At 39.3% G+C, this 121896-nt stretch overlaps 2 protein-coding genes across 3 annotated transcripts; one reads left to right on the top strand and one right to left on the bottom strand.

The window, feature by feature from the left end:
- Window positions 1–20085: 20085 nt before the first annotated feature.
- On the bottom strand, window positions 20086–78718 carry LOC120802599 (gamma-aminobutyric acid receptor subunit beta-2). Of its 2 annotated transcripts, XM_040150577.1 has the most exons (10): window positions 78636–78718; window positions 78384–78481; window positions 77605–77672; window positions 49897–50117; window positions 38090–38172; window positions 26935–27072; window positions 24185–24337; window positions 21845–22089; window positions 20844–20984; window positions 20086–20433 (listed from the first exon to the last, which is right to left on the bottom strand). In XM_040150577.1, exons 1-10 carry the CDS (start codon window positions 78716–78718, stop codon window positions 20086–20088), a joined length of 1578 nt encoding a protein of 525 aa, XP_040006511.1. The 2 variants fall into 2 exon arrangements, with proteins under 2 accessions (XP_040006511.1, XP_040006512.1); XM_040150578.1 differs by lacking the exon at window positions 20844–20984 and having other exon boundaries at window positions 78636–78706.
- A 13329-nt stretch (window positions 78719–92047) lies between these two features.
- gabra6b (gamma-aminobutyric acid type A receptor subunit alpha6b) lies at window positions 92048–111029 on the top strand. The gene is made up of 9 exons (XM_040150558.1): window positions 92048–92136; window positions 92292–92416; window positions 92850–92917; window positions 94061–94281; window positions 94848–94930; window positions 96268–96411; window positions 98167–98319; window positions 102288–102565; window positions 110769–111029. The coding sequence occupies exons 1-9, from the start codon at window positions 92048–92050 to the stop codon at window positions 111027–111029; spliced, it is 1422 nt and encodes a 473-aa protein (XP_040006492.1).
- Window positions 111030–121896: the final 10867 nt, after the last annotated feature.

The raw sequence follows: 121896 nt of genomic DNA, 5'->3' as shown, positions 1-121896 counted from the left end.
AAAGCTCAGTAAAGCCCATGAATGGATGCTCCAGTATAGCTGGAATATCTGGAAGTGGAAGGTTTGAGCACTACACTACTTATTTGCTTATGTAGCCTGCCCCATAAATGACAATTAGTTGTGTGGTATTGGAGTCCTGAGGGGGTCATGATGACATTGTGCTGGGATATTGATTATTTATCGCAGCCATAAACCTTTACAGTTTTTTAAGGGTTGTTTCATTCTAATGACATTGCATTTTAAGTTATCTGTGCACAAGGAAATGATCAGATTCATAGAAAAACTAGTTTGATCCTTAGACTTCAGTTTGGGTTTCATACAGTAAATAGCTCTTCCAAAATAATACCAATAATTTCAAAAGAGTTGAGTAAAATGCGACAAAGCAACTTTAAGTCTATGCACATAAACAAAAACTGAAATAAGGATGATTTTGGTTTTCTTGCCAGATGATCATTACTCCGTTCTCCAAACTGACTCATATACTGCACCATGCACCCCGTCTTGCTGTGTCCCATATCTTCATATAAATAGGCAATAACCAGTAATCGAAGCCGAACATAATGCAGTCACTGCCTGCTGGAGGCAGGCATGCTGAGATTGAGCACAGAACCGATAGGTTATGTGAGCCTGCTGCCACTGATGAGCTAAGAGGAGGCACTCAGCAGGAACCGTCTGTGCTGTGGCGCCATTGCAACATTGGCCAGTTAAATGGCCAGGCATCCAGTAATCAAATGGCCTTTAGGAAGAGCCAAAAGGGGCTGGCTAACTGACTGAGTGAATGACTCATCCTGCACAGCCACATGGTTTAATCAGAGCACACAAACACAAAGGCTAGATGCCGTGGGGGGGATGTGAAGCGCATTAACATTCACATCATTTGCCACATAGCCATGCCTGCAGACTCACCTCCAATCAGCGAGACAATCAGCATGCACTGGGTGGCAGTGGACAATTACTGAAATTTCATAGTGTAGTGTAAATGTGCAGATTGTAGACAGTGTGAAGTAAAAACAATGTGGCAACTATATCAAGACTCTAGAGTGCCAAGATAGCTTTAAAAATTATTTGGGCAACCCTGCAAGTGAAACCAAGTTCTGTCATCAGGGTTGTCAAAATACTCAGATTCGCTAAGCACCACAAACAAGCGTGTTATTGAATCTTATATCTCTCCTCGCTCAGCTCATTCTTATTAGCAAAGATCAATGTATTTTGAAAAAAATAAAAATAAAATCACATTTGCAAGCTTCATGTTTTTTAGTTGATTAATCATCACTTTTGCCACCTAAAATGACAAAAGTCGCCACTGGTAGCTCAATTAACAACAGGCCAAAATGAAACTTTCTACTAATCTCTATACACACCTGTGTTGCAGAAAGCACATTAATTCCTGATGATGAATTAATTTATTTCCTTTAAATAAAAATTAAATGTTCCCTTAAATTTTTCTTGCAACTGAGGGACACAAGTGCCGCTAAAAACATGTAACTGCAGAGCCCTATGAATGTCAACAAAACGATCTGGCAACAAACAGTTGTAACTGGCTGTTTTAAGTACTGGCTGGGATAATGAGAAAACTGGGAGCAGGTGTGTGAGTGGGCGGGGGAGATCAAGTGATTGGAACTAGTGGGGAAGTCTGAGGGCATCTGGCGGTTTGATAGAGAGTGTAAGGAGACAGAGGCAGAATGGCCAAAATAAACAGGGCTGAGCTACGGTAGCTACCCTACAATAACATATTTATTTGGGTAGAAATACTTTTCTTTTCCTTTCGGAAATATGCACACCTGCTGTGCTGGGCAGAGTGTCACATTTTGCACTGACCTTAAATCAAAATGGGCAAAAATGATCATCTTGACTGAACTGGGCAGGGTTGTGACACTAAAAGCAGGCTAAAAAAAGAACAAAATTGATATGTACAGTAACATCTGGGGATCCCTTCAATAAATGGAGTTGATGGAGGCTAGGGATGAGGCTGAGGAAATTTTTTTCAATCCCTGGTGTCAGGTGTTATATGTTTGAGCCTATGGTTGTAGAACAGTTGTGTTGTTAATGATTTTGCAAGCTAAAACTTACATAATACCTCAGACTCCTAATGCTAATTGTGCAAGTTTGCATGGTGAGCCGTGAGTCATGGCTCTGGGGATGGAAATATCAATCTGTGAGCCACCACTTTGGTCAAAACTGAATTATCTTAACCATTAGGTGGATGGCATTATGATTTTTTTTTTTTTTTTTTACACACATTCATTCTGAATTGTTTTGACAACTGTTACAAGGATTGCCACGACATTTAGTACACATAGTGAAGGTGTCTAGAGCATGAATCACATGACTGGTGATCCCTCGTCCTATCCTGTAGCACCACCAAAGTTTTCACTTTTCCAGTGAAATGTCTCAACATCTACAGGATGGAGTGGTGATCCCATGGATTTTCCGCTGGCACAACCATTAGGTTCACATTTGTGGTTTTAAGTGAAGTGTCTACCCATAAAGTTTCGTAAACACATTAATACTATCCTTAGGATGCATACTTAAGACTTAAGTCATCCTTTAACTTTTCGTCTAGTGCCATCATCTGGTCTAATTTTCAGTTTGCCCAATACCTGCAAAACTAATTATGTTCCCATCAGCCTCAGCTGTACTTTTTGTTTAATGCTAATGTGAAAATGTTAATATGCTACCATGCTAAACTAAGATGGTAATCATGGTAAACATTTACCTACTTAGCATCAGGATTGATGGATTATAGGATTTTCACTTTGAGCATGTTGGCATACTGATGTTGCATTTATCTCACAGGACTGCTACGTCTAAATCTCCCTTCTGCTGCTTGACTGGCTGTAGCCAGTGTACTTAGTCTTGTTGTATGATATGATTTCTATAACCCCAGAGACTATGATCATATTGCATGGGACAAATTTGTACATGGGCATGCTTTACAGTATAAGGTCATCAAACATATTTTTACAGTTTTGATGTCATTACATATATGCTTATTTCGAGATATTTTACACTCTAATTGGAAGGCAGAACAATACTCCCTGGTACATAAGAGAAAAGCGAAGATATTGGTTTTATATATTACAGTAAAGAAAAAAAATAAGAAATACACCTTTTCCCTGTACCTGGTATGTTCCACTGCCATATGCTCCTCCATATGAATGGTTATTTAGAAATACAAACTCCTTTGGCTCCTAAAAATAACTGAAAATGCAGTCTCTTGTGCTGAAATGATTCAATCTTGTTTTTTGTTTTTTTTGCTGTTTTTTGTTTTTTTTAAATCTCTGGCATTATAATTGCCATAGCTAAGATAGTCCCATAAATATCTTATTGATGTCCTCTGTGACTGCCTATAGAATACTGGCAACCTCCAGATAATACTTTTTTTTAAAAGCAGCAGAATGAATATTATTAGAATTATTTATGACACATGGTGCAGGAAAGGTCACTGACTCTTAATCATCCAAACAAAAATAAGGAAACGTATTTTTGATAATATATGTCTCCAGGCACTAGGGCACTGTGCTCAAAAAGAAAAGAAAGAGGAAGAAGAAGAAAACCAAGATAAATTGTTAATCGTTTTTTATTTAGCACTCCTTTTCTCTGCGATTGGTATTCTTCCAAACTGTGCAATAGACACAGTGATTGGTGTTTCCGTTCTTTTTTCAATTCAGAGGTGCTTAGAAACTGCATTCATATCTACATGTGGTGAGGTGTCAGCATTTCAATACATTTCAATACGTTATTTGTTACCCTACTGCATTGCTTTTTCTCTTGGAGATAGAGGTGCTCGAGAGTGTGGCAATGTCCATTTGATGAAATGCTGGCATGTTACATCTCTTATCTGTCATGTTTGTTGGAATAATCAGAACCTCAGTGTTGGAGAAGGAAAACACAACCCCTCCAATATCATCATGGACGTCAAAATACAGCCAGAAAGAAAAAAAACAAAAAACAAAATAATGAAATTGGTCTCAACGGAGAAACAAAATCAATTTCTCTGTGCTGGTTCTTACCGTTAATATCATCTCAATTTTTTCCTCAGAAAATTCCCCTACTGTCAGAACCAAAAAAATATTGTCAAAGTGTTACAACCTGATTTCAGAAAATCACTCCAGTACGTGAATGTGCCGGGAAAGTAATGATTAAATTCATCATTACATAAGGCGAGAAGTAAAATATTCATAACACGCATGATGGCAGATTGACATTAACTGCCAAACTGCTGCCACATCAACTGTTCTCATGCGCATGATGAATGTCAAAATCAACTGTATAGTCTCAGATCAAATGCTTTAATTTGTATTGTATTTTAATCAAGTTCTGATAAGCTGCCATGCATTATGCAAAAACTCCCCACGATAAGGTAAATGCAATGAAAACAATATACTGTTACAAGTTCACATCAGTACATTTATGAATGCTTTTTAATAACGTAGTGACAATGCCACAGTTTTAAAGGAGCATACCATTGTCACTAGCACTTTTTCAAGCACTGAATCGTTCCATTTTATGCATAATTAATGTTATCAAAGTATCTAAAATATCTCACTAAGCTACAAAAGAATTTAATTCTATTTTAATCGAATGTTTGTTTACTATAAGGTATGCAGTCAACAATTTTTAAACATGGACAAGCGTTGTTAAAAAAAATACGCCACATGCAATACAACATACCAAACTGTTACATCGAGGATTTTTGATTCAAGGCAACATTTTTACATTATTATATTATATATGTATATGTATATCTATATATATATATATATATATATATATAGATAGATACCACAATATGTCAAACTGAAAATAATCTTATTTGTTCATGTGTGCACTGTGCTTTTTGCTTTTTGTTGCCTTTATTCTAAAATCATTTCTAATGCAGAGATTGGGAATCTGTTCTCCCACACAACCATCCCTGTTTTGTACATTTTTTTTTGTTCTCCTGGAATCCTCCAAAATGAAATCAATCAGAGGAACAGAATGCCTCTCTTATTGAAATATATTTCTGGCAGAGTAAAAGGATTTTTTAATTATAGAATCGCTAGTGTGTTCAATACCTTGCATCAAAGGCTTCGCAAGATTAGGGACAAACAAGAATGCATGCATTTGTGATGTCTATATTTGTCGATGATCCTATTCAAACCAATTTGTTCACTAAACTTGAACTCAACAATAGAGATGAAAATATTTTTATTCTGATGAGGCATAGAATGACATGTACTCACACTCTATTCTAACTGCAGCTTAACAGAGAAACGCCTTCGTTAAGATATTCATCAGCCGTCATTAAACAGTTGCAAAAGCAACTAAATGAGCGTGCGCTTCTGTCTTTTCAGTAACTAATGTATCTTTCTATGCACGCTCTGCTGAGTGGAAGTGGAGCTACTTTGAATGTCTTGAGCCATATAATTTAGCGCTAATGTGGCTAATGTGCCGTTTTCTTGGCTTTGACAGACAGCCCAATCTGTTACAATCAGCTTCCTCCACCGCTTGTCTTCCCTATCCACACAGGTAGATTAACATGTAATTATACAACATTTGTGCACAGCCAGGGCACCCTGTGGGATCCACCTGGCCTACACAGCCCCACGGTGTTGGTTTCACAGCACCTCTCTTCCTCTACACATGCTACTCACAGGAAGGGGAGTTCATATTAGATGATGACCTAATCCTCCCAGTACTCCATGGGCTTTTATACTGTATACTGTACACAAGTGATGATAACATCAGTGATGTCTTTTTTGAAAAGCAGGGCCAGAGGGGTTTGGAAGATTATATGCAATTTTCCGTCTGTGCTATTTTTTGGTCACTTTTTAATATTTGGCCACTAGTATTTACTGAATGCCATTAGTGTCTGTGATAAAATGTGTTTTATGAGTGGATATTACTGGGGTACACCCTCATGTGGACCTGTGTGTGCAGCAGATTACTGTCTGTCCTAAACTGCCCTGTAAACATCTTATCATCATCGATGACAATCATCAAAGACCCCACTATGATTTGCATCTGTGTTGTAGTAATATTAACTCATTATTTGTCCACAGCCGAGCTGAATATATACACTGCATGTGCAGCGAAAGCCAATTTGATGCCAACTTATTTCTGAATACATTACGCAACCTCCCCATCATTTCTATCGACAAGCTTGGCATTCCATTATAACCACTGTCAGCCTATCAAAATCTCATTCCTTCGTATCTGTACTGGAGATATACAGGTTACCCTCTGTTGTTGTGATTCCACTGCAGAGCAATCCAAACACATTATTTTCCAACAAGTGAGAGAGTTGTGAAGTGTCTTGTATACTGCATTTTGTGACATTACTTATTCTGCATATTCTTGAAACAAACTAGGTGTTGCTAGAGGAGTCCTTGGAGAATGTAGCAGCCTGAATGCGGACAGATGATAAATTTCAGTTCCTTTTTCCTTTCCAGTAATGAAGCTACAATGGAGCCGGCATTAAGAGAACTAAATGCATGTTTCACAGAAAATACAGAATATCTTTGGTTCTTAACCAGCTCTTTTTTTTCTCTAAAGAGCATCTGCTTAAACACCTGTAAAACACTGTAGCACTTTAATATCTATACAATTCATGTATAAAGATTTCAGAGCAACAACAGAAAAAAAAATGTCTGTGTCCTGAACTTATACTAAAATGAACGAATAACAGAAAAAAAAATAACAGCAGTCCAGACTTCAGATGAAAGCCTGTTTCAGTTATGATCTGAAATTACTCTGATGAGCTGAAAAAAGATATGCATGCACAGACAGAAGCAAATAGCTTTCCTGCATACATAAATATCTGAAAACTGTTGCGGCATTACATTTTTTAAGAGCCTTTGATGTACATTGATGGTTGACCAAAGTGAAAGTTAACATTTGACTAAATGAAATATTCCACATTTTAAAAAAATGCAAAACAATATATATATGTGTGTTCAGAGAGAGAGACACAGTATCTCTTAATTGTGTGATTAAAAATATTATTAATATTATTATTTTTAAATTGAAATGTACCAAGCAGTCACAACATTTTAGCAACACAATCAAATCCTGTTTTTTAAGACTCAAAACTACTTGCTAATATGGACTTTATTGTACCACAAACCCTGTATTGTAAACATAATATTTCTATAAAGTAAAGAAATGTCAAAATTTTATTTCAAGGAATGAGGGGCCTTACAGAAACATCACCTTCAGTTTCTGCACACACACAAACATGCCTTACTCATGGCTCACAGACCTTCAACTTGTCGACGGTTTCTGCTGGCAAATGCCAGAGAAAATGTGGGCGCACTGATCCTGAAGGTGTATGTTTGTGTGGGTGAATTCAGCAGATGGTGAGGTGATGTGAGAAACAATCTGGAAAAACCTTTTCTACTCTGTGTGTCTGTGCCTTTTGTGTTATTGAATGTTGCCTAATGAGCCTTTGTATTTTGTGCATGTGTTAATGTAATGTTGTTCAGTTTTGTTTTTTTTAATTTTCACTCAAACTTTCGATTTTTGGTGTAATTATAGACCATAAGCTTTCGTGGAAATCTCACATAACTCAAGTGTGAAGTGTCACAGTATCACAGTTCTGAGCAAAGCAAAGCACATTGTGCTATTATTATTACTTTACATGTACAATATATTATTTTGTGACAGATTGCAGTCTACATTTTGAGTTCAACAGGAATGACGTATTTACATAAACTCTAAGCAACAGTCTTCCATGGATGGCAGCAAATATACTTAGCAAGCTGTTACATTTATGCTTGTACTATAATTGTTTAACATCAAAGGGCGTGTGAATAATATGGATGACCAAGTCAGGAAAAGGGGGTCCAGCGTTTCATGGAAACAACAGAAAAAGTGAACTGGAAAGACCATCATGTGCATTTGTATGCGTCTGTGTCTGTCCATGCGTGTCTGTGTGTGTGTCTGTGTGTGTGTGTGTGTGTGTATGTTGTATATGTTCTTTGCTCTCTAGTCCCTCTGGCTCTTGGTGGATAAATAGACATTTGACTTTGGTAACTGGTATCCATTCATAATAGGATGTACCAAATAGGTACATCTATCATGTAGGAAATTGCCTGTTGCTTGGCTTTGCTGAAGTCTGAATCATTAGAACAGGCCAGATTACCCTTACTGAAATTCAGATTGGTATTAAGGTCCATAAGAAGCAATTTTTTCATCATCTGTTGAGGATTCCTTTGCCAGTCTGAAGCCATAAGCAGCTATTTTCAACGAGCAAGAGGAGGAGAGGAGTGGCATGACTATGAGCAGAAGATTTCAATTAGCTGCGATGGCCACCTGGTGACAGACAGCATGACTTCAAACCTGCTTCCTGAGTAGAATTAAACAGACAGAACCCATTATTTGATAGAGAAGATGTGTCTGTGCCTTTGTGATTTGAACACGTGATGTTGGAAGAGGGTGTATAATGATAAGAGAATAGGTAGTGGGAGGTTTCTAGGTTCCTGATGGAAAATGTTTCCCGGAAGGCTCGGCTCAGTGTGTGAGAGGGTTCTGTTTGTGTGCAGGCCAGGCTTTGTGCTAGCAAAGTGACATTTTTTCTGGGCGTATTTTTTTCTCACCCATACCCCTTTTGTAGTTTGGTCAATTGCTGTGAGGCACAATGGGGATTGTGTCATTAACTATGAAGCAGCGCAATGCAATTTTGGTGAGATTTGCTCTTGATCTGCCTGTGTACTCAGGTCAAGTTCACAGGTCAGCTCTGTGAACACATCACATTCCCGCTCAACTATAAAATTTTAACCATAAGAAATACAGATAAGATTAAAAATTTCTACAGGACCAGTACACACACACACGTGCGCACACACACACACACACACACACACACTCACACACACACACACACACACACACACACACACACACACACACACACAGATAAAAAAATATAAAAACATTAACAGTTCATGGGTGTATGAAAATGTCTGATTCTGTTGAACAGACACTTGACACAAAATTGGGAACAACTCATAAAAAAGATACATATCTATTCATCCATATATTCTAACTAACATGAAAAAATTAAGAGAAAATTTTAATAAACATCACTTTATCATCAATAATGCACAGCTCTGCTTTTTTTTAATTTCAGATTTTAATTATGGCAAGACAGGGAGTGATATATCCCCTGGAAGTAGTCATTTTAAATGCATGGGAAAACCTTCTACGCTACTAACAATGTTTGTTTGGCCTTTTGGCCTGGAATTACTGAACATTTTTTACAATGGGCTGTACTCAGTCTAGGACCAGAGTAATACATTAAGCAAATGTGTTTTCTCCTTCCATGCTAAACAAATTTAAAGCGTTTTATCTTCACTCATTGTAATTCTGCACCTTCCGCACAAGGACATCAGCAGTTATGGCAGATCTGCACTCAACTGTCACCCAAACTGTCAGAGCTCTATAATGCCCTTTTTTAAAAGGGTAGGAAAAAGATTTGCTCTGATGGCCCGTGACTAATGGCATCCCCCACCGCAGTCTCTAATAATGTATACCTTTCAATCAGCCCGTTTTTCAAACGATGTTGCATGCCTATGTATGTGCATGTGTACATGCATATATCGTATTAATGTAAGGCAGAGATCAGTCACTTTAGTGTCACTGCAGCCACCCAAGGTTTTTTTTTGATACTGTCTGAAGTAAAAGTAATACAATTAAAAGACCACTTCTGCATGAAGTTGGAAATGAATATACACTCAAATAAGAAACTTTGCGGATGTGAAATACTAAGAATTTAGAAAGAAAAACAGGATTTCATTATTTTACAGAGGAGTGCAATCATTTCCCTTTAATCCAGTCACTATAGAGGCCCAGGTATGCCTGCCTATTACAATTTCAGCACACTGGTGATAGTATACAATAGCCACAAGTGTTTTACTTTGAGTCACACTTGCTAGTGTTTAGATTGTAAGGACCCTGGTGGGTATCAGGCATAAGGTGTTTGATAATTTGTGCAGGTTTATCAGCAATTTACACCCTCAAATTTGTGTGTATTTTCACAAAATAACATGTTATCCACCGACATAAAATTAAGGGATGAAGATGACACAATCGTGTTTAAAAAACAAAAAAAAACTAATTTCAGTGGCCTCAGAAAGTATTCATACCCCTGCAGTATTCATCCCTTCCTCAATTCTCTCCAGTCTCTCTTATTCTGTTGCTAAGAAGCACCCCGACATCATGATGCTGCGACCACCATGCTTCAGTGCAGGGATGGTATTAGCCAGGTGATGAGCAGAGCCTGACGTTGCCAGACATAGTGTTTGGTGTCCTGCCCATAGTGTTTTATTTTTGTCTCATCAGACCAGAAAATTGTTTTTCTCATGCTCTGAGCCCTATACCGTTTGGCAAACTCCAAGCAGGCTGTCATATGCCTTTTACTCCAAATGGATTCCGTCCACCCACTCTACCATAAAGGCCTGGTAGATGGAGTGTGGCTGAGATGCTCATTCTTTCAGCAGGTCCTGCCATCTCTGCAGAAGACTTCTGAAGCTTTGTTAGAGTGACCATTGGGTTCTTGGTCAACTCCCTGAATAAGGCCCTTCTTGTCAGGATACTAAGTTTGGCCAGACAACTAAGCCAAGGAAGAGTCCTGGTGGTTCCAGTCTTCTTCCATTTCACAATTATTGAGGCCAGTGTGCTCTTAGAAACACTCAAAGGTTTAAAAACGATTTTACACCCTAGCCGCAGTTTTATTTACAGAGAGTTCCTTGGACTTCATTATTTGTTTTTTTGTTCTGAGGTGTGAATTGCCAAATCCTGTTCAAATTCAGGGGTTAAAACCACAATAACCGCTTGTCACGACACTATTCCATGCTAAATGTTTCATCGCCCTGGTGCCTACTACAATTTGCCCCGAACTGTTTCAGACAACCTTAAAACACGGCAACACAAACGCCATACCTATTCAAAATGTCAGAGCAAACATAAAGAAGGGCTCAACCATCTGATCAGTTTGGACCATTCCATTCTTGGATGAACATACATCTCACCTCAAACAATGAATTCTGTCCACACAACAAATCATAATTTCACCCTGCTACATCCTACATGTCAGTCTCCTTTTCTTTCTTCAGTGGTTAGTGAAGCTCAATACAAAGTGACTTCAAGGAAAGTATATCTCCCTGTCATAAATTAATCTCATATTTGCATCATTCTTCAATGCACACATCAATGTTCATATCAATCATAATGTGCATACTGTATGAGTAAGTCATCTCTGAATGCGCATACTGACTCCTTTGCACCAGAGGAATGTCACTCTTTCTTACAACCTACAGATGCTTGATTCTCGTTTCATCTTAGCTATGCACATGGCACAGGATGTGGGCAATGCTGGAGATAAAACACTGGGGAAAATCCATTACAAAATACAAAAATGTGATGAAACAAGGAGGCTGGAAGAGAACGATGAAAAGAGAATGCTATGCAGAAATAAACAGAGGGGAAGAAATGGAGACAGAAAGAGAGTATGGCTCCCATGGAAATAAACTGAGAAGAAGAAGGCAAGACAGAGACATACAGAAGGAATTGTTAATATGTATTTTTTAGGCTCTTGTCAATACACTGTTGCTATTGTGGATGTACAACATGAGGGAAAAATCTTTGAATTTCTATCACGATGAAGAAACATAGCCTGCCTGCACACTGTAGCATCCAAGGTTCAAAGTGACACCCTGCAACACAGCAAAGTGGCAAAAACACATAGATATAAGCAGTCACAGACAATAAGGAGAGACAGAACCACAGACAGAGAGAAAGCAATATCTGCACAACCAGACACACAAACAGCCCCTTGACTAGAAAGATCACTGTGTCCCTGACTTAAATTCAGCCTGTGGTCTTCTGCAAGCCCAAATCAGGAGTTTTCACACTGGTTACGACTAGCTCCTCCTCAACAAATGGTAATTCACCATTGTAGCGAAGAATCAGTTTCATTTTCTAACCAGAGAACAAACAGATACAGCACATTGTGTAATCTGTTCAGCCAGTGCATGTTAAAGCTTGGGTGATTTCCTCGACAAGGGAGCCAGCAGCGAGACACACACATACGCATACACAATCACACAGGCACACACACTTTGGGACTGGCTGACAGTATCTTCGCTCTAATCAGAATCTTAATTAGTCTGCTAGCAGCGTCCTATTAACATATATTCCTCCTAATTAGCTAGGGACACACACTTACAGAGGGTGAGAGGCAGAGCCAGAGAAATTAAAGATGTTTCTTGAAGTTTCGTAAGATGAGATAATAAATTAACAAAGCAGAATAACAAAAGTAAAGCTTTAATCTGTCAACCTTGTTCTGCCTTGACAGAAAAAACAACTCAGCTCTGCTCAATAGCTTTGGTGGGCAAAGAGATTGCCAACCAAAATCAACAGCAATGAATTTTTATCATTCTAGTGCTCTCTGTTCAGACTAAGCTCTCTCGCTTTGTCAAGCCAGCCATGTCACCATCCGTGTCTGAGAGAGTGAGAATACAACTATCCTTCATAGATGACTCACCCTTTGGAATAATGCTTGTATAATAATATTCTTGGCTGAATTAACACTGCTTCCCTTCGTCAGTTTAATCTGAAAACACTGGATTATTTAGAAAAAAGATGACGTGGGTTATGCGAAGACACACACACAGGCTGTGGGTGATGACCAAAAAAAGTGTGTGGGTGAATGATGAAAGAGAGCATTTTGCATTAGACTCTAATGTCTTTGTTGTAATGCCAGGCCTGCCTACAGTTCTGTGTCATGACTCATGTCCTCCTATCCGGAGCCGCCAGAGCTCTGTTTCTACACCACCGTGGCTTGGTTTCAAATCTCAGCAACACATTGCACTTGTATGAAAAAGGCGATACAGTTTTTGAAAAGATCCTTGTTGCCATGGGATGCAAATTCTTTTGATTAAGCTGGTTTACACAGTGCTACGTATGCATTTTGAACACACACACACACACACTCTAAGCTGGAGATGGCACAATATCTGCTAACAAATAGCTCCCACCGGAACTTACGACTGTTTCAGTGCCTTCCTCAAGGAACTGAAGTTTTTGACTTGTGGCATCTCATTCATCCTTACATTTTTCCCTCGGAAGTGGCATTCTGTCAGATGTTTTGAAAGGCACAATTATGTGGTGCTGCTTCATATCAGCAGTCCGTAGTGACAGCTGTCTTCCAGAAAACCCCATTCTCTCATTAACAGCTTCCTCTGTTCTCAGGAATGTCAGTAGCAGGATTTCAACCAGGGACGTTCTGGCTCTGTCTCCCTCTCCCACCACAAGACCACCAGGGTACTGATTACAAATGGCAAATTCTGGGGCCAAAACAGTCACAGTTTATGGTGATGCAGCATTCCCGTTATTCATACGGGGAATGTCTGATCATTTCCACATAACATGGAAGGGGATGCCTTGGCCAGCTATAGTTTTGGTATGAGTAACACGACGGGAAACTTTTTATCTCTGAAGTCTGTATGGTCAACCTGTTTTTCTGTGGTCTATTTGTGCAAAGCTCTGTGGTTTCTTGGCAAAGTTACTTCTGACTTCAAATGTCACTTTTAATAATACGACAGCCATAGAACTATTGACTACTACTAATGTAGAACTAAATTAATACCTCACAGATGACCAAGGATACACTGTGCAAATTGTTTGAATTAATCCACATGCTCGTGTATGGTGGCTTAATTAAACAACATTTTGTTCTGAAAATTTGATTGAATGAGCCTACACTTGTGCTTGGGCCAGTTTCATACTTGGCCACGATATTCCTTAGATCATCCAAGTGTTAAAAGTGAAACTCCTGAAGTTTTGGTATGTAGTTGTACTACTACTTTTACTACTATTATGGCAAGAGCATTAAATCAAGGTGCAAGCTGCTAACAGCTAAAAACACCTAAATCAAATGATTGGAATATACAACTCAAGTGTGACTTATATTACCAACTCAATAGCCCCCCTTTGGATGACAGTGAAGGATTTTGGACTTACTGTAAGTCGAAGTGGTCAAGAATAGAAACAAGGCTATTTTGAATGGAAAAATTGTAAATTACTTCTATTCCGTCCTGAGATCTTGACAAGATTCCTGTTTCTCAGCTGAAATCACACTTTGTTCAAAGCTCACGGCTCCTTTGACCTTTGACAGCACATCTCTGCAAAAGTACACTCATTATTTAGCTTTTAATATCAATCATCTTTGCTGTATTATACAGAAAGCAAAAAATGCTGTCGATGATAATCTACAGTTGATGTGAGCTTAGTACTTGCCGTACAGTCATTTTAACCAATAACCAAACCAGCTAAAAATTGATCAGCAGCCCTGATGCATTAAATACGTGAACTCTAATGCCCTGAAATATACAGTCATAAATGTACCTATTTAAGTAAATGCTTTTGAATTGATTCCTCGCAGAGCACATATTTTATGATGTCTTAGCAATAAAATAATAAAATAATATAATATTGGTTAAGGACAGGGAAAGATCGTGGTTATGGTCATAAAAAAGGTGATTTAAGTCTGCATTAAAGTCAGATGAGGTACATGCCTATCCACCACCCCAGCTTCCACACCCTTATATAAAGGGTACATTCGTCCTTCACTGGCACTGAGCATTGGCACTGAATGTCGGCATAATTGGGCATAAATTGTGAGGTGTGGAATCATCCAGTGTTGACATACTGTAACCCCTAGGGATATTGGATTCTGCATCTTTAAATGTGCCTTTGAAAATACTTACTTATCCAACTCCAGCCAGATTCAATTTGGACTGACACTTTGGTTTCTTAAATTATTAAGGACAGAACTAGTTTTTGTTTGAACTGTTCTCATGCAGTGTTAATGGTCCCATGAATTAATTTCTCCACAAATAAAACAGACAGCTTTTCTGTTTGTTGGTGGGTTTATTTATTTATTTATTATTTTTTTTAACATTTACTTATTTACTTTGTAAGAAGGAATGTGTTGAAATCACAATACTTAGACAGTAGCAGCATTTTTCAGCTCCAGATAAGCATTATTTGCCTCAACATTGCAATGTATTAAACTTATTTCTGTGATGTGAAGTCTTGGACCTGAATTGCAAATGCATGAGCAGTGGTTTGAGAAAATTTAGCCGCTCACTGCCAGCAAGTGTGAAAGTGACCTTGGTGCTTCTGAGCTTTGGAAAAAAAGTTGTTGGAAAACCTAACAAGCTTGACCACGTCAGTATTTACTGGATAGAATTTTGGGAACCCTTCCTGCCAAGATAGTGGAGATTTCAGTAAAAAAGGAGGGAATGGATTGAGTTCTCAAACACTTTAGCTGTGTTTACTCTTACGATGTTTCCACCAGTTGTTCAAATGAATAACCAGTAAGTGTCAGCTAACACTTTGAAATCAGACCACGTAATTGCGTTATGCAAAGTTTTTCAAGCACAGTGAAATATTAGTAGTTAACATGGGTCCCATCACAGCATTTTTGAGTCAGTTTTCTCTTTCTTCAAATTAAGACCAAATAAACACTCAATTTAGAACTGTATACAATATTTATTGACAATGTATTCATTTTCATAGGTTTTCATAGTAAAGATGGACACTGACGTTCACAGGGCTTATCTTTAAGAAGGGTGCAGCTCAGGGTTTCAGGGAACGTTCTTGTGAGTGGCACATACAAGGATTTTTGAAGGTGGAGGGTGTTGAGAGGGCAAGAAGGATTGGTGCCGCTTGGAGTGAGGTCCAGGGCAGCAGGAGGCTAAGGCTTCTTCTGTGAGTGTGTGCAAACATACACTGTCACCAACATGTGTCATTTAGGCTTTTAGGATGTCAGTCCGTCCATGCTCTCCAGAGAAGACTCAGCTGTCTGATGAAAACCTTGCATTTCCAGATACCTTAACTTTCCAGGAATTTAGAAAAAAGCCATTTTCAAAACATTTACATCCGTGTATTTTTTAAACTTTATACAAGGGATTATGAAAGGATTTCATAAGCATAAATGGCATTAAGTTTTCAGAATCCCTAGTGGACAATGTAATCATTCTGTATAGTATAAATGTGAAAATTGCCAAAATTGGATTTACAATGTTTCGCCAAACAACAGTGTTCGCAGTTTTTTTTTTTTTTTTTCACAGGAGTATAGAAGTATAAAAATATATGAAACAAAAAAGCGCTGTGAAGTACAAACACATATTCAAAGTGTAGAACTTATGAAGCAGACCTTTCTTGCCAGTTGCCGGTGTGCTTTGGAAAACATTACTGTCTGGCCAACATACACCCGCTACACACTCTCACAATCAAACACACCATGTCATACCATATACATATATTATTCTGATGATTTAGAAATATATTTATATTGGGTGGTTTGAGACTTTTCTATGGCTGAGGTGGATTTAGTACCTTAATGACTTGTAAAGTATTTTTAGTTTTTAGATTCTGCCTATGTTGAAAACGTGTGCTATCCTGTTAGTACTGTATGAGTACTGTATATGGTTTTATGGGGCTTGTATTAAACAGAAAAAGCAAACAAATTACAGAGAAAACATCTGAAACAAGCTCACTAAGGTACTTTTCCTTAAGTACAATTCTTGGGCTTAAAGTTGTAGTTGTGGTTGTAGTGTTATTAGTAGCGTGATTTGTGCTGACCTGAGATGATTGAATTTTGGGCTGATACAAAGGCATCACTAGCCTCTTTATCACTTGACCCTTTGTGTGTGTGCGTGTGTGTGTGTGTGCGTGTGTGTGTGTGTGTGTGTGTGTGTGTGTGTGTGTGTGTGTGTGTGTGTGTGTGTGTACGAGTGTGCGTGTGTGCGTGCATGTGTGTGTGTGTGTGTGCGTGTGTGTTTGTTTGAAAAGGTGGTGTACGTTGAGCTGTATTTAGCTGATCATTGGTGCAAGAAAATTGTTATACTTTTGCTGACACATTACAGCAAATACATGCTGCAAAAGAATATCAACTACATTCATGAATACATGTTTACATTTTGGCAAAACCAAAGAAATGTGCTTTGACAAACAGAGCAAAAAGAAAAGTGATCAAGTGACACTGTAAAATAGACTATTTACATTGTTTCACATCAGCCTTTGCATTCTTTTGACGTTACAGTATTAATGATATTGAAAATGTCCTTTTGTCTTTTTTGTAGAAAGGTCATAGGTTAATATTTACAAGAATAATATGCTCCAATTGATGATTAATAATATACTATCTGATATATACATACGTATTTGAATATGTTTTTTGGGACATGATCCCAAATTTGAGTTCAACTCATCCTCATCTATAGAAAAATTTACAATGCCGATTATCAGTTTTCTAAAAGAACTCAGAATCTATCTGGATCCCTTTGCACATGTTTTTTTTTTAGTTTCTTACAAAATCAACAAATTTCTTTACGAGAAAAATATATCAAAAACAAGAAAAATGGGAAGAATATTGTTGACATAATCACCATAACTATCAAAAACCCCAAAATAAAACAGAACAATTTACTGACTATGTGCATTTTTCAACACCTAGCTCAACACAGTGTGAAAATGATTATTTTTGAGGAGTAACATGTAAACACCAGTGAGGTGAATGCCCAAGGTTCAAACTGAACTGGACTGTATTGTAAGTTAGAACTGTGCACATGGTTCAAGTTCACATGTCAGTTATTAGATAGTGCTTGTGAAAATGAATCAGTGTGTCAATTTTAAAAATAGTTGTAACTGTTACATAAATGTTGTTTTTTTTTTAAACGGAAATATATTTAATATCATCAATATTTGCAATACGAGTCAACCATATTACTGTTATTACATACGTATTTATGCTTCGTTGAGGTAAAGGAAACACAAAAGCACAAATGAAATGAAACAATTCAGCGAGAAAGGAGAAAGTGATCTAAAACAGAATATCAAGGTGTTACTACTGTACAGGGCATGCAGGGAGACATAACGGTAGGTGGCTACATTTTAAGTGAACATTTAGAATGTTAATGTTGAAGTGTTTACTCACACCTCCACAATCAAAATGAGTGGCATACCAGGAGAAATGATCGCTCTGTTCGAAAGGAGACAAAGGCGCCAGTAACTAGTTCTCATTTCTGTGTGATTTCCGAAAGATATTTGAAGTTACCCTCTCTCCTTTTCTATGTCTCTGACAACGTTCACGTTGGCACATTCCTATATAGGAACCTTTGTCACTCACTCTTTTTTTTTGTCGGCTCTTCCAACTTGAATTTCAAGTGATACTTTACATTTAACTCTTTGATGAATGATTTAGGACTTACACAGAGAAGAAGCTTTAACACTACAGTTCATTCATACAGACAGTGTGGCGAATCTGTGGGGAGAAGGATATGACACCCTTGTGTATTTTTACATTTTAACCTTGTTCTAACTGAAACATAAACTGTAATCATTATCATATCATTGAAGTTCCTCTTAAGACAGCCCCCGTAAGCACCAGGTATTAGAAGAACTACGGTATAGCCTCTATGGCTTTAAGAACTTGTGTGCAAAATCTTTTATAAAATCTACCCTGTGTACATACAGTCAAAAGCACAGCGTCATTAGTAAATAATCTGCAATTATAATCTTTAAATTTGTTTTGGATTTACGGCTATGTCCTTTATCATTATCAACCCATTTTTTAATCTGGAAACAAAACATGACTAAGTGGTTTTAAACCAATAATAACAATAGCAATAATCTGGCTTGGGAGTCAGATACAGTATATGAACATTAGTAACAAAAAGAAAAGTTATCTTCATAAAAGAAATTCTCTTAAAATTATGGTGTCAACACCTGACATTTGATGATTTTTGTGCTTTTTAAGCATTCTGGCCTTTCTGTCGACCAATAGAGTCGTTTTAGTTTTACCATCAGAGTTCCTCTTGAGCCATGAAAGAACTATCCTAGCAGATAAACTGCCTTTTCAGCAGTTGTGAACAACTCGTATCATTGTTGTAAATATGTATCCAAAAAAAATGAGAAAAGAGTGCCGAAAAAGGAATATTTTTAAAAGGTCATATTTTCCCTAGAATAGATGCTATACGGGTGATATTTACATTTACAGTTTCTTAAAGACTAAACTACTTTCTTCAGATACAGTCCTTCCCAAAGAAAATATATTCCATGTAAATGTGCTTTGGGATAAAATCCAATATTAATAATTATAACTATATATATGTAAAGTAAATTTGGCTAAAGACAAATATTTGTTATTCTTTCTTACATAATTTTCTTGCTCTTTTTTTGTCTCGATTTTCTTTCAACAGTTTGACACAGTGGACAGAACACAATAATGACAATCCAGATTGGCTGTATTAGTTTCATGCATTTTTACATTATTACATTTTTTGACCTTCAACAGGCTTCTTGTCTGCAATCTGAATTAAAACCTGGAAGTTTTGGAATGATCATAGTTGATAGTACTTAATGCCGCCTTATTTAGATTGTTTATGAACTGAAAAAATGCTAAGGAGTAAATTATAGAGTGCTTCAAATATATTAAAGTACAAAAAGGTTGATCTGAAATTTCTCTCACATTACATGATATTGTAAATTGTGAACTGCAGGCCCTTATAGTATTGGTATGAAATTCCTTCTAATAACAATAGATTTTGCTTCTTTGACATAATTAATCTTAGAAAACCATGTTGACTTGAAACTTACATCAACACTTTTAAGTAGTGTCAGTGAAAGTAAATGGTCATTTAAAACTAATATGTCAACTTATTCATTTGCATCTAACTGATACGAAATTTTGGCAATGAATTATGTATATTATAAATCTAAAATAATAAAAACATAAAAAATATGCAAACAAACATTTTAAAAAATGGCAAGATACACAATTCACAAAATATGTAAAATTTTAAACAATTACTCAGGAACAGGCACCTTATATTTTTGTAATCTCTCTTTTATAAGGTTTTCACGTGTTAGCCAGCAAATGTGGTATTCCAAGATATGATGGATCCAGTCCTGAATATAGTATTTCAGTCCAGTGTTACAAGATCACATAAAAATGAAACAAACTAGTTATAAACAAGAAATGAGCAACATATTTTGCTGTTTGTTTTTGCCCTCATTGATGTTCTTTTTTTGTTTTTAATTGACATAGTAAAGCCAGTAAACGATGTTGAAGAAGGAAAAGACAGTTGGGAAGATCATCCTCGACCATTTGTCAATAGAGTTTACATCAGTCAAGTCGGGGATGGTGATCTTTAGCTGTGAAGCGCGCCTTCGTAGTCGGCTCTTCTTTTGAGTCATGTGGCGCTCCAGCGCATTTCGGCCAAAGTTGTGCCTGGCCATCCCTGCTTTGCGGTACTGTAAAGTTGAGCTGTCGTATGTCAGCATGGTATTCCGTGGGTCATTGAGACCCAAAGCCAGCTCTGAAACGCCCATGTCATTCTTGATGTCCAGGGTGCCCAAAAGGATGTTTTCATGTGGGTCCATCTGTTCAAGGAAAGAGTCAAGTTTGTCTAATTTATTAATATCATGTAACATTATATCTGTAATTAACATTTTTACAGTTAGCGAGTAGCCGGTGAACATAGTTGTGCATTTAGAAAAAGAGCCGAAAGTATTCCTCATGAGTTATTGGAGACCAAAACAGAGCTAAAAGGAGACTGAATATTGGTCTTATAATATCCATGAAGGCAAAATCACAACTCAGAATAAATGCTATTGCTATAACCTGGGCCTGTGTCTGAAGGATGTTAAAATAGGCAAGTGTTTGCTAACACGTCAGCTCTGTTTGTATCTTATTCTGAAGGTCCCAAGTGGCCAGTGTAGTAGTTTATGCTGTAAATGTATAGTAGCAGTTTAACCCAGTTGGATATTTTTGAAATAGGCTTTTGCAATACCTTATTCTTTTGATCGCCCAGTCCAATTGCTGCATCATCCACAAAGATTGGTTCCCACATTGATTCATGACCATCAAGATCCCTTTGTTTCATTCTTGCATACAGAGTGTCATCTCTGCCAACCACATTCCCCACCAGCCACTGCAAGCAAACAGAATTGCCATAGTTACTTGAGCACCTGAAAAGTTGCTGAAGGAAGCTACATTTGTGTAGGTGGCCATAAGTTGGAAATAATGTACATTTTATGAACTACACAGTATTTAGTACTGCACTTGAATAAAGCATCCTCCTATCAGTGGATTCAAATGTCTAGTTTTACTTTCCTGGAAGCCACTGGCTACTAATGCAACCATTTTTCTATTTTCATTTTTTCATCAGTTCAGTCAGTGTTTTGTATTCAACTGATATCAGCATGTCCATGTGCAGCAATGTTATGGTGGCTATTTTGCATCTCTTCTAGTAAGCAACTGGTTAATTTTTGGTAGAACAAAAGGAGAAAGTTAACCCAACTCTTTCTACAAAGACAAAGAGCCAAGTGGCTTTAGTGACCTTGTTTCCCTCTGTTTCAGCTTGCAACATGTAACGTTTGGATTTGAAACAGGGATAAAACTTATTAGGCTGGCTTTACTTGGCACAGTGAAGGCAGGAAACATTAGATCCACCCTCCATTTGAAGTGGTGACATTTTTTTTTTTGCTAGTAATTATTCTGAGCTCCTTTAGACAGCTTTATGAATAATTAATTGAATTTTCACTGCAAAAACTAAAGAAAATATGTGATTCTGTGAATCTAGAATGAAAAAAAAAACTGCCTTCACTTGAAAACGTGAGCATCTGGCAGCTCATCTACAGTATGTGCTTGTCTCCTCGCATGCGGAAAAATCTGCTTAGGATGAGACATTTTTCTGAAAAATATTCAGAATTTGGGGAAAATCAGTCCTTTTTAAAAGTGAAAATAAAATGCAGGTCTACAAACTACCAAGACAAGCTAAGCTATTCTTACCTTGTTTGGATCCATCCTCATCTTTTCATTGTTGGCTGTAGCTGACTTCTCAGCTGCCTTTTTCTGACGCTGGGGGCCCCGTCCAAAGAAGATGTAGTTTACCAGCGCGTACTCCAGCAGAGCCAGGAAGACAAAGACGAAGCAGCCCATGAGATACATGTCTATGGCCTTGACATAGGGGATTTTGGGGAGGGTTTCTCTCAGATGGGTGTTAATGGTAGTCATGGTGAGCACCGTGGTAATACCTGATAGAGAGAGACCATATTCTTCAAAACAAATCAAAAATGTTAAGAAAAAAAAAAAAAGTTTGTGCTGATAAACTACATCAGCATTTAAAATTATGCCATTTTTATCCAATAACCACAAATAAGTGGGGGGAGCACACACACATTTTTACTTAATTAAATAAGTATAACAAAGCACATGAAGTCCTTACTTACTGTACTATTCTGACTGAATGCATGACAGTTTTAATCCTCCGGACTGTGAGACATCTTCGTGATCACCTTGATACCATGTCTGTGCTTGATTAAGCCTGTCAGGATCAATGAAACCGAGGGGCTTACCCCCATGGCGCCAAACCATGCACTGGTAGAAAAGCTAAAAGACGTGCACCTGAGGTGGTGCAGCAATTTGAAATTCAAATGTCAACCTTGGTCTTGTTCATTAGTGGAGAACTCCTACTGAGAAAAAGTTGTAGACACTTTTCAAAAGTCTCCCCCATCAAGCTGTGGGTAAGTTACTGTCAGATTGACTTTGCATATCAATGTGTTGAGTTTGTGCTCATTATGAGTGACACGCTAACTCTTATTAGTAGTCATATCATTTTATATTTTTGCTGTTTTTTGCAAAGCACTTGCTCTTGGATATAGTGTGTTTACGGTATTATAATATTATATGGTGCATCTATATGCAGGAATTATAAATGGCATGAGAAGCCTGATTCTAAAGCTTAATGGGCATTTTCCATAGATGATTAAATCACTGTTTTCTCAGCTCCTATAGTGGCCACAAATCCTCCCACACACACCTTTACGTTCCACTTTGAAAGCACATCCAGCGAGATTATTTAAGGCAATTTCTACTGAAAGTCTCAGTAAACAATTACTAAATTATTATATAGCTGTCAAATGACCACCGCTCAAAATAGGATTCAGGGAATTCTCCCGAGCTGTTGCTGCAAGAACTTAACAATAACAACAAAGGATTTCTGCAGAACAGTGGCCATGTGATGCAGCCATTACAGGTCCACTTTAATGCCTGTAACCAGGTCAGAGTAAAGTGGTTCCTGAATCTAGTGTAGATTGGGGAGGGTGACCGAATACTTCCCAACTCAGCTGACCTGCCTCCATTATGGAGCATTACCTTTTTTTTCATTAAATCCCATGCATGCCTTCCCAATGGATCACTAAATGCAGCTCAGTCAATCAGTGAAATTGCCTTGTCGACTAAATGGATAGAAGCATGGATGAAGCTGGGTGGATGGAATTGGGTGAAAAGAAGACAGGGAGCTTCACATAAACACGGAGTAAGTTAGAAGCTCAGCAAAAAACCTCACAGGCTACAGAGGGTTTACATAATTGAGGATGACGGGGGGAATTGTGACTTCCAGAAATGCACAGGCTCACAATTCCGAGTGGAAACAAATCAACCTGGTCATCCATCATAATAGGTCTGTGGGCTAAAGCAAGACTTCTTGTGCTGGGATGGATATTTTACCCTGTCAACACCCACAGTGATTATAAAAAGAATTAAAGAATGGTGTAGATGTGGATCAGCGCTGTATCATTCTGCTTTCTTTAAGGGCTGAATAAGACTTATATCTGGAATTAATAAAGACACAAAGCACAGTAATTAATGAATGAAATCATGAATGACCGAAATTTGAAGAACTGCATAAAATTCAGTCATGGGATTCACAGCACTGACAAGTGCATCTGTGGCGATGAGTACTGTAGAAGAAGTTTTACCTATTTACCAGAAATTATTGCAGCAAAGACATTATTTGATATGGGACACAGACCTACTACAAACTAGCACTTTTTTCTCCCTTGTCAGTATATTCAGTTTTTAGATGTGGGACAGATTTTCCTGTCTGACTTAACGTGACACACGTCGTAATTTTGTTCCTCCAATGTTTCTTCAGTGTGTCTCTGTTTACCCTTGAAGTGAATGATGTGAAGGTAATGAGGAGAAATTGGGGGGGGTGGGTCTACATATAGCTTTCTCTTGGATTTCCCTGGTCAGTGTATTTCAGTGTAAGTGCAATCTTCTTTTAAGTGTCCACCCCTGTTTCAATGTGTCCTGCCTATCTATCTATATTTGTATTGCAGGCCTCACCTAGAGCCACCCTGGCAGCAGAGGCGTCATAGTTGATCCAGAAGGACACCCAAGAGAGAATGGTGATAAGGATAGAAGGCATGTATGTCTGCAGGATGAAGTACCCAATGTTTCTCTTCAGCTTAAAACTCAGGGACAGACGAGGGTAAGCACCTGCAGAGAAGGGACGGGGAAAGAAAATAGAAAGCAGTGCTGGATGATGTATCTCCACAGTATTTGCCACAGATGCCAGGTCTCCAGGACTGTATGTGTTCTGATTATGCTATTTTAGAGATATTTTGGAATGTCCTCAGACCTCATCATATGTTAAGACAAGAAATCCTCCTTGCAAAACAACAAAACAGGTAACAAATCGGAAAACAGTGGTTTCTGACCTCTATGGGTAAAAGTATGGTTAAATTTAGATGTTAAATTAACTTACTTGATTAAGATTGCATTTTGATGATTAAAAGCACCCAAAGTGGGTTGTTTTCCTCTGTTGAAGTCGTTTTGTCCACCTAGTCATTAATCCTAGGTTTACAAATCATGTATAAAAAAGAATAACAATGTTGAAATCTCCATTGTTGGACAATATTATCCTTTTTTTATGGCAGGATAACAACACCATGCTGTATGTAACCATTTGTTGTTTTGAGAGGGCGAAAAAAAATCATAGAAGTTAACAAATACTTTAATCATAGATTAATTTATCAATTATTTTGAGGGGTTAGTATATTGGTCCTTTAGTCAGATAGAAAGGAAAATAGTGAAAAATCCCCATTACAGTTCTCCCAGCCTAAGGTAACATTTTTAAATTACTTGCATGTTATCCAAACAACCAAATATAAAGATATTTAATGAAGAGCAGCGAGAGGCTGGAACCAGGGAACGTTTGGCACTTTAGCTTGGCAAGTGAACAAAACAAATGACTGATTATTAACATTGTACTTGTTAATTTTCTGTGGATTGACCAATCTGCCCATCTATAAGCTGCTTGTGTCAGCACTATAGTCTTGTATGAAGTCTGAAATGTATATTTCCATACTGTAAATGATTATAACATACAATAAGAATCTGGGCCACTCAGGCCCATCCTGAGTGTAGTCCTTCATCCCCGGGTTTTTTATTGCAGAAGCACTCAGTAAAAAGCCTTATTTGTTGTCTCCACTGAACTGAAGTTTCGGCGCTCCCCATAATTACCTGTTCTCCACTGCCTGTGTTCATGCACAATTCTGGAAGAGGTTTGATGGTTTGAGGGGCCCCTTTTTTGCTTATCTCTGCTCTATTTGACATAAGCCCACAGCAAGGTTTTGGTAAAGCCAACTTTATCAGCGCACACATTTTTCTCCTCAGGGAATTTGCTGTAATTTGGTTTGAGTTGCATAGCTAAATAACAACTGGATGGGGGAATGCACTACAAGAAGAGCTAGAATACAGTACAATATAGTGTTTATTTGAAAGTCACAGAAGAAGGACGATGAAGGAGGATTACGTTTTTTGAATGAGAGCACCAACAATCCACTAGGCTCAGCTCCTCTTGAACTGCCTCCGCTTAGATCTGCTATTTCTGTTAGCTCATTTTAGCATGAACCACCGAGAGAATCACTGAGTTATTTCTTAATGAAGTGAGGAAACAGCTTGGGTAGAAAATGACAGGACAGAAGGGCAACGGAGAGAATTTATTATTCATAAGGGCAACAGTGACATTGCCTATCCTTGGAGTGGAACATGACACTTATATTGGATAAATGCCCGGGAACTTGTGCTGATGTTAGTATTTCTGATGACCCCCACAGGTTGTTCTCTCCATATCTCAATAGACAGCACTTTAAAAGGGAATCCCCCTTCCACCATATCTCTGCATTTGGTAATAGAATCAGGAACACTGCAGGGACACACTTGGGTTTACTTACTTGCATGCATGTCAATGGTATACAAACACACGTACACATGCATACAAACATTGTGCATTCATCCGTAAGCATCATGTTTTTAATAGGGTTGTGTGGGATGTGTGACCGCTGCAGACAAAACAAGCTTTTACTGGTGGAATCTCTACGCTCTTATTGTATTAATCTTTGTCTCTTACTCAATACAGCAGCAAGCCCAGAAACTGTATTCATCAGAACCACTGTCCCGCTTACAATTGCTTGCTTGCATGACGAATTCATGAATATGAAAATGCTGAAGAAATGAATATTTCACTGCATCAGACAGCATTCTTTTTGTTTATTGCTGTTAAATAAGTCATGGTGTCTTCTCTCTCCCAGGACAGTGCTTCATTCCAAGGTTTGTATGTGTGTTCGTACATTTACATGACATTTTGCATTTCTGGAAATTAGTGGATACTGTTTTTCATATCAATAAGTGCAAATAGTGAAATGAGTCAATATGTATGAATTGCCATATCGTCTTCCTTGCAGCAACATAATGATAATAAAATGCAATATCCGTAAGTGCCAGAAAATAATTGAGGGCTTTATAATGGAATTAAAGGCAAAGTAATAACAGTTAAGTGTGTGTGTGTGTGTGTGTGTGTGTGTGTGTGTGTGTGTGTGTGTGTGTGTGTGTGTGTGTGTGTGTGTGTGTGTGTGTGTGTGTGCAAAAATTGAACACGCATGCTTCAAGATAATATTTATTTTAGCAATAATAATGTTAGACTGCATTATATTGTACTGGTGTTGCTGTTTACTGCCATTTAATGAACAAAAGCCACTTGTCTCTTTTTTGACTTGAGTGATTCATGCTTTTCAACCTGTTCAGGACATTACCTGTGGAGAAGACGACATTCTTGGAGATGAGCTTGTGATCCACAATGGAGAACTGGGGAAGTTCTATCTTGTCCACCCCCGTCACAGCGTTGTCTCCTCCTCGCCAGTAGAACTCTATGTCATCTGTAGTGTAACCATCTGAGATAGAGCACAGGAATTACTGAGGATTGTTAATGGTCTGTACTGTATATAATCATGTCCCATATGGAACTCGTACAATACAGTTAATTAATCACTTAGCATGATTAGGCTTGCGGTAGTCACATTTTACATTTTGCAGTCAGCAGACACAGTAATTGGTCTTTGGTTCAATGTTGAAAAATGTGTGGTTATCCACAAGGAAAGGATGACTCCTACATATTGTACATACACTAAATTTCTGTGTGTATGCATTTACAGTATGAATACATACTTGCAGTATGTTTGTTTACTATTTCTGACTTGGGTAGTGTCAGATCCATTTATTCCACAATAACTTGCATACTGTCATAGTAACTATGTCATGATTATTCAGTGAATGTGGCTGGTTCAAAAAGCTGTATTTTTTTTTTTGTTCCTTGAAACTTTTTCAAGTACCAGCATAAATTTTGTCATTATTGTTATATATTTAAAATTATCCAGTTTTCCATTTTTTCTTGACCGCTCACTTAAATAGTGCAGCATGGAATAACCTTGGAAACACTCAGGACAAATAGTTAATAGGGAATTTTTTTTTTACAGATTTTTGTTTAACCATGATTCATGAGCACTCACACAGCTACACATAGTCAGCTGGCCGGTGCATCCACAGTGGGTGACCAAGCAGCTCCGCAAGAGTTCCATGCTTTGTTCAACGGCATCTCCGCATTCACTTTTGGGGGACCCTTGAGCAAGGCACGTGCTGATGACTTGGTACTGTATTCTTGAATAACTGAATTATGAAAAAGCCTGTTAAAACTATGAATAATGAAACTGAGTTGAACATACAACGTTCCATATAGTAACTTTTTAAACTCCTTATATATGTGACTAAATATATATGAGTCAACTTTATTATGTTTTGTCCCTTGAGTGACTAAATTATTAACACCAAGAACAGGAATGATTAAATAACCAGGATTGCCCTCCATTTTCACCACGGAAACCCAATAAAACCCTGCAAAGGGACAAGAAGCAAGTCCATTAATATTAATCTCAACCAGAGACCATGAAACTTGGCTCTTGCATAATCCACTGCCTACTGTCTGCTCTGGTGCAGTTGTCATGTCTGCTGACTTCAGGGCATAAGAGCATTGGTCTCAGAGAGAGGAGAGAGAGAGGAAATGAAGAGACGGGGAAAGGCTGGAGACAGCTGGGGTTGGTGCACTTTTTTAGAAGGGTGGCTTGCCATTAAAACCCTGCTACAACTCAATTAAAACAGCAGTTTTTGCAAAATAATATATAAAAAAGATATATTCAGAATTAACACCATGTGAACCTGTGTGCATGGGTGTAAATGGCCCTTCGAATTATATTCAAGTAGTCTTTAAGCCTCCCTGCACCACACCAAAAGTCATCATGATAAAACATCATGGTAGAAAGCAGAAATAAAGCCCCAAAAAGCAACATGTACAGCAGACGGGCTTGTTTTAAAGCATGGATGGTATTATTACTTTTCTATATATGCATTCTTTCGGGCTAAAAATGGTTACCAAGTGACTGAAAAGCTTTTATACTGTGGTGCAACAGAGTTAGGATGCTGTATTTTCTACATAGCAAGCTACTAGTGCTGGATTATCTCAGAGTTCTGACAGCTCATCACAATGGGTGAACTGAAGTGTGAACTTGCTCTTCTGTGAAGGAGGAGGCCGAGACTTGCAACACACTTTCCTGCCTCAAGAAAAACAACAGAATATTTCATCATAAAACTGATAAAAACGTTCAGTCCCTCAACGTGCATGTGTAGTATTCCATTTTAGGCAACAGCAGGAGATGGATTAAACAACAATCGTGAATCTTTTTCAGTATCTCAACATGCAACTTAATAAACATCTGGGATGCAATACTTGTTACAACTGCATGTTCGCTTCAGTGGGGATTTGCATGCATGTTTTTTGAGTTTGCCTGAGCGATTAATGTTATATTATTTGATTGCATGCATGGAGGTTGACTTCTTTTTTGCATTAGTCTGCATAACCATTACTTTGTCGAATGTTGCTGATGGGGGGGGGTTGGTCAGCAGCTAGAAAGTGAATACATGTTTGAATACATGATGTACAGTGTGTGAGTGTGTGTGTGCGTGCGTGGGATGGTGGGGATGACGGGGCCGGGCGGGATGATGAATAAAAGCATGTTTGACAGAACAATTTAGAGGGAACTCCCACGCTGTTTCATTGATTTGTGCATAAAATATAGATCTTTATATCACCCCTCCTTTCTCCTCTCCTCTTCCTCCTCTGGTCGTGTCTCCTTTTATTCCCCTCGCTTCTTCTCTAACTTGTTCTGTTTTTCATCTCCCTTTCTCACACCACTCCATTTGATTACACTCCTCTCCTGCTCTCCTCTTGGTTATTTCTCTGTCATAACTATTATTATGTGTCCATGTGCCTATCTTTCAATCTACCTTTCCTCTTCTTCTCCCTCCCTCACACCCTGCTCTCCTTAATTAATACTTGTGTGACCTATTTAGTCGCTCTGAATTATTAAAGCAGACTCTTCAGTGGCTGCTTTCAACACCCTCACACGCTGATATCTCTTGTTCCTCTCGGCGAAAGTGGAGTTGGGTGCTCACTGTGTTCAAATATGCTCCATTTTTTTCTCTCAAAACTAATGTATTTCCAAAACATTCTTGTAGGCGGGGTAGTCTAACCACATCCTCATCATCATCACCTCATATAAGAGGTAATCAATAAAATCTCAAAATGTATTATGAAGCCAGTAAGTAGCCAAAGGAGGAATGGCACAGTGAAATAAATGGGTTCTCTCATTTCCAGTAAAAAGGCTGGCAGCTGCATTTTGAACAAACTGCAGACGTTTAAGTGCTTCTCTACCAAGTGTCAGAGTATAAGGAAATTGTATTAGTCGAAATAGGATGAAATAAAGGCAGGCCAGGTCAGGGGTAGACAGAAATAACTTAATTTTAGATACATTTCCTAAGTGATAAAACCACAATTGAATGTCCTCCTCTACCTGAGCTTCAAAATTTAAATTTGAGTCAATGTGTTCAGCCATATAGGATCCTGCCCAGAGGATGAAAGTTCATTTTATTGGTGACCCCCTGATCTTTCCTCTTGTGCCACCAACAGAGTAACATTTCCACTGGTACAGAGGAAATATCAAAATGTAATGGAGACTGCAATTAAATTTCTAACAATCAGTCTCCTTACATGATGAATCCTTTGCATTTTTTCCTTTGGTACCACCGCTCACCAAAATGTCAACATTTCACAAAACATATCTCAGGATCTACAGTGCAAATTCATGAACCCATGAAACCATTTGATTTTAAAGACCCCGTGGCCTTTCCTCTAAAACCAGGACAAGCTTTGCATTTTAAGCATAGCACAGAAGAGCTACATCGTCGGTATAACACTTTTGTATTGTGGGGTGTAATGCACATTGCAGCCTCTCCAGGGACAGCTACCATGAGTTGACAGAAAGGGCTTACTTCTGTTATAAGCAACTACTAACACACAACGACAATGCTCAGAATGCAGTTGTGCAAACCTTACACAATTCAGAGTCAGTTATTTGATCCAGTCCTCATATTTTTGATTGTCCAGCTACCCAATCCACTTAACTCCATTGTTTCTGTGTTACTGAGACTGACTTTGCAATTTTGCCTCACTTTGCTTTCATACTGAAGTTATTACGTCACAGTGTTTGGCACGGATAGATGGTCCTGATACCTGCATGAAATTAAGTGAAACAAGTGAAGACAGTGAGAATGACCAGAAAATAGAAGAAAAAGACACAATCTGCAAGACATCACAGACACAAGAGTTACTCTAGAGTATTTATATCAACTATGAAATGATGGAACGAGAAGATGGGAGTTAGCTCTTTGATTCCTCAGTGGCATTAGATGCAAACTCAAGCATTCATTAAAAAAATGAAAAAGAAAGAAAATGACGGATGTGACGATATGTATTTTATGCTAGCAGGAAGGCTTCTCTCATGGATCCCAAAGTCTGGGAGCTTTGGCAGGCCAGAAATAAATGAAATTGTTCATGATAGCATCAGAGGAGATAGCAATACAATACTAAAGCTATTTAACTGGGACTGTGGCTCTGGCATATCTCCCTGACCAAATCTGACTCCAGGCCTTTTTATCAAGCTTATGAAATAGTGTCTCAGTTGATTTGTTTTAATGGGTAAAGAAGGATTTTGGAGGGAGATAAAACACTGGCTTTAATATTGCTCTGGGCGAAAAATAATCAGGGATAACAAAGTTTTGTTGTTTATTTTTAACTCTTAAATGGTGCTCTGAAACATCATATACCTGTAACAAAACTTTGATAATAACACAGAGTCCCTAATATGTAATACACAGCTTTGTCATTTTGGCATACATTTTAAGGCCCACACAGAAGCATTAAAAACAATGACAGAAATCCTTTTATCCAAATTTCTTCACATCTATAATGAGAACAGATGGCTTTTTATGCATGCAGTGTTCACAAAACTCGTAAGAGAACAGCACCTTAAAATCAAGCGATGCCACAACTCCCTAATTCATTCACAATGAATAGTAATATTGAGAATTCTTAATGCTGCAGCGCCAAACCAGCCTTAAAATTAGTCCAGGAAACACACAAGGAGTCTAGGGGAAAGTGTATAAATAATGAAACGTATGATACAGTATCTTTTGAAAACCTAACTATACAGTTAAAAAAAAAAAAAAAATCCTCACACACACAAACAAACATAGATGGGGACATCAAATCAACCCCCCTAAACAACTGCCTGTCTCTAACTCTCCCCTGCGAGCTGAGAAGGCTCCTCCACTCTTAAATATGTCTCAGATGAATTTTTGATTCCATGCATTTCAAAGCAACTTTAATGTTATTCCTGGTGTCCAATTAAAGTGTCGTCAGACTTTTGCAGTACACAGCAAGCTGCAGCTGACTGCATTCCTGGACAGGGACAGAACATCTAAAGATAAGATAAATAAATAAGCCATGCATGCTGAAGTGTAGAAGCCATTCACACCCCAGAGGATGTAAGCAGTTTCTAAAACTGGGCTCTGATGGGAAGAGATAGCAAGGAAGAGATAAAGAGGAAGTGGCTCTGTCCATATGATTGCTGGGGCAGAAAATATAATTATTAGCTGGTAAAGATGCTTTGATAAAAATGATAGTTTCACTGTGAGTGCACAGCAACTGTGTGAAATAACAATTACAATGTGCATTTCTCTCCTCCGTCAGTGTATACAGTACTAAACAGTCTGTTTTAACATGCATGTTTGAGGATGTGAATGTATTGTTGACTGCAAGTTTGTCTTAATTTGTGCTTGAGTTGCCATTTTCTCTCAGTGTTTTTTTCAAAGCAGCCTCACTTAAATTCCCAATTTTGCTTTCTCCTAAAGAGCCATTTAAGGTCACACACATATGCTAAAGCTAAAGCAGCTAATCGGGGCAAAAATGCCTCTGTGTAGTATTCACCGTTTAACGGCTCAGTGACCCCACTCTTGTCATGATTTATTGAAAAGGTGCACAGCTGCTCTACTTGTGAAGTCAACGTTACGTCTTTTACTAGAGTCAGCTCCCTGTGAATGTAGGGCTCCTGTAGAGCAATGTATATACTGTACCTTCTAAACGGCATTGCTGTAATAGTGACCCAGAAGATCAGGGGTTTAACACTTTAAATAATGCATGAAATGATTTTTCCTTGCACTGAGGTAAAATCTTGTGTGGCCTACTATGCAAGTTGAAGTGCCGAATTACACATCCATAATAGAGATGCTGTAACAATAAAACAAATGTAGGGTGACAGGGCTTTGCTTGCAAGGTTATAAACCCAGCCCTTATCCACCACTACTGAATATGAGATTGAGGTAGTGTGGCATTAAAGCCAAGTTTAACCTTGCCTCATAATAGAAATAAGCCAGCAACTATAGTGTTTTTTGTTATGAAGTCCTGGGAGTAGTAACAGCAGGACAGATAATCATATAGTCTGATGAACAAGGAACTTTTTTTTTTTTTGTCTTCTTTCATATAATGTATTCATATCCAGAGAGTAGTAATTCTTATGACTTGTATGTATCTAACATAAGTTATGTTTATAGATAAAGCAACAAAGAGCTCTGAGTTGTGAGGAAATAGTCATACTATCTCAAAACGCTCCCTGGACAATAAACTTGGAACGAGAGTAGATGAGAGCCCGGTGAAATTTTTTGACCTAGAGGTGGAAACTCTTTCTCAGAATTGACCACACCTTGTGTTTTACAACTTTACCTTTGCTTTGTTAAACTTCAGGCCGTGTCTTGAAACATTCCTTGTTTCCTGAGATGAACACTTTCATTTTCTTTTCATCAGTGATTTCAGTCCAGTGTTCAACTTGATTTGTTCAATTATGAGTCTGGTTATACAAATAACAGAACACCAACTTGTTAACCATTAAACACATACCTCAGGCCTTTAGAGACCCCGGATAGTATTACAAACTTCATTCGTTAATTCATTCATTTTCATCAAGTGAGCCCTCAAGTCCATTCTTTTCCTCAGGCTATCAATTTTTAATAATTAATATCTGGTGTCAATAAATTGTTTAAGATTATTGTTTCCCTGATGTTTCTCTCTAAAAACTGATTTGCGTGGTTTTATTTGTGTTCCTTCTGTTGAAGGAGCTACCTCCACTGTGGCGTTGTATAGTGTCTTTTTTTTTCTGCTGCTGTTCTGTTATGACATAGGTCACCTGCTGGAACAGGGTTAGTGAAAGCATGTTTGTATAATTAGATCTTCTTAGCTGTAAGTGACAGGGCACAGTGTGGGAGGAGATGTAAAATTGTCCTGTAACAATGTACCAATGGGTAAATTGAGATGCCAGCAGTGACTGAATTATGTTAAATTAATGCTTTTTTGTTGTTGTTCTGCATTAATTGAATGCTTTGAATCAATTCTGTCACGACACGTTGATTGTCATTACCCTCTAAAATGATCCCTATGACCCGCGTGATTGATATTGGATTTTTGGGACTTATGCCGATATGGATTTTAGGGAGTAAAAAAATTCCAATATTGATATATTTTGGTATATAGGTTTTGGTATATAGGCTTTAGTATATAGGTTATATATGTTGTTGGTCCATTTGTTGTGAAGATGATAGATTTTGCTAGGTTTTACTGTTTCTCTTCACCTGCCCAGGGACTATTAATGGAAAGTAGCTAGTAGCTAAATTTGGTACAAAGCACTTTTTCTCTTCGTTTGAGATTAATCCATTTATGTTTTTTTACCATTTCTAAATCACCCCAAGCATCTTTTTCTGAATTATGCTCTGTAAAAAAAAAAAAGACAACATATATACCAATACCGATATATCTGTGGTAGGCCAATATTACATATATCAATATATCAGTCGGGCTCTAAAATGAACCTTCAGAAAACAATAGCATATTATGATCTGTTGCTTCTGTAGTAAAGGTTTGGTTAACTTTCAGTAACTAAAATTACTTGGTGAAGGCTAGACATGATTAAAATAAACCAAAATTCCCAGTTGTTGGGACACAGAACACAAACCACAGTGTCCTTATACTCACAAAACTCACAATCCAAAATATGGATTGTCGGTGGTAACCTGATACTTACAAATTTCTTGTAAAAAATTAAAACAAAATGATGGCTCCATCCCTCTTTGCATAGAGTAACCATGCTGATATGGCAACCACTGTACTGAAACAGCTTGTTATTGCGTGATTAAAAGTTGGTAATTAAACCAGGGTCAGTAATCTAAGTTTTGACTAAAATAATTGGAAAAGGTCAGCATAAAGGGGTAAAAGCCTGATTCATAAATGGAAGTTCTTGGACGTTATATTCAACCTGTCAAAGTTTATTAAATCAAAGGCATCAGTCCGTAGCTTAATACTGCAGATATTAGGAGACATTAGAGCAATCAAACTAATTGGAAAAAAGGCAAAAGATGGACAAAGAGCTGAGTATGAAATTATGAGATTGGCAAATGTGTGAGAGAAGAGAGAGGAGGGACAGACAAAGAGAGACAGAGTAAAGAGGGACAGAAGTCCTGGTGGAGAGCAGGATTCAGAGAAGAGAAAGAACACAGCTGAATGAAAATCAACTATGTAACTAAATGATGGGAGTCATCAAAGGCAACACTAGATCTACAATAGTTCAAACCAGCAGAGATCCTACTCACACTGCTGCTCCATGTGCCCTTCAACTCTCAGGGCTCAGATGAAATGAAAGAGGTAAAGTGTGTGTATTCTGCCGGTCACATCACACAGCACATCAAGTGCCTGTGATGTCCAAACCTGTATTCACTCGAACACGCACATATATGCATGCATTCACGCACACGGCCAAAGCTGCTACTCCCCTGCCAGTGTCTTTTAAACTTGGTGGGAAACAGCCTGTCACCAAATTAAAAGAGAGGGATGTGTGCTTGGGGTTCTGATGACTAGCTGTGTTGTGAGGCAAACTCATTTGTAAACAGCCAGTGTCCCTCTCTGTCTCCCCCTCACTTGCCCACCATCATTCGCTCAACTATGTTCAAACAAGTAGTTGAAATGGACACTGCACACCAGATTCCCGATCAGGTTTGATTTTGGCATTTTTCTTGCCAAAATCTGTCCATTTTTTTTCCCCTTGGTAAGAGACACTATAGATGACAAGCGAGCAGTCTTGTGTAGTGTCAGCATGAAGGTCACCCTCTCAACAATAGCATGAGCACGATGCTGCTACAGTACTTTCCTGTTTTCTCCCTGGTCTGTCACCTTACCCTGGGTGCAGCATTGGTGTTTCTAAATGTGAGAAGAGGAAAATGAGGCACAAGGGTTTATTTGCTTTGCCTTGTTCTTATAGATGAGAAGGATGAAAAGGCCAGTATGTTGTTTTTCCACACATAGAAAATGTCTGGGTTTTTTTTTTTGTTTGTTTGTCTTTTGCTTTTTTTTATCTGCAGAGTAGTTCTTTGCTCTGATGAGTAAACTGAAAAAAAATCTATGAGGAGACACACTTTTAACATAAAATGAAAAAAAAAAAGATGGGTTTAAGGGAGAAATCTAAGATATATTATTCAACATTTTTGCAAGGTGATCAAAATAACAATGGTCATGGTCACTGGACTCCCTTTGTCCTTTCTGGAGGTGACGTGACTGTGACAAGGTTTGTTTTTTTTTAGATTCCTGAAACTGTCCACCATGCCTGCATCCCTCCTCCTCCTCTGGCCTATAATTGGTTTAATTGGTTTGCCCCTCCGGGTTCACTTCAACCATTTGGTCGAAAAGATTATACACAAAAATGTTTCTCATCCCATTCCACATCTCTTTCACTCTAATCTGCCACACCTTGATTTCAGTTCCCTTCCTGCTGGTGTTCTCTCCTCCCTGATTTTTTGCCTTTTCAGCTTCTTGAAGCATTTCTACTGCCAGCCTAACTGTACCTATCTCAAGCGCAGATGGCCCCAATTTTTTCCCACTGAGGATGGATATAATGTGTGTTTTGCATTTTGCAATGTGCACGAAATCCTGTAATTCCCATGAAATCTGCAGTGCAGTTGAGTGTTATGTGTGCATCATGCACCACACAAAACACATTCTGGTCCATTAGCTGACTACCTTACAGTGGAGCCTTCATGCATTATTGTAACCACACTCTCACAGGCTGCTGTTGGACAAATGGCCTGTGTCTGGGCACAGAACATTTTGTAAAGTGGCTCTGGAACTGTGTTATCCCCTTAGCCTTGTGTACAGAACATTCCAGGTCTTATTCTCACATTTAGAGGAGAGAGAAACTCGCTAGGAGAAGGTATCCCAGTAACAATGGCATATAGAAATGCCCATACTATTACTACAAACACACTGATCAGACTATCAAGCCTTTGCTAAACTTCCCTGTTTAACTTCCTGTATTGTACGATCTCAAAAACTCTTTAAACGCTTCCTTTGTTCCTTACGCTCTAGTTCCCTTTTTACAACAGCACCAGCTGTAGACCTTCCAGCTCAGTTGCACAATTTTATGAAACACCCTTTAGCCATCTCTATATGTAACACACATCTGGATGCATTTGCACTTATCCAGTTGAGTTCTGACTCTAGTGTGCTAGCAACTGGCAGTAGGTTTTTTTGGCATTAAAGCAGCACTTTGCATCGGTGCTGTCAGCTGTTTTGGGCAACATGCCTTACAGACTTCTCAAACATTTATTTGAGAAATCGGAACCTACGATTTTACGTTTTACTATTAATACCATTGGACCATCTGAGATGAAATTACATTAAGTTTGTTGTCTTATTCCCATTTATTGATGATGAAAATGTGGCTTGGAAAAACTGTAGACTGATGGAGATACAACATCAAAGGGTCCTGGGATGCATTCGAACCTTAAATCCCAGTACATTGTGGTTAAATGTTAGTTGCCTTAGAGGCACCAAGCCACCCCTAGGATAACCCTAATGCTGTGCTGGTTGTAAATAGTTGCCATTTGAGCTAACTACGAACTCTGGACAGTATTAGCTCTGCCTTATAACTTCAGCACCGCAGGCAGTGCACATCACAAAAAATAGTTCACAGCACCAGCGAAGGCAAGGGCAGACACTAGGCTGTGGGAGGTAGTTAATTTGATCAGGCCTATCTGGTGTTAATCATGGATCATCACCACAAAACTGTGATGAAATTACAACCACTTTACTTTAACTCCAATTTCTAAAACATTCCATAACATTTTTGTAGCATTTATCTGAATTGACACAGTACATTCTCTCTAGAAGAGCAAAATCCTCTGAGTGTATATTTAGAAAGGAAAGAAGGTTTTTACTTCTACCGAAGGAAATACTCGGGCCCAGAGACACATAGTTCCTGACAGCTGACTGAACAAAGCTGAGGCTATGCAAGTGTGCGTGGGTACAGACTGAAAGGGATACAGTTAAGAGATGGACTGTATATAATTCAGCACTGGCAAGAAACTAAATATCAATAAATGAAGGGAAGACAATAATCGATAAAAAAAAAGGACAGAATTACTCACAACTCTCTATCTCGAGTGTGCAGTTTTGCTCATCCAGTGGATATCTTCTTAGGTCCATCATACAAGCAGCTGTGGTAGTGATCCTGAAAAGATATGACACAATGATTGTCGTAATATCTGACAGGAAACTGGATGGTCATTATTTTCAGTAGAGGAATGGCAGTAACCTCCAGCATCTTTTCTTGGCTGTGTATGCAGACAAAGGTAATACATAACTGGCTGACAATGCAGAGGCTGTTAGTAGTCTGAATGTAAATCATCACTGGATAGCAGTTATATCCAAACTGTTCTCTGGGGTATTTGGGACAAAACCTTAAGGTCCCCCTGCGTCGAACTTGAAGTTTGGCAAACTTTGGCGATCGCTCGAGCTCTGACAGCTGGTCAGCTACCTGTTCTCTGTTTACCATTTAGGGTTAAAATCACAGTTTTTATCTTTCTCTCCTGTCCCTGTATGTGTCCCTTCATGCCACTACAGCGTGCACTGAGGGCCACTAGAGAAACTAATTTGAGAATGATATACTTTCTGTGTTGTGACAAAAAGTTTATAAACGTTTATGGGAAAATGGGAGCACAATTTACCCTCATTCAACCAAGCACAAAAGTTCTGATGAACACATTATATGATGAACTGTCCAAATAATCATAAGTAACTAAACAAGACTTTAAATCTCAAACTTCAAACTCTACATAAACATGCATTTGAAGGTTTGGCGTGGTGGAGGCATTGGGAATTCCAGTGGGGATTACAGGGCAAAAGATAATCCTTATGTCCCAGTTTTAGCATTGTTTGGATAATCCTGTGGGTCCTCTATTAGGCCTCAACTGAGATGTGAGTCACTGCAAGGATCAAACTCTGTGGGACAGCGGTGAGAGCCATAGGCCGATAACGGTGGTAGTGGTTGTACTCTTACAACTGTGTGCCCTAACCTCAGGAAATACATGGGATGAAAGGGAGTGTATTACAACCTGACGTCATCTTGACCTCTCAAGTCAAGATTATTGCGCGTATTAAATGATGCCACTACTACTAATAGAAGGTGGAAGGAGCAGCAGAAGAAGAAATGACGTATTTCACACTGCAGAATTAAGTTTTTATAGAACAGATTTTTTCCTAACAGCATGTGGTCACTTCCCAATCTTATGTTACCTCACTTACGTTTCATCTCTTCAGGATCACGAAGCTTCATTTAAGTGTGTAATTTCCTAGGCTTTTTGTGAGTGTAAAGTTTTGACAAAGTTGTCCACCCCTCCCTCTGTTGATTTGACTGACATTGTTTTGTTCTGTGAACACTGCTGTTGAGTGCGAAAAGTTGTATGAATAAACAGGAATAAAAGCGATCGTGGGAGGTTCTTTTATGTTTGTCTCCACTTCACGTATCAAAGCGCTGTTGATGTTTTAGGTTCGTAACCCCACAGGTTTCACTTGAGAGGGAAATGTATATGAGGTGCTGGCACGACTCTGCAAGAACACAGAAAATATAACATGTGATTTATCAGGAGGCCTTGATCTTTAAGCTAATGAAATTATCTCCCTTCTGCATCGCAAAACACCAATGAATTTTAACGACTGTAGCATTCAGAGAATATGTTATGTACCATACACATAAATAAGCCAGTGACTGTTCTTTTCTGAATGTCTTGTAAATCAGGAGAGTTGTTTTTAATGTGTATAGCATGGGACCGATGGAATAGGTCTCTAGCACTTCAGTATCTATCTCATCCCGACAGTGTTCATTAACAAAAGGTCTCAGAGTTATCATTCAGCTAACAAGTTTCATCTAAGGAAGCAATTTAAATGATAAATGTGAATCATATTATCCTGTAGCAGACTGAAACGGGATCTAGCTATCATCTCCCGCACCTGAGGTGCCACAAATCAACACTACCTGACTCAATGGAGCATGTTGAGAAAAAAAAGATCAATAAGGCTGTAGATTATTATCTTCATTTCAACTGGGATGGCTTCAAGGGTGATTGTATAGACAGATACAAGAGCTTTGAGGCAAACGGGACATTGGAGCATAAAGCTCACCTGAGTCTTAACTATTTTTACTTTCTCTCTGGCAGAATCCAATTTTGACATAAAAACATACCATCAACTGGGCTATGGTAAACTCAAGTTCAATGCAGGCAGTCATGAGAGGCACCAAGAAACTAAAAATATTTATTTCCATTTATATTTTTTTCAATTTTAGTAAGAAAAACACTACATGATTTGAACTTTGACTTTAGTCTAAATGAGATGTAGTAGCTAAATGAGCCAAAATCTATTACAAATTAATTCAGCACAATGTGAAATATTTGACACTTAGTCTTTCTTTTTTAATCAAGAGCTGCGTCAAACACATAACTGTGAATTTTTTGACAAATAGAACCAAAGTCAATACCAGGTTCTTCATAATTCTACTAGAAATCCTATTCTCACTTATGATGCGTTCTTAAACCAGGTACATGGATTGTAAGAAATGAACTGCAAACAAAACAAATCTGGATTAGTTATGGTATGATTGCTCGTAAAACCTAATCTAATATTCTAAAAGAAAAGTTCTAGTATGACAAGTACTTCTATAATAGCTGCAAACAACAGTGGCCAAAGAGATAAAACCTTCTACTTTTTTGCCCCTGTCATATTCTCTGTGTGTGTGTGTATACAGGTATACATCAGCATAATAGCATTTAGCCTTCCAATTGTTATTAAAACAAATAGACAGGGGTGGATCATAAAGGACAATAACAGGAGCCAGCCATGAGTCAGAAGATAAGGTTATGTTGTCCATCAGACTTTGTGAAGGGAACATAAGGACGAGGCTGTGAGTAATAGGCTGCCATTCTTTCCTTGGCTCTGGTCTTGTGTGAGAACTTGACTCCTACTGAGGGAGTTGCCACAGAGCAGCACAGCATGGTGGGTAATCGCCTAGGCACACCTGACAACACAGATAAATTTGTGCCAGAGGAGAGGCTCATCTTGAGTCCAATCCTCTGTGTTACACAGCAGAGATAATCACCCTTGTGTGTCCCTGTGCCTCTCTCTCTATCTTTTGCTCTCTACTCTCTTTCTTTCTCTCTCACTATTCCATTATTCGGACCAACAGCCCCTGCGATGCCAGTCTTTTTTTTGCATCTCTTAATCTATGCGTTTCTAAACCCCAAGCAATCCACGATCCATGCACTTGCATATTGGACAACAACTCAAAATACTGTACATGGTATAATTGGCAGCAAGCTTTTGAAATGATGGTGCGGCAATATAATATTACTTTCACAAAGCTCTTGTATTCATTTTTTTAAATGCATTTTCATATGCTTTTGGAAATGCATGCTATTCTGTCCGTAAATCGTCTGTGTCCACGTCCAAGCTCACCACAGGCACCATATAGTGAACAGGTGGGACCACACCTACCCAAATCAAAACAGTCCTTGGGGTATACTCAGTTATTCTGAGTTCAAATCCAAATCAACAAGACTTCACAGTGCTTGAATGTTTGTTTGAATGAGTACTGTAGTTCACCAAAATCATTTCATATTACTTTCTCACAGTTGCGTCTAGAAACGTGGCCGGAGTTCAGTGTTCCAAAAAGACCAAACCATGTCCAAAAATCATGTCATGTCCTTGACATACAATAGAATGAGTACGGTAAAACTATGAATGTAAAACACTGAAAACTACTGACTGTGTTTGCATCGTGATAAATGAAAGGACAGATAATTCAGAAGTTACTGTATATATACATGTAGGTAATTGATTAATCCATTTTTGATGGAGATTGTAAGTTGAAGAATATGGTCTAAGATGGCAAGAAAAACACTTCCACACTTCCCCTACACAGTATCTAAATGTTAGTGAAACCTTGGGATCATGCTTTTGAGTGTTCAAATAATTCTCTGTATAGTTTCTTCCTAATGTAGTCTTTTACCAGTAATCTATGCCTTTCAATATACCAGCTTTTTCATTGATCTTGACTTATGTGATTATATTGTGCTGCAAGGTGGTTGGCTTTAGCTGTTTCACACTGATATGGCTGGTGTTACTCCTATTAAAGAGAGTAAAATATATAGTATATACCTAACGAAATATTGGGAACACACAGTTTACAGTATGTGGCCATTAAGGTTCCTAAAGAGGAAAAAATAAATAAATAAATAAATATATATATATATATATATATATATATATATAGTTCACTAAATGGCTTTGAAATCATGTGTCCTGGCAAGCAACTTCTTGCAGTAAATAATGATTTTCGCCTCCAGAAAATCAGCAGCATAAATTAAATAATGAAAAGAAAGATGAGACAAAATTTTAGGACATAGGTTATGCGAGACAGAAAGGGGACTATCATAGTAGCATCTTTTAATGGCAATAAAGGAGTTCAAATGGAAGAGTTCTAATATTAATATTCGGTTTCATATTACACACCTCAGGGGGTTCCACCCCCCAGAGTGAGACGGGAAGGTTGTTTGAGCCTAAGAGGTTTAGATGGATTCTCCTTTTCTTTCTCTGTCTTTGTCAGCGTTTATTTCTCTCTGATGGATTTACTGCTGGTGATGGGGCTCTGTGGCTTCCAAGTGTTTAACCAAGGAGTAAATTGCCGGTTACTTTCTGGCAACTTTCTGATCTCTGTGTAAAGATGGAGTCAGTGGTGTTGTACTGAGAGCAAAAGCCTCTGGCAGAGTCTTTGAAAAGATTGCGTGGGAAAGGTTATGCATGTTTGTGTGGGGTTACGTGTGTGCATTTGTGTTTGTTATGTTGCTGTAACTCTGTGGATGTGCGAGTGCCTGATTGTGTCTGCAGGTGTCTGGCTCTCCATTTACCCTCACGTACTTTCCCGCTTGTCCCATCCATTAAATGATGCACAGCCGCATTTCTTGCTCAGTCTTATTATAGTGCCTGGTTCCTGCCCGAGGACACTGCCAGCCGCACCAACTGAGCCCCATATGTTGCGTCACCTACAGTGACGCTCCATTTTTACCAGACGGCGCCTGAAGACTCTCATTCTGGATGGATCAAACTTGTGAGGTCAAATCGGGGCCAAGTAGCCTTAAGGGTTTCCAGTCATTTGGATTCAGGCCCAAGTAAATGTGTTGAATGTTGTTCACATACTCGGAGCAGGCGTGCTTGGTGGAAAGTAACTAAGTATATTTATTCAAGTACTGTACTGAGGTTACTCTTTAACACTAAATCCACTTTTTAAAAGTTATTTTGGCAACCACACAGTATTTTGTAACCCTTCGGTCTGCTGCATCTGTTAAAGCCTCACTTAGCTAAGCTCATAGTTGAAATGAGTCCAGCTTAGAACAACTTTCTTGGTTGTCAGTGGGAGACTCAGAATGACTGAAGTCCTAGGCCCTATTTTACTGTGGCTATGTTAACTGTTAAACTGTATATAAAGTAGTTAAAGTTAAACATTGTTATCTTATGTTATTAAAAATGGACACTTAAACAACTCAAAAACTGAAATGATTTTTACATTAGATCAGTAATGGTAACAGTTTGAAAAGGGTCATTCTGAATAATAAATGCTTTTTCTTTTAACACTTAAATGCATTTTGCTGTTGACACTGAACATTCTGAATGAGTGATCTATTTTTAATCTTTTTTAACCACTTATACTTTCTTAAAGGATCTGACTACTTCTCTTCCATTGCCTGCAAAGTTCTACATCCAGAGACATAAAATGTGCTAAATGATATTTAAGATAATGACAACATTCCTACCAAGAAAACATCGGGAGTAGGATGCCCACGGAATCAAATCCTTCGGATGCTGTAACAATAAATACATATTTAACAAAAAATAAACACCATTACTTAATATCGGAGGGCAATATTTATGTTTGCCATTTACTGTTATTGTTTTATCAACCTGATATTGATAATTACAGTCATACATTACTTGTGTATGGTAATTTATCTACTTCGATGTCAAAAAAAATCTGTATTTTTAGAATCTCACTGCAGTCTCCCTGTGCTCACTGATCCTCAGTGATGAACACACTAGTGAGTTCAACAAAGAATATTCCGGCCTGCCCTGGAGCAAATAAACCTGACGAATAAAAACAGCATGACCCTCCTTTAGATGTGTTTTCTCTGGCTTCACCTGCCTGAGAAATATAGAGAGGCACTTTTGTTGTTTGTTATTACTGCCTTTTGCCCTATTATTCTTCTTCCTGAAGTCAATTTCTGCTATTTGCTGTTATTCCCAGCTAAAAGAATGCCCTTGAAATGATGGATTTTGTTTTGATGATCAGTACGATTGTGGTGCAAGTTATTTGGAAAAAGAACACTAGTTTGCCTGTCAAGAGATGTGTGTGAATGAACGCATACCCGCCCATAAAGAGGGTTCGTGCTGTTTGCCTTTTAGCCGCCATTATGAATCCCTTGAATGAATTGGCAGTTCAATGGCAACACAGTAAGCACGTGAATATGCAGCAGCTGTTTGTATGTTATCTGTGTTTGGCTTTCTCTATTATCAGCATCTATGGACTCGCTGCATCCAATTACTTTTCCAAAAAAAAAGCCTCAATGAAAAGATTCTCCATTTCACAATGCATCCTGCTGTTTGTATATATGAATCATTTGGCCACTATTTCCTTATTAAAGCATGTATATTGTATTTCTTCAACACATTAACTATTGACTGTGATGCGCGGATTACTATTTGCATCAATAAAGGCCACAGGTCAGACAAAGTGGTGGTAGGCATTTTTTTTTGTCATCATAACATTCAACATTTTGTCATTATAGGCAAAAAAAAAACAATTACAACAAATCTTTAGTTTCAGATGATCAAAACAAATCTGAAAAATATTCAGTGAAATGAAATTAGTGTAATTCTTTAAGTTGTAATCAGTATTCAGTAGGTGTAGTCTGAGATTGCTTCATGAAATAACACTGCTCTCTGCATTCTGATGTGCATTTTGTCAAACTTTTACAGTAAGTAGCAAGATAATGTTTCCCACAATTTTCCATAGTATACCAGCTTTTCTTGCAGGTGACTTGATGCTTGTCTTGGAGTGATGTGCTTCCTAATGAATAACAGTTTATCCATCTGCCTAGCACCTCTGTGCAGCATCTCTGCTGGCTGTCTGGCAACTTCACAGTGATGACTAGCCTTTCAGAAAATCACTGTGCCAGGCTGTTGTTTACCTAGCAATAGTCCCAACATGCAGCTCCTCCTAAAACCGCAAAGTGACATTTTAACATTTTGTTTGTGTGTGGACTAAATAAACAAAACACTACATATTAGCCTCTTTTAAACAGAGATCCCGCTATATTGGCGTTAGGAAAACCCCGTGTTATGCAGGCTTTGCTTGTGTACACTGAACCAAACAAAGCCACCATAATGCCACCCCAGTGTGTGATTTTATCCAGCATGCCGGCGTTTCCGGTATCAGAGGCGTGGTGTGTAACACAACGGCGTCAGCCTATGTCCTGCCATGCCTGCTCTCCCTTTCGCGTAGACACTGGTTCTGTGGCTGGCTTAATGCCGGAACAACAATGCCCCCCCATTCCCTGTTCGTACCTTTTATATAGAATGGTGAGGCGGAATAAAGGTGCAGCATTCCCACCTTGAACAGGCTGTATAAAAGGGGCTACTGATTAGTGAGCTTTACAGGTGTTGTTAGGTGTATTTTTGAACGTTGGACAGAGCCACGCTAGCTGTTTAGCCTTGCTTCCAGTCTACATGCAAAGTTAATCTAATCACATCTTTGCTCTAGCTTCATCCTAAACTCACTGATTCCCCACAATGTCAAACTATTCCTTTAATGTCAACGAGTTAAAACTAAGTTGATACTAAGGGACACTGAAAATATATATTAATAATGTTGTAAACTTTTATTTATATATTTATCCTTGATATGTCTGAGTATAGCAATTATCATTCGCATAACCCCTATTATAATTTATAATTTTGGTCTATGGTTTTACTTCTTGCTTTTGCCATGGCCCAACTGTCATCACAGGGACCATTAAAGTTTCATGTACCTTGATCTAATTTATTGGCATAATAAATTAAATAGCCACACAATTTTTATTAGGCTTTCAGGGGACAGTAATATGCTGGATCTGCATGTGCTGCGTGGATTTATGAGCACTCATTGACATCAGCAAGATCCCATGACCCAATTTAGGATTTGCAAAAATCTGGTCATCCTTCTTACATGATATTGAATGTCAAGGGTGATGGATTTCTTCTCCCAGTTTCAATCTAATCCCACTTCATCCAAAGTAATATTTGCAGTGACATAACTTCTGTCATAACTTCTGCTGTGCAATTGAAATGTTCAGATCCATATTCCAACTGATTATGGATTTTTCATTTGCATATTGGATTCAGTGGTTGGGGTGATACTGTAGGTTATCCGTTCTAAGTCAAATGGCCTGACACAAGGAAGATTTGTACTATCTGAGTTCTATTTCAGTATAATCTGAACCTCACAATCTGCTGCTGCTTCTCTACCTTTCTACCATTTTTTTTTCTTTTCTGTTTGTTTTTCTACTGTATGCTTTTGTCCACTTTTGATGTCCAAGACAATGAGCACATTAGTGGTGACGTCAGAAAGAAGCACTTAAATACAATGATCAAGCACCATTCTTATTAAATGAATAGCTGACGTTGCTATAGTACTAATCTGCCAAAATGATTCCCAGGGGACTGACACTATTCAGCGGAGAGTATGTCCAGGAATGGCATAGATTGTATCAAAAGATTCAAAAAACAACATTTTCAAACAACTTCAAACCCATCAAGCACTTTGCTTGATGCTGTTTTTACTGTGTGTAGGAATCTGATGTGTAATGCTTTCCTTTTTCACCATATCAAGTGTGTGCAAATTACTCTAAAACCAGCTATGATCTGGGAAGAATGGTATAGGCGGTAAACCGACAAAGTAAAGTATGACAGGAGGATTTGCTTTTTAACAGGGGATTTCTGATTTAATCTGAAAGCCATAAAATGCATCAAGGAATTTAAAAACAACTGTAACTAGAATGACACTCAGTAGTGTGCATACCTCTGCCAAAGTCGAACAATCCTACACGTCTGTCTAGTTCTTATAATTGAAAAATAATAGAAAAAAGAAAGTAGTCTGATAACATAAATGATTTATTTGTCATAATACATAATTAGTCATAAATAGTAGACAAGAAAGGCAGATTCAGCATTTTCTTCAACCAGATCCGGATTATTATCTGGGTCTGTATCAAACTGTACAGACTCATAGATCTCAACACCATAAATATGTCTGATTTCTTACATCCATGCATTACTTCCTGAGAAATTTACAAAAATGTCGAAAAATGCCCAATCTCGCGACATCAGGAAAATGATTAAAACATTCCCTTTTAACCGGATAAGCAACCCATCCCTCCACGAAATTTAGTGCAAATTGGTTCAGCAGTTTTTGCATAATCCTGCTGACGAATAAACAAACAAACAAACCAGCAAACAGACACGAGAGAAAACACAACCTCGTTGGTGGAGGTCAAAAAGTCTAATTGTGATTCACTTTGCACTAATGAATGCTCTGCTAAAATTGGACACCGTGTTCTGGTGAAGAACATGGTGTCCAATTGTAATAAAATATCTAAAGATCTAATTACTGTGCTTTTGTCGGGCAGAGAAGCAGTGAAAGGGTTATAACGTTTTTTAAAAGAGAAATTCAGGAATATTATGCATTATTTTTCTGAAACCTTATATTTTCTTTTTTCTGTTTAGAAAACTAAAGGCTTTTGCACTTGTTCCATTATCAATAAAATCCAACTGATGTTGTTGGGAGAAAGAGATTACAATTTTTGGTTAAAGAAAATGTAATGTTTAGAAGGCAAGTAGCTGCCCATAGGATTTTCTGCTGCACTTATTTTTTCTTCTCAATACTTGACTTTTTCTTTATCTCTTGCTTTATCTCTTTATCTCTAAAGAATCTGATTGGTCTTCCTTCTCCTCTGCTTCCCCTCAAGTCCCTCTGTGTCTACAAAACTCACCATAGCCTCCTATTTTTTACCCTTTTGTTTAGAATCATAACTTCTTGAACGTCACCGCAAATTTTGGCAGAGATGTTTCCTTGGTTGACATGAAGGTGTTATAAAAGAGACATAGTGTCACCTCCTGTACGAAACCTGAACAAGTTACAACATGCTGAGCGATGTAACAGGGCAATGGGTGAGTAATGAAAACAGACAACATTGATGAAAGAAGACCAAAGAGAGCAATATTGGCAACATTTCTTTCTAATCCTCTCCTTAACGCCCTTCTCTCCCCTTCTTAGTCTCATTGTCTCTCGCTCTCTCTATTTAATTTCACTCTCCCACAACAGCGCCAACGCGTTGCCATGATGGCCATTAAGACGTTATGGTTTTCAATAACTTTTTATAGCGTTTGGCCATCAGGGACCTATTTGCAAAATGAACTGATGAGACATCACTGAGGTGTGAGAAGTGCACTGTCACCATGTTGACTTTGAGAGGTTGAAACTCAGTGGAACGGCTCCGTCAGTTTATACAGTACAATAGGGTTTTGTTTTTGGCAAATCGAAAACAGGTGAGACATTATATATTAACATCTCAAATATGCAAATGTCTCAGCTTAGGGAATTATTTTGGATATCAACTAAAGTGGACTCCATGAGGAATGTCTACAAACAAAAAAATCAAACCCGATGTTTTGTAAAAGCTGCACTCCAGTCTTTGTAGCCGCGAGGGTGTCAACAAACATGCTGAATGTTGAAAGCTGTCATTGTCTGAGAAACTCATTACCATTACACTATGTTTGAGAAGACTGTTAGAATTTCAGCCATACGCTCTTTAATTGTTCTTTGGTAGGACGCATGACTAAGATGAATGAATGTTTCAATCATCCGACAAGATTGCATTCTAACTCCAACAAATCACAATTAGTGATCCCATTTTGCAGTCAAAAATACTGTCAATGTTCAAGTCCGTCATAAAGAGCTTTTTGTGACTGAGAGGAAGACAAAGGATATCTGAGGAAGTATCAAAAATGTTCCTTTTCCTCTCGGCCTCTGAAGGGGCGTGACACTGCACGCATAGGATTAACGACAGAGCCTGCACACCGAGTAACAGCAGGGGAATGGAGAGAAAAAATCAACAAACTTGTGCTAGAAACCGCAAAGCTTACAAGCCCTGGGCAGTGTTTTGTTATCAGTGGTACTGAAGTGTAAGAATCACACCAGCATCTAAATTAAGTGAAATGACATTTACGGGAAAAACTTTTAACTGAAAAACAAAACGCGCACACACAAAAATTATAATAATAATAATTTAATTTCAGTTGAACTTTAAGGCTTTACACCTGTACCTATTCACCTGTGCTTTTTCATACTTTTGGTGGTGATGTAAATGATGCAGAGTCTTTGCAAAAGACTTGAATTTAGTATCACAGAAGCATTTAGCTGGTAATGTGCACATGTCCTTTAAGTGAGGGCACAAGCACGTCACTTCATCAACCTTTTAATTTTCACTCAGGGGCAAAATTGCACCTCACATCAGTAGTTTTCTTCATCTGGCTCTAATGAGCAAATTACTGACTGAGTCAAACGCAGCAGTTGTTGACTCATTGTTATATTAAAGTTTGGTAAAGTTGTTGTTGTTTGTTTGATTAGTTGGGAAGTGTTTGACAACATGAAGTAGAAATTACTACTATATTTGTGCAGCATAGTCTAGCATTATGTGGGGCCGTACTTGTCCAGCATGTGGGATGATTTTTCTGTTTATTTACACATGTAAATATTAAGGCCCTGGTCTTGTTGTGTAGTAATAAGTGTTATTTCAAGAAATTAAAATCTCACCTTAGACCGTACAGTACGGTACCGTCTGGGTGCAGCCGGATCATTCTATTTTTCACTGTGACACCGTGGACAAATGATTTCTTGTCGTTGAGGAAGTAGGTGTCAGGTACCCAGAGCTGGTCAGCCACCCGGTTATCTAAGGTCAGGTTGAGGGGGATCTCAGAGTAGGACAGCCGCTTGTCTCGCCAGGCCTGCTGGAAGTACATCGTCAGAGTGTAGTCCTGTAAGTGCACAGAGAGGGGAGAGGAGGGAAGGAGCAAGAAAAACAGGGAGGAAGGAGACAGAGTAAGTGGGAGGAAAGCAGCCAGGAGAGGGAGGAAGCAAGATGGATGAAATAGAAGAGAGATGGGGAGGAAAGAGAGAGGAGGGACAGTTACTCCAAAAAGTTACCATTCTACACAGCTTCTCTGTAACACTTTTCCACTGCAAGATCTCAAATTAGACCAGACTAGGCTTCAATATTGGATGAGGTTGACTTAAAAGCAAACGGAACAGTAGCAGTACAGTCCAAAAAAACTGTCAGTACAAAGCAATGGGGAATTCCTTCTGTTCATAGAAACATGAGGTTAAGGCAGACAGTTTGAAAGACTGTGTATGTGTCAGAGAAGGGAAGACAGACAGAGACAGAGGGACAGATGGTTAGGTTTTGGTGCGTGTGTCAGTTCGGGTCTGTTAATATATGATAAAGGGGTGAGACATATGTGTGTGGCTTGCTCGGTTGGCTTATTGTGTGTGTTTTTGTGTGTATGTGACATTCATACATATACACACAGAAGAGAGAAAGAGAGACAAAGAGTACATGAGAGACCACATGTTCGAGACAAATGAAAATAACCTCCGAGCAACCTCAAAAATCTGTTTTACAAAATATCTTCTATGCGCTCTACTTGCTTTGACAGTAACTGTCTTTCTGGGATTTAGTACTGTTTGTGAAATGGTCTCACTACGTTGTACTTGCATAACATATTCACCCATTTTCTCCTGTTTTTTTCCTCCCAGAACTAGAATGGTAGACCATCCTCGCACATCTCATCAAGTTGCCCAAAGACAGCACATTGCCTTTGAGGGACTGTATGTGTCTGCTTTACATAGCACAGTCAGACATAACAGTGTGTTGGACATAATATGCATGTTTCTTAAAAAAAGGGGGGAATAAATCTAGACATTTGTATATGCTCTTGTTGAACAACATAAGAATTTTTTGTTAAAATGTATGTTTTTGAGGCATGGTAAGGATGAAGAAGAAGCTTGTCCAAGCAGCGGTTTTACTGAGGCAAGCTTTTGCATATTTATTTTATTTGGACACTTATAGGTGCTCTGAGTTTTTGACCACTAGTTATGCTACGGAGCAATGTTTTGATGAGTGGATTCCTGCATTATTTGCATCTCATGCTTTACAAGCATGTGCACAAGGTTGCAAACATACGTGGATGTGCAGGAGTGCAATACACATTTGTACTTAGTTTCAAGCAATTTCGCTGATCAGCAGTTGGTGGCAGTAATGTGCCGAGAAATGTAACAGTATGCCGGCAAAAAGCGGAGAAAAGAAAAACAGCTAACTAGAAAATATTAATGGAAACAATGTAGGTTTCAAAGTATTCAAGAAATGAGCTTTGGAAATGTTTTATAAGGAATTGAATTTGTTAGACCTCATGAATACACAGAATGTGAAAAATATAACTATTTCAAACCATAAAAACAAAAACAAGCAAACAAAAAAATATATATAGGACAGTAAATGCATTGTAATCTTAAAATTGAAAGCGTTCAGATCATTGAATGTGATTAAATTCAGGATTGGACTACTCATGCAAAGATACATTTTCTATTGTTATGATTTGATACACAGGCACACACATAAAATCTAAAAAACATACAGTAGGTTAATATTTTATAGACAAAGAGCGGAAGTTTGATAAATGGCAGTAAAATTCCCTTATGCTAAATCTAGGACACAATAAAACAGTCAAGCCAGCAGTCTGATACTCATGTAGATCACTGGAGTAAGAAGCCTACCAATCATCCATGAAAAACGAAGTTAAATAAACTTGCTGTCTCAGGGAACTTTTTCTCATGACTGGCACATCCACTTCCTGGCAAAGAGGCTGACCATGCATTTTTGAATATACCCGTCGGCTACATATCTGACATCCCACAGCACCTTGGGAACTGGAGGCTTGGATATTGACTGGCTGTTGTCAGGGAAACAGGAGCAGCTTTTCTCAGTGAAATCGTTGTTTGACTTAAATAGGTTTTGTCATGTTGTTTTTGTTTGTACCCTATTTGGCTTGGGGTACCGACAACCAGTTTTTCAAAGACATAAATAATATAGTGGCAATTCTAGCATTCAGCACTATAATTGGACTTGGAATGGGAAGAGAATGATTTGCGTAAATCCAGGGTCAACCACAGTATAGGACTGTTGAAACTTTCATTTTGACAGCCTTTTTTCATTTATATAAACATTGGAATGCCTTGTTTCAGATGGTTTGAAGAAAATACATTTTGAGGAGTATGTAGAGGTTCCTGCATAAAATAACAAAATATCTGTCGATTTTTTTCCCCTCACTTTCAAATCCCTCATCAAATAACTGAATTCTTTTATCTTATAGCTTTACGCATGCACCAATGCCACCAACGGCTGCACGTGCTGCCTTCCCAACACTTCTGTCCTTGGTCTGTGCTTATGTAACAGCTCACACTCTGCTCTTTCTGGCATGCTGTGCACAACAGCATGTGTGGCTGAAGAGATGCTTGTTGCCATGTTGTCCTCCTAAACTATCTCCTATGCACTCATCAATACACACACATCAAATATATGAAACATCAGGGAGGCTTCTCTGCCTCTCTTTCTTGTGGGCACACACACACACGCACATACACACACCGTACATCTCCCGTTTTGCTAAAAATGTGGACACGGAAAATGACTATAAAATAACATCCCTTCTATAGATACTACGTCCAGAAATGCACTACATATCTTAACAATATGACTTTGTCTGAATGCATGTATCAATCCATTTTGTGCATGTGGCTCTACACAGACACTTGTTCTGGCTCTGTGGATGGTACAAGCTTCCTCACTGTCATAGGATCCTTTGCAATATTTAACAGCAGTGATTAAATAACAAGAGTCATGATCCTCTTTGCATTGCGTCGCTTGAAGCCCTAGCACTCCTAATATGCAACATTTGTGAAAGCCATCAGCCATGCCGGAATATGCACAATTCTCCCCAGGACAGCGTCCACGTTTTGAATCCGTACTCTTAAGTAGCCTTGAAAGTTAGAAAAAAAGATTATTTAACTGAGTGAATGTTTCCATTGTCATCCCCTGTTACTGCAGACCTATCTGCTTGAAGAAGTTGTGCTTTGCTTTGTGGGATCGGCCCTGTGGAGGTACCACCGTGGCTAGTTTACTGTGAACGTAAAGCTCTCCTCCAAGACATCTATAGTGTGAATCTCCTACTTATCTCTCCGCGGGGGGAGGAGGTTGTAAATCGCCAGGATAACTGCAGCGGTGGTGTCCATGTAAGTGCAAGGGAGGCTGTCATAACAACGCTCGTAATGAGAATCAGTACATAAACTATGTTGGAAAGAGAAAGAGAGAATGAGAGAGGAATCGAAATAGAAATGAAAGGAGACACTAAGTGATGTGGAATTTATGAGTGCAGAATATGTTGTGCAGCCAAGATGCCAAGAAGAGGACAATACAAAGTGATCACTGATTCTCACAGAGAATCAATTGTAACTAAAAACTACTTGCCACTTCTACGGCAAACTTCCTACTGTGTTAAAAAGATTCTGCATTTTTAGGATTTTTTGTTAAATACATTTCTTGCAGATCTAGTTGAGTATAAAATATATTCGGTATCAGTGATATAAGTCAGTTTGTCAGTAAATCAGTTAATCCAACAATCTGTCAATGATTAGTGTTGCCTGTGTTTTGGTTTTTTTTTTTTGTCCGTAAATCTTTCAAACCAAAAGTATAATTTATATAACCGAAATCTCCCTTCCCTGAAAAGGTAAATTTACAGTTCAGTTCTGAAAACACCAAAAAATATGGTTTATCCTTTTGGTAAAACCCCTGAACGCGATCTTTGCTGAAGCGAATAGTGCTTTTTTAGGTTATTCTTCTTTCTTCCGACAATTTTTATTATATATGCATGTGCCTTTATCTGCACCTGTGTAGAATTTTAATAAACACAATAAATGTACAGTTAATGCAGCTGCTCAGCACACTGATACATGCGCTTTTGCGCTTACATCATCGTCGAAAGTCTGCGCGGGTGTGCTCAACTGCCAGGGGAGAATCTGGTGCCGAAAGATCATTTCACTGCGGTGTGCTGACTCCGTTCACCTGGTCTGCCACGGGCATACACTGCCGTACTGAAAGAGGTACTATAATCACCACTCTGCAGTGGCTTGTAGCTATCTCTGAAAGGCAAAAGTCCAATGGAACAGGGTATAATTACTTGCCGGCACATATTGAAATAGGTACTGTGACCTCCTCATCATCTTGAGTCATCTTACCCCAAGCTACGAAGCGGTGACAAGCCTCAGTACTTGTAATGACCGGGGTCCTTTCTGATATGTACAATGCTGAGTGAAAGCCACTATAGGCCGTTCAGCTCTGTTATGGAAAATTACACACTCTTGTTGTTCCAACTGTTTTATCTATTCAAAATTTTTACTCTTGTTTGATTGTAATGTCAAACGGTAATGTCAAACGGTCCCGCAAAGCAAAACAGAATATTCTCACTGCAATATTGGGTCGTTCCAGAAAATGTAACCTATATTTAGAACAAAATCTCCTTTAAAGTTGTTTGGGTTCAACTCAGGTCCTCCCCGCTGCTGGCTGATTTAGGCTTCCTTTTTTTGCCTTTTAAAATGTGATTAAGTCCCATAGCTTGATGAAGGCTGATAAAACATCAGCATGCTTCATCTTAGCACTCTTCAAGTTGAACTAGGAAACTCCACTCTGAAATTAAAGTCTGAAGTATGGTTGTTTAGCTGAAAAATACACACTGAATGAGAAAGCCTCACTTTTTTCAGTGACACAGTGTTTTGTTTAACTTGGCTGATTAATTTTCAGTTGAACAGATTAAACAAATGACACGTGTGAGGACTGGGCTGCTAAAGGTGAATTTCATTTTGCAATGCAGCAATGACAAGAAAACGACAGTCTAATGTATAAAGTTGAGAAGTGTAAAGTGACTGCTTTGTGATGTGAATGTGGGGAGAGCTGGCACTCAGGGAGTCAAGTGATGAACCCCTGATCCACGTGGCACGGACCACATTCATATCCCTTACAAAACTATGAGTTTTATGTTTCTTAACTGAACATATAATCTGTGACAAAAAAAAACAGCCAAAAACTCTATAATCTCATCCAGATTATGGGTTCCCAAAAGCACTGTTTCAAACTTTGTAACAAGTTTGTGTTGCATCACTGAATGGGAACATTGTACAGCCAGAGTCACTGGCGGAGAGAGACAAAGATCCAGACAATTCTTTATCTACAGTATATGCTTGGTCAGTCAGCCCTTTAGGCAGCCAAATGGTACAAAATCTCATATTGGCAATTCATGCCGTGGATATTACAGTTTGAGCCTGATACGATTTGACTGCCAGGGAGACTCATGAATGACAAAAGTGTTCGTAAGTAACCATCTCACATTGTTCAAATGAATGTCCCATGCAAAGACTTGCAAAGACTCATCCGATCCCTACATTGTCTCAGCCTCTATGTGTAGAATGATTTATCTCAGTATTATAGAGATTTATTGTGTCTTTTCCAAACAGTGGTGATCAGTATCGATTTATGGGGAACACAAAAAATCAAAAATCAAAATAAGACAACCAAGACAGGCAAAGTTAGCGACAAGAATGTAGCTGCTAAGGAACCCGATGCTTCCTTTAGCGGTTGGTGGAGATCAAAAACAGACGGCTGGAGAGAAACATGACTCCAAATGAATGCCAACGTTGCTCCATTGTCTAATGGATGTGTACACAGGTGACTGTTCGCTAACAAGTTTGCCCTGTCTGGTTAAAGGATGATAATATGTCAATGTGTTCATAGCTTTGTTTCTGCTTCCCCCAAGTGGCCAAAAAATGAATTATTGCAGGTTAGATCATAGTTTAAAAAAAATTAAATAAATAAATTTTAAAAATAAGGTTAAGAAACATTCCCAGTCATGATTAAAATAAAATGCTTAACATATGTCCACTCCAACCCTCCTCTTTATGTGGTTTTGTGATTGTATAACAACGTCATAATACTTTTGCCTTTACTCCTGACAGGTAGGAGTTATAATTTATACAACCACTAGAGGTCCTTCTCAATGAATCATAAACATAGGTCATATTGGGCATTTGAACAAGGGACTGATGCTGTCGATTTTCATTGGAGTTCGTCTCTTGATAAAGAAGAGAGGAAACAAAAGCAAACAAAAGCAGGAGTATGACTGAAAGACAAGGTGGAGGAGAAGGGGAGAGAGAGCCAGGGAAAGACTGAGAAAAGCAGGACAAAAGTTGAGGAAAAGTTTGGAGGTGCTGAGGCATGATTGGCGGAGGATGAGGATGGACAAAGGAGGCTTACGTCTACAGAGAGAAAGAAAAGAGACAGAGATCAGAATGAGGATGACTAAATAGTGAGTGCTGCGTATATATCTCTTTCTTCCCACTACCCTTGAAGCCAGTTTTCCATTTTAGAGCTGTGGAAGGGTGTAGTGAGTTTGCTGGAGGGGGATGGAGGGTGCTGGGGGGGGGGTTTAGATGGGGGTAAATGAAAGGCATCGGAAAGCTCAGTGGAGCAGTGATGCAAATTGCACAGCTCTTTGCTTCCAGTCTCCGATTTCAGCACCAGCAATGACCTCCCTCTGCTATTTATTTTCCCCTCCTCTTTTATCCCTCTCCTCATCTGCGCCATACCTTCCTTTTTTCCTCCCTTTCATGCTATTTTTTTTTTCTATTTCATCTCCCATTTACCCTCATTCCTTTACACAAATCTCCTTCCATCTACTTCTCCCTATAGTTTCCAATCTCTCCTCCATTCCCTCTTCATCTATCCGTCTCAATCTCAAAGGAGCTCCTGTTGAGTCTATTTCCATGCAGTAGGGGGAAAAAAGGGGATATGGGAACACATTGCAGGAGAGTGCGAATGGCTTAGATCATTACCACTAAACAGAAACAGCCCAGGGAGCCGTCTAGAGAACATGACAGGTGTTGGATCAGTCGTTGAGGTGTTAGATTGGTTCTGAAGGGCCCTGTAAAAGATTCTGATTTTATAACTCCTCCTTGAAGTTCATTGATGTAAAGCTTGGGACTATTCATTTCCAAAAATGGTATATTATGCATTCAGGTAAAAGGTCACCCAATGAGCCAAATGGACTGGATATTTTACATTGACAAACCATGTGAAAGTGATGTGTTCTTGAATATTACTTTGTCTTTTGTTTTTTATTTTGTTGTTGGGGGGGGGGATGGTACACCTGAAAGAGGTATATGTTGCTTTAAATCATTTCAATGGCACATTGACCTTGAAGAGTGGGACTGAATCCTAAAGCAGTACGCCTCTGAATCCTCCCATACCTCCATCCTCTCTGTGTCTGTCTCACTCTCTCTTTTCCGCCTCTCTCTGAAATACTTTTAGTGGAGAGAAAATGTGATCCCGCTACTGCTAAGCCATATGTCCATACTGTACTCTATCATCCACCTACTTCAGTTCCTCCTGAAAGTCCTCCAACAACAAGTGGCTTTCAAATCCCTGCCTCACATGGTCCTGATGCCGTCAGCGACAGGGTATGAGGAACTTGCCATAGGGCACAGCGTTTCCAAAGAAGCCTAATAATAAACATGAGGATCCCCACAGAGCTGAGTGACATATATTCCCCGGTCTCTGGAGATATGTCTTTGGACTCCTTAAAATTCAACTCTGTATCTGGAACAGCTTGTGCACTGCGTGTAGTAAATCCACAACAGAAAAAGCATACAGGGGCTGCTGCAGGGGTTTCATTCGGCCAGAACAAATAATGTTGGAATTTTTAACACGGCAGTCAGATTGACAGTTTAAACAATGTTGACATACATCTAAAGAGATATGACAAGAAAAAAATCTACAACGCAATTACTATGACAGGTACAGTATGTTTGACGTAATTCTTAATGTCATTACGGACTCTGCCCACCAGAGAGCGCTTACAAGTGTATTTTTAGATCATAAAATGAATATTTATTTTTATTTTGATACAGGATTTTTTTAACTCTCAAATTTTATTTTCATACAGGCCTCGGAATTTTAGTATCAGTCAAGCTATAATAAAATAATGAATAGATTGTTCAATAATTATCGATTATCCGATTATATGAAAAGAATTAAGAAATATTTGTACATTTGCTTTTGGGATGATTTTCAAGAACTGCTGGTCACCCAGACAGTGAGTGTGTGCATTTTTGTGTGTTGTTAAGGTCCCAAGATTGAATTCCAATAAGGTAATTACTCTGACCAAAGCTCTTTTTTCTCTATTTTTTTTAGAACACCTTGCATTTTCTACCCTCAAGACAATTTCCTTAGTTTATGGCATGTCGGATACTAGATGAGGGATTTCAATAAAGCCCAGACCCATGTTTGTTTACTTGTACTTTGTCTAACCTCGCTTTTCATCACAGTGCTCCCCTCTCTCTGTCTCAGTGTCTCCTACCCCTCTCTGTATGTATCCCCTTTCCCCTCCCTTCTCTTTCATCATTTACTGTGGGCTGGACATAGCTTTCAAGAGAGCTCCGTGCTGAAGGTGAATCAAATTTAGATGAACCTTTTTTTTTTTTCTCTCAGACCTATCCCAGAGCCGAGGTTCACAGCTTTGCCAGTTGGCACTCGTGCAGCTTTACCGACTACATACAATTTATTAGATTCGATTGGAGCATCTGCGGGCCCTTTTGTGTCCCTGGAGAGAAGTAGAGTGGAGTAGCAATTCAGAGAGGGGGATGGTGGGAGCTTGATGGGGAAGGGAAGGGAGAGCAGTGCCGGACGCAGATTATTAGCGTGCTTTTGAATCCCACTGGAAGACGGGGGGTAGTTGATGGAGGTTTCAATCTCAGCTGTCATTCACACAAGACGGAATGTTAGCTGGCCAAAGAGAGGAGGGAAAAAATGACTCTTCTCTGTGCAAATGATTTGTCCCACTTACTGCATCTCCTGCATGAATGGATTGTTTGTGTGTGTGTGTGTGTGTGTGTGTGTGTGTGTGTGTGTGTGTGTGTGTGTGTGTGTGTGTGTGTGTGTGTGTGTGTGTGTGTGTGTGTGTGTGTGTGTGTGTGTGTGTGTTTTTGTGTGTTTGGTCATATTTGAGATAAAGATGTGTAGGTGTATTATTGTTTTACGACAAACTTTCCAAATTTCTGCCTCCTGGTGCTGCTAAAACTAAGGACAGCTGTCCTTTTACTATCCCACATACATAACACACATACAAATACACTGATCCATTGGACAAGTCCCAAACCTCATGTATTATGGAGGTCTGGGGAAGAAGCTGATTGCTATTCAAAAAGTGTACCAAGAAGCACACACCACACCTAACCATTGTCAACAATGATATCATGCAATATATAGACATCTGTGGATCGCTGGCACAGATACAGCCTGAGTGAGAACAGAAAACTGGTTATTGATGCATATCTGAACCATAAATCCTGTTTTTGCACATATGTCTGTGTTTCTCTAGATGTATGTATGTGTTCTTTGTCCATTTACAGAGTTGTGAGTCCAGATTTGATGGCCAGCAACAGTATCGCCTTGAGCAAGGACACCCTTGAAGAAGTAATATCTCCTCACAGTTGGACTGACCTACAAGAGACGCAGGGGTGCTTTACGAGGGTGTCAGCTTTAGAATGTGTGTGTGGTGTAAGTTTGTGTGTGTGTGTGTGTCTGTGTGTGTGTGTGTGTGTGTGTGTGTGTGTGTGTGTGTGTGTGTGTGTGTGTGTGTTTGTGTGCGTGTGTGTGTGTGTGGCAATGACATACAAGGATAACAATAGAGACATGTTATTGTGGAAAGAAAGTCAGTCCATCTTCACAATACCAACCATAAAACACACAAAAAAAAATGGCTGGCTAGCTGTAAAGCCATTCTTCAGTACAAGCAAACTATGTTTTTTTCTACTTCTCTTTTTTAACTGTAGGAAACAGACAGTTTAAAAAACCTCCAATTCAATGGTTTCCATTCAAACCGCCTTGAACGAAAACCACTGGAATCTCCAAATGTAGTTTTTTGTAACTGCCTCAGACATAAAAACTGAAGTCAATGTATAGTCAGGGAGACAAGTGTGATACAATCATTGCTGGAAATGGCCAAAATTTACCAGGGAAACACTATTCTGAAACTTTAATTATTTTTTATAGAAGAAATGGTCCTAATGAAAAAAAAGGTGGCATTGAGGTGAGTGGAATATCCTTAGTTACATTTTACATTTGCAAATTCGACTTTTCAGCTCTTCAAACACTAAAAATGAAATTGCATTCACCTTCACTCAGTTGCGGCGTTGCGGCAGACGCCTCGTGCACTGGTTGCACTTTAACCTGAAGGTGACATGTATAAAACATGTTTATTTCAAGACAGTCAGCTCTTTTATTTGATTGACGACAGTATTATTTTCATATTTTGTAATACTTCAAAGACTAAGCCACAGTTATTGTATTTTATGTTAGAACTTAACATGTTAAAGAAAAAACAGAAATGTGGTTTCTTACATGCAAGAACGAGTAATAATAACTTGATGTGAGCATGAAGAAGCCTTAATACCCATAGTACTCTGAAATGAAAGTGCATCTCACACAGACCCGAGCATACATCGTGGACAACGCTAATCCTTGCAATGTTATTTGTTTTTCCAGTGAGTCATTCCTCTTCTCACCCTAACTGACCTTTTTTAACTGGTGGGAAAGCTCAAGATTATAGACTTGTTTCTCATTTCATTGCCATTGGCAACAAAACTCTACAATCCCAATTTTGCTTACAGTATTTTCACTTGTGGAAATAAAATCCACCAATAAAACACAACAAACAAGTATTTCTTCTAATGCTTTCTTCAACTTTGATATTGATCAAACAGATTGCAGTATAGTAGCATAGTACATACAGTATTGTGCAGAAAATATGACTTACTCTGTGGGGTTCTGTATTTAAATATAAAATATACTACTCTATAGAAGGAGAGAGGGTGTTAAAATGTAAGACTCAACTACTTCCCCTGCCTCTTCCTGGCAAGCTCTCCCTCTGCTTACCAGACAATAAAACACTTAGTATTGCCATACCACAGACATATAGATCACGCTTAGGAATTCCTAAGTGCATCAGTGTGCAGAATACGACCACATACACAAATGCAAAATAATGGACACCCGTTTCCTGCATGCAATCTCCATAAGTGGGAAATGCACGAGAGGGAGAAAGTTTAGTAACCAGAAGCATTTTAAAACACTTGCATGCCTGGCTAACCTCTCATCCAGGTTCTTTCTTTTCTATTTATCTTTTCCTTGAATACTCTCCCACAGCTGAAAGGTATAACAGTGAATAATTTAAAAACCTGGACACTGTTTCAGGCTTTATCTTTAGCATAAGTGCTGATGTAAAATCCAGCATAATAGCACAACGTACAACAGCAGCACTTGTTCTCGCCAACATTTTCCCAACTGTGCCACTTCCTGGAATCAAAAGAGAAAAGGAAGAACAAAGGAAGCTCTTAAGACCCTGAGCAGCAATGCTGAGAAGACAATAGTTTGTTATTTTTCTGATTTTGCACTGCAAAAAATGGACATGACAACGTATACTCAAAATGTAACCTGCAAAATGAACACCATTAATGTGCTGTTCTACAAAATATAGGCACAAACGCAGACCACTGAAGAAGGTGAAGTGATGACTAAAGTAATACTTAGAGCAAGAGCAACTGCTGCATTATCCCTCTCCACACTATCCCATTATCAGCTCTCAGTGTCATGTTCAGCTGCTGTGAAAACCAATCCACACCCGCCGTCTCTCCTGTTTGGCCATTATCAAGTTCTTGAATTCTGACAAGCTGTGATAAAGCAGAATCTAGCCCTATGCTCCATTTACAGTATAAGTTTCCACGTACTGTGAAATCTGTGTGTTAGTGCCAGACATGAGATAAACCACAGTGACCCAAACGACCAATTACAAGGCTGTGATGACAAGACAGAACAGCAGAACCGTGTAAGAAAATGTATTCATCTTGTAATAAACAAGCACATCAATACATATAACTCAAAAACACAAATCAAATCAAATACAACATTTCTCTTTAGCATTTTGTGCACACTGGAATTATCAAACCCACAAAAGTTGAGCCTTTTGAAAATGCTCTCCATGACTGCATGCGTATGAAACATGGATTTGAATTAGAATACAGGAGCGGAGAGATTATTATTAGCCTGTATAAACAGGCAGCATTGATCAAATAACTATTGAATCCATTTTTAATACTTATACAGTTGTCTGACAATGGAAACAAAAAAAATTGTCAGTGACAACACCTGTATTGTGTAATCAGCTATAATGAAACACAAAAATCGCAGCGAGAGTTGAAGATGAACAAATAGAGCTCTCTCAGCTGAGACCACATGGAACAACTCCATTGGCCATGTTTGTTAAAACCCACTAGTCCTTACTAGACTAGGATGTAACCATTATGGAATATTTTGACACTTGATACAAACTACATTTTCACCTGGGCGTCCTCTCATTAAAACCAATTTAAAGAAAAATCATGTAATTTGAATATTCTGACTTGCTGGACCACTACCAGTTACACAACTTTTATTTAGACCAATGATGTTACATTCGCGAACAATCCGATTCTTTTCAACGGCTCTTTGGTATGAACGAAGGGAACTGAGTCACGCTCAAGAGCCACTCTTGTATTGTTGTGCACAAATTTGCACTGCCTGGCCCAGTTGCTTGGTTCTCATCGCCAGGACTGTCGTGACTAGGGCTCTTTGTTTTCACTGGGGCAACTGTTGCTACCCTCCTCTCATTGCCCCGCCCTACAGTAAATGCTGATTGGCTGACTTGGGAGGTGGCCGCAGTGTCATTAAAATAACTGATCGTTAATTGGTAGACAGGCCTTGTCTGTCTCTTTTGCTAGAGCCTAACATCAAATGACCACTTCCCCCATTACGTGAACAGTGAGAATCAGCCAGTCACAAAAAATTGACATGTTTAGAAATTTTTTTTGCCAAACTCGAAAACACAGCAGCATTTCAGTAGATCAGTCAATCAGTCAGGGACATTCACTTTTATAGAGCTGGCCCCGCTGTTGCAGTCCAGCCAAAAAGAGAAAAGTACGACTCAAAGAGCCACGATTACCATCACTTATTTAGAATCAGTTTAGAATTATTTATTCTTTTTGGAGTAAATCCCTAAACAGAATTGGAATACAGATATTTGCTTTGTGTGAAATAAACAGAAAAAACAGATATACATAGAGATACAGATAAGTAGCTCTGTGTCACGACCTTATGCTAGACCCTGGGGTTGAGGCACTATTTTGTTCTAAACCAAATACACAATCCTGCATGCACACTGACACACTTAACACACACACAGAGACCATTTTGACCTCTGTTAGATCACTGCGGGTGAATGAGAAGAAATGAAGCAATCTCACTCTACTCACACTTTATGGGATATCATACTGAGTGTGTCAGTCTGAACATGTTACCTTGATTAACAATCTAAAAATAGGTCCCACACAGTGATGAGTGTTATCCCCTCTACACAACACTGAGCAGAGGTGCTTACGCACTCAAGGCTGGAGGGGTAGAATGTTTAGATGTGTTGGAAAAATTATTTTGGAGTTTATGAAAAACGGATTATTGTAGTTGAACTCATCAATAATGACTCAATTATTGCGAATCAAACCCAAATACACCTCCTTGTCCCTGCCCCGCTCTCTCTCCTATATGACTGAAAACTACTCTAATCAACACTTGTCAAAGCCAAACAGTTGTCAGTGGTCATTTAGAGCAGTGATTAACACAATACAATTAGTGTGCTATTGCAAATGTTTTACTTGCAATTATTAGTAGCAATTATGAGTCACTCTGCTGATTCATTTGGTTTAGTTAAGTTCGGTTTAAAGGTTCATAGTCACTTTATGTAGTGTGCTCACACTTTTTTGGCTGTTTAAATCCATGTCTTACACTAGGAATGGCTAAACTACAGCCCCCGGGCCAACTGCGGCCCTTGGCCTATTCCCTCTTTTAAAGCGGCCATGTGTGAATTTTAAAAATAAAATGGAATATAGCCCGGTAAAACATTGACTCTAACAATATATTGCACTGTATGTATATTGCACTTCTTAGTTTCAGTACTGGATGTTGCTGCCATTTTGAACACCTACCAGACTGACCACTTGTTTACCTAATTTAAAAAAACAAACAAAAAAAATGATGTTTACCCTCAGTTGATTAAACATGGCAGAACCACAAGGGAGTACAAAAAATTTCAGACACAGGGGAAAATTAATACTTTTTCACAGAGGTCAAGGGAAAGTGTATTTTCTTTTGTAATGAGTCTGTTGCGGTGATGAAAGAAAATAATTGAACAGTTGCCCAATGTCACAAATGCCAACCTTTCTGCAAAAAAAAAGAAATATGTGTTGGTGTCAGCACTTCCAAGACTTTGCTGCCATTCAGAAAGACATCAAGCTCTTCACAACCCGCTTCTCGATTCACACGGCAGAAGTCGATGAGGATGTGCAACTGGTGGTTACCAGAATCTAATGCAACGATTCTCTGAAGCGTCGACATCAGCTTCTCCCACTACCAGCGTTCTATTGGAGTTTGGAGAAGTCTAAGTTTCCTTTGATGAGGCACCACAGAGCAAGAATGATTAGTCTGTTCGCTTCCGCATAGGTATGAAAGCAAACCTTTTCTCTGATGACTCTGGACAAACGCCAACTGAGAACCAAGTTGACCAACAGCCATCTCTGCGACGCTCTTCGCATCTCAGCGACACTTTCTCCTGACTAGCCCACTATTGTTCAGTCCAAGGTGCAACATCACTGCTCCCCCTGAATGAACTTCCCATCATCAGTGAGTTAAAATGTATGTGTGTTACCTAACAAATTTAATCAATCAAATTTAATAAAGCAATATCTAACAAACAGTGGCCTATTTGACCCCTCCCTTTCTTTTTAAACATTCCTTTTCTACATTATTCTGGAACATTACATTAATGCACTCATGGACCATCAGCAAAACCTTCACATCTGTTTCTATCTATGCGAGTATTAGAACTTATGTAACATGTATTCTGTCTTTTTCTTTCAGGCATCCTGAAAGAACTATTCACAAAAATTACCTGAAGGACCAGTCTGAATACTTGCAAAAAAGGGATGCTCAGGGCTCAGGTGGAATGTTGGAGACTGCATTGTCCCTTTCTTGATCTTTTTTCCTGTTCTTAATTTTTACCCATCCTTTTATTCCATCCTTATTCAATCACTTTCTATATTGAATTTTGGTGGAATTATCTCAGTCTTAACCTCTTGGAACCGAAACCAATAATTGACCTTTTCTGCATGTTCTGACTGTTCTGACTCTTTTAACTCTAATAGCCTATTTACAGATTTACACATTGCATCATAATCATTGAGGTGGATACTTTGCCCATGAACAGTATTCACTGAGAGTTGTGAAGGAATGTTTGAGACTGCCTTGTCCCTTTCTTGATCCTTTCTCCTTTTCTTTTTTTGCACCGAGCTTTTTTATTTTTGCAGTGCTTTTTGAATGAGTTTTATTGTATTCATTTAAATTAAATATTAGATACAGAAACACTTACTGTAATATGTGAGCACATCAATAAAAGTTATCAGTTAAATGTGGTGTCATATGGTTATTTTGATTAAAATATTAATTTTCGCTGGCACAGGGGTTTTCTGGTCTAAAAACACAGTTGCAGCGTAACTGGTTGAAAACTGCAGCGCTTAATAATGTTTGGCCCTTGACTTATTATATTTTTCTGTATGTGGCCCACAACCAAAAAAGTTTGGCCACTCCTGTCTTACACCATTAATAGATGGCACGACGGTTCCTACAGCCATGATGTTTAGCACTGCCGCCGACTGTCTTCAGTTCAGTAGAAAATTTGGTTGCTCCTTCAAACTGTTACATTCGCTTCAGTAGCCTACAAAACTTAACCTACAAGGGATTTTCATAAGGTGAATGGCTCAGCAAACACCGACAGTATCTGCAACAGAGTTATCTGCTATGAATGATTCTTCGGCTTTTAGTCCTTCAGTAAGCTTTTAACCAGGAAGAAACGTATTATATATCATAGCTGAGCTGACATGGCAGCATCAATCAGCAGTGAGAGGAGCTCCACTGCTAAAAGCTACTGATTCGGAAAGTGTTCGGTGTTAAATATTTGTTTGTGGATGTACTGGACACTTACAGTAGGGTCTTAAAAAAATACATGAACATTTTGGCAATAAAATAAATCACATATTCTTATAACACAACAAAATGTCTTGATTATTTTTTGTTGTGAAGATTTCGGAAAAACATTGAAGGTGGGTTCAGACAGAAACGGATTCATTTTGTGCTACTTTCACTGCTGGACCAGCAAGTGCACTCTACCAACTATGGAAACATTAGCTGTAAGTTAGATAGCAAGGGATGCACCAACTGCGTGTTTGGGAGTGTCACTGTGTGTTCTTGTTCCATTCCTCCTGTCTCTGTTCATTTATGAAGCAGATATGTGCAAACTTGAAAATTGAAATATTTTCAACTCATTACACACAGACTCATCTTTATGTTTAGTCGTTCCATCTTGGGCGATTTCACGTGTAATTGTGTCTTTCCATTGACTTTTTACGAAACCACCTCTAAAATTCGACAATGATTATGTAAAGGCTATAATTTGACCTGATTTCATTTTGCTATGCTAGGTGTCTTATGTATAAATAATTGCTAGATAATGGGCTTTAACAAGGATTTCTGTGTAGCCTTTATATTTTTTGATAGTTAGATATATATATGTGTGTGTGTGTGTGTGTGTGTGTGTGTGTGTGTGTGTGTGTGTGTGTGTGTGTGTGTGTGTGTGTGTGTGTGTGTGTCTGTGTGTGTAAGTTCAAGTGAAGTTCAGTGAAAAGGTGTGACTGGTATTTTTTTCACTATGACAACTAAACCAAAACTTTGAGCTGGTGAGCGAATAGAGCAGTGGGGCAAGTGAACTGAAATGGTAGCCCAACCGATTAACCCACTTCGATTTGTAACTCTGTCTAATCCCCCTGCAGCAGGGCCCCAGCCTTGTATCATTATCAAACAGGCAGAGAGCATGTGAGAGTGAGAGAAAGACCAGAGAGAGAGAGAGAGAGAGAGAGAGAGAGAGAGAGAGAGAGAGAGAGAAACAGGGAGCAAATGTAACAGGAGAGAGTAACAACAGCTTAACAGAGGACAGGTGTGGAAATTATTGCCCTGCAATGAGCGAATGGCACTGTGGCAATATGCCATCAATTCCCCACACTCTGCCCACCGTCAAGAAAACAAGATGCTGCGGTTTAAGAGTTAGACCTACAGCTGCAGGGAACGGGCTGCTGTCTGATGGCTAAACATCCCACCCCATCATATACTGTCACAGGCAACAGTGAATCAGATGCCTAACCAGTTGGCTTGTTTAACCTGGGGGAATTGATTACACGCGTTCCTTCCCCTAACATTTAGAGCCGTGTTACCAATTGTACAATAAGCAGTGTCTGTAACATTAATAATGATCTAAGCAGTACGTCTATGTGTGTCTGTGTCTGTGAGTGTGTGTGTGTTTGTGTTTGTACTGTGATGGGTGTACGTCACTCCGTTTATCAGAGTTAGATATTGCAGACTGTGCTCAAAAGATATCCAAACTTGAGTTGTATCACAAGACACAGAGAAGCAGTAATATAATGTTCAGATGACCCCAATCAAACAAATTAAGAATTACTTCACAAACAGCAAAGTGTTGCTGCAGGGTTCTTTGTATGGCTTAATGGAGTCAACTTTAAAAGTTTTACAGAGCTTGTTTAGCAAAAGAGAACTGAGAAATGGCATTTTCTACACAACCAGCATACGCCCACATCATAGCTGAATTTTCAGTTTTAATATAGTTGTTTTTCCCTATATTGCCTTTCTACATTGGCTCTATATAATTACTTTTACAGGAAAAAAAAACCTCACATGGGTGTTAAATTAAGCCATGCTGGTGCCTCTTCTGAAGCTATACGTAGTCAAAGTGATGCTTACGATAACAAATCAACAACATGCTAGCAGGTGTTTGCCATGTTCGCCATCTTAATTTAATGTATTAACATGCTAACATTTGCTAATAGAATTAAACACAAAATAAAGCTGAGACCGATGGGAAGGTCACTAGTTTTGCAGGTACTGGATCGTCGACCAAAGTACTGGCCAAAGTGAAATTCTGATCTGATAATGGAGGTAGATGACAAGTGAGACGATCAATAAAGTTATTACAATTCATCCTGTTGGGGAAATTAATATCTGTACCATATTTCACGGTGATTCATCCTACAGTTGTAGAGACATTTGACGTTGGACGAAACTTCAGGGATAACCAAAGTCATGGGATAATTAATTATTTTGACCTGCTGGTGGCATTAGATAAAAACAATGTCAGAGGATCATCTATAAATATATTTAGGGAGATAGATAAAGAGTTGGAGAAGCAAAGAAAAGAATGAGCAAAATCCTGAAAAATATGAATAAAAATGCAACAAGGCTGCACACTATGCTGGGAGAAAAGTACATTTAAGGATTATTCAGAGAATAAAATGCCAAAAAGTGGGGCAAGTCAAGAAAACTCTCGTACAAACAACAGAAGAGATTTAAAGAGATACCTGCAGTGGCAACAGGGGTTATGGTCATCTAGCGGTTCAGTCACCATTTACTCAGACATATTTGTACATACAGCTTATGAGATTTTGACTGCACAGAAACCTGTCGTAATCTTGTCACGGCAACAGCTGCTCCGTCTACCTCTCCTCCCTTCCCTGCCTCCAGTTCCTCTCACTATTCCCTGCGTTTCGAATAATAACCTCTTTCAGATGTACCATTCCTCACCTGCCCATGAGCGATTGCTCTTGAGTTCACCCAGTCCTGCTCGACACCCAATCCAGTTACTCAGCTCCCAGTTTGTTTTGTCCATGTTGTATTGTTGCCTTGTTGTTCTAGCCTTCAGCCTGTTCTCCCTGTCTGTATCTGTTTACATGGCCTTCTGCCTACATTTTGATTGACTGCCTTTCACCCTCAGCATTTTGGATTTATTTGTCATATCTTATTGACTTTGTTTCCAACTGTTAGCATGCCTAATGACTAAGTAAGTACTTGTCCAGAGTTTGGGGTTCCAATTCTGCAATCAACTGTTGGAATTCTTCAATAATCTTTGTTTAATTTTTGCACTGTATTTATTTATCTCATAATAACTATTTTGGTACCACTTGGTACTACTTTACCATAACTATATTGCATTAGCAAGAGTGTGAATGCTAAATTATTGGTATATCTGGACTTATCATTATTACTTCAAAGAAATATTCCAATGTTCTGCACTTATCTAAAAATAATTTATCTAATGAATAATGCTAGTGTCATTCTGTACTTTTGTTAGCAAATCCCAGGTGAAGAACAAAACAAACACTGCGTTCTCAATATTTTCTGACTACCATGGCTTGTCTGTGGCACTCAGCCTGTACACTATGTACATCTTCAAAGAAAATGTACCTGTTTTAAAAAAGACTCAGTAATATCCCAAAACAGCTGGACACAGTAAGTTTTACAGTAGCAAACGTTATAGGAGTACATAGTGCATTTATTTGGAACCATATTCAGTCATGAATTAATACATGATAATTGTAATGAAGAAACATATCACCAACAATGGCTCACTTACATGTTTTTAACAGTTTTTAGTTCAACAATGGGGGTTTTTGGTACAGAGGAAGAAGCTAGATTTGATAAAGCCTATGTTGTGGCTCCAGGATATGAATTATAGATATTATTAACAACGGGCAGCTTTCAGTCCGGGTGAAGTAGACTTGCCCTGTGTTCCCGTGATGGTAATGTTTTTGAAAATGTGTTTGACTCACAGGTTGAGACATCGTGCTCGTTCATTCCCATATTTAAATGTTGAACTCACAGCCAAGTCAGCGGGAAATTGATGAAGTGTTGTGAAATACACACAAAATGCCAAGTCTTAAGGATTTGCCCTCGCTAAGAGTAATGACTGTTGTTACCTGTACTTATCATGGCGAAGGCAGGTGCCGATCTACTGTGTAATGTACAGTTCTCCTCATATGAGATGATAATTGTTGTTGCTTCCATATATATTTATCTGAGTTGCCTTTTACTTGTTCATCTTCCTCCATATGAATAGTATTATAAAAACACTTAATCTTGTTTATCCCCTTATTCTATCCATCATGGTCACCATCACCATCATCCTCCCATCGTTTACATTAGGTTAATTGGTTCTGCTAATAATCAAACACCTACCCATATGTTATGATTTGTCACCGTTGACAGAAAAATCCTCTTTTCAGTATACCAACAACCCACTTAATGTCTGTTTTGTTTTTTTTGGTTTTTTTACTGCATTTAAGTGGCACATGAGTGTAATCTAAATGGATTACTAAAACTCTATGGGGAGGCATATGTGTCTAAATCTACCAGCATGAATAATGCAAGTTGGAGCATGGGTTGTTTCAGTGCTCTACTCACACAATTCATCCACTCCCTTCACCATCCCCTTGTGACTTTCCTTTGCACAAATTTGCTGTACTTTATGTATTCGTATGTGTTGTATATAGCTTCTATGTATGTTATATGTTTTTCTCTTCTTTGCTGAATCTTTTGAAGGGTGTAGCAGGTCACTGTCAAGCTCTTCAGGTGGGAGAGAGGAAGCCAGGTGGAAAAGGCTCGACTTAATGAAAGAGTTATAAAAATGAAACAGAGTGGGTTGTAAATATTTTTGCCAACTCAGGGGTGTGACGCATCCAAGTATTATAAATAAAGGACTAAAAAGAAAGTCTAAGACAAAAACTATTCCCTGCAACTACTAATGGTATGAGTGAATGGAATTAAACATCCTCTCGATGTCTGACCTCCAGGTCAGCTGGAGTTAGAGATACTGCATTGAAAGTATGTCTGCTTTGGACAGTGAAGAGTTGAAGGTAGTGTATTACATTGGGAGCATGTGATTCATTTGCTGTACAAGAGAGAAAGAAACTCAGGTTACTATCCTCACCTACCAAATATACTGTACGACATTTGTGGTAGAATTGCCATATAATGGTGGAAGCCCTTTAAAGTCCAAAATTGTGCTTCCATTAATTTGTCACTATATACAGTGTCAAATTTGGTCCTTGCTGGATATAGCCAACTCTCTCAATCATTCACAGTAGTTTTCTATTGATCATGTCTCTATATACGCTGCTTAAAGCTATACTAATCAACATTTTTACATTTTTAATAGCTCAAATCACTACATGTAATGTGAAAGGGGTTGCTCAAAATAATGAACCCACAGAAAACTATCACTCAACTCTGTACTTTTCCCCCAACTATACAAAGAATTTCAACATCTTTCAACTCATTGTTTTGGGTATATGGCCAACCTATAGAGTTTGGTTGAGTCTCACCACTCCCGACTACCCGCTTTCCAGCAGCAGCCAGCTGTTTTGAGATAAACGGCTCGGACAAACCTGCTGTATACCAAACAGAAAAAGATAGGGACTACCTGGGGAACATAGCGGAGCATTTAACAGCTGAAGAGCCCAATATTTCCCCCAGGAGTTGATGAATACCAAACCAGGGCTAAAAGAAGAGTGATTATTGGACTTATATGCATTCATGGGTGGCCAGAAACACAACTCAAAATGAATGCTAATGTTGCTTTGCTTTGTGTCTGCTGGATGTGTAATTAAGCAACACGTTCACTAAACCAACTTTTTTACGTGACAATATGTCAACGTTTTTGTTTCCAGGTTGCTCTGCTCCCCACAACTAGCTAAAACAATCAAAATCAGATACTGCTTTAAATTTAAAATGTTTTGATATCGGTATTCATGCTTGTGCTGCCTTGATGATGAATTCAATTTCTGCATGGCACATTTAGATGACTGATATAATTTGCTTTCAGTCTCCTCCTCTGAGATTGTGAGATTGTTCTTGTTTAACTCTTGAACAAGTAATTTCTACTGTTTTATATGCTACTGACATCAGAGTCGGAACAGCGTCAGTGCATTATATTGAGTCAACACTGCTAACAGATATCAGATGGTTAAGCTGGCATCGTAAAAAATAATAGGCATTTTTAAATGACAATTGTATCCTAAATATCTAAATTGTCTGTTGTTTTCTTCGACCTGAACTTTAACTTCCCACGTACAGTTACTAACAATGAAGTGAGATCCTTTATTTTAATGCTCTGCACCACAAGTCAACCGGTAACCTTATTTTAAATCCTATTCAGGCAAATTTTTACTGAAATTGTCTTGGAACTGGAGCCCAGAGATGAGTCTACCATGTTTTTTAAGTCAGACTGATGTATTGTCTATTCCTGGGCAGTGGAACAAAATAGATTGTGTTACCATTAGAGGCTGGCTTTCTTCATCTCTCTCCATTACGGCACCAAGTAAAATCCTCACTGAACCCTAGTTGAGTTTGTCTCTGTCCATTACATAATTTGAACAGCTACTTTCCTGAAGGCTATGTTAACATACCACTTTGAGAAACCGTGAAGCAAGACCAGTAGGGAATTAGGATTTGTGAATGTGTTTATGTACATGAGAGACAGAGAAAAAGTGTGCATCCTCACTAGAGACATCCTAAGTGTAGAAGTATGTTCGTGTCTGCCCTATATAATAGCAGGCTTAATATAGACTGTGGACAAGAAGGGGACACTTTCACTGCAAGAGTCACTCCAAAGGACTTTCAGGAACTAAAACTTTTTCTAAAAGTTTTGAGTACTGTAATTCCCCTTAACAGGCAACTCAAGAATTTGATTTCGTATGATTAACCGTTGCACATTTCCGAAGTAAACAGCATTCTCGTGTTAATTTTTGTTCACAGCTTCTCTTTGTGCTGCACAATATACAAAACAGCCAACTACAGCTCTTGGGTCCATGTTACATTAATATCTTAAACTGTACTTGTCTATTAAATACTTTATCACCCAGGGTTATGTCTAGAGACTGAGGTCAATCCCCATTTGCTCATTAGCTTGTTATGAGCTTTAAATATAGTGGGTAGATAATTTTTTAATATGACAGTTCATTTTACAATAGGACAAAAAAGTTGGTGTCTTCATAAATTCACACATTTTAATTGCGTTTAGCACATTTTTTGAAAATTTATTTCCACCCCACAAGTAGAAAGTTTTTTAGTGTGTGAATCTTCACACATTGCCACTCTACACTCTCGTTAGTTACCATGGAACTATCACGGAGCAGGAGTTTGCAGATAATTTGAGCACTGACAAAGACTGCAGGGGTCAACCCATGGGTATAATTTTGGTGAAAGCCGGCCACACAAAAGTGTGTATGCAGCGACTGTATTCTTTCGAGAAAATAAAATTAAGTTGCTTTCATTAACCTCGAGATTATTTATGTCATCCATCTATTGGTGAGTATCATTAGCATTACAGAGAGATGATTAAGTTGATGTTTTCCTCATCATTGCCATTATATACATTAAATGTTTAAATGCCATGAAAATCTATTTAAATCATGTTGATTTATTTTAAGTCAGCTTATTGGCTGATGTCACTGCTCAATATAGTTTTGACCACATCAGCAACAGAATATTAAAGGTAGCTGTTAAATAGATTTAGACACAATTACAGATGCACACTTAATATCATTTAAAAGCTCTCAAGTCTAGATGAGATATTGTGCAATACCACATAAGTGCTTCCACATCCTTTTTTTCCCTTTTACTATCATACGGCAGGCAATAATCTCTTGCCTATCGTCCAACATCCATTATGATTATCACATCTGTATAATGTATAGTATAGGCCTAGTTTTCACTGCATCTTGATGCATTTACAGCAGATATCCCATTAGGTATAACTTCTGCTGAGAGTTGAACTAACTGGGTACTAAAATCGGGGGCTCTGAATTTCACACTCCCTCTCCAACAATCAATAAGCTCCTCTTGACCTTCATGTGCATCAATAATGGTATTTCTGCCTTTTGGATGACTTTAGTTCATCCTCAGGCGGGAGTATTTCTTCCTCTCTGAAAACTGTTGGCTTAGGATTCAAGTGCTCCGGAGCTCAACCAAAAGCAAATATTGAGACTTAAAACGGTAGTGGAGAAAGTGCACAAAAAAATAATTGCTGAAAGAAAAGAAAAAGGAAGAAATCAACCACTGTCTCTACATGCCAACATATTTTCCATTCTTCCTTTGACCAGTGTATGAATTAAGGTTTGCCGAGCCATGTGCTGAATGTTTAACATGACATTGGTATTCAGTGTGTGTCCCTCTCTGTATGTCCACTTCTGAGTCATGCAAAATGAACCCTCAGCAGCACTAGGTACACGACCTCCCCTCCAACACCAAGCATCACTGTTGGCTCTCCACGTGGTAACTTGTTAATGTCGGAGCTCTCTCTCCTATCTATCTCTGTCTCTTCCTCTCTCTCTAGCTCTCTCTCTCTCTGCGTGTGTCTCTGTCACATACAGGGAGGTGAAAAATTTGACCCCCAGGTCTTACACAATCATATCCTATCCCTTTTCACCCTCGAAGGCTTGGGACTTTGGCTCCGACACCCCGGAACAACTGACCTTTCATGGGAATGTAATGAACACCAGCCACAGCCTCCTCATTCCATGTCTGGCTCCAGGCCTAAGTGACATGTAATGTATTTTTCTACATGTTATATGACTCAGGAAAGCCAGCTATTAGTGCACAGTTTAAACCATTGAACAGCTACATAGTCATTACTAAAAAAGTTTTTCTAGAGGCTAGTCTTTAATTAAGAAAAGGTAGGGCGGGGCTTTGGGGTATGGCCCTGCAACATGATTGAATCCCCGCTGTGCATTTGGACATCAGAACTGCTTACGTGACCAATACCAAAGAGGACTTCATGTCCTCTGGACCACTCCCGCTTGAAGGCTTGCATACTTAGTTTGGTGACTCATCTAAAGTGAGCTACAGGCCTGTGTTGCTTCTAAATGTGTTTTCTGCTCTGTGACATTGGTAACAACGTGATAAAACAGATGGTTTAAGACAAAGCTGTTTACTGTTCCTTATTTTAATGGCTCCTGCAGGAAAACAAAACAAAACACGTATACTCTGTTATTACCTGTCCATGTGTCCGCTTTTAATGTGAGGCCTTAACCAGAGAGCAGTAGCAAGTGATAGAAGAATATATTTTTAATAGAAACCAAAACATGGATGTACCATTCTGCCCTAATGGCAAATACGGCACTGTTGGATACATTCCTCAGTGACATCTCTCCATTATCCTCAACCCTGTGCCTTGTCTGTTCTCTAAAGAAAGTGCACAGGGTGGCTCTATCCTCGCACCAAAATAAGTGGCAGACAGCGAGCCAGATGGGGGAGAGGAAATGGAAAAAAGGAAAGTGCTTCTACACCAGCTGCTATCCTGAAAAGTGGTTACATTTATAGGAAGGGAGCAGATCAAAGATGCTGAAACCATTACGCACACATGTGGCCTCTTCTTTTTCATTAGACGCCAATGGGTCAGGTGGTAATGACTCCCCTTCCACATTAGAGGGTGTTTGGTGGGCCAAACCTGACAAAGGAACGAGATGATCAAAGCAGCTGCGCGACACTGGCTTTGTGTGTTTGGATGGAGAATAGGTGTGAGTATAAACCCCGGCCCTCGTGTACTTCTGGAGAATGTATGCTACATTTCTTTTCTGAAATTTGTAGCCCAAAGGAAATGATAGCAGTGGGGAAAATAGGGAAAAAAGCACAAAAACTTTGGAGTGTCCTGTTGGCTCAGCTGTAGGACACACACTACTACTACTGTATATCTTATACTGGCAACACCATGGCTGAAACTCTAGCTTGGGCCCTTTTTCTCATTCGGTTTTGGATTTCACTCTCTGCTCAGTGCTATATAAAAAGTACAAATACCCCAAACATCAAGATTCATTTGTTGCTTAGCTCATCGGTGTGGTCATTAACATAAAAAAAGAATTTAAAAAAAGATCACCACTTCCTTTTTGATGAGCAAGCTGTGTATAATGGATTGGATGAAATAGCTCTTATGCATTAGGTGATTTGGATGTAGACACAAATGGCTTTCTTACATAATATTTGAATTTGATTCCTGGAAATACAGTACATCCCATGTACACACTTACAGTATACATACTAAACTTGCAGGCACTCACACACACAAACACATGCACACACAATGTAAGGCAGCTTTCCAGCTCCTGCACTGCTACACAGGAAAAAAAATTGCCTTTAATTAAGATTTCAAGGCAACTGTGGAAGGGCTCTGTGGACCCAAGTTGTGCACGCGAGCGCTTGTGTGTGTCTACGGTTGTGCAGGTCGTCAGTATAAATACATGCAAATAGACATGGCATCGCCTGTTTTCAAATCCCTGCTCGTCAACATATTCTACCGGAGCACAAAGATAACAACATGAGCAACGGCCTTTGGGTGCTGCTGCCAAAAATATTCCAGCGTGTAATCATTCCCTGACATCGAAGCGTGACTCATGTCATAGTAACACCAGAACAACTGCAACAGCAGGACACATCCGTGCGAAGTGTAAAGTAGTTGCACGTGAAAACATGTCAACTCCACCAGTGCGGCTCAGCCACAGAAAGAGACAATGTTACAAGAGAATGAAAAACAGAAAACAATGGACCTGTCAAAATCTCATGCATATGACCATATATATATATATATATATATATATATATACACACACTTTTGCTCAGCTTGTCAACTGTATGGCAAGTGTGGAGAGTGACCTTCCGTGATGATGGAACGCAGCCTTGTGTTTCTCTGTCAACCGAGGTGCAGCCCCAGCATCTCATCACTAGGAGGCGCACTTGCATGGAGCAAAACTTCGCCTCCACTTCTCATACCCGCAGCTCCCAAGTTCCTCCACCGTCACAGCACTTAGTGGAGCGCCTACAAACGAGCCTTGGCAGCCGAATGGACAACATTTCCCGCGAAGCGACGTGTATGTCAGTGCGAATACTGCCTAGGCTGAGACTCGGGCTGCCGCGACGACTTCCCCGATGAGGCATTTAAAAGGGACGAGGAGATTTCACTCGTATTCCCTTAAATCGCTGATCACGTGAAGTGGGTGATGCTCGCCCGCGGACCTGCTTAGCAAATTAAGCGGCCATCAGCTTATGGGACCCAAAAAAAAAACAAATCGTCCGGCTGTGTCGTTCAACTCCAAATCCCCAGAGAGGTGCCTCGGACAATACCAACAATTGCCTCCGAGCTCTCAAACCCACGAGTCGATGCGAGCCATCGGGGGAAACGACACATTTACGCAGACCTGCCTTAAGAGGGGGTTTCCCCCTGTGGTTTGGGAGGGTGTCCCCCCCCGCCCCCCCCGTGGCTTACGCATAGCGAGGGTCATTAGCACAGAATGGGGGCCCATCGTCAAAAGTAGAGGTGATAATGGCCTACTTACCATATTGACTTCTGATACCATGTCTATACTGGCTATGTCTATATTCATTCCCACTCCAACCGGAGGACCTGGGACAGACAGAAACAACGGTCAGGCAACAGAAAACACACAGGACATCAAGTGCAGCCCCGCTATGATTCACTGGAGCGTTGAGAGGAACGTGTGCGTGGTGGGGACACAGATCAGCACTGGTGAATTTTAGTTGTTGTCAGCCGGATAATAGTTTAATGTGTTCACTTCGGGGGGAGGAGGGGGGGGGGGGGTTACATGCGCTGAGCCGCGCCGAAAGTGCTGGTGATTCCCCTAAAAGTTGTTGGCATTCAGTCGTCACGCACTAAGCATATGTCCGTCGCAGTGGGCACCTGAAACGGAGCACGGGGCGCCCGTTTGTCCAAATATTCCCACAGACATGCTTTGGGAGTTGACAGCCGCTTTTTTAACTGTGGTGATTTTTCTCTTTTATTATCTTTCATTCAAATAAATGAGCTGGTGTATTTTATCACACGCGCTCGTCCTGGTGCCACATCACTCGCGGGTCCCCCCCCCCCCTCACAACGTCGGGATTCTGTACTTGATCCGGCTCATTTCGCCTCGACTGTGTCACACAGAAAGTGTGGCACCTGCGGAAGCCGAAAGGAACAGTCTCTTCTACTTCCCCGAAACTGTAACGCCTAACTGAGTCCTCCGCGACCGCCGTAGCAACGTGAACGCGGTGCTATTATGCAGGCTGACAAGGCGCAAACTCGAACAGAGTTGGGGACGACCCGAGTTGGTTTTACCTCCGAAATCTGGCCTCAGTCGTATGTCATAACCCTTCAACAGTCTGTCCACCGTTTCTTTCACCAAAGACATATTGCTGGGGTCACTGACAGTGGCACTGTGGGAGAAAAAGAGAGAGAGAACAGGGGGCACAGCAGATTTAAACACGAGATATTCTTGGACCACAAAGTCTCCGGATATTTTCCATGCCGCCTGTAACACTGTCACACTTGGTAAAAATGAGTGGAGCATCCCCCGACCCTTCCACTTACCTTTGGGCGCACACCGCGGCCACCAAGAGGGGCGACAGCCAGACGCAAAAACACCTCATTCTTCTTATCCTGAACACCTCCATGCCTGTAGTGTGTGTTTTTTTGTTTTCTTTTAGTGAAGACAGACGATGTCCAACTTATTCTTGCCAGTGCAGTAATTCCAATGCCGGGCGCATGCGTACTCCCGACCACAACATCAAGAAGCAGCGCTGCTGCCGATGATGGTTGTGGCAGAGGTAGTACCCGGCCGGGGAAAATTTAAAGGAGAATCAAGGCTTCACGTTAGTCAGGGGCACACGGGGTGTCTCCCTGGTTTGTCCTTCATACCCGGTGTGGCTGTTCGAGAAGCGGCAACTGCGGGCAAGGAAAGTCGGTGGTTCGAGTCCACGGAGGCGAAGTGGGAAATGTGGGCGGGGTCGCCTCTCTCCGCTCGCCCCTCACACGCCCTCGTCAGCCAACTCGCGCGGCTGTCCCTGAGCAAGGCACTCGTCCCCGCTGCTCCGGCGGAGCGGCTCGGGGGGCTCCGAGCTGAACCGGACACCAGACTGCGAGTGCGGCCCGCGTAACCTCTTGAGCGTGGAAAAAAGTGTCCGGCGTGACCTTAACTCTCATGAACCAATGGGTTTCAAAAGTTGACCACCGACTCGAACCTCCACCTCGTGGTATTAATCCACAACCTATGTTGGACAATAACGAGGCCAATACAGGGCGTCGTGTCTATTATTAGGCTGCATTTGGAGTTTGTTGAAAGAAACACTGATATGAATCACCGACACCAGACCCTCCGTGCATGGGCGTGAACTTGCACGTGAGTCAGATGCCGAACCAGGGAGATTTTAATTGTTCTTGTAGTATCGGTGAGTACTGTCAGGCTAAGTTGAGGGAACAGATGCACCACTTACTCACTCCTCGAGGATAAAAAAAAAAGAGAGAGAGAGAAAGAAAGGAAGGAAGAAAGAAAGAAAGAAAACAGCTGAGTTCAGCTGATCAGTTGGTGACTGTCCATGGCGCTGAATTTAGTGAATTCCGTGACCTCCTCTCTCACACACGAAAGGGGGGGTTTCCGTGCTATAAATGCATCATTGCGCCAGCGGTCGCTCGCTCATCGATCCCCACGCATCCGGGCCTCTGACGAAAACGAGAAGCGCGGCTTAATGCTCCGAGAGGCGCGGTGCCAGTGCAGTGCCCCGGGTTTGGAAGCGGGACGCGCGGAGCGGAGCGGTTTGCACCGAAGCCTACACTCGCGGCACAGCGCTCACAGCCATGCGAGCTCGTGGCTCCACGCACTGGTGAGCGGGATGTGCGCTACCGTGTAAACTCGGACGCCAGTCATAATGGATGTGGTGGGATCAGAGGCGGATGCTAGAGCAGTGAGCCCTGTGTAGGAGTCCTACAGCAGCTCCGCTGCCTGGAAGAGGGGGGATGGGGGGGGGCAGATGTGATCCTACCAGGAAGATCCCAAATATACTGTAACAGCACAAAAAAAATTATGACTAAACATAGTATGAATCTACTCATATTGACATTTTATTGATTTGTTCACGTTAAAATTTGGAATTCATTGTATTATTAAAAAAAATAACATCACATTCTGGATCCCATTTGACCTAATGGGGGCGCTGTACTTAAAATTCAGTGTAAAATTTAAAAAGTCTACTAAACACAGTTTGAGTGTGTTTTATTCAGTATTTTATTTCCAGCCCCATTGCACAAATTGATAATTTATCTGCAGATGATTGATATTAAATTACTTTGATAGCTAGACTTTTTGGCTTTTAATTTACTTTATAATCCACCACACATGTAAAAAAAAACAATTAAAAGTTTTGGAAAATAAATGTACAATATCTTGCGTCTTATTACCCGTAGTGTTTGTTGCATTGTCACAGAGGTAACGACATAATCTGGAAAACTGAGTTGTTTATGGATTAAAAATTGATCAAAGCAAGTTTCTTCAAATAGCTTAATGCACAGGAATGCACTGCTTTAACTTAAAGAAGCTCAAGCAAGCCAGTACTCTTTGGCGATGCGAGCTTCTCGCCAGCACAGAATATATGGTCATGGTTTTCCACTTTGCTTTTCTTGACATATTAGTTCATTCTACAGTTTTAAATTGTGTCACCTGCACAGATGATTTGGCCCCTGCCAAGTCTTAAACACCAACATAACAAAATGGCTATTGTCGGACCTCTTTTGTAGCTGACAGTTGGTAATAATATGGCCCATCTCTGTAGCAGAGTTTGCAATTTTGATTGTGACCGAATTACCTCTCAGCTAAAGTACGTTTCGGATATTGTTTCCATTACCTTGTCTCCTCCATGTAAATAAGGTATATTTTGCCAATTACAAATACACTGTAGATAAGTTCTGTCCACTGGATAGTCATTCCCCCGGGGAACTAGAAGAGACTGATAAACACAATCTACTTATTAGGCATTTGTTGGAATTAGTTAATCAATTTGAAAGCTCTTGCATTTTAAGTTTGCCTTTGGCTCATTCAAAGCCCAACAATAACCAACAAACAACAGACGAGGAGGACCTAAGGGCAGAGCCTCGGAAACTCAGGATCTCGGAATCGTCAGGTAGTATAGATAAGAGAAATACTATACTATAAAAAAAACAAATATATTAACTCAATAAAACGATATCTTCAATACGCTGCCATGGTTTTGTAAGCAGGGGTTTTCAGGTGCACTTGTAAAGAAGTAGAAAGCACACAGATTCAATATACTGTGCACACAGGTGAATGGGATGGCTGGTGACTGGTTGTTGTGATATCTGCCCCCCCCCGCGGCAGGAACACCAAGAACTCTGGTGTAGTCCTGAGCAAGTGTGAGTGTCTGCTCCAGGGCATGCATTTGGATCAGCGCCATGGATAGCATTCATGACATTTGGTACAGCTTTTCCTAATGGGCCTGCCACCATGCTTTATATCAATTATGCAATCAACCTAAGAAGGGACTGCCATCGGAATCAAACTCAAAAATCGTTGATTTTCATATAGCACAGATTTTAGTGACTCCCACGAAAAAGCAAGATAATCTATCTAAGTAATGTACAGGTTTAGTTGTGTGTGGCACACGAAGGACATGACCACTATCAATCAAGGGTTTACATATCATGGCCTCTTTGAGCATGCATTTTCATTTCTCACTAACTCACTTCATCAGAGGGCAAACAGATGGTGGAACCACAAAGGGCTTTGCCAATCATGATATTGTGGGTTTAAAAAGCGAATAAGTTGTATTTTAACCCTGCTATGTCAGTGGGTGGATGTTCACATTCCTTTGAAACCGGCACTGGGGCAAGTATATTTGACCTGCTATGCTGTTATTAATGCCTGATTTACTGTATTGTTAAACGTTTCCAAAAGGGCTCTAGCTCCCCTCTTTCTCTCTCCATCTGTCTTTCTGCATCTTTGTCCTAAGAGGAATATAATAACTTCCTTTCTGAGCCCCTGAGTAAAACACCATGCATTTCAGCCAGTTTAATATTCAAGTTTTCCTGTACTGATTAATAAAAAAAAAAAAAAATGTCCACAATGTCTGTTTGAAAAAAGGCATTCGTGTTGTGTCATGTCAGCAAACAGGGGTTTGTTTGCTGGCATCTTGGCAATATGAAAATGTGCGTGTGTATGGAAGAGGCTTGTGAACTCTCTCTCTTGCTCTGTGTGTGTGTGTGTGTGTGTTTGTGTGTGCCTGAGTACACAGATAACACATCTCATTCTATTGTCTGCCATGACATTGACTTTTGTTTTTGCAATAAACAATATAATGAAATCATTCAAATGCTGGCATTCACTGTCACACACTGAGTGTTTAGCTGGGCATAGCAATTGATGTTAAAAAGTTTTTTGATCTTCACACACACATACACTCATGAACAGACCCTATTTTCCTCCGGGGGGGTGCTCTGTCCAAGAAATTATTCAAAATTGAGGATACAAAATTTATTTTGAATGTGAGTCCCCATATTATCACTCTGCAAGGACTTTTCTCCCCACTTTGTGAGTAATATAAGTAAACACACACGCACAAACACACACACACAAACACATACTACGCAACTCGACACAATTTCACTAATAAAATAATACTGATCCTTCAATAAGCATTCATATGAATTTTTTTATTCTTTTGATGCTTAAAGATTTTGTGTTTCTGAGACACTGTGGGAAGGTTTTGATTCATCCTCTATGATTATATATGTCTACAAAAAGCAATTTCATTACAAGAACAGGTTAATTTATTATGATATGGGGTTTATCCATGTAAAGTGGTTTGCCTATAATTCTATCTATACCCACCGCATGTCAGATTTCCATTTTCCAATTCAATTAAATCTTGGTAAAGCTGTTTTAAAACCTCACCAAACACTGGCTAACTAATAAAGCCAGTGCAATCAGCTCTTATTTATTTACACATTTCAGGCATGTCCAGAGGGAAGGTGGTAAGGGAAGAGGGTGGATTACTATGCAGTGCCTAATAAACCTCTACAGCTCGTGGTCTTACTGTGGAGTTTGCACCTGGTCTGTTCTCAGCAGGTGACACTTCCCATGGATCGACTGTCTGATGTCCATCCAGCCCCGCAGAGATGGAGGGCAATATGCCAAAGCACATGGCCAAAATACAGTGGCATCATTTTGTCTACTTACTGTCATGACTGTGTCTTTGAAATGGCCATAAACACTGTTGAGATGCAATAAATATATGTTTGGTATTCACATTTGTGATCGACCTACCTATAGAATTTGCTTAGAGTAACTCATAAAGATGTGCTGGCTGCCACATTAAAATAACCAAACAACATATAGCAAGCTTCAACAGTTAAAATATATTGCATTTGTAGTATAATCAAACACAATTTGTCAGCCAGAAATGGAAATTGCACTCTGCCTTTCCCTGTTATTTACACCTCTCTCTTTTATGTGTACTGCAATAACAGCACTGACATCACTGATTAGAGCTCCTTAACTCGGCAGGAGAGCTGTATTAAAGTGGAAATAGACAAATTCTTTGCTTTAACTTTTCATTATGAAGTAAATGTTGATTGCACAATGTAACAGCTATAGAATAATAGCACCATCGCAATTAGATTGATTCCCTATAAGCCTAAGCTTTCACTATGCAATCTCCCAGAAAAATGAAGGCTCAATTTACGCCACAAAGGAAGTTAGTCCGCCATTGTTCAACCAAAACAGGAAGAGGATAGCGCTTTTCTTAGCTATTGGTAGCTTTCCCCAAGTAGCTGAAATGGCGGACGGTGGAACAACCAGAGTAACTGTGGAAAATCTACCTACCTGTCAATGAGACACCAAGAGAAATCAAAACCCCAAAAACTGATGGCCAGCAAGGTGTTGTAACTACTGTAATTACAGTTGACAAGGAAATTACTGATTTTATTTATGTATTTATTTATTTTCTGGACAGAAAAAGCACCTAACTACATACTTAAGGTCACGCAGCAGTGAATCAAATACTCAAACCCTTCTCAGCTGCAATACAACAATGTAACAATACCGAATTGCAAGTGAAAGTCTTGTATTCAAAATCTTACTCAACTAAATTTAAGTGGGTATTACCAGCAGAATGTGTAAATCATCAAAAGTAAAAATATTCATCAAACAGAGTTCCCCCTGTCACTGGGTATTAAATTATTATATCTAACATTATTAGATCATTGATGCATTGGTGTGTGAGCAGCACCCTCAACAATTCCTCATTGTACAGGAAAACCATGAGTGTGCAAACTTCAATGATCTTTTACAATAGGATTTAGATTTCAGTTTTTATGGTCTGTCTTTGTTTTCTCTTTCAGATAACTTTGACTTTGCTGTCAGCTTGTTTATAGCCTGTCCAATTGTTCTCCCGTTGGACCCATTTTTGCCGCGTTCCAAGAGATTACTTTGGAGAATTGTTGTTATAACCTATTGACTTGATAAGCATTGAAAATAAAACCCATTTATTTGGTAATAAACTGTAGTTTTCATTTGAAGTCCTTGAAAACTTGATTTCCAATCTTAAGTAATACTGTATAACATCAATTATTTAAATAAACAACATTAAAAGCTAAAGTAGATGCAGTTTGATCAGATTTGATTGCCAGTGTTTGCAACATAAATTATGAATTCAAAATATGATTTTATTAGTGATAAATCAGAAACACACTCATCGCACTTCCACTGAATAATCCAGATACCAACATGAGACTTTTTTTCCCTGCAGCAAGGCCTTGATGGTCTGACACTTTCACCAATTATGTTCACGAATTTGTCACCATACCTCAGAGATCCACAGTCCACCACTATGCTACCTGCAGTGGTTGCACTACATCCATCACTGTTCACTGTTACTGAAGGGACAGCAGCCCATCAACTTTGAAGTTTGAAATGCTTCGGCACTTGATGTGTCCTGTTCCATGCAGGTCCTGGCACCACAAGAGGGCTGCTGTTGGCCAGTATCTCCACCTGTACCAGGCAAAATGTCACAATGGTAGTTTCAACCTCTGAAGTGTAGATAAGCAGGACAAACGAAGTCCATCAGCCAACCTTTATGCCTCATTACCTTCCCTCTACCAGAGGAGGCACCACCTGCTACCTTCAAGGTTGCAGTGTCCTTCCCTGCCTAGCTAGGACCAAAACAGCAGATAGTTGGCCAGTTCCTTGCCTACCACCACACATTGTATCTCTTCATCTCTCTCTCAGTCTTCCACTGTGCCCCTGACAGACGTTGACCATCACTGCCAGAACTGCTGACAGGAATCCAGGGTGAGTGTCAGCTTTAGCAACAGTTGGAACGGGCGGAAAGATGGAGGGAGTGATGGAAGGAGGGAAAGATTGGAGGATTATTTGAGAGCCTCTGCCAAAAGCCCCTCTTTTGGTGTCTTGGCGTCAGAAGGGATGATTTAGTCGGTGACACAGGATGATGACACAGCAGTTGGCCTCTAGTGTTGCCATTCAACTATGCCACCTGCAAATTACAAAGATCAAGAGCTACTGTAATACAGTGAGACCTACACTTGAGGCCATTCAGAGGGTCATTTTAATTTCAACACGGTTAGCTATTTAGAGCGTTTTTCTTGTACAATAGATACTATGTAGGCCATACAAAACTAAGACCTACTCTTAACCTTTATACTCAACATTTAATTTGAATTTCTTTTCTCAATGCGTTTTTTTATCCTCTTCATCCCAGCAAGCAGTCCAATGGTGAATTAGATATTGATCATTTTTAGGGAATAAAAAGTTTTTATGTTTTTTTTTTTTTTTTTTTTTTCAGTTTTTTACTTAAAGTTAACCAATCCCTGTATGTATTCAGGTGAAAAACTGCAAAATTGACAGACAACCAGCTGTTTTGACCAGGTCAAGCTTAATCGGATCAACTCAGTTTGAAGGCACAGCTCTGCAGAGTTAGCCAAGTACTACCTCTGCAGGCTTGTTGACTTTAACTTGACATTGATTCTTCTTCCATAAGTACAAGAGGTAACCATAGAGACTGAATACTAACTGTTTTTACACCTGCAGAAGGAGAAATATAATATGCACAGCGATGTTTAAGAATGTCAGCACATATTTAGCATCAGCTTAATGATTTTTGTGTTTTATAAGAGAACAACCGTTGAAAGAACAAAGCATTTAACTCAAAGGATGTATGGCTTCTCTCCGGCACATTCTGCTAGTTTACTGTTTGGTATGAAAGTGTATGTGTACCTTTTGTTATCTGCATAGTTTTGAGCCCAACTCTCAGACATCAGAGTGAGGATGTTTTTGTGATGTAGTCACTCTGGCCATTCCAGGGGCCTTTGTTTAGGAAACGTCTTATGAACTATAATAAGAAACAAATTACAGTTTCAGTGTTTTTCATATTGACACAATCTCTTAGACATATGAATTGATTTGGTGATTATACTTAATGTTTTGAGAACTGCAACAGTGTTTCAGATGATAAGAAAGCTTTTCATCGACAAGTGAAACAGATGGTTACACACAAAAACGTGTTTCTAAAGTGATAAATTCATACACATATTGTAGCACACACACACACACACACCAATGCTTTTGCAACCAGTACAAACATATATTAATAGGTGTCACATATCCAGTACTTAACTACATACAGAAGTATATAACAGATGATAGCACAACTAGTCTATATATAACCCTAGTCTACTCCCAAGTATATTAAAACTGTGAGCTGTTAAAAGGAAACTCAGTAAGAAAATTAAGTTTTCTTTGCTTTTAAATTTTTCTTGCAGTAAAAATGAATAGGTTACTACAGAAATGGTAATATATTTGTTTTTTCATAAGGTCCTGTTTTGTGTGTAGTACGTTTGTGTTATGTATTCTTGTATGTGTTTATATGTATTCTACATGTGCAGATTAGTAATATATATATTTGTCTGTGTTGGTGGGCATGCACAAATTTTGTCTGTGCATTTACAGAAAGTGTTGTGTTGACAGTTTTGTGTAATTTGGAGAAAAGATCAATTATTATATGCATAACATTAACATTTCAATAGCAAATACAAACCTTGAGGTAATAGAGTTTATTGAATTGACGTTTTGTCATTCGTTTCTTTTTTACTCCCTTTTTTCCCCCTCTCTCTGTACTGCAGGCTGTTGGTTTACTTTGAAGCTTTTGGCTGCAGTCAGGTGAGAGGTCAACCAAGGCAGTGAGGACAACTGTATTCTCAAAATCAACATTTATTTTATCTTACTATGAGATGGTTTGGTCTCCATGGAAACTGCAGGGGAGATTTTTTTTTTCCCGACGTCGAATCCACTGGAGGTAGTGCAGCACATCGTGTCTAAGGAGGAGAGATTTTGAAGAACTGCTGTTTGGGGGTTGGAATGAGAGAAAAAGACTTATACCCAGGCTGAGTCCCAAAGTTTTCAGATCACTACGTTTTAATGTGGGTCTTAAGCAATCCGGTTTCTGATGCAGACACATTTACAAACACATACGGTATGTTCATCCAGCCACTAACCACATGCACATAATCAACCAATACATATCCTCTAACCAGCACATTTTCATTGCCTACGTTTATTTCCTAACCCCTAACTCTGGACCTTCTCCCACTACCTAGCCCACACACCTAAGTCTTAACCCTCAGCCTTTCTAACCACTACGTACTGGCTCACCTGAACTTACACTAACCTAAACTTAATTCTAACTTTACCCTAAACCCACACTGTGACTGTATTCCCGTCGCTTTTAGAAGCACTGACCAGAAGTTCCTCACCTTTCTATTCTTGTGAAGACATTTGGTTCTTAATACTCCAGAAATACACACAAGCACACACAGATACACATTCCACCACACATGCTGAGTTTCTCCTACTGTAAGTGGTTACCATAGATACCACATGGTGAGGCTCGTGAAGTACAGTGGGTCCATCTCACGTGGGAGATATTGTGTATTTATAGAAGCACTGTGGTGTGGCCAGAAATGAGTTTAGACAATGCGCTTTTTTGGGTAATAACAAGGAACGAAGTGGTGAAGTGTGTAAGAGGTACTGTGAGGTACGGGGTACTAGTATGTTAGTAGTGACTTTGTATTGTCATTGTGTATAGTACTTCAGTGTAACAAAAATACATTGGATATTGGAACTGTCCATGGTGCTGAACAAAAGATGTACAGTAAAACATTCTGAACATTCACACCTTACGCAACAGAGGTTGTCCTTTCTTTTTTTTCCCCTTCTGTTTCTACAGCTTTTTTCTTTTCCTCACATCACGTTCTTGTGTATGTCAGTGGCAGTCCAGTGTTTTCCGAAGAAAAGTCTGAATGACTAGCACTGAGTATAAAGTTTAACAACCCCCACCCACTCTGGTTCTGCCATCCGAGAGATCCTCTTCCCTCAAAAGGTCAGCAAGTTTTGGAAAGTTTCTTGCAATAATCTGCTGGCTCCGCACCCGGCTGCTTGAGGGGCTGTGATATGTGTTATGGGGAATCAAATACAGAGTACATATCATAAAATGTTTAATTAAATCCTATTTTGTTGAATAATGAACTAATTAACAAACTCCTATTGAAGGCTTATTTCTTCATCAAAACACATTGGATTTTGAAGTATGTTCCCTTATCTTCCCAAAGTAATTGTACTTCCTAAATTGACATAATTGAATTGCTACGCATCCTGGCATATGAGGTGTATTGTTCTCATGGAATGAAGCATACCTAATTGCAATCCATCATAATCACTGCACCTTTTTCATCTCAATTCAGACCTTAGGTCTAATGAATGGTTCAGTGGTTATATTTTGTGGAAATATTGTCTATTAGACATAATGACCTCCCATTATTTAACACTGTTCACTTGACATAGGCTTTAAAACCTAATCACCAATTGCAGAATAGAGAACAAGACGTCAGAATATGTTGGCTCTGGCAGGATAATCAATAAGACTGGTAAAAGAATTCACCTGAGCCGACTATTATCTCAATTGACTTTCAGGTTGTAGGATTAACATCTGTTTCATATGATCATCTGCATTTACATAGCTCCCAATTTAGCCAGCGTAACCATCTGCTTCTGTACTCTCTGAGGCACTTATTGTAAATGTTTGGCCGGTGACAGACAGAGCACACTTGCTTCAAGGCTCGGTGTCTAAGAAGACAGTGATCCAGTCAGGAAGACGGGCATTACATTTTAATAGCTGTCTACACGTCAGTCAGTCAGTCAGTCAGTCAGTCAGTCATCCAGCCGTTTAGGGGATGCATCTAGGTACTCAGCCGACCATTCTATCAACTGGCCATTTAGCTAACCAGTCAGACAACTGACCAGCCAGGAAACCTGTACATCTAGGAAAATATTGTATGGCTGCAAACCTCTGTCAGTATCAAGTATGAATTCTGTATTGCACTGTGCCAATTTTGTGTGAATAGTGAATAGACCCTAGTAATGGGTGACATGCCTAAAAAGCAGAGTTTAATAATGTCTGTGTAGGTGTGTCCAGTGCACGATACTTAAAACTACCAGCTATAGAGGTGGATTAGAGAGTAACGGCTCTTGCCTGGCCATGTGAGTGTGGGCGCGTGAGTGTATGTGTACACTATATACATGGGCCACTGCTTGCTCGTGACGTCAGAGGCCATTGTATTGCATGCGGAGCACATTCACAACAATGAGGAATAGAATAAAGTTCATTCTTGCCCTGGCCCATTCACAACCTCAGCTAATGTCAACAAAGTGAATCAGGTCAGGAGCCTTTCATGGTCAGTGCGCTGCGGTTGATCAGATGAGTTGACCCCATGGTTGATAAGATCAAGTTGATCACAGCATTGGGGTCAGAAGAATGTCTACCGGCAATGTCTACTTTAGTTTATATTGTGACTATTGCCGCTTCTGCTTTTCCTACAATTGCAACTGCTACTACTACTATGTCTACCACCCCTGCTATTCCTACTGCTATTAAATTAATGTTACACCTGCCACTTGTATTCCTACTACTGCTAGGCTACTACGTTCTATTTCTTCTACTACTGCAACCCTTGGATGGTGGGTTGGAGGGACTACAGAGAAAAAAAAATATCAAAAGATGTGTACTGATCCCCAGTAAACCCAGAAAGGTTACAAGCATCTTTTATGTCCCTGAATAACAGACCATACAAATGAACTCCTCTGTAGTGTTGCACCATAAGAGGCTGTTTCACTCTGAATTCTCCAAGGAATACACATGTTCTCTGTCCGTGTAGAACATGAGGAAATGCAAATTCTAATTACCTTATGTAAACTTGAAATCCTACTGAACTTCCTATTTTTTTCTATGATTATAGTACTAAATCTTCCAATACCCAGAGGTTTTCGGTGAAAACCAAGAAGAATCTCTCCATTCACCAGATACATCGCAGTAATGTCTCATCTCCTTTGAAAGGACTAACTCTGGACGCACTTGATCTGAAAGTGACCCATTGTCGTTTGCATATGATTTAAATCATATTTTGAGATCATTATATAACTTGTGTTTTGAGTACAAAGAGACCAGAGTTGAAGGATTATGTTGCGTAATCAGTCTCCACGTTTGAACGCTGTCAGAAGAACATCCTATATTTTTTCCCTCACACAAATTATTGATAATATGACTATGATACCACTCGTGGTGAAAAAGTAATGCTCTGGTGAAATAAAGTATTCTAGTTCATTGATCAATGGACACATAGCATAGAGAAGACATTCGGCGAAGTTGTAACATCAAAACATTGTATCTTTTTTTTTTTTTTTTCAGTTTAAGGTGAAGTTAGGGTTAGATAAGTTATGTGCATTACAAAAGTTATAATCATCTTTTAAGTCACAAAGGGTAGCTCAGTCAAAAGGTCCCTCCCACACAATGTTTGCTTTCTTATTTCTTCACCAACCTTTTCTTCAAATTATCCTCATATTGAATGGAAGACTGGTACAAATTTTTTTCATCCAACCTTTAACCTGCAATGACTAAAAAATGTGACAAATCCGACTTTTGAACTTGGCCAGCAAGGATTAACATTTGCCTTTCTCTTTTGTCTCTGTGCCATAACCCAGTAGTTGTTGGGTGTGCACATTGCTGGATGCGCCCCTGCGAGCTCAACTTCACTGAGCACCCGTGAAAATGATGGAATTTCCTGAATTGTGTTTGTGCAACAGAAATAAACTCATGTCAGCCCAGCAGGAATAGCTGACTTTGACAGTGTGGTATTTTCCCCTTGCTCTTGGTCTATGGATATTGTGGATTTGAAGTTGCACCAAATGTATCTACCACCCACTCCACTCAACCACCCAACCACTATATGAATCACAGTTCATCATGTTTTATCTCTAGCAGCAATTTTCTGTCTGTGCATGGCCGAGCCCTGTAGTCTCTCTCTCTCTCTCTCTCTCTCTCTCTCTCTTTCTCTCTCTCTTTCTCTCTCTCATACACACACATGCGCGCTCACACACAGGTAACAAAAGCTGAGAAGGCGGTAGCAAAATTATATCATTTAAAAATTATGCTGCATTCAAAAGGTCAGAGGCTGTCCATTGATATGATAGTACTGTATTTGTGCAAGCTTCTCTCTCCGCTTCTCCCTCCCCTCTCTGTTTCTATTTCTCTTCATCGCTTTTCTCTTCAAGCCTTCTTAATCAAATAGGCACAGTAACCGCCATTATTTTCCATCAAACAGAAGCATTTTCTAAATATCCAAGTTGAACACGAGACCAGCGTATTTCTTGTAAAATGCCCTGTTCGGTTGATGTTAGTGCCCCCCTCGTCCCTCCTCTCCACTCTCTTCAAAACTCTTCAGGTTTTTCCAACTGAGCGATTCAGGCTGAGGCGGGCGCAACCGCACTAGAGGGGAAGTCAAGTCGTTCTGGACTGGCGCGATATCCTCGCACGGTTCACAACTCAAAGAAGACCTGACTCGCGTTTAACCATGCTTTTACGTGATGCAATATGCTGATTTTGAAAGTTGACCAGGGATTTCTAGTTGTGGGGTGTTTGCGAGGCATGGCTTTCATTTTAACTTGCTTATTTCTGTCTTGGTGAGTATGACAACTCTTTCCTCTGTATCTTCTCCTACTTTTACGCACGGCAACCAAAGACTGTGGATGGCTGTGCATCCACAGAAACTCTGTATTTTACACTGTTTTCTTATCTGCTGAAATATTTTTTTTTCATTAGTGCATATGTACTTCAGTTACAGTGCGAGCAGTGTTTGGGGAAATCAACACAGTGAGACCAGTATCTATTTGGATAACATTACGCGTATACTGGATAGATTACTGGATGGCTATGACAACAGGCTGCGACCCGGCTTTGGAGGTATGCTAATGATCGTGTCATAATGCATTTTTTATATTATATTGCCTCAAAAATGATTGGATTCATCTTCCTTTTCTCAGAAGATAAAGTTTTGCTCCAGTAGTTGTGCGTGCATCATTTTCAACTAATGTTATTACAGTATTACAGTATAGTAGAGTAATATTTCAGTATCTTTTTTTTACACAGTTTTGACAAAATTACCAGCGAACAACTGGAAACTGAATTTGAGAATCAACTTAGAATCAATTTCATGGTCTTGTTTTTGTCCTTTAAAGGAATTTGGTTTTCAGTTGCTATTTTGCTCTGTGTATGGGCTGCACATTAAATATAACTTTACTTTTAACGGCTTTATATTTTGAAAAACATGAAAATGTGTGATCCAAAGTTGTTGTTTGTGTCTTTGTCAAAGCAACTACTTATCCCTCTGCTGTAGGTCCAGTTACAGAGGTTAAAACTGACATCTTTGTCACCAGCTTTGGACCTGTTTCAGATGTTGAGATGGTATGTAAACCATACTGACCGCTGAAAAACTGATATAGGCTACATAGGCTACTTAACCGATGTTCACATACATACATTTGTTTCATCACTTGTTAAGTCGGTGTCATTGTATGAACACGAGAGAGAATATGTACAGTTTTCCCCGTAACTCTGTGCATATAGCTTCAAGTCATGGTTTCTCTTAGCCTTCATTATTCCAGCATTTGGGCAGGATGTCATTAGTGCAGCTTAGGATTTTAATCTGGTTGACAATCCCCCCGTCAGAGAGGGAGAGAGAGAGAGAGATCTGGCTGATGTTGGGACGGGATAGGCTGGCTACTCCTGTCATGGGATAGGCTGAGCACTGTATGTGTCTTGTACTCTACACTGTTTAGGCTTTAGGCTTTCGATACCGTTTCACGGCATCGAAAGCCTACATGAACTGCCATGTGATATGCTGGTGGCAGTTCAATAGAGAGGTATGTAAAAGGCTCTTCAGAGCAGCAAGGCTATCCATTTGATCTAAAAAGCATCCAGAATGGACTTGTACTGTAGCTTTTATGCTGACTCTGTAGATAAAATAATATATATACATATTTAATGAGTTAATCATCAATCTGTTAATTAATTCATTTCATTTCCAGACCTGGTATTCCATAAAAGATAAGATAAAAGAGAAGATAACCTAAAACCATTGAATAAAAAGATATTTATGTTTTGGTATCAGTTTAAATTGCATTGGCTTTTGAGGGAATTTCATATACATTATAAAGAGACATCATCTTGGGGATATTTTCATGAGGTTACAGTGTGTCTGTGTCCTACATGGACTTGGTAGTATCTAATAATTCCATATATGAGTCCCTTTAAATAAATAACAATAATTAAATTTCTTGAATCCAAAATTTATAAATAAGCACAAACCTAAAAAAATTTCATTGGTACAGGGCAGAAATAATTCAATGGTCCATAAATGGAACAAAAAAAAAAAAGAAAAAAAAAGTCATCACATTGCCAGTGTTCTATCCAGCAGGTTCCAACCCATCTGCCATTCTCTCTGGGGGTAGTGGAGATAGTGGTGGCAGGAGCAGAAGCAGCCCCAGTAGTAGGAGTGGCTATAATAGTAGTAAATAAATCCTTAACCATGTTCTAACCCCCGTCCAGGAATACACCATGGATGTGTTCTTTCGTCAGACATGGATTGATGAACGGTTGAAATTTGAGGGCCCCATTGAGATCCTGCGGCTCAACAACCTGATGGTCAGCAAGATCTGGACGCCGGACACCTTTTTCCGGAATGGCAAGAGGTCGATCTCTCACAACATGACCACCCCCAACAAGCTGTTTCGCATCATGCAGAACGGAACTATCCTCTACACCATGAGGTAACAGTGCTGGACAGTGAGCTCCAAACCCAGCCAAGACCGGAATAGAGCACAGACCTGGAAAGCAAATCAAACAAACAAGCATCCAAGAATATGCACAGACATGAAAAGAAATGAGGGGTGCCATTCCAAAAACAAGATATGTGCCATCTGATACTGAAAACAGGCCTGGATAGCGATTCAAACAAACATGACTCCAGCTTTGGTCCAAAAGGACATATGTGGGACGAAAAAAATGCCCCTAGAGTTACTGATGGCACAGAAACAGATTTATTAAAATAATCAGATTATCTAGGTGGATCCACTTTACTTTAAAACATTTGATTAAGTTCAAGAGCTTTTTTTAATCCATATTCTTAACTTCTGTTTTTTGTTACCTGCTGAGAGGTACAGTTACATTTTTCTCTTCAACAAGATATTACATATTGCCAGGATATAACAAGAAATACCATTACGTATTCATCTCCACAGAGTTCATTAAAACATTAAAACTGGTGACTGGTTTTATTGTTATGGCTGACCGGTGTAAAGCAAACATGTCTTCCAACTCGTCTCTATTCTGACAGATTAACTATAAATGCAGAGTGCCCCATGCGTCTGATGAACTTCCCGATGGACGGCCATGCCTGCCCGCTCAAATTTGGGAGTTGTGAGTTTGTTTTTTTGTTAAGCCTCACTAGTCTGACAGATGCTGTCACTCTCAAATGATTACTCTCACACTGAGTAAGTGACTGCCTGACAGGATATATTCAAAGATTTCAATTTGAAATGTTACATACAGTACATTAGGGAAAATGTAAAAAAAAACAAAAAAAAAAAAAAAAAAACTGCTAACACTTTGTAATATGACCCAGGATTTACAACTGGTTCTTTTTAGTGGAAAGGAGAAATAAATTAAAGTCTGGAGTATTTTTTGTAAATACTGTGTTTCTGCGGGGTATAGCACTGGGAGACAAAACTGAAGTTTGGGAAGTAGGGTTTTACCAACCATGTTCATACTGTGTAATTAAAAAGTAAAATGTGGATAACAGGCACACTTTATGTTGCCGCCCACATACCTTATGATTACTGTGTAATAAAAAAATGTATGTTGTAGTTTTGCTCATTAACAAATGCTACTGTTGTGTTTAGAGAAAAAATACGGTATACAAGAGTGGAGGGTAACTACACGCACACTGCAGGGATTTAGTATAATGTCTTCGACTTCATTGTATGTTTTGGAATAAGGGCACTGCAGCAGCTCATAACAGATACACTGGAGTAGAAAACAAACATGCCTTTCTCGAGTTTATAGAAACGGAAGGTTTCTACTTTCCTACAAGGAGGAAAAACTATAATAAAGTAATGTAAAAATATAGATGAAAGTGGATCAAACATAGTTAATTTTTAATGTTCAATTAAGAACCTAGTAATTGGTATTTTAATTATTTTTAATTACATGGTAATAATAAGTTATGTAGGCTCTACAATAATGTGTGGCTTTGTATGACTCATATTTCCTCTTTAACTACACAGTTAGAAGCAGGCTGTATTATAAAGGTTTACCAAAAAAAGAAATCTATGCCAGGAGTTCCTCATTCAATATGTGTAAAGTGTATAGAGGACCAGGCTAACAAAAGTGTTGAAATTATCAAAACAATAAAATCTAAATGTTATCTGTAACTCTCGTCATTTTGTACCAACAATAACATTACTAATTTGCTCATGTCCCCTTTAATGATGGTTTCAATTTTTTTCAAAAAATATGAGAAGTCAAGTCAAAGATATTGATAATGTTTCAGTTTATCGTTATTTTTGGGAGTTCACACCATGAAGTATGTTTTGAAAACCGCAAACCAGGAAGCAGCTGTTATTCTCTCAAAGTGTCAGTTTCTTTGCACTTTGCACTATTCCTTAAAATATTTTAAAAAGAAAGAAGGAAAAGAACACGTTTACAAAATGGTGGATGTCCAGGTTTTAACAAAATTCTTCATTCATCCTGTCTAGATGCTTACCCCATCAGTGAGATTGTGTACACATGGAAGAAAGGTCCTCTTTCTTCTGTCGAGGTGCCACAGGAATCATCCAGTTTGCTGCAGTACGACCTCATCGGTCAAACAGTTTCAAGCGAGAGGCTAAAGTCCAATACAGGTGAGTAAAGACTCTAAATGTGCTCAGAACTGTGCTAAATCCAATCCGATGTTTAGTATGTGTTGAGATTAGATTCTCAGGTTTCCCTTTCACAGTTTGAAGCTACATGTTTGAGTGTGGTCTGCAGTTACAGTGCATTCAGAAAGTATTCAGACCCCTTCACTTTTTATGTTCTGTTGTAGCCTTATGCTAAAAATCATTTAAATACATTTTTCCCTCATCAATCTACACTCAATACTCCATAATGGCAAAGCGAAAAACTGAATTTTGCAAATTTACTAAAAAGGAAAAACTGAAATATCACATCTACATAAGTATTCAGACCCTTTACTCAGTACTTAGTTGAAGCACCTTCGGCATCGATTACAGCCTCGAGTTTTCATGGGTATGAGGCAACAAGCTTTGCACACCTGGATTTCTGCCATTCCTCTTTGCAGATCCTCTCAAGCTCTGTCAGGTTGGATGGGGACCGTCGGTGCCATTTTCAGATCTCTCCAGAGTTGTTCGATTGGGTCCAAGTCAGGGCTCTGGCAGGGCCACTCCAGGACATTCACAGTGTTCCCTAAGCCACTCCTCTGTTGTCTTGGCTGTGTTCTTAGGGTCATTGTCTTGTTGGAAGGTGAACCTTTGGCCAAGTATGAGGTCCTTAGCGCTGTGGACCAGGTTTTCATCAAGGATATCTCTGTACTTTGCTCTGTTCAGCTTTGCCTCAAATCTGAGCAGTCTCCCTGTTCCTGCTGCTGAAAGACACCCCCACTGTTGGGCCAGGTGATTAACGATACCTGGTTTCCTCCAGACATGACGCTTAGAATTGAGGCCAAACAGTTCAATCAATTTCATCAGATCAGAGAATCTTGTTTCGCAGTCCTTTAGGTGCTTATTTGCAAACTCCAAACAAGCTTTCATGCGTCTTTCACTGAGGAGAGGCTTCTGTCTGGTCGCTCTGTGATAAAGCCCTGAACAGTGGAGTGCTGCAGTGATGATTGTCCTTCTTGAAGTTCCCCCCATCTCCACACAGGATCTCCTGAGCTCAGCCAGAGTGACCGTTTGGTTATTGGTCACCTCTCTTATCATGGCCCTTCTCCCCTGAGTTTGGCTGGGAGGCCAGCTCTAGGAAGAGTCCTGGTTGTTCCAAGCATCTTCCATTGAAGAATTATAGATGCCACTGTGCTCTTGGGAACCTTCAATGCAGTAGAATTGTTTTTGTTGCCTTCCCCAGATCTGTGCCTCAACACAATCCTGTCTCTGAGCTCTGCAGGCAGTTCCTTCCACCTAATGGTCTGGCTTATGCTCTGATAAGCATTGTCAGCTCAAAGATTATCAAGAGAAATGGGAGGCAAGTGAAAGCTAAATTTTAAGTGCCATAGCAAAGGGTCTGAATACTTATGTCAATGTGATATTTCAGTTTTTCATTTTTAATAAATTTGCAAACATTTCTAAACTTCTGTTTTCGCTTTGTCATTATGGGGTATTAAGTGTAGATTGATCAGGGAAAAATTTGTGATATGAAGGCTTTAATTGCAAAACAAGGTATCTTTAATAAGATACAATGTTGTATTAAAACCTTTAAGTATTATTGTAGATTTTATCCATTATATCACTGACAAAACAGTACATATCAGTATCACCATTTTTGCACAAAATGGATATTTTACATTTTTGGAAAGATGTTATATGAGTTAGTCCACCTATGTATCAATGAATTTCTGATTTGTGACCAATGGGAACACAAATATCATGTGTTTACTGTCTCAGGTGAATATGTGATCATGACCGTCCACTTCCATCTACAAAGAAAAATGGGATTCTTCCTGATTCAGACTTACATTCCCTGTATTATGACTGTTATCCTGGCCCAAGTCTCTTTCTGGATTAATAAGGAATCAGTTCCAGCTCGGACTGTGTTTGGTAAGATTTCTTTAAATTCACTTTACTCGTATGCTGTATGAATACCAATGCAAGTTTCAAGTCTATTTTCAAAATGTTTGAAGTGAAAAGGGAGGAGAGGAACACATTACATTACTGTTGGAATGGAGACATTTAGAAAATTCATGACCATTCTCTTTTTAGCTGCCAAAAATTGCAACAAAAAAGTCTTGCAGTTAGGTAAGGCTTTATTTTTGTAGATAAAGAAGTCTTCTCAGTTGACATTTTGCATGATTGCAATTACTTGGAATTAAAATATGACTATAATGTGGGGGGAAATGTAAATTAGGTCAATTCACCAAACAGAACAAGACAGTTAGGAATTTTTAAAGCTGTGACTCTGATGTACCATCCATTATGGTGTAGTGTCTACCAGTTTCTGATGAGTCTTACTTTTACATGTTGCATGCGTTTTATCAAGTTTTTCTTCTCACTAAGATTTTAGCTCTCAAAACTCAATAAAGTATCAAAAACTCAACTGAACATTTTCTATATTTATGGACTCGCCACCCACTGCTTAACCCCAGTGTGAGTCTAGCTCTGCAAACTTTAAGCAAGCATACTTTTCGTTTTCATTTACTTCACTCTGATTGGTTTAAACTGCACAGACTTGTCCTTAAAATACAATCTTCTGCAGGAAAACAGGCAAACACAGTAATTACAGTATATTTTAACCTTGCTTCATTATCTCTATTCCTCCTCCACTGTGGTGGAGCTGAATTAATTGGGAATAAATGTCCTTTTTGAAATTGGTCATGCAAGGGCCGAGAGGGGGAGGATGTTTACTTGGCCCTCTTCCGAGCACTCACAGGTTCCTCTTGCTCACATTACATCACGCTACAGTTGCCACCAAGCTCTAGCCTCAGGAGCAGAGAGGGTGAGAGACACTGAACAAAGACAGAGAGAGAGAGTAAGAGGCATGACAAAGACAAAAAGACTGAGACAAAAAAAAGAGGACAAAAATGGGGAAATTGTGTGGAAGTGTACAGACATTTCTATCCTTTTTAATTTCAGTTCCCCTTACGTTAAATTTCAACAAGCTGCAGCTGATCGGAGTTACACTGCTGGCCCCTTGTAGATTATGGTTCTGTGGTCTGCACTTGTCTTTGGAAGTGAGCCAGCACTCCAACGAGCCTGCACACTTTTTTGGAAAATAGATCCCAATCATTAGTCTTAGTGTGGAAGTTGAAAACCCATGTGGAAAGCACATCTGTGGCAACTCATTAACCTCACTTGTCCTGCTGTTTTCATTTCACTCAATATTGGGTGTACGATAAAAAATACAGTTTATTCTCTGGATTGGCTGTTGTTGAATAGGAGCTCTGGGTGAACACAGCGGACGCTGGGTATTTTAGAGGCGGTTATATAGAAAAAAATCCAATACCACATATTCGATTTTTCATCACAAAAGGCCAGACTTCATATTCAAAATGCGATATAGTTTGTTTCTAAATTTAAAGTCCCCTTGCTCATGAGCTCTTAAATTACTTGGAGTTACAGTATGTAGTTGTGTTTTTTTTTCTGGTATAAAGCATATGATGTGACCAGAAAGCCATTAACTGAGCATGTGCATTAATGCTGTGGATGGTGCATGTGAGATAGAAAGTTGAGAATGAGGGAGAAGAGAAGGAAGAGAAGAGAAGAGAAGAGAAGAGAAGAGTGGAGAAGAGAAGAAAAGAGAAGAGTGAAGAGAGGAGAAATTGCCATATGGTTGTGCTCCACCCTGACAGTACATTAGGCCATTGTATGTTGCTGGCTGGATTGTCAACAACCTAAGAGCTGAAAGTCCCTTGAGCACAAGTCTCACAGACTTAATTGAGTGTGGCCTAATTTGTACCTTGCTTTTTTCCTATAAAAGCACATAAATGCCCCGAGCATTTAATTTCTATCCTGTCTTTATACTTCATCCCCCTCCCTCCTACACTCGTTTGTTCGTTCCTTCTTTTTCTTCCTCTTTCCTCTCCCTCCTACCCTGACAGGCTTTCATCCCATATCCCTCCTCCCCTTTGCAATCATTTAACTTGTGCTTGAGCTTGACACAGTGAGCATTGGTTGGCTATTGGAGGAGGTCGTATTTGAGAGTTGTAACCTTTCACTGCTGAAGTGATGTGTAGAAAATGCTTTTGAGATATTATTAGGTGCATTAAATCCCCCATGAGATCCCAGGCTGCTAAATGAAATGTGCACAACTGCAGTGCACATTTGGTAAAAGCATGGACAGCAGTGTTCAATGACCCTTTTTTCCCTGCTTGCTTTAGCTTGATGAAAGTCAATTAGATCTGTACTTTGTAAATGGGCTATTAAAGGAGATGCTCATTGTCAGCATCTTCATCTGACTTAATAAGGATGGAATTTGGGCAAGACAGAGGAAGGTCCTTCTCTAGTGACTAAAACGTGATTCTCTAGTGGCAAAAATTGAACTTCACATTTATTCTTTTAGTATGTTTTGATAGTTTGACACTTCAAAATTGCCTCTAAAATGCAACTGCCATGGACCTTTTGTGTAGTCCAAACTAATTTCAAACTGCCATGTATCCAAGAGAAGTTATGAATGGCCTCAGATTTATACTGTGTTTTTCTTCGTTTTCTATGGGGATCCTGGCAGTCTGTGCTGTCCCCTGATACACCCATACATGTTTCTTTCTTTCATCCTCATCTGCGCCCACATCCATTCTTTCTTCCGTTCAGCTACCTGTCATCTCACCTTTAGCCCATATTGTGAGATACTTATTAATAGATAAACAAATCTGAGCAAATGCTTTGTGGCTTTTGTCTGGTCATCTTACTGGATGGCTCTCCCGAGAATGTTTACAGATATTTTTGTCTCTTTTATTTGTGTGCCAGTCTGCTTATGGGCAGATTAGCATCCCCTGAAGTGACTTTTTGGCAAACCTTACTGAGCTGAAATGCCACATGGCCTGACATTCTAGTTATATGCCATGAAACAGAGTGAACATGAGTGCTTCAACTGCTATCATCTCTGCATTGCTAAAGTGATAACAAACGTTATTTGCCAGATGGTAATATTTTAAGACAGTTGAAATTGCAATTTCCAAAGAGAAGCAGCAGTTCTGATTGGCACTTAAATGAAAAAATAGCTTTTCTGAGAAGACCTGATAGATTCGATCTATGAATTTGGAGAAAAGACAGCAGGCTTAACTGCGGCTATTTACACTTAAGATTTTTTCTAATATATAGTGTAACATTACATTTGTGTGTGTGTGTGTGTGTGTGTGTGTGTGTGTGTGTGTGTGTGTGTGTGTGTGTGTGTGTGTGTGTGTGTGTGTGTGTGCAATTCACAATAGTTCCTAGGCCTTGAGTCATATTATCATTTCTCAGATACACGATAAAATAAAAACCTACACGCACACATTTACATCAACACACTTCACACTTATCTGGAACCTAGTTATTCTCTATAGCTTCTTAATTTAGCTTAACTTATCATAAACCATAATCGTTGGAGACAAACCGCTAATCAGGCTTTGTCCGAAATTTCAAAAATATGCCTACTAGTGCCTCTAAAGCTCACTAGTTTACATGTTATATCTTGTTTGATCGATCCTCACACGAACACAAATGTAAACACGACAGGTTGTGGTTTTGCAGGGAGTTACATTAGCAGAAATGTAGAGATAGAAGGCATATTCGAGAAATTTGGAGAAAGTCAGGCTAGCTGTTTTCCCATGTTTTCAGTCTTTATCCAAAAGCTAACCACCTCCTGGCTCTAGATCTATATTTGATGCACAGGCTGGAGAGTGGTATTGATTTTATCATATAACTCTCTGCAGTGAAGCAAATAAGTATATCTTACAAAATGTTAATCCTCCGAGAGAAAATAAATTTCAACTAAAATACTGTCACAGCACACCAAAACATCGGTCCCATTAGGATAAGATGTGAAATCACAAGCAGCATCTTCCTAACTTCTGTCTCCTCCCTGTATGCAGGTATCACCACTGTCTTGACCATGACAACACTCAGCATCAGCGCCCGCCACTCCCTCCCCAAAGTTTCTTACGCCACGGCCATGGACTGGTTCATTGCCGTTTGCTTTGCCTTCGTCTTCTCCGCCCTGATTGAGTTTGCGGCCGTCAACTACTTCTCCACCCTGCAAGCCAACCGGGAGCTGCGAAAGGCAGCCGCCATGAAGGCGGCGGCTCAGGAAGCAGCAGCTGCAGCCGCAGCTCCTGCTGCAGCCGCAGGGATTGATGGAGAGGTTTCCTCAGTAAGTCCGCCCCACTGTTTCACACTTGTTGCGTTGGCATGCATTAGTAAATGGGTTCTGACTCAAGATTTAAAACCTGCGTACTTAAGAAAGGGAACCAGGTGAAGCTTCAAATATTCAATAGATTGTTGCAAAGTGTAAACTCAGTTACTTCCCTTTGGTTTTTGTCATCTGGGTTTTAAGTACATTTCGTTGTCAACAAAATACAATGGTCGCTAATATCAATGCTCCATGTAATTTGTTGATCAGTCAAAGAGGATGGCAGGTAGAATGGAAACATGATACAAAAGTCAGGGACACACTGATTCGACTTTTTCTCTCCTGTTATCAATTCAGATACCCAAACTCTACTAATACAGAGTTCCGAGCAAATGACAGTGCACTCGTTTTTTTTTTCTTCTTTTTTTTCTGTAAAGCTCACTGTGTGGTGGACTGATAAAGATCATGCTTCTATGTGTGAGGTAACAGGCAACTGTAGCTACACATCAGCTCTTAACTACAAGCCGAGATGTTCCTATATATCAACATCCTTTTTAGGCTTGTGCAAAGGTTTATGAAAATGTGTCATTACATTGCATTAACCTCATAATGACAGACACACAATCACTTTCAACTTGTCGTATAGGTTAAAGGCAGGGGTAGGATTACTGGTGTTGTGTACAGATGCAGACCTCATAAATTGCTCTTAGCGGCAGTGATAAATGATGTTATCAGAGCCGAAGCTGCACTCACAGTAAAGGAAAAAGGCTTCATGTGGCCTCATTACATGCCTCTGCATCTCTTCATCAAATTACTCTGCCGGATGTGCTTCTGTCTTTTTTTCTCACAAATCTAAACTGAGCGGCTAAACAGCGGAACTCTACTCAGGGCTTTTAAATCCTTTGCTTAAAGTTACTCATTATAACGTCTGTACTCGTGTTCTGAGCTGTTCTCTGTTATTGAACTTTGTCAAACATGTAATAAAGCGTATTTTGTCTATGTAATGTTTCAAAACAACATACCAGCATAAAATATCTGAATTAGAAAAGGCATATAGAGATTGACTTTAGTAACCTAACTGCCCGCACTTCTGGTCTCACAGCATTAATGTACCACTACCTGTACATTAAAATGAACTGAAGCATGTTTTGCATTGAAACTGGTGCTAGAAGCTTTATGCATAAAAATGAGTTGATCCCAGCCGATGAAGGGAGCACAACTGTTTTGTTTTTTTCCTGTACGGATCAGTCACATTTTGCTGATGTGAAGCTAAACTATATTTGTTTTCATTTTGGTGAAATTGCACCATGAATGATCATGTTTCACACGAAGTGACTGGTTGCACTGTAATCGCGGGTATAGAGATTCCAGCAGTATGTGTATGACCTGCTATCGATTTTGGTTTGACCAAGTTATGACTCAGAGTTGATGGGATATAATTTTTGATCCAATGTGCATTATTTGATGCCAAAGGTTAACCAAAATAACAAAGAATAGCTTGCCATTATAGCCTGCGATACGGAGGTGGAGTGCTATATGTATGCATATAAACTTTCTGTCACTGTCATTTCTCTATATTTCTAGTTCTATTTCACACTCATCATGTCTTTCATCTTTCTGGTTTGACCTGCTCAGTTCTAGTGCCTTGCTACGCATGTCTCTATTTCTCCTCCTGTCTGTCTTGTTCTGTTTGTCTTTCTGTCTAAATTCATTCTCAGCTCTTTGCCTTTATTTAACTATTTCAATCTGAATGCTCTATTCTTTTTCAGTTTTAATTTACTTTATTGGCATGACACACAAAGACATCTGTGTTGCAAAAGCACATAAAGGAAAATAGTGGGTAAAGAAATTACATATCTTATGTACAGGTGTACATGCAGTCTGACTATACCAATATACTCATGTCATACGATATATGCTAATTTTATACATTCTACGTATACATTATACATATACTGTATATGCTGTCAAATACAGATGTATGTTGACAGGTTAGTTATTCCCTGTCTGTCTTATGTTGTGGCAGCAGGTAGCAACTGAGCTGCTAAACGTGCAAGAGAAAATGAAGTTTTCTATCGTCAAACAGGGCTCTGAAGCCTTTTATGTTATTTATCTCGTGTGGTTTTATTATTTTAGACGCACTGTTTAAATGTTTAGGCTGCAGTAGTTACAGTCGCATTCATCTGATGACTTTTGTGATTTCATGTAGCAACCACTTTCAACCTCTGGTTCATTGTTTTTTACTCTGTTTTGTTAAGATCTTGCTTCCATTCAGACATTCTGCCAGTTGAATTTCTTAGTTGACAGATTAGTAGTAGGTCAATTTGCTGAATTATTGGTTTTCCTCTCTCCATTGTGTACCGGAATCTTTTTAAAGGTGTTTTTCAAAGGCTTTGATGAATGAGACTGCTCTGTGCCTGAGTGTTGAAGGCCATGCAATTTCTCTTCTGCCTCCTGTTCACCCATTTGCTTATTTGCAATCACACATGCAGCATGTGCAGTGTAAACAATGCACAGTATATACAATCTCTTCTTTATCCTCTTCCTCATTTCAGAGAAAATCATAATCTCACTCACTTACATCACGTATGTACATACCTCCACCCCCCCTTCTTTCCTTCCCCCTCATGCACATACACAAAAATGTACCAACATTTAACATTATCCCTCTTTCTCTGCTTCTTCTCTCTAGACCCCTGCTGTGCTCTTCATGTGAACTCCTATTCTCTCATCACACTCTCTCCCTCTCTCACTCCTGCACACACACACACACACACACACACACACACACATCTCATGACCATCCCTCTTTTGCTCTCTCCCTCTCTTTTTCTCCCTCTCTTTGCTTTGCTTCTGCCAACCACATACATACACGATGAAACACCAAAATCTCCACTTTATCCACGCTTGTCCTCACATCCCCACACAAGAACACACATCCACACATAATCTGCAGCACACACTCAAACACATACACAGGCACATATATATGCACACTTGAAAAATGCAGCAAATGATGCCCCTCAGACGATTACATACAATTCACTAATCACTCTATACAATGTCTTATCCATCCATCTATCCATCTACAGTATATCTATCATCCGTCCCTCTATCCTAGTCCTCTATTCTGCCCTGTAACTGTGTGATACCCACAGAGAGTGACACGAGGAGACAGCCAGTGGCTCTGTGAACGATGTTGCTACAGATTATGTAAGAGCCATAGATTAAGGGAATATCCAGCAGATCACTGCAGGCTCACAAGAAGGAGGGCAGCCACCACAGTGACGTGGAGTGGGGGCTGAGAAAGCTGGCCTAGTCCATTTTTAAGGAGCAAGATGGAGAGATGGATGTGAGGTGCCAGTGTGGTTTGTTTTTGTGTTTCGTGTGTGTGTGTGTGTGTGTGTGTGTGTGTGTGTGTGTGTGTGTGTGTGTGTGTGTGTGCATGAGAGAAAGTTACACTGAAAGAAAGAGAGTGGGAGGGATGCATCATGGAAAATGACTGCTTTCACCAAATATGTAGGAGGGAAGACTCTTCATTACACAGAGAAAAGGGAAAAAAAAAAACACACAACGGGAATAGAAATAGCCATCCCTCAGTCACGATTTAAAACAATAAGACCTGTTATGACTGTCAGGTAAAGTCAAAACAGGAATGGAAACCTCACAACAACATGAGGTAAATGGTTAATTTAATGAATCAAATATACAACTGTAAACACAAAGGGGAAGGGGGTGTTTATCAGTGAACGTAAAGGGTGCTGCATGCATTGTCAGTGGAGTGTGTGTGAGTAGGTGGTGCAGTGCGTGGTGCAGGAAATTAACAGAAAAATAAAACAGTCCTAAGAGGAAATGAAGGAAAAAAAGAGAAAAGGGATAGAAAGCAGGGAACTTTATTTATAGGCCCAGCCACAGGTGCAGGTAATCATGAGACTGGTGATTACTGCTTGGGCGAAGGAACATCCTGATTAAATGGGGGGGTAGTTTTGATTTTCAAGCATTTGTTCTGGCATCCCGGTGTCCTGATAATTACATTGAATGAGTGTTAGGATTTTCGAGCTCAGGCAAGAGTGCTGACACCGAAATATTTCATGTACCATACAGTACTTAAAGTTACCCGGTGGAGTTTATTTTATTATGTTTATGTTTTAGTTGTAGTTTGTGGAAACAGGTTTATGTTTACTCTTGTTTATGTTATGTTATGTTTATGTGTTTCTCACCAAAACACAGTGTATCCTTGGAGCCTGAAAAATGTGTTGAATGCATTTCCTTCCTCGTAAAATGTTTGCAAAGCCGTTTTTTATCACATTGCGTGTTTATATTGGCTAGCAGTCTTCCTTTTCTCCGCCTTTTGCTGGTACATTTCTACATTTCTTGATGCGTTATCTTGACCAACTGTAGATCAGTGAAATAGTGTGAAACTGAGGAACCCCCTTCATGAATGGTAAATGTCAGTTTCATTTAACATCACATTTGGCTTCTTTAAAGTATCCTTATTTGTGTTTTGTGGCCTCTGACTTCAGTAGGAAAGTGTATCGTGTAAACCAGCTGCTAATGGACGTGTGTTCTTGTGTGCTAGTAAAGCACACAGTCACAACGCATTCCCCACGCAAACTTTGAAAATGTTAAAACATTATTTTCTACCTTTTAACCAGCAGCAGTTTGCATCCTAAAAGCTATTTTTGTGAACCAACAGATGTCATCTCTCTGATCGGAGTGGTAAAATGTTTGCTCGGGTCAAAACCAATTTTTAAATCCAATACTTGGTCTGAAACATTACTTTCAGCCCTGGGGAAACATTTTATCATTCCAAGAAGACCTTTGTGATTTGTTTCGACTTTTCCCCTAAGGTTCCATTGGGGATCACTGTGTGACTGAATCATTTGGTGATTTCGCAAACGGGGTTATGTTGTCACTCGTATTTTTGAGGGCTTTATAATTTTTCTTTATAGTTCCCTTCGGAGCCAGTCACATAACAAGTTAGTGGCTATATTTTCGTCAGTTCATCAAGTTGGAATGTAAACTTATATAACTAGGAAGCGGGAGAGCATGATGTTAAACCAAAAGGTTGTTTTCTTGCTTTCCCACAATAGATGTTAAAATGTAATGTAATATATAGGGGATGTTGTAAAACATTTTATCAGCTAATAGCTTTTAGTAGCAGCTAATCAAGTAGTTTATGTTTTCACTTGTTTTATTTCTCCTTTTACTGGTTCATCTTGTGTTCTTGCAGCACATGTGATGAATGCAGACCATGACACACCGACACTAACCTATATGACTGTGTATTTAGCATTTCTACTCCAACTCATATTCATTCTCATTCTCTTATTTTCTAAGCCTTAACCATGGAAATCAGAAGATTGCCGTAGTGGTCGCACTGAGGATACTTACTGTCTGGCTTCAAATACACTGATATAAAAAGTACATTTACATACAGATCCATTTCTACCACCTGCTAATATTCATCCACAAGCGTATATACACCCGCTCAACACCCACAGAGATGAACCTGCATGCAGTTAGTGTAACCTTATTTCACACACACACAGTATAAAACACATATAAACACACTTGAATGTACCCCCTCCCCACCCAACCGTCCACCCACACAGACACACACACTCGTACATGACTATTCACACCCAAACAACATCCACATATCCAGCAGTCAGTGCCCATCCTCCCAGTGTCAAAGTGGGTCTGTTGAAATCCAGAGCAGTGGATAAAGAGAAGAGGAGCTGATCCCTCTGGGATTTGACCAGGAAGAAGCCAAGCAAGCCGGCTGTCGTTATCAAAAATAGCTTGTGTATTGGATCCGCCGCACACACATACAGTACACCTCATACACATACCGCACGGGCGATGCATGCAGTGTATGCTCTGATCATGATCTTTGAAGTCAAAAGGAAACATAACAGTGACAGGTACCTGGCATTTGAAGCTGCAGCCTCGTGTTGATGGAGGTTTGGACACAAGTTACAAGAGAAAACAAATAGACCTTTATGACCAAATTCCTGTTGGAGCATAAATCCTCAATACTTCAATTAACGTTGACCTCGCAAATGAGCAGTGATACAACAGGAGGAAAAACATACAGTACCTCACTCACAGATTGGGCACAAATTGTAATTCACTGATGACTGAACTTAACGCCGCGATGACCAGCTGTTAGATCACCTGGACCCACTCCCTCTCACAGCCATTCCCCCTGTCATGTTACTAAAGGGTTTTAGAAATCCATATCTATTGTTTTTTATCCCTTCTTCTAGTTTATATACCTTTCATATCACCCCCATTACATTTTTTACCCTCGTCTCTGTCAAGAGCGAAGTGTGGATAAGATTGTTTTACTGAAGATTGCAGTGCCTTAAAGAATTGTCTCACACTAATGAAGCCTGAAGAGAATTGAAGGATTTTAAATTCTTTGATCACAGTGCAGCATCCTTTTTTCTCTTTGCTCTCCTTGTCACACTCTGTACTTTGCAACTATCAGTACTATACCACAGTGAAGGATGATCTCGTGTTTTAGGGATACCATGGATTACAATTTTGTGGTTTAACAGAGAGGAAGAAAGATATTCTGTAGCGGTTTCACAGCAGGAGTCTGTTACTATAGTACATCGTCAAGTCAAGTCAAAATCATGAAATTTTGTCAGAGGTTACTTTACAGTCTGCACAACATAGAATGCCCTCGTTTCTTAGCCCTTCAGTTCAGATATGGAAAAACAGAAATGTTCTATAAGGATTTTTTTTTTTTCTGTTTCTGTTTCTATGTTTCCATGGTTATGTTTCTGACGTCAGAGCTTCAAACAGAATTGGAATAATAAGGAAGGCTCAACATAATCAAATCCACAGTGTCGAATGGTTATATGAAAGCTGCCATAGAATTACTGATGAGGTTGTTTTGGACATGAGCATCAAGCCAATGTCAAAAAAATAAAACATAATTTAATCTTTTATTAAACATTCTGTACAATTCTTAATCGTACATTAACCGTATGAATGTTGAACCCTTTCATCTGCAAATATTTCAAGTTTTGTGAAATTAATTACTCAGGGACTTATCTCTTCTTATTTTAGATTGGCCACCATGCATTTTTGGAAGTGTTCCCCTCAGTCAGAGGATTGTAACAGTTTAATAGTTTCTCAACCTGTAGAGGAGCATGTAATCCTGTAGCCTTACAAATCCAACCTAAATCTTGCAAGATCAGCCCCAAAATTCAAGTCTGGAAAAACATCCACTGTGTACTGAGTATGTCCAACAGTAAAGCTGGACCCGTCAGAGAACTATAGGGAGTTTATATCCTAAAACTTGTGAAAAGCTCTTCCAACTCATGACTGTAGTGAACATTATTTTGCAAAAGTATATTTTATCTCAGAATCAGGAACTGGTTTTAGTTCTCACATGCAAATGTGCTACCAAACTAGCATATACATTACATAAATGTAATGTTGTTCAATATGAAATTACTTACTCCCTATAAAGAAAACAGTCTTGCAATTACAAGGTTTCCCAGGCCAACATGCTAAATATTTGATTATGTTCCCTTTTAATTGTTCTTAATACTAATTTCCTGGCTACAACATCATAAATCAATGGAGCCAGCAAGAAGTGACTGTTTGTTCTATTCTGTGGTCCTTCTGTCGATATAAGACATTATACAATTTCTTTGGTTTAAAAAGGGATTGCACTCTCTTTTAGTCCCCATCTCTCATACTCTCTGAGTCTACCTACAGGCAACACGCTGTTCCTTGACCCATTTCCCAGATGTGTACTCCCTTTCTCTTTGTACATAAAATGTATCTAATTTACAAGTATTGGAGCAGCAATCATGTGCTGAGATCACACTGGTTTACTGAAAGTTGATGAGGCATAGCGATAACCATGTGTCAAAATAATGTGAGCCTCTTTTGTTTAATGTGTTTTGTTTGCTTCCCACAACTGCATCAATCTTCATGAAACAGGTGGATTGAAATCACATCAAATCAAAAGCATAACATCATTGATTTCCTTTGTTGAGCTTAATCCTGTGGTGCTCATTGGTATTCTAGACATAGTTTTCTGCAGACACACAAGCTTTGCAAATAAGGCACTAACATCAGGGAACAACAGCAGAGCACCAGTTTCATTATTAATACCCTCATGTTACACCATATAATATTCTCTTTAATGTGAATTTCCTCTCACAGTTTCTATATCTTTCCTCTTTGCCTCTCTAAGGTGGATACCAGTAGTGTGCTGAAGAAGAGGATGAACTCTGCTCCCCTGTTTGACCGCCCTGCCAAAACATTTCCCAACCCACCTGTCAACGCCCAAGCCTTCCTACAGCAGGGTTCAGCCGTACCGGCCAACAACGTTCTGACAGGCACAAGCATCATCGACAAATATTCCCGCATCCTCTTTCCCCTTTCGTTCGGCGCCTTCAACCTGGTCTACTGGATCGTCTATCTCACCAAGGACACCATGGAGATGTCCAGGTGAACAGATGGCATGGTTGTTACAGATAATTCCAGCATTTTCTTTGTTGTACATGGAGCATATGGTGGTGTTAATCGTGCAAGTCAGAGTGTGATGGTGAGACTATTTTTGTGCAACTACCTCCTCACTGAATATAATGTGTTTGGTTATATCCTGCACAACCTCAGCCAGGCTACTCCCAAACATATGCACAAGTTCGGCACTCGCGTGTATGTTAAATAGGTTGGTAATAACCCATTATTCTACAGCTAATGTGAACTAGTTTAGGACAGCCAGTCAGTTTAGACATCTAGTAAATGGGGTTGCTGCTGACCATTGTGTGTAGTGAAACAGGGTGAGACTTTTCACCTCTCTATACTCCTAAATCTCATATAAAACATTTTTAACAGCTGTAACTGCAGTACTATAAAAATGAATTCATATGGTCAACAGCTTGGCCATTAAAAGGGATTTTAATGGATTGCTCACATGAAATAAGTGAAAGTTTCCAAAGCTTACTTACATAGCTGGTTCTGAGGTCAGCGGGACATTGGTAATCAGCGTGTATATGCTACTGCCGTGTGTTCACATGTACTTTGGGGCCAAAAATGCCACATCACATAGCGTATGTTACACCGCACATTGAGTCTATAATGTGTATGTAGATTCTGGAACCACGCAACATGGTTCAGAGCCAAAACTCAGAAAATTAGCTAGATAAAATGTACGTCTCACCGAGTTGCATGGTACAGTTGTACTTGGCTTTGTTTATCAGCTCTTCTTTTGTGTGTTTATGTAAGTATGTTTATCTGTGTGTGTCATGGGGGTTATTATGAGAATTTACAGTATATATCTGTCTCCATTATATACATATATTTTCTGTTATATGTGTGTTTGCCAGCCTGAGAGCCCATATATTATTCAGCAGCCACACAAAGCTTTTACACTTTCAGCTGTAATTATTTACCATATGGCTTTTCCAAATGTGTCAACCAAGTTAAACAGTGGTCACAGGCTTCATACAGTAGCTGAGTTATAATTGCAAAACAAGACCACCAGGCAACACTGGCAGGCTCTGTATTTGTCATTCAATGTTTTGCAATGTGTCTGGCACTCTACAGTGCCAACGGACTGCAATACTCATAGCCTGTAGGTGTCTGTGCTTTCCATACACAGTGAACTATGGCCTAAATGATGGCAAGAAAATTAGAAAATATGCTTTAACTTCTGGTGTGTTTCTGAGTAGCATTATTAAAAAAAAACATTTTTTATTTTAGGGTTTGTTTGCCAGACATACACTACAATGGTATACAGCCATGTTAGCTGTCTGTAAGACTGTACTGAGGCACAGCGGTGCTTTGAGCTGAAAAGCTAATGTCAGCCTGCTGACTGTGAAAATTATAGCAGGTAATGTTTGCAGGGGTTGCCATTTTAGCAGTAGGAAGATAATATTTCTTAATCTGCACTAAACAAAGTGAAACGCTGACACTGATATTTTTGCAGGTATTTGGTCAAAAACCAAATTACTGGCAATCTATCCAGTATTTGAGATACTTCAGTCTGGACCAAAGTGGTTGAGCAACTGTCCGACAGCGAACCCCCTAAAGCCGTGCTGCTAGCGTGGACATGCAAGGAGACGTGGACAAAATTGTCGGGCAGCAAGAATTTCAGTTTTTAACTAGCAAATATTACTCTTATCATTTGTCACGACAAAGGTCACCTGCAGATTTTATCAGCTGTATCTCATTAACATTCTAATTCAGGACTTCCAGTATTTGGAGCAAGTTCCCAAATAAAAGGAATTGTGCAAAGCTAAATAAGTGACGTGTTGCTTTCCCGTGTCATACACATTTTTTTAATTTACATTTCCTATTCTGTGCTAATCAGGAAAACTGTAGTAATTTTTGCATTCTCATCCAACAAAATGTGATTAAAGATTTTAATGGAATCTTTGAGTTTTAGTTGTTAAATATAATATATTTTTAATAAATTGCACCAAACCCTGACCCTACTTTCCACATTCCTAACTAGAGTGTGCCACTGAACTATTTTGGTACATAATATCTGTGAGCCGGTGTATGCTACTAATCAAAACGCAATACAATACAAAGAACATCACCTGAATCATCAAACAAACAAGACAGGTCCTGTGGCTGTCAAGGTGAATTGTGAAGGCTTAGAGGCACATTAACGTCAATTTCACAAGTGGGGTTTTTAAAATGCATGCGATAAACTGAGATATATACATGACTCACAGTTTTTATTCATAGCAGATGCGCTCAGCAGTCTTCATGGCATTGTCATTGCCCAAGCAATAAGTCTGTCAACAGATGAAATCACGCTGCGGTGTTTTGATGACATCGAGAGATTTGTGTTGCTCTCCCACATCACCAGTATGGACCCTCTAGGGTTTGACACTTTGACAGAATCCTGAGGGTTATACTGGTTGACCGAGAAATCTTTTTTTTAATGATGTTTGTGTTTAAGTGAGTTTGTGTGTTTAATTTGTCCCATCCATATACTCCAAACAGATGTGTATGCCCGGTTGTGTATTCATGTGCATACTATCGACGTGCATCACCACTCCTGAGGCTTTTCAACTGTGTGGGTTCAGCTTCTTTCATTCCCTGCCTTGCTCTTTCTCTAAAAAGGGAAAAGCCTTGAGGCCTGAGCTGAGACAAGGCAGATGACACGACAGTGTTGGCAGGCATCGGGATAGCTCTGTGTGACTAACCCTCTTAGTGACACTCTCTTAACTGTTTCTATTAATTGATAGGGACTGTAAGCGAGAAGCTGATCCTGTCAAATTGCTTGTAGGAAAGCAACAGAGTGACGGCCTTAAGGCTCTGGGAGACAACAGGAATAAAAAATAAGGAAATAATATGTAATATAGCATGAATGTGTGTTTCTGTGTGTATTCATGTGCATATGCTTAATGTGTACAAAACACAGGAATGTCTGCAAATACATTCAATGTGTGACTGTGCAAGCGCAGTGAGTGAGGGGAGTGATGAAAGGGGAGAGGAGGTGATACAGCACACAATGCCCCAGGGCTGATAACTGAAAATCCCCGAGGTGTTGGTACAGGCCAGAGCAAGAACTACAGGTTGTCACTGTGATCGATTGTGGTCACAGTTACCTTGCTGTAAAAGTCAAGATGTCTAGCATGGAGGAAAACTGCCACCAAATACGGTTGCTGCAGAAAGTGTGGTAAAATAAACAGTTGGGTTTATTTTAAGTCGCAAAATGGCCGCGTACACCACCTTTGGTGAAAATGACAGCCTTCCTGCTCAGTGATATAAACCGTAGTTGAATCACTATCAACTGTACCATGCTTCCCACTTCCACAGCTAACACTTTACATTTCTTTGCTATTCTCATAAAGCACCACCCGAACTAGTGACCCCTTCATTCTGAGCTAGATCCACCTTAATCCATGTATCACAACTAGTGAATGAAAGCGGGCTGTCCTTTTCACTCCGGAAAAATAAAATATACAGCTCCAGTGTAACTCACTGAGAACAGATAGCAGTGCATGCGACAGACCGTTTTTTTTTCTCTTTGTAGCTTTGCTTTTAATATAGCAGGCCCTCCTGCATAGATGAGCTGGACCAGAAGAAAAGAGTGTCTGTTTGTGCGAGTGTGCATGCAGGTGAATTGGTGTGAGTGTCTACTTCTGTGCGGATGCAGGCGTACAAGTGTATAAATGTGCCATGGCAGCAGTGCCTACCAACTGGAGGCTATTTTAATGAATAGCGCCATTCAGGGCCAGACATGAAGGAAACAAATTTGCTGAAAACACTTCCTCCCATGAAGGGTCCCAGCTGGTTGGCTGACTGGTTGCCGGCTGGCTGGCTGGAAGACTGACTGGTGTATGCAAGTCAGAGTAAGCAAGCGCAGGCAATAGGCCTTGCTCCTCTTTATTGCCCATCAGAGTACCACGCCTGAAAAACAGCTTTTCCATCGTTGCTCATAAATCAAAACCACTAAATGCTGTTTCCAACTCAAGTCCTATTTTCGACTGTGGGGCTGTACCCATAACTTTGGTGTAATGATCATTCAATTACAGGCCACTCAGTCAGTAAGCGAAGAAGACCGATATAAATAACGATCCCCTATCTATCATATTTTTCTCTGTGGCCTCGTGGGAATTGCTATATCCACCCTTGTCACCTAGTTTGTGTGTGCTTAGATGAATACATTTCTCACGTATCTACCTGTGTTTACATGGACCTACTATGACAACTATGTGCGCACTCAAGTCCAGACAGGTGGACATTTACAAACCCTTATAAGATAAATTGTTATCACACAAGAAAACTGTTCTCTGTTCTTGACTTTCCCTTCACATATACATGTTGTTTCTCTCTTTCCTACTATCCCTCACACTCGATTGCTTTCTCTATTTCTCACTTTGTCTTAGTGCCACTCTCTCAGAAACACTCTCTCCCTCTCTCTGCTGCCCCCCCCCCCCGGCAATCTCTCTCTTTCTCTGTCCCATGGTGAACTGCCTGTGCTCTGCCTCCTCATTCATATGACAGGACAGCCCGACAGGCTAAGCAGAATGCTGTCCCTCTACCTCATCTACTCAGCATTAATCATCTAGCCATTTCAGAGCAAAGACGAATCTGGTCTCTGTAAGAATGTACTGTCTATTAGTCTTCTTTACCGACTCTATAGATTCATACTGGCCATCTGGTTACTTGGGCAAATATAGTTAATGTAGCGGGGCAGCCTCCTCTAAAGAGAAATTGTTCCATCACCAAAAGGTCACAAGTTCAGTCTCTGCAAGAGCCAATATGAGTATGTCATCGGGTGCATGTCCTGTCATTGTACCCTAGAGCAAGGGACTCACTTCAAGTCACACTGGATACAGTTATGACTTTTCACTTGCAAGTGTCTCGTATTATTAGTATCTCGTAGGTATTAGTTACTAATATTTGAGAGCCGGTCAACATGGCAAGTGCATAGACAGCATGGCAGCTCAGGAAGCCACAGAAATTACGTGCTTCTGGTTGGCTCGCAAGTGTTCTTTAAAACTCTTCTTATGTTTTATAGTTAACAGTTTTTAAATCTGTATATAAGATAAATAAAACTGCAGGTAATTAGATCAACAATTCTTGTTTCATACTGTGTTATCAGTTAATTCTTAGTAGTCCTATATAAGCACTTTGTATCATGGCATTCTTCTCCTCCAGATACTGTTGAGTATTTTTATTATATGTATGTATTAATGTGTATATTATTTTCATATATATGTACTGTATTATTACTTACGTGTAACAGCATCTGACTGAAAAATAGCTTTGGTTCGCTGAAAATAGAATGATCAGCTACATCGGTTTCATATGCGCTATTGTTTCTCAGTCTACCGGGAAAATTAGTTCGATGCAGTCCTATCAATTTAGAACAGACCACCTATGAAATGCTATGAATTTGTAATATTTTTTCATTGCACATGGACACAGATACACACATTTGTATCAAAGCTGTGTTAAATGGTTCATTTAAATCCAGCCATTTAATTTGTACCAGTGTAATCCGTAGAGTGTCCTGCTATAGTATTACAATATTATGACATTTATGGCTCCATATATCAATATGCAGTATTAAGCATATGACCATGGTTCCTTTTACTCAGCTGAAATGCCCACACGATACCACAGTCAAAAAGAGCGCACGAGTGCAAGAGTTTAAACTAAAATGGAATGTCAGTGCTCACACCTACAGACACAAAAACACATTTGCATGTGCTACATATGTTTTGTAGAAATTGTTTTAATTTGCTAAATCAGTTGAATTTGCCATAATCGTGTCCCCGTGTTTGCCCTTTACAGTGCATGGACAAACAGTGCCTACCTACTCTGTCCCCAAATATCTCCTCATCCACCTACCAACCAAAAACACATAAAGCCGTTTTTTTTTTTTGCCAGCAGCCATGTAAGTTCTCTGGCTGGAAATGGCTCTCAGTGCTGTCAAACGTGTCTCCAGCTTTAACACATCAGGCGGAGGAGGTGGGGGTGTGAACTACCTGGCAGAGGTTCCCAGACAAGTTTCACACGATCTTTGTGAACCACACTGACAGCGAGGGATTGGATAAATTCAGATTTTAAATTCAGCCCAGAATGGATGCCAACCTTCACTGCAAGACCGAACAGGAGCTTACATATTAATGTTCATTTCTTCCTGTGTGCAGGCAGATGTGGACAGATGTGAAATGGAGTAGGGGTATGCGTAGGTGTGTGTATGCATGTATTTGTATCTTTGAGTATGATAAAATATATTCCATAAGTCTAAGAAGACCTTTATTTACTCAGGCCAGCATACCAGGGTGTCCCTCTTTCTCTCCCTGTCTCTCCTTTACCCACACGGTGTACATAGTTGGCATTTTTGACTAATTCTACCTTACTTTCTCTTCTCTCTGTCTTACAGGGATACCATCTAAACCAAGAGTTCGTCGTCCCGGAAATCACACACACATGCCCTTTTACACACCTGCACCGATACACACACGCATGTACAGTACATACACAACAAACAGATGACAGACACTTGCCAAGCACTCTTTTATGCCGCCTCAGTGCATTGTATTTCTTTTTAAGTACTCCCTTGGAAAGTGAGTGTTTTGAGAGCCGTTGTACCAGCTCCTATTGCCAACTTCACCCGGGAGCTCACAGCCTGTGGGCCCCAGGCTCTGGAACCATTTCAAATAGGTACTACATCTCTTTTCATCACTCTCATTTCTTTACTTCTCTTCCCCAATAATTAAAAAAAGTTACATGTCATGACACTTTTTCAGTGTCCCTCCTGTGTCCACGGCCCGACTGGATGGGTAAATAGTAGTGGCAGAACCACTAATTTGTTTTTTGCATTTATTTGTGTATGCGTGCAACAAGCATGCATTTCCACACACGACAGCAAATTTGCATGTGTGTTTGAAATGACACATTTCCTTCCCTGATATTTAGAACTCACTTGAGGGAATGAGTGTACCCGCTGCCCTGACTGGATCCAGCGTGACTGACTCGCAGGAACTCTCTCACTCCTAGCTCCTCTTTCCACTCTTCAAATTTTTCCCCACAACACTCGAATTTTTTGGTTCATTGGCTTAATTTCCCTCCGCTGATGGAGTACAGAGGATGTGAAGCAAAATCTTCAAAGGGTTTTTATGGTGTGTTCCACAGATACATTGGCCTGGTTGATTATTCAATATCACATGCATGTCACGTGATGGAGATACTTGTGCATGCAAATATCCAAAAAATACAGACACTAAAATATGCAAACATGCCACTCATTCTTTATGTTTTCCATGATTTTCACAATAAAAGGATTCTATATCCTAGATTTCCTGTAGACAGAAGTAAACTTTGAAACATCAGTAGAAGATTTGATGAATAGCATTAAAAACCATGTTACAGCTCAAAGCTATGATGCATCCGGTAGCATTTTTAGGAAAAAACACAGAAACATGCAGTACCTGCCTACAGGAACAAGTAGAGAAGACCCTGCAAAATTGTTGGGGAAACAAATCTTCAAATGTAAAGTTTCACTTATGGCATAAATGACACTTTAGTGCAACAATGAATGTAAAAACAAGGGATTTAAAAATCCCTTGATTTGAAATGCATAAAAAGAAAGAAAGAAAGAAAGAAAGAAAAGCATACAGTTATCCCACTAGTGCACATCTAGTAGCTAGCATCTCATACAGCAATGTCTTCATGCATCCTGGCAACAACCTATCTTTCCCCAGAGAAGATTTAGGCCTTTATATGCTAACATTGTTATCAAATTTTCTTTTTATTGTTTCTATTTATTGTAGTTATTTTAATCCAAGTTAAATAATTTCTACACTGGTTGCAAATTATTTCTTGAGATGACGGCTCTAGCTTCTGGTTTTCATTAAAATAAGGAGCAAAAAATAGAAAGCTAAACCTATCATCATCAATTATACGAAATGCCAAAACATATTCATTAATAATCCACTTGGGTGGATTTGCATATGATTATGCACTCTTTCCAATTAAGTAGAGAGGGTAACACGTTAAAGCCATGTGGTGTCTAAATATAAGCTGATGTGTGTTTGCTTCCTCATGACATCCATCATCCATGTGGATGCTCTCATTAAAGGTGTCTCATATTAACACAGGCACCTTTTGAAATGAAAAGCCTGCACAGTGCGCCAAAGATAATACTGTAGTAGTCTTGAAAACTGTGCACCTCCTCTGGTTGGTTTGTTGATATTTGATTTTGATGAAATTGTCACATGAAATGTTAAAAAAAAACAAAAAAAAACTGTACAATTGGTGTAAAATACCCCTGTGTTCTTATTCAGTCTTGCAGAAACCGAGAGCCCCAACTATAGAAAGTACTGAACAAAAAGTAAAATGGTTTTCTAGTTCTTTAATAGTGTGTTATGATTTTTTTTTAATTCCACTTCCTTCACACAAATGAAGGCAGCTCTTCATTTGTTGTAATTATGTGTACTTCTTATGAGCATTTGTGAACAGACCAGCATGGTAGAGCTCAGTTCAACAACACTGATATAGTAAATCAATAATGCATGATTAAAACTTTTCATCTTAAACCCCCTTTTTTTCCCCCAAAAATAAAAATATGCAGTGCAATAAAAAAAAATACAATATAGACTATGGTTGGGCCCCGAAGGTTGGGATCAATTGCTTAAAACCATACCCTGACTTTGCAAAGCTCTCATCAACTAGTTGTGAATAAAAAAACTCTTTTTGTCAGACAAGAACATCAATATTGGACGATTCCATAAAAACTTGGATTACATCCAGTGCCAAGAATTAAAAAAAAAATGTTCACAATATCTTTGCATGGCAGCTATGGTGGAACTAAGGTGAGGATAGGGTCGGGCTACTAAAACTTGTTGTTAAGGTTAGGGGAAGATCATGGATGAAAATCCAACATGCTAGTTTCGGGCACACGACTGTGTACTTTAAATGTTTGTTCAGTTGACTTTGAAATGATCTGCCACTATGGCCTAGTGTTGTCAATCAATGAGTGCAAAAGACTTATTCATTTTAAGGCCTGTTGTTGCATGTTGTTTTTCTTTCATGTGTACACCAGAGGACTAAAAGAACAGTGGTTTCAGACTGTATGAACTGTCTTTGTATCCCCCCTCTTTCTCTACTTCATTCATCACCCTCCTCTCCTCTGTCTTTGAGGCAGAGGCTGAAGAGACAGGGCATCCCAGCCCTTATTGCCCTGTATGTCAGCCTCTATTGTGGGAAAACCTGACTGCCAGTGAACTCAGACTGCCACAGAACTGCTGGCTCAACCCCAGTGGAGCCTCAGAAAACTGGCGACCTCCCACCTCCAGCAGTGACTGAGTTTGTTTCTGCAGAATAAACTTCAGCTGAATAGTCAAACAGAAAATACGCTGTGGCGAGGGGGTATGTTATGTAAGTGTGTGCGCGTGCGTGGGTGCGTGTGTGTGTGTGTGTGTGCTTTTTTTATATGACTGAGCTCATTTGCTTTTACCAGTGACCCGATTGATCTGCCCTCTGACCCCAGGCTAGCTGCTCGGCTCCATCGCACCACCGGGAGAACCACACTTGCATGACCTTCGATCTTATATGTGCTTGTTAGGGTTGTTGAATGTAGAAGGTTGTGAACTCCATAGAATATAGAATTCTATTGCTATGGTGACTGCAGCCATAAACTGCCCTTCAGTCATTACATTTCATTTATTGATTCTTTAATTTAACCAGTGTTAATCCTTTTTTTTTTTTTTTTTTTTTTTTATTTCTACACTGTCTTTTGCCAAGAAATTGTGGATACAATTTAGAAGACAACGAATGCTTCACATTGTTATTTCATGTGTATATTTTGTGAATATGATTAAGTATTTCTGTAGGTTGCTATTTGTATTCCAACTGTATGACCCTGCTTGATGATCAGCTGCACTGCATTAACCATTTGTACTGGTTTGAACGACAAACCACAACTTTTGTATTTTAGCAGTTTAGTTATCCCACGTTAGCTCCTTGTACACATTGCTCTCCGTTAGTTTTTATTGTCATGAGGATGGCCTGTTTCTAATGCAACAGATAACAATATTTGCATATTCAGGTATTTTATCCCGTTAATAAATTAACTCCTACTCCCTTTCCCAAAGGACTGTATATTACTATGTCCAATAAAGCCAGATTATGTATATATATTCTCTCTTCCAGGTCTCTTTCTTTAAAACCACCACTGTGCAATGAGAGATACTGTCTTTTAAAGTAACACTGCAGGCTCTGCTCAAAATGGGATTTTGTAAATACTATCTTTGTTGTAAGATTTTGAATATGCAATCTCTGCAGGCCTTCTTAGGAGGACATTTATTTTATCATTATTCCCACTATTTTTGTTATGTGACATGTGGGGATAAAAAGAAGTTCCAAGCAAAAACATTTCTGGATAATTACTACAGTCTGTCCTCATAAAGAAGCTCATGGGGGCTTAAACTAACCATTTTTATGTCACTTTTAATCACACAGTTTCATTTAACATATGGATGCTACTGTACACTAAACATGACTCCTTTACTTCCAATTATCTTAGTAATGATGTGATAGGAGATGCCATGTCTGCTCAGTGACTCACACATGTATGTTATTCAGTCCCAATATGTTCTACTCTGTGAATGGTTCACTCTACAGTAAACTATAGTGTAGGTTAACATTTGGTGACACTTTGCACATAATCCCAAAGAGTCATTTTTTTACACTGCTGAATATAAATTGAACAACTATACAGGCAATGCATGCGCTGGGTCAGTCAAAGGATTTTTGCCATGGAGGAAAGTGACCCCGTAACTCCAGCAGTGGTAACTCTCCATTCATCCACCCAGAGTGGTGTAACCCTCATCACACTCTCC

The sequence above is a fragment of the Xiphias gladius genome, chromosome 17 (genome assembly GCF_016859285.1).
Source record: "Xiphias gladius isolate SHS-SW01 ecotype Sanya breed wild chromosome 17, ASM1685928v1, whole genome shotgun sequence".
In the NCBI taxonomy this organism is placed as follows: domain Eukaryota; kingdom Metazoa; phylum Chordata; class Actinopteri; order Istiophoriformes; family Xiphiidae; genus Xiphias; species Xiphias gladius.
Note: the sequence above shows the minus strand (reverse complement) of the source record. Positions and strands in the feature narration are given on the sequence as shown.

What these genes read in the sequence shown, in the direction of transcription:
- LOC120802599 (XM_040150577.1), bottom strand. Translation starts at nt 78,718, where the DNA reads ATGGAGGTGTTCAGGATAAGAAGAATGAGGTGTTTTTGCGTCTGGCTG. An exon ending in TGCTGCCAGGGTGGCTCTAG is followed by an intron (nt 22,090 to 24,184) that starts GTGAGGCCTGCA and finishes TCTCTCTATCAG; the next exon opens with GTATTACCACGGTGCTCACC. An exon ending in TGGGCGATCAAAAGAATAAG is followed by an intron (nt 20,434 to 20,843) that starts GTATTGCAAAAG and finishes TTCCTTGAACAG; the next exon opens with ATGGACCCACATGAAAACAT.
- gabra6b (XM_040150558.1), top strand. Translation starts at nt 92,048, where the DNA reads ATGCTGATTTTGAAAGTTGACCAGGGATTTCTAGTTGTGGGGTGTTTG. An exon ending in GCTGCGACCCGGCTTTGGAG is followed by an intron (nt 92,417 to 92,849) that starts GTATGCTAATGA and finishes CCTCTGCTGTAG; the next exon opens with GTCCAGTTACAGAGGTTAAA. An exon ending in TTGATGGAGAGGTTTCCTCA is followed by an intron (nt 102,566 to 110,768) that starts GTAAGTCCGCCC and finishes TGCCTCTCTAAG; the next exon opens with GTGGATACCAGTAGTGTGCT.